Source organism: Xenopus laevis, chromosome 4S (assembly GCF_017654675.1).
Source record: "Xenopus laevis strain J_2021 chromosome 4S, Xenopus_laevis_v10.1, whole genome shotgun sequence".
NCBI classification, from domain to species: domain Eukaryota; kingdom Metazoa; phylum Chordata; class Amphibia; order Anura; family Pipidae; genus Xenopus; species Xenopus laevis.
The window spans coordinates 24,304,917-24,449,095 of record NC_054378.1 but is presented as its reverse complement, the minus strand read 5'-3'; the positions used below and the strand labels follow the sequence as shown (position 1 = coordinate 24,449,095).

General features: G+C 39.1%; 1 protein-coding gene across 1 annotated transcript; it reads right to left on the bottom strand.

Moving 5' to 3' along the window:
- Positions 1-57,743: 57,743 nt before the first annotated feature.
- nfatc3.S (nuclear factor of activated T cells 3 S homeolog) lies at positions 57,744-118,389 on the bottom strand (the record flags this gene model as incomplete). Its single annotated transcript, NM_001088748.1, is given in 11 exon segments — positions 57,744-59,535; positions 60,693-61,046; positions 61,424-61,663; positions 63,545-63,671; positions 70,594-70,649; positions 82,666-82,806; positions 91,490-91,662; positions 94,381-94,580; positions 103,184-103,346; positions 109,772-110,852; positions 118,153-118,389. Coding segments are annotated over 11 exon segments (2,655 nt in total). The 5' UTR covers positions 118,238-118,389.
- Positions 118,390-144,179: the final 25,790 nt, after the last annotated feature.

Sequence of the window (144,179 nt, the reverse complement as noted above, 5' to 3'; positions counted from 1 at the left end):
AATGATCCAAAAGTTTGTTTTGTATTCAAATCAAATGCAAATGAAACTAAATTAATTTTCCACCGAAAAAAAAATCGAATGTCAGGAAGGCTATTAACATATTCAATGGGTCAATAGACCTCTGCCATTGACTTGTAAATTCATTTGGCAGGTTTTAGGAGGAGAATATTCAAATTAGAACTGTTTCCATGGTTCACATTCAAATTTACATGTGTGAATTGTGGCACCAAAATAAATTCTAATTTACTATTTGACCCTTAATAAATATGCCCCTGAATGGGTGGATAAGCCTTGTAAACCACGTACATCGGAAATTCATGGTACACAAGGCTGCAACAGTAGGGTTAAAAATTTTAATTGCAGAAAGTGCAATCCATTGTAGAGAAACCAAACATAAACAGAAATTTCTCAGACAAATATAGAAATACTGTATGTAAAATTTATGGCTTGCAAGTAAACTTACCACTTTACACTATGCACTCCCTTATAAGTTATGTGAAACGTAATCTGCTCCTGTGAACTACCATTCTGTCCTGTATTACCACCCCAGAGGAGCCTGGGTAAATATACAGTTTATTTAAATCATAGTGCTGCACTTTTGACATATCTTTAATTAGCACTATGCTCTATACCATTGTAAGCAAATTTAAAAAGAAACATCTGACTGTACTTTTGTAGTAAGTACCCAGTTGAATGCCTTTGTAACTAAAGTATTCAATTAAAAATAAAAGATACAAATTATACAGTTATCAGCTAAAGAAAATTAAGGAATAAGATAAGGCTATTCTAATTGTTTTATACCCATGATCACCTTTATCAGTTATGAGAGAAGGAGATTTGAAGTACAACATTCTGTTCAGCTCCTTGCATCTTTAAACACTTGACAAATTAATTCCGAAAGGCACATCAGGGTCCCAGTCGACTTTGTCAGGTTGATTTAAAACCATTTTGTTCATAAAACACTCTTATTATTCTGCCTTACTATAACAAGCCTTCTCAGTATCATTAAATTTTGAAATACTTGAACTGTTTTAAATATTTATTAATCTTTTAAAAATGGTATAAATGGAAAATTCATCAAGATAAGGCAACATTTTTCACTCTAATTATGCCAGATATGTGTAAATCAGAATAATGCTATATATCTGACGCATGGGATTAAAGAAATATATATTCTTTTCTATACTGCAGTTCATTGGGTATGCATGTATGTATAATTTATTCTCATTGTAACTATTAGGTAGAATTTTTCTGAGGTAGTAATAGACATTGTTTCCTTGTAATATGCTTAGAATCAATATATATCTGTCCCAGATGACTAAATATAAAATATTAATTCACCATCTATGACCATCTATTGTGAAATTCCAATGAGATAGTTCTCAATACTTCCCTGCATCACACAGAGAGAAAGTAGGCTTTTTTAATTTTATTTCAAAAACTTTGTGTAATAGACAGCATGTTAATGAAAAGGAATGGGGGTTCCATAGTGACATAATAAGTTAGGTTGTAAAAGACACATGTCATCAAGTTCAACCTTTTGACTTTTTTTTACCCTGCCTAACTGCCAGTTGATCCAGAGGAAGGCAAAAAAACCCATCTGAAGTCTCTCAAATTTGCCTCAGAGGGTGGAAAAAATGTCTTCCTGACTGCAAAATGGCAATCGGACTAGCCCCTGGATCAACTTGTACTATGAGCTATTTTCCATAACCCTGTATTCCCTCACTTGCTAAAAAGCCATCCAACCCCTTCTTAAAGCTATCTAATGTATCATACTGTACAACTGATTCAGGGAGAGAATTCCACATCTTCACAGCTCTCACTGTAAAAAAAATATTTTAGGTGGAACCTCTTTTCTTCTAAACGGAATGTGTGACCTCGTGAATGACTAGAGAGATTATATTATCATATCACCCCGTAAACCCTCTTCTCCAGCGTGAATATTCCAATTTGGCCAGTTAACATTTTCCATGCCTTTTACCAGCTCAGTTGCCCTTCTCTGTTCCTTCTCTAATACAATAATGTCCTGTTTGAGTGATGGAGACCAAAACTGTACGGCATATTCTAGATGGGGCCTTACCAGTGCACTATAAAGCGGAAGAATGACCACTTCCTGCCGTAAATCATTGCCCCTTTTAATACAGCTCAAGACCTTATTTGCTCTTGATACTGCTGACTGGCATTGCTTGCTATAGCCAAATTTATCATCTACATGGACTCCAAGGTCCTTTTCCATAATGGATTTACCTAGTGCAGTCCCATTAAGGGCATAAGGTGCATGACATTAACTTTATCAACATTGAATCTCATTTGCCACTTAGCTGTCCAGATTGGCAGTTTGTCAAGATCCTGTTGCAACGATGCCACATCCTGGAGGGAATTTATTGGGCTGGATAGTTTTGTGTCATCTGTAAACACTGATACATTACTTACAATACCCTCCCCTAAGTCATTAATAAACAAGTTAAACAAAAGTGGGCCCAATACCGAGCCCTGAGGGACCCCGCTAAGAACCTTATTCCAAGTAGAGAATGTACTATTAACAAACACCCTCTGTTCCTGATCCTGTAGCCAGTTTCCTATCCATGTGCAAACAACTTCATTAAGCCCAACAGACCTTAGTTTAGAAAGCAGTGGTTTGTGGGGCACTGTATCAAATGCTTTGCACTATCCAGCTCCTACTTACCTCATCATAAAAAGCAATCAAATTTGTCTGACATAACCTATCCTTCATAAAGCCATGCTGATTGTGGCTCATAATGCCATTCACTAGGACAAAATATTGAATGTGATCGCTTAACAAGCCTTCAAATAATTTCCCCACCACAGATGTCAAATTTACTGGCCTATAATTGCCAGGCTGAGATCGTAATCCCTTTTTAAATATTGGAATGACATCAGCTTTTCTCCAATCCATAGGTACCATACCAGATGAAAGTGAATCTGAGAAAATCAGAAATAGGGGCTTGTCTAAATCTGAACTAAGCTCTCTTAGAACCTGGGGGTGTATGCCATAAGGCCCTGGAGCCTTGTTTACATAAATTTTTATTAAAGCTTTATGGATCATATCCTGAGTCAGCCACTGATCAGATTGAGCTGAGCCATCAGTGCACCTATGAAGTGAGCCTGGGAGCCACACTCCTCTATTGTATACACTGAAGAAAAGAACTGACACATTTGTCTTTTCTGTATCTGTTACAACTATACTGGTACCATTATTTAATGGAGCAACACTCTCACCCTGCATCTTTTTACTATTAATATATTTAAAAAACTTTTTGGGGTTAGTCTTAGCCTCCGCCGCAAGGCACTCTTCATTTTTATATCTTTGCCCTCCGGATTGCTGATTTACAACATATATTATATTGTTTATGTTCATTAAATGTCTTTCTCTTCTTTCCTAATAACTTGTTTACTTCTATATTAAGCCACATAGGGTGATTCTTAGAGCTCCTACATTTACTCCTTAAGGGAATAAATTGAGAATAGTACTGATTTAATTTCATTTTAAATGACAACCATTTCTGTTCTCTGTTTTTAGCTGAACACTTAATCCCAAATCAATGCTCTGAAGGGCAGCCCTCAAGGCACTAAAATTAGCTTTTCTGAAATTCAGGTTTTTTGTTGCCCCAGTGTATATTTGTTTTTTGCACCAGACATTAAAGGGCCCATTCATTAAGTTCGAGTAAAGGAATAGAAGAAAAAAAACTTCAAATTTCGAAGTGTTTTTTTGGCTACTTCGACCATCGAATGGGCTACTTCGACCTTCGACTACGACTTCGACTTCGAATCGAACGATTCGAACTAAAAATCGTTCGACTATTCGACCATTCAATAGTCGAAGTACTGTCTCTTTAAGAAAAACTTCGAACCCCTAGTTCGCCACCTAAAAGCTACCGAATTCAATGTTAGCCTATAGGGAAGGTCCCCATAGGCTTGCCTAACTTTTTTTGGTCGAAGGATAATCCTTCGATCGTTGGATTAAAATCCTTTGATCGTTCGATCTAAGTATTTGCGCAAAATCCTTCGACTTCGATATTCGAAGTCGAATGATTTTCATTCCCCAGTCGAATATCGAGGGTTAATTAACCCTCAATATTCGACCCTTGATGAATTTGCCCCTAAATGATATAACATTATGGTCAGTATTACCCAGGGGTTCAATGACTTGCACATTTGCTATAAGTTCTGGATCATTTGAGATAACTAGATCCAAAATAGCATTTTTTCTGGTTGGCTCCTCAACAACCTGTGCCATAGAATTGTCATGCAACATGTTTTATAAACTTGTTTCGATTAACTGATCTGGTGGTACTGTTGCTCCAGTCAATATCTTGGTAATTAAAATCCCCCATTTTCATTACTTTATCCAAACTAGCAGCCTTTTCTATTTGCATCAGGAGCTTAGCCTCTTCCTCCTCACTTACATTAGGGGGTCTATAGCATACTCCTACAATTAGTTTTCTGGACTCTTTACAATTGGTGAAGAACTCTACCCATAAAACTTCTGCCCCCTCATTATCTAACATAACCTCCTTCTTTTAAATCCTGCCTAACAAACAGATGTACCTCGCCTCCTTTTCTATTGCCTCTGATAACAGTATTATAACTACACCTCACCCTCATTAGGCAAATGGCTGGGGAGGGGGGGGTTCTATACAGTAGACCCTGTGGTCCAGCAGAGTCTGCTACCTATATACTGTAGTTATAACACCGGGGGGTTAGAGAGCATCTGAAGCAGTGGTTTTTCAGACTTTCTGGATCAATTATACTTTATTGGACCAATTCCCACTTTATATTTGAATTATAGACTAAGATATGTAGCATGTATAACATTGTGTATTGTCTCATTTTTTAAGTCCTTAATCTTCTACTGGATACATGTTATGGTCCCATTCTGCAAGTTCCTTACCTTTTCACAAATAATTAAACTTAACTTTAGCATTTTTTTTAACTGATGGCAATCTAGGCTGAATGCAATTTTTGTGCAATTTGTGTTCTACAACAAGATGTACATTTTTTTTAGAAAGCATTTATTTTGGTAAAATAAACATTAATAATGGCTAAATGTTTTCATGTCCCTACTTGTTTTCATGTCCCTACTTGTTTTCATGTCCCTACTTAACACATCAGGTTATCCTCACAGCCTGACCACCATGGTTATATACAGTGAACTGAACAGGTACAGGCAAAAGGGCAGGTGTTTTTTTTTAACCCTTGTACTGCATCCCTACCTGCATTTGCAGGGTCTGCATAATTACTCTTTATAGAGCAAAAAATACCAAGATGGCATGGAGGCAGTGCTGGTTGGGATGTGATGATATTTGCTGGATTCCTGGGATGGTCACACCCCTGGGACCCTTCTCAATTTATTACTTAAGCAAAAATGCAGCATAGGCTTTAAAAGTCAGTTCAGGGTTTTTACAGGTACACCATTTTACAGGTCATGACTGTATGACCTGCAGCAGGTTAAGCCTAAATATTCACATGTTGTAAATGTTATCCTGTGTGCAAAATGTTTTTTACAAGTTCTACCATTGGCCTTAATTCAAGAAAACACAACAGGAACCTTTTAAGATCAATTGACATATTGTATGATTTTAAACACATCACTTCTGGGTTCTGACCTGTGTCTTTAAAGGGGTTGTTCACCTTTAAACTAACTTTTAGTATTATATGGAGAGTGATATTCTGAGACAATTTGCGAGGGGTTTTCATTTTTTATCATTTATGTTTTTTGTGCTTTTTATTCAACAGCTCGCCATTTTGCAATCTCTGCAATCTGGTTGCTAGGGCCAAAATTACCCTAGCAACCCTGCACTGATTTGAACGAGAGACTGGAATTTGTAAGTAAGGGCATTAATATAAAAACACATTTGTAGCCTTACAGAGCATTCATTTTTATATGGGGTCAGTGACCCCCCTTTTGTAAGTTGGAAAGAGAAGGAAGCAAATAATTTCAATACTATTAAATATAAATAATGAAGACCAATTGAAAAGTTGCTGAGAACTGACCAATCAATAACATGCTAAAAGTTAATTTAAAGGTGAACCACCCCTGTAACAAATTTTATACATTCATCTGTACTGTACTTGTACTTCCTTAAGAATTAAACTGCTATAGAAAGGCAACTTTGTTCCATTGCAACAAGAGAAATCTTGTAGTTTTGCATTTTAATTAAAAACACCTGTGTGCTCTGAAAATGTAAATTAAAAAATACAGAGAAGAATTGTCCTTTGTGTTTATGTGGTCACATTTGGGCTGCTGTTTTCTACTGGTGACAAGCCCAAAATCAATCTCCTTGTAAACAGCAATTCTACCTTTTAACAGAATGCCTGAGACCTGTGGTTTACCGGATAATGGATCTTTCCATAATTTTGACCTTCATACCTTAGGTCTACTAAAAAATCATGTAAACATTTAATAATCCCAATATGCTTGTTTTGCTTCCAATAAGAATTAATTATTTTAAGAATTGAGTATTCTAAGAACTATTTATATCTATATAGATTTGTGAATTGAAGACAAATCTGCTGCTATGTGGCCATAGAAGAACACAAATTTTGTTCTATATGTCACCTAATTTTTATTTTTTTAATGGAACAGTAACATCAAAAAATTTAATTGTTTTACAGTAATAAAAATATCATGCAGTTTTGCCCTGCACTGGTAAAACCGATGTGTTTGCTTCAGAAACACTACTGTTGTTTATATAAATAAGCTGCTGTGTAACAATGGGGGCAGCCATTCAAAAGAGAAAAGGCTCAGGTTACAAAGTTGATAGCAGATAAGCTCTATAGAACATAATAGTGTTATCTGTTATCCACTATTTAACCTGTGTCATATAGTCTTTTTTTAATTTCCGCCATTGCTACACAACAGCTTGTTTATATGAACTATAGTAGTGTTTCTGAAGCAAACAGATCAGTTTTACCAGTGTAGGGCAATAGTACATGATAATTTATATTTGTCTTTAAGGAAAAAACACAGCAAGTCCAGTTGATTTGACTTATTTCTACAGACATACCATGACCTGGATGAATGAGAATCTTCACAAATATACATGATATTTTCATTACTTTACTGTTACTGTTCCTTTAAGCTCACCCATTTTTAAGCAGAATTTTACACTATTCAGTAGAAAATACAATTGATTTATTCCAGCAGTAACAAGAATAATTGCAAATAATATTACAAGTTACAATGGCAACTCAGTTCCTGAACTAGTTCATTATATAGTGATTCTTAACACAAATAATACGCATTCATATTTTATATTTATTTATATATATATATATATATATATATATATATATATATATATATATATATATATATATATATACTTTTATATATATATATATATATATATATATATATATATATATATATATATATATATATATACTTATATATATGTGTATATGTGTATGAGAGAGAGAGGGGGGGGGAGAGAGCGAGAGAGAACATGAGCTGCAGGCAGCTATTATTGGGAATTGTATTGGTTTCATAGAGCTCTTTTCAAATTTGAATATGAAAAGCACATTTCAGTCAGACAGTGTCACCTTAATGGCATTTGGCAGTCATTTGATTTATTAGGTTTTAAAGTAATAAAATAATAAAAAAAGAAAACCTTTTAAATATTTCATCAAACTATGCTAATCACAGTAATATTGTCAGCTGAAGGTTTGTACCTGTATGCATAACGACACAGAAATCTGGATGCCCTAGTAAAATTTCCATGAACCTAGTGAATAATGAAAGAAGCTTATTGAAATATTCAGATTTAGGGGGGGTTTAGATAACGCATGTTAGGGTACAAGATGAAAGGAAATGTCTCTCTTACAGGAGAGGAGAAACCTGCACACATCAAATATTCAGTCAGCTTGACAGCTGTGAAAATTGTCATTTTAAATGGGTACTCACTCCTTTCCATGTTATAAATATATTTTCAAATAAATATTCTTAAAGCTTATTTCCATTGTTATCATTATACAGAGGGAAAAAAGTGTGAATGAGATTTTTAGGTGTATAATCACAGCTTATTCGCCCTTTTCTCTCTAGTTTTGCTGTATGCAAAGCATCTTATAAAGGAATATTAATAAAAATGTGTTTCTATTGACAGAGAAACTGAAACTGTTGTAAAATTATCTTCATATTTATAAAGTAGCATTGTTCCCCTTGTTTGGCATCTGTTCAACTGGAGAGACATTTGCCATAGAGCCCCGAAGTCTGAGGGGGCCCCGCAGTCTCCAGAAACAGGTTTATGGTGTGAGCATTATTCAATGCATTTAACAGATTTTTCAAGCATTGTGCTCTACCACGTCATAGAATAGTCTTTCACCATAAAAACTTTACCAATAGGTTTTCCATTTACATATAACCGGAAAGGTGAAACAGCCAGGAAAAGCAAAACATTATTGAAAGTACATGAAAGATATTCAGTTACTTGAGGACATATCTACTAAATGAAAGAGGACGATAAAGATAAGTAAAAATTAAAACTGGTGGAAGAAATGCCATATTGGTGGAGAGGGACAGCATTGGTAACTGAATTTGAATGGAGGATGCAATTGTATAGAACCTGGGAAAGGGAAAAGACGATATGTATATGAATGGTAGATGAGATGGTTTATGAGTTGAAGTGGAAATGAACCTGGAGATTGTGGAGTTCAAGTGATGGTTTTGTGCTAGAGGGAAATAAAGAGCTGAATGTCCTTAAAAGCAGTCAAGAGTTGACAATAATATGTACATGCATCTCTGTCTAAGCATGTATATGTGTTGGATTGGATTAACTCCCACTGTGACTTTTCTCTGTACTTCAACTGAAGCAAAAGTCAGCCTGGCGTTTCTTCCACCAGTTTCAATTTTTTTCTTATCTTTATCGTCCTCTTTCATTTAGTAGATATGTCCTCAAGTAACTGAATATCTTTCATGTACTTTCAATAATGTGTTGCTTTTCCTGGCTTTTTCACCTTTCCGGTTATATGTAAATGGAAAACCTATTGGTAACGTTTTTATGGTGTAAGACTATTCTATGACGTGGTAGAGCACAATGCTTGAAAAATCTGTTAAATGCATTGAATAATGCTCACACCATAAACCTGTTTCTGGAGACTGCGGGCCCCCTCAGACTTCAGGGCTCTATGGCAAATGTCTCTCCAGTTGAACAGATCCAAACATTGTGTTTATGTGCAAGGAGAACAATGCTACTTTATAAATATGAAGATAATTTTACAACAGTTTCAGTTTCTCTGTCAATAGAAACACATTTTTATTAATATTCCTTTATAAAAAGCTTTGTATACAGCAAACACTAGAGAGAAAAGGGTTAATAAGCTGTGATTATACACCTAAAAATTTCATTCACACTTGTAGTTTTACAATTGCCCACTACATCCAAATTGCTATCTATCCAAAGAAGTATGCCTAACCCCTAATGCCATATCAACTTTTCTCCTAGTCAACTGCTGCTCCATCAGAATCTTTTCACCATATTAACATTTGCTGCTCACTAGCAGCTTCATTAGGCAAGACAAATATCCCTTCTGCAGCAGGAAGACTCCCCATCCATTTGTGTATAAAACTGTCAGACTTTGTGGGGCAAATTCACTAAGCCGCGAAGCGCCGAACGCTAGCGTTAATTCGCTAACATTTGGCATTTTCGCTACTGCGCAAATTCACTAACGAACGCTGGCGTAGTTTCGCTAGTGTTACTTCGCAACCTTACGCCAGGCGAATCTTCGCTAGCGACGAAACTACGCAAATTCACTAACTTGCGCAGTGTACTGAACGCTACCTTTTACGCTAGACTTCCTTCGCCACCTCAGACCTGGCGAAGCGCAATAGAGTAGATAGGGATTGTTTCAAAAAAAGTCAAAAATTTTTCTAAGTCCCAAAAAACGCTGGCGTGTTTTCTACATGATAGCTGATAGGCTGAAAAAGATCGAAAATTTTTTGGGGCTCCCCTTCCTCCCCCTACATTTCCTGACTCATGGCAACTTACCTAGACAGTGGGCACATGTGTAGGGCAAAATAAAAATTTTATTTGCTGATTTGAAGGTTTTCTAGGCATTTGTAGTGCAGATACGTGTTCCTCCATTGAAATTTGAATTTCGCGCCATATGCAAATTAGCCTTCGCTAGCGTAACTTCGCTTTATATAGCGAATCAACGCTAGCGCAACTTCGCAACCTTACGCTACCCCTGTGCGCAACTTCGGATTTTAGTGAATTTGCGGAGCCCTGGCGAAACTACGCCTGGCGAAGTGCGGCGAAGTTGCGCCTGGCGCAACTTCGCATCTTAGTGAATTTGCCCCTGTGTGTGTTGTATGCGTAGGGGTGTGCCCTGCAAGGCTTCAGCAAGCAGAGTATTCTGTAGGGTGTGCAAGTTGATAAAACATAGTCATTTAGCTTGAAAAAGCACATGTCCATCAAGTTCAACCTTTTAGTTGAACAGAAACTTGCCTAACTGCTAGTTGATCCAGAGAAACATGGCTCAGAGAGGGAAAACAGTTCCCTACTGACTCCAAGAGGGAAATCAAATCAGTTCCTAGATCAACTTCTAAATGAAGAAAAAAGTTACTTTAAGCATGCTTGTATTTTAATTCTTTCTAAAAAAAAAAAAAATAAGGCATCTATCCAATAGAGAATTCAATAACTTACAGCACTTACTGCAAAAAAACATTTCACACCTTGGTTAGTTACCTCCTTTCTTTAATCTTAGTAGATGCCCTCTTGTGTGCTGGAAGTATTTACTGGTAAATTACTAAATACTTCCCCTAAGTGCCATTGCTTCATTGTAAACAATCCCAACTTCCCAGTAATTTATGTTTTACTGTTTCAAACCACGTGGCAAAATCCAGGTAGATCACTTCAGTAACCCCACTGTTCAAGTTCCTACTTACCTCATTATGAAAAAGTAAGCAAATATGTTTTATACAATTGATTAGTTAACCCGTGCTGATTACTACTTATAATGTTTCTCCAGAATGTGATCCCTTAACAAGCTTTCAAATAACTTGCCCTACTACAGATGTCAAATTTACAGGCCTATAATTGCCAGGGAGAGGTCATAATTCCTTGTCAAATATCTGAATGACATTAGATTTTCTTCAGCCAATTGGAAGTGTACCAGATAAAAGGGTGCATGAGATACTCAGATAAAGCTGCTAGGTTAAAATCAAACCGATATGTGTGTTCCATTAGGACCTGGGACCTTGGTCATATTAAGGCTAATGATACATAGGTAATTTTCTCTGCTGGCGTGTAACAAGAGCAGAGAAGAGCTGATCTGCTGCTACTCCCAGGCAGGAGGCACATTGACTGGCTTGTATCATAGGCTTACTGTGCTTAATCATTTCAAGAAACAGTAACACCAAAAAAATTAAAGTCTTTTTAAGTAATGAAAATATAATTTACTGTTGTGCTGCACTGCTAACACTTGGAGGCACATTTATCAAGGGTCAAATTTCTAATTCATGTGAGTTTTTTTTAAAACTCCCATAAACTCGAAATTTGTCCAAATGAAATTCATTAATAAAATCAAATTTTCTCAGCTCAGATGAATTGAATCGATCCGAATTAGAAAAACTCAAATGAAATTAAAAAAACTTGATTCAATGTCAGGAAGGCTGTAAACATCACCAAATTAATCCCTGGACCTCTCGCATTGACTTATACAGTAATTCGCCAGGTTTTAGGTGGCAAATAGTCAAATTCGAGTTCTTAAAGGGGCAGAGTATAATAAATTTGAATTAAAACTCGATTTGAGTTTGTATAATTCACAATTCCAATTTGAGTGTTTTGACCAAAAAAAATTGAAAAAATCGAATTTTCACTTTGGCTCTTAATAAATCTGCCCCTTGGTGTTTGTTTGAGAAACTTTACACTAGTTTATATAAACCAGCTGCTTTGTAGCAATGAGGCAGCTATTCAAGACTGAAAAGGCACAGGATATACAGCAGATAACAGATAAGCTCTGAAGTATACGATGGGATTCTTCCAGACTTATCTGTTATCTATTGTGTATCCTGTACTTGAATGGCTGCCACCATGGCTACACAGCAGCTTGTTTATATAAACTATAATTGTGTTGGTAAAGCAAACACGCCAGAGTACCGATGCAGAGCAACATTACATTATATTGCCTTTCCTTTAAAACACAGTTCAGTCTTTGGTGTTACTGTTCCTTTAAGTGGCATACCCTGTCTAAGCAACTGACTATCTTGAGTTACGTCATATGTGCCACTACAGATTGGGTCCTGAACTGAAATGATTAACACAGAACTAGGGATGCACCGAATCCACTATTTTGGATTCGGCCGAACCCCCGAATTCTTTTGGAAACTAAAACTAGTTTTTTTATCTTTTATTTTTCTTATCCATCCACTGGGCATGATTTATTTGGTTTATTTGTCTTACTTTTTCAATGTACTTGTTATATTGATGACAGAGATATAGTTTCATGCTCTTTAACCAATTGTATAAACTGTCATAGTGTATTCTTTCTATTTAATTAAAAATTCAATAAAATGTCTTCAAACAAGAATTAAAACTAAAAAGCCTTCATGGGTTTTGAATGACAGTAGATGGTCATAAAAGCAAAAAAAGTTTGAATTTTCACAAATACTGTATATGTGGGAATTTTGGAAAATTAAGTCTTTTTTTCTACTCTACCAGTGATCCATGTGGATAAAGAAAATAACCAGGCAAACTTAGACCTTCTACCATCTGTGCTTGATGACCCTAATTCCAGCAATGGAAGGTAAGGAACCCCAAGGGATTCTCATACCTTGAAGAATATTATGGATCATAAAGAAAACATGGATAAAGTAAATGTATCTGCTACAAAGATCAAAACTCATCTAAAGCGTAAAAAAGATGTTTGATGGGCCAAGCAGATCATTTCTGTTTTACTACTTGTTTGATCTATCTCATAGCATAAAATGTTTTATTAGTAACTAACAAAATCAACTTAGTACCACACACTCAAGAAAAAGTATAGTTTGTTATTTCTGAAAGAAAGAGCATGCATCTACAGTATGATCTAATGGTGCTTTTTAAGAACTTAGTTATTTTTGCTTTTACGCCTGAGAGAAATTGTTGTTGCCAAAAACATCAGAATGATCCATGTTATATATTCTTTTCCAAGAGCCAATTTAAAATGAGGTTGACTGCTATATAACCCACAAATTCAAAGCATATTGTTCACTGCCTTGCAATTACGCATTTTAAAGTAACAATAAAATATTGCCACAAGAGAGGAATAGTAAAATATTGCTTTAAAAACATATGCATTTTCCTCAGTCTTAAAAGCTGATCTTAAATTTCATAAGCTACCATGGGTGTGCGTTTTCCTCATTTTACAGCGGAAACTTTATTTTACTGTGCTTAGTTGCAATACAGATTTGGGTCATTGAAGGGTTTGTAGAACACAGATTCCTTGTATATTATTTTCTATGTAGTATTTTTCACACAAGTAAATGATAAAGGTAAGAGGGGCACGACAATAAAAGTTGTGTAAATATGTGTAAAAGGAAGGTGTCTTCACTTATTATGTTCTGTTTTAAAAGGGGCTAATGACAGAGTTCGGGGAGTGTAATTGGCAGTGCTTGTCTACAACAGTTATTGTGTTGGATTAGTAGGCTACCCATTTGATTCAGTCATTTCAAATGTTGTCTGAATTATAGAATCATACCCTGTATTGGTCATTTCTGCTACCAATGTGTTTACTAAAACTTACAAAGACAGTGCAGGACTTCTGATCTTTTATTTATAACTGAAATGTTCCATGCCCATTATTAATTTAATCATCCTGACAAAGGGACTCCTTAATTGACCCTTTGCCAGCCATCCCACTGGACTCCATTGTTACATGCCTTCACCAGAAGCCAGAAACAGGGTAAAATGGCCACAACATTTATTCACATTTTATCCAATGTGACTATTGCCCAAGGCAATATTCTAAATCCAGATTTCCATAAGAGGTCGCTACTATGCTATACATTCCTCACTGAAGACTAGAAATCAGCACTATGTCATTAAAATTCACCACTTCACCACCACAGGCTGTTTCTACCTACAGAGAGGATGGCCCAAACTCTTCTACTAGCAGGAGCTGCATTTCCCACCATGAGAGAAGTTCAGCGGCCCTGCTGCTGGTCCTGAATCTGCAGTGTTTCAATTATAGGAAATCCAAGCAGGTTGTCACTTAGCAAAAGCAGTAGTAGCATCTGTATCAATCAACCCACCATACAGTTACAGGAGAGAACCTCCTTTCTCCCTCTTCTTAAAATTACCTGTGCAAGGTCCTACAGCTGCTGTGGTAAATAAAACGTAAAATACATTATCATGTATCCATTGTTTTGATCCAGAGGAAGACAAAACAAAATGCAGCCTGAATCCAGTGCCATTTATAGAGTGAAAAAAAATCATTCCTGACCTCAATGATGATTGGAAATATTCCCTAGATCAAGAAATTGGGATTAACATGAATGAGTACAAAACTGTAAAAGGCACAGAAACCACAATATAACATTGCATTCAGGAAAACATCCACATTCAGTATAAATAAATAATAAAAGAACATAAAGAAGATAAAGGGTGGGTGGGATATTTCCACCTACTCAGAAGATAAGAAAGTGAAGAAGTTGAAGAAGTTGTTTGACACTCCCCTTTTTACTTACACAATTAAATTACAATGTTTTTTTAGAAAGGTTATCTAACTGTAAATAATGTAAATGGATTTGGATTTTGTCTACCCCCTAGTTCCAGCCCTGTACAATATCAATCTGGTATGATTAATGAGTTTCAAAACTCCCTTAGGCTCCTGCCCCACAGTAGCCTAAATTTTAAGTTGCAGAAATAGTAGATATTATACATCATGTATGGAAGCCATCACATCAGCTTACATAGTGAAAATGATACAAGCCATGCACCATTAAAGCGCTTAGTTAAGAAAAACTAAGAAAATATACATATGTACTGCAAAGATAACCAGTTATTTATCCTACCCCTCTGAGTTACGGCTACTGCTGCATAATGCTGTTTCTCTCCTTGCCTATCAACACAGGTTGAATCTGCTCCCATCCACTAATTTCTGTATATGCACTGACAAGCACATCGTTGTCCTGTGGGCAGTCTCATAAATTTTGGCATGGTAACTCAGTATGCATCTTCATCTGCAAACAGGCCAATACAGTGCCAGTAAGTACATATAAAGGAAGGAGTACAGGGTCGGACTGGGGGGCCCGGGGCCCACCGGGACTGCTGGTCCAGGGCCCCCCGCCCCCTTACTGCGACGCGCCGAACGCGACTGTGCATATGCGCTGTTTGAACGCCGCCATGCGCGAGCAGCGCTTCTCATGCGCATCACCGTAAAAAAAAAAATTTCAACATTTTTATATTGGTAGAGAGGGTTGGCCCGCGGGGGCCCACGAAGTTCGGGCCCACTGGGTTTTATTCCAGTGTCCCGCCGTGCCAGTCTGACACTGAAGGAGTAGATGGGAGTGGATTGGCTAATTTTCAGCATACATTTATATGCGGGTGGAGAAATGGCCTTATGTGTCAGGAACCTTAATTCCTATTTTTTCCGGTGACAGGTCCCCTTTAAACTTTAATGTTCCTCACTGGTGTTTGGCTCTGGCCTGTTATAATTTGCTACATTACTTTATTTAAGTTATTGTTCACCTTCAACCACTTTTTTCAGTTTAGTTGTGTTCAGGTCACCAGAAATGAAGACTTTTTGCAATTACTTTCTATTTTCTATTTGTGATCCTTTTTCTAATACTTACTGTAAGTGTAAAGTTTCATTTTTCACTTTCTACAGCAGCTCTGGGAGGGGGGGTGCAGACTCTGTAACTTTTCTAAACTAATATATTTAGTTGATACGTTTGTTATCTTTGTCCCTGCTGAGCAGAATCCCTGAGTTTCATTGCAGGAGAAGGAAAGGTACCAAAGCAGTTAATTGTCAGTAGCCACAATAGTGCAAGCTATAACACTATTTATTCTGCAGAATGCTTTACCATACCCGAGTAAACAGCTCTAGAATCTCTCTGTTTGTTTAGGAGTTTCCCTGCTCAGTCATAGCTCTGGACTCAGATTACAGCAGGGAGGGGAGGAGGGAGGGGGAGAGGAGCAAACTGAGCATGCTCAAGCCCTAGCCCTGGAAGTTTAAGATGAAAACAGGAAGTCTGATACAGAAGCCCATGTGTACAAAATAGAAGGAAAGAAATGCAGTGTTTCTTTTGACCAAGGACTCAGGGAAGCATTACTTTTAGGGTTTACTGGTGTATTTATATAGAACTTTCAGATAAAGCTTACTTAGTTTTAGCCTTTCCTTCTTCTTTAAAGGCAGCTGTTAGAATTGATAAGATTGTTGCTAATATTCCACAGATGCTGCTGAGAAATGTATCAATTCATGTAGACACTAAATGTATCCAATTGTAACAGTTCAGAATCTGCTCTTGGATCACTGAACTGCCAAACTGAAACACCAGAGACACGAATAAACTTCAGGAAAGTAATTGAAAAAAGTCATATTCTGGTCAACAATCTGAAAATAAGTAAACTGAAAACAGTGTTTAAAAGGTGAACAACCCCTTGAATTGTATCAACAGCATTGGTGGACTGTTAGCAACTTTTGTATCAAAACAGCTGCCTTTAAAGGGATTGCTCACCTTCAAAGGCTCTGACACATAAATAAACTAATTGTATCAAATAAATGTAGCAAATTGAACAGTTCAGAATGCTCTTGGATCACTGAGCTGACAGACTGAAACTCTAGAGACAGGAACATTAAACTTTAAAGGGGACCTGTCACCCAAAGAAATATTCAAAATCCTATTTTGTCATATCAGTCAAGCAAAATGAACTTTAATTAAACTATATAAATCATTTGAATCGTGCTTCCTTCAGTTTGGGATTTCAAAATTATAGCAAGAAGGCAGGAGCCATTTTGTGGACACTGTTATTAAGACAAGCCTTGTATCAGCTCAGAATCTTGTTTGTGCACCAGAATGGGGGACCCGATGTCCATCCCTATGCACTGACTACACAATTAAATGGTGAAGAGAATGGGGGAATGTGTGGAGAGCAGTGACATCTAGGAAGTGCTGAATGGAAAGTGAAAGCAATTGTCTGCCCCGCCTCCATGTCCATGGCATAGAGGAGTGGCAGACAATATTTGATTAGATACAAGACACACCAGCACAACATGGATAATTCTAGCAGGATTTAACCTTGCTCGTTTATTTGCGGATGCAACGTTTCTTTTTTTTAGACAATATTTGATTGACAGCTGAGATTTTTAAATGAGTTTACAACAGCTATGAATGCTTTAATAAAAAATAGAAATTGGATTTCATGTTTAATTTGAAAAGGACTTTTATTATACAGATTTTTGTGTCTGGGTGACAGGTCCACTTTAAACTTACATTTTGGGAAAACCGTAAAAAATAAAAGATGCAAAGCACCTGAAAAAAGTATTTGTTTATGGTGAACAATCTGAAAACAACTGAACTGAGTGTTTGGAAGGTGAACAACCACTTTAATGAAACACAGGAATTATGCTCAACAGTATCAACTAATGCAGGGTTCCCAACCTTTCTTTACCCGTGAGCCACATTAAAATATAAAAAGTGTTTGGGAACAACATAAGCATGAAAAAAACCTTGTAGTATCAACAAAGGGCTTTGACTGGCTATTAGGTAGTCCCTTACTGGGCTTGCAGCTTACAGGAGGCTCTGTTTATAGAACCAAAACTTGCCTCCAAGCCAGTAATTCAAAAATAAGCACCTGCTTTGAGGCCATTGGAAGCAACATCCAAGGGGTTGGTGAGCAACATGTTGCTCGTAGCCACTGGTTGGGGATCACTGAACTAATGTATCAAATGAGAACAGTTTAATGAGTTGCTGGCCACATTTCCAGACCTGCTTTAGGGATAGAGGAGAAAGGAAAAATAAAATTTGAAACTTCAATATTGGAAGAACAGTCAAATAAAAAATAGAAGGCAACTGAATGAAGTCTTCATTTCTAATATACTAACATCTTAAAACAACAGGAGTGTTTGGTAGGTGAACAACCCCTTTAAGTAGGATACTTTGTAACTTGTATTCTCCATTTTGGCTTATAGCTTACCCTCTGGTGGGGAAGTAATTAGCAAGATAACAGTGACAGTGGAAGCTCTAGAAGCTCTACAATCAGTATTGTGGGATTAAGATTTTTTTGTACATCCATGGTTTTATTCAAGTTATTGAAGTTAACACCCACGGGGATCCAAAGTGCTGTTCTTACACTACACTTACACAGCCTGAGTATAGCTTACTGTGTGGGGTAGTTTGTGTCAGGCTAGAACACAGATTTAGAACACGAGTTACAGCAGTTTCACAGTTCTCATAACAGGTACAGCTATTAGGTGTAATGAAGCATTGAAAAATTGCAGGCTTGACTGCTAGACATCTTATTATCCTCTGCTTTTTGCCTGTGGGTAGCACATTACTATAAATGACAGCATGCATTACACATTATATAGACTTTACACAAGACTGATACAGTTATCATTTTCAAAGAGTAAACCTACTGCACCAATGCACTATTTCTGATTGTGCCAACATAATGTCACACTGTGCTTGTAATAAAGGTTGTAAAATATAGAAAAGACCAGTACTGAATTGTCTTCTCATAATATACACTTCCTTTTGTAAGATTTCTTGCAGAAGTCATAAATATAAATATATATTCCATGACTTCACTGAAAACAGTGCGTACATTTTGGTTCAGTCAATTGAAAATCTCTCCAACGGGCAATCAAACAATGAAATTGGCAGTTCTCTAGAAAATGTGTGCCCTTAATAATAGTAAAGGCATGTTAAGCCTAATTTAATGCAGTTGCAACAAATAGGAAGTTGTGGGGCATATTTATCAGGGGTCAAATTCCAAGTTTATGGGAGTTTCTAAAAAATCCCATAAACTAAAAATTCAAAAAAATGACAAATTTACTAAAAACATAATTTTTTTAAATTCGGTTGAATAGAATCGACCTGCAAATTTGATTCGAGTTTTTTCACCAAAAAAATTCACCAAACGACTCCAAATTGATTGTAAAAGGTCCCCCATAGGCTAAAACACCAAGGGGTATATTTATCAAAAAATGAAGTTAGAGATCACCACAGTCCTCTAGATTAAAATTCCGCCACTCTCCATCATTTCTATGGAATCTTTAAAAGAGTACAGTATTTATCAATGGGTAAGAGTGAAAGTTCATCCTTTGATAAATACGCCTTTCAAAATCCAATAGAAGTGAATGGAGAGTGGCAGAATTTCATTCTAGCAGACTGTGGTGATCTTTAACTTCACTCTTTGACAAATATACCCCCAATTTGGCATGTTTTAGATGGCGAATAGTCGAATTTTAATTCTTAAAGGGACAGTACATGATAAACCGAATTTTCTTTAAACTTGAATAAAATTTGGACTATTCCCTAGTCGAATTACACTAAAATAAACTCTAAATTTCGATTTAAAAAATTTGCAATTCGACCCTTGATAAATCTGCCCCTAAAAGTAAAACAGAAGTCTTATTGATTTCTAACGGTAACCGGACTGGGGAAATCGAACACCTATATTGTCTTCTCATAATATACACTTCCTTTTGTAAGATTTCTTGCAGAAGTCATAAATATAAATATATATTCCATGACTTCACTGAAAACAGTGCGTACATTTTGGTTCAGTCAATTGAAAATCTCTCCAACGGGCAATCAAACAATGAAATTGGCAGTTCTCTAGAAAATGTGTGCCCTTAATAATAGTAAAGGCATGTTAAGCCTAATTTAATGCAGTTGCAACAAATAGGAAGTTGTGGGGCATATTTATCAGGGGTCAAATTCCAAGTTTATGGGAGTTTCTAAAAAATCCCATAAACTAAAAATTCAAAAAAATGACAAATTTACTAAAAACATAATTTTTTTAAATTCGGTTGAATAGAATCGACCTGCAAATTTGATTCGAGTTTTTTCACCAAAAAAATTCACCAAACGACTCCAAATTGATTGTAAAAGGTCCCCCATAGGCTAAAACACCAAGGGGTATATTTATCAAAAAATGAAGTTAGAGATCACCACAGTCCTCTAGATTAAAATTCCGCCACTCTCCATCATTTCTATGGAATCTTTAAAAGAGTACAGTATTTATCAATGGGTAAGAGTGAAAGTTCATCCTTTGATAAATACGCCTTTCAAAATCCAATAGAAGTGAATGGAGAGTGGCAGAATTTCATTCTAGCAGACTGTGGTGATCTTTAACTTCACTCTTTGACAAATATACCCCCAATTTGGCATGTTTTAGATGGCGAATAGTCGAATTTTAATTCTTAAAGGGACAGTACATGATAAACCGAATTTTCTTTAAACTTGAATAAAATTTGGACTATTCCCTAGTCGAATTACACTAAAATAAACTCTAAATTTCGATTTAAAAAATTTGCAATTCGACCCTTGATAAATCTGCCCCTAAAAGTAAAACAGAAGTCTTATTGATTTCTAACGGTAACCGGACTGGGGAAATCGAACACCTATATATGTTAATTATGTTGTACATAGACTAATATTTTAAAGTGGTCCACCTTTAAGTTAACTTTCAGTATTTTCATAGTATGTCCTTTTTCTAAAAAGTGATTTTTTTTTTTTAATATATATAGTTATTTTAATTATATACTTTTCTCTTCTGCCTCTTTCCAGCTCTGTGTGGCTATTTACTTCATTGGTATTATTTGTATTACTTATCTTTTTATGCAAGCCCTCTCTTTTTCATATTCCCATCTCTTGGTCAAACCACTAACTGCATGGTTGCTAGGGTAAATAAGACACTAGCAACCAACTGGTATTTTTTTCCCGAAACTGGAGAGCTGCCGAACAAAAAGCTAAATAACAAAAACCTTGTCAAATATAAAAATGAAGACCAATTGCAACTTTTCTCAGAATATGATAGCTGCGTCATGATAAAGGTGAACTACTCCTTTAAGCAGAAAGAATATTTAACTTGGTACAATTGTAATTTTATATAGTTTGCTTTGCCCTATTTAACGTTGGCCTCGTTTGTAATTGACGCTATATAATACTGTATGTGCTTCACATTTGCCCTTTCAACATCCATGTGTGAAATCCATTGAACAATTTCTAACTACCCCTACCTGTTGTTAGGAAATATAAGCACATTAATAGTTTTATTGCGTTTATAATGCTTTATAATGTTATAGACAGCTAATCGACTTATAATTAAAAAAAAAAATTAGTACACCTTAAAATGTACTTATAGTATGATGTTAAAAATGGTATTCTGACACAATTTGCAATTGATCATCTCTGGGCCTTTTGTTCTAGCCACCTTCCACACAAGATTACTAAACAAGGCATGGGGCAAATTCACTAAGCGCCGAAGCGCCGAACGCTAGCGTTAATTCGCTAGCGTTTGGCATTTTCGCTAGTGTTACTTCGCACCCTTACGCCTGGCGAATTTTCGCTAGCGACGTAACTACGCAAATTCACTAATGCGCGCAGTGTACTGAACGCTACCTTTTACGCTAGAATTCCTTCGCCACCTCAGACCTGGCAAAGCGCAATAGAGTAGGGATTGTTTAAAAAAAAGTCAACATTTTTTCTAAGTCCCAAAAAACGCTGGCGTGTTTTCTACATTATGGGTGATAGGCTGAAAAAGATCTAAATTTTTTTTGGGGCTCCCCTCCTTCCCCCCTACATTTCCTGACTCATGGCAACTTACCTAGACAGTGGGCACATGTGTAGGGCAAAATAAAATTTTTATTTGATGAATTGAAGGTTTTCTAGGAATTTGTAGTGCTGATACGTATTCCACCATTGAAATTTGAATTTGGCGCCCTATGCAAATTAGCCTTCGCTAGCATAACTTCGCTTTACATAGCGAATCAACGCTAGCGCAACTTCGCAACCTTACGCTACCCCTGTGCGCAACTTCGGATTTTAGTGAATTGGCGAAGTGTGGCGAAGTGCGGCGAAGTGCGGTGAAGTTGCGCCTGGCGAAACTACGATTGTTAGTGAATTTGCCCCAAAGTCTTCTGTGAGATTCCCCCAAGCAGTCCTGTGCAAGCTCATTTCTTAGGTATCCTGAACCAATCAAACTTCACAACCTTAACAGACTAATGCCACCTATACATAGTAAGTTAGGTTGAAAAAAGACAAACGTCCATCAAGTTCAGCCTTTTAACTGGCTGACTACCAATTTTTTCTAACTTGTAAGGGGGGGGGGAAGCTGGCCGCCAGTGTTGCACGTTTATATGTGAGCTGCTTTGATTTTTTTGCCAGGGCTGCTTTTTATTCCTGGTCCAGCCATGCTGGGAGTTTTTCCAGAGCCTCTTTAGGAAGAACATTTTTAAAAGACACCAATTGCATACACTCTCAGAATATCATTATCTGCATCATATTAAAGCTTAAATTATAGGTTAATTGCAGCTTTAAATAAATGACTACTTGTAAGTGAATATTAAGCAAGAATTATCCAGGAATTGTTCATTTTAATAATTATTGTTGTGATGTTCCTTTTTTAGTCAGATTAAATTTACATACATACTTGTGTAAAGCATTCCAGTATGTTAAAAGATTAGTATAATTTGCCATGATATATTGAATATTTGCTTGAATGGTTGCAAACCATTACATTTAGAGAGCTGGTATTGTGCTTCAATGAACAGTTTAAGTGATGGCAAATTAGTTCTTTGGTCCTGTTTGTGAAGATTCAAAATCGTTTAATGGAATAATGAAGACATCGTTTATACCATTCATTTCAGCTTAGTGGTGACAAGTCCCTTTATGGATGAACATCAAATAAAAATGTAATTCACACCAGAGAAAGGGACATACTGTATTTCATGACTATGTATGCAGTATATATGTACAAAAAAAAAATTAAATTCCAGTAGTGCTCTAGTGTTGAGAAAAAATCTTACAGTAACCCATAGCATCCAATCAGGCATTTACTATCATTATTATATAATATTTGCATCATCAGTCAAAGATAATCCTCTGATAAACAATACTGGTACAGTTTAGTACTTTAGTACTTGAACTTTCCTTGTGGTATACCATTTCTACCTTAAAGTGGAAGTAAAGTCTAAACTAGAATAAGGCTATAAATTCTGTTATGTTGTATACTAAACGTAATCATGAACTTCACCAGAAGCCTAATAAAACAAATTATTGTAACTTTGTTAAACATCTTTGCAAGACCAAGACTGTGCAAATGCTCAGTGTGGTCTGGGCTGTTTAGGGATCGTCATAAATTATCAAAACAGCGCAAGTCAAATAATATCTACCAGAAGCCAATACAGTAAGACTGATTAATAATCAGAATAATCAGAATAATCAGAATAGGTAGACTGCACTGGGTCCAATGTTGTCATGTAATCTAATGTGGATTTTATAGTTTTTGTATGGTTTAATACAAACTTTCTTCAACTCTGCAGAACCAGTGGCTGCAGCAAAATAAACCTCCAAATAGAATTCCAGTTAAATCGGGCTCCGTGATCTTTGTCCCTGCAGCTGGAGTTGGAAACAGTAAAATGAATGTAAAGGCAACAATTAAAATCCAATACACATCTTTACACAGTCACCGACTGCTCTACAGGGAAACAAACAAAGCTGCTTGAGTTCTGCATGGCTGGGAAGTAAGGCTCCCCTGATGTTCATAAGTATGATTGTTTCCATGCAGAGCAGTTCGGGACCGTCTGACAATTTCTATCCACAGCAGTAAATGAAGGGAGAATTTCACTGCATACAGTCAGGTTTCTTATAAAAACAGTACACATTTTTTTAATAAAGTATATTGGAGATAGATTTCTTTTTCATTAAAGAAAGTAAAATGTGATTTTATTTTTTTGCCTTTATACAGTATGCCCTTTAAAGGGTATGTCAAAAGAAAGTCCCCTTCCTTTAAAAACAATTGCCCCATTGAATGTTAAGCCACCCATAGGGGCATTTAAAAACATAACAGTTGTTTCCTCAATTGAAATGCAGGCTGCAGTGTGGAAAAAATTTCGCTAATAGGTTAGATTAGCATTACTCTTGTTATTGCCCAGCTTTTTGCACATCAAACTACATATGTCTGACAAGGTCTATGTCTGATAAGCCCCTGCCATCTACAACATAATACAGGGACCTTTGTCTTTCTTCCTCAAGGATTTGCCCCTTTGTCCCATTAAAATTATATGTGGCTTGGCATGTTTTTAAATTCCAGGTTCAAAATCTTACATTGAATCCTGGATCCTGGATATCCTGGATGTAATTAATTGGCCTGCATAGTTTTGTTATTGGCAAACAGATAAATTGCTTACAATGCCCTTCCTTTAAATAATTCATGAAAAAATTGAACAAAGCTGGACCCAATACAGAACCCGGCAGCATCCCAGTATAACCCATACACAAAGTAGAGAATTTGACTACGACCCTCTGTACACAATCATATTACAAAAATATAAATAATCAGCAGAGCCTTATTTGTCTGGGGGGGGGTTATTTTTGACTCTATGATGGCAATCTGATCAGTCCTTGGATCAACTTTATAATAAGAGCTATTTTCAATAAGCCTGTATTTTCTCACTTGTTTAAAAGCCACCCAACCCCTTGTAAAATTTGTCTAAAGAATCAGCCAGTACAACTTCACCATTCTGAAAATACCATTCCTGAATATCTTGTTATGTTTCGGATATTTTGTTATTTTGTCCCCTTATACAGAGTTATATTTCCCCTAAAGCGCTTATTCTACAATATAAACAACCCCAGTCTTTCGTCATAACTGAGACTTTTTGTACCCTTTACCAGCTTAGTTTCCCCGTTCTTTGCACTCTCGCTAATGCATGCCCATCTTTTTGATTTTTTTGATGGGGGGAGGGGAAAACAGCACCTGCCATTCTTAATTTGGCTTTCTGCTCATTGTTTTTTTTTAATAACAAAAAAATAAAAAGCTCAGCACCTAGGTGCCAAACTTTGGCTTTGCAATTACATCAACTTTACCCTAGTCCATAGGCACCATACCTGATGAAAGTAATATAGATGAAATAAAACATACGTATCAATGTAAAAAATTTCAGGATTTATTATGCACTGAACCTACTAAAAATCTGAATCCAAAAATACTCCAGGTAAAACTTGTCAAAATCATGTAGAAGTAGAACAAGTTTTTTTATCTTCAGGATTCAATAGTTTCTGCTGTTTGTGCTGGTTTTTGTTCCATAATCCAAATAAAAGTTTTTTCAGGGCATCGAAAAGTCGGATGGGAGAGGTCCAGGCCCGAATTTGTGGAAAGGCCACAATGGCCCGGCCCTAGGGTGACAGAATGTTAGGGGGGAGGCATGCTGCCCAACCACACTAGCAATGGTTTGGAAGCACTGGGAATTCACAGGAGATCAATAGCTTTTATAATTTTCTGTGAACCAATCCCCAGTACTTCAGACCAATGCTGAAATGCTCTTGTGCACAAAAGAAGAGGAGGCAATGGGGGTGAATGGCAGCAGGCCTAGGGGAGCTTGCTATGTAAATCCAACCCTGGAGAGGTCTCTATCCTATTTTCCCTAAAAAATCGTACAATTTGTGAAAAAACATCAAAAAAATTGTACAATTTTGGTTTTTGCTCAATTTTATAGAGTTTGTCCCTGGTCCAATTAATTGTGCTTTTTACATGAACCTCATAAAAATGGTGGTGCTTCCCAAACTACTTTACTTATTTCATAACACCCCTGTCTTACTCCCAAGCAGATTATTTACCAGACTTGACTTCAGGGTACATTCCTTCGTATGGAACAACAAACAGCCTTGTAGAAGCCTTAAAACTCTAACAGCCCCCAAGAAGAAAGGTGGTCTAGCGCTGCCCAACGTTTTCTTATACTATCTAGCTGCCCAGCTAGTATATCTTGCCTGTTGGTTCCCCCCATCAGCTGAAAATGCTGCTTTCGCCATCACAATAGAGGCTGCAGGGTCAATTGAAGCATTAATGAATACTCCCATCCAGGGATCCACCCAAAGGGGATGCCCTCCTAACACACTGGGAATGCTAATCCCAATATGGGAAAAAGCTCTTAAGTACGATAAAAACCTACACAACGTGACCTCCCCTATACGCCTTTGTGGTGCAATCCCCACTTGGGTCACTTCCTTACTGTACCCGATCCGTCAAAGTTAAAAATTAAATATGTTGGTCAACTATGCAACGACCAGGGGTTAAAATCCTTTGCAGCCCTTTGCGGTATAAGCTTCCTTATGTGGTTCGGGTACCTACAGCTCAGACATGCAGCCAACAGTCAATTCCCTGTTCCTCCTAAGGTAGCTATGTCTCAGCTAGAGGAGCAGTTAAGCGACTTGTGTCTTGTATTTACTCCCCCCTCAATGTACAAAGTGGTAACCCCTTTGCACAATGTTACACCAAATGAGCCTCGGACATTCCACACTTAGACTCTGATGACAGGGATGATCTTACCCACTCTTACCTATATCTGCGGTTAGCAGCAATGATATCCTGATACAGTACCGTACAATCCATAGAATTTACCTTACACCAGTCAGATTGTACTCTATGGGCCTAAAAACAGACAATTTATGTTTCATATGCGGGGCAAGCCCAGGTGCATTCTTACATGTGTTTTGGACTTGCCCACTGGTTGACATGTTCTGGGGGAAAGTGGTTTCATTTACAGTAGAAGCATTAGATATGCCAAATGTATGGTCCCCAGAAGCATGCCTACTGGGTCTGGTGGAGAACATTTTCCCCAATCCAACACTGCCTTTATTACTATGCCATAATCACAATACCATAATCTTAGCCTGGAAACTACCTATACCACCCACTTTAAAAGCACTGTAAATCTTTAATAAACCAAGCACTTCCTTTTTATAAGTTAACATACAGTATATTAGCAGAGGTTGGTCGGAAGAATTTGGAAAAGTTTGGTGCGAGTGGTCTGATATGATTAATACTATCGCACCCCAGGCTACTAATTAACAAATTCTATCCACATATGTAAAAAATGGAGGCTGGCACATGCCCCCACAGTCCAACTACCCCCCCCCCAGGTACCCCAGTTTGTGGGGGGGGAATTGGTTTGATCTTCCACAACTGACGTCAGTGACCCCAAATTGACTTTCTCCCCTGTGGAGAATGACACCACCTGTGTGTATAACAAACTGTGCGATTTCAATACGTTGAAGATGAATCCAATAAATAAAAACTTATAAAATATGCTTTTCAATAATAAATTAGGTCACATAATAGATTCTAGTTTGGCTAAACTTTTTTATTTTAAAAAAATCTGAAAAGGTTGGATTTTGATAAATAACCCCCTGAATCTTTTTTATGTCTTCACCAAAAAATGTTTCTAAAAGAAAAATAATGTCTTTTCAATTTCTATTCAAAACTATTTAATATTTAGAAGTAGAACTAGCATTTGCTTTTTTCATGTAACTTAAATTAGACTATGTCTATTTCACACATGCCTATGCACATGTTTACATGTACTTAATAAGAAGTTACAGAAGTTTCATACCCTGAAATATAAATAATAGTTTTATTGCATTTTATTCATTCTTAGTGTAACATTTCAAGGGTTATAGTACCACTGACAGTAATATAAAGCTAAATGATTTTACCTTAAGCAAAACTTGCATGGTCTCCTAATTCATGCAAATATCTTTTCTCTTGCAATTTAAGTGGCAGGATCTCCCTTAGCACTCCATGGATTTAGTTACATTTTCTTTGAAGTTGAAGACAGACAATAGACTATTCATCCATACATAAATCACATACATATTAACTGTGAGGAAGGCAATAAATAATACAAAGTTTTAAAAAAACAAGAGGCATTAAAGCATATCCCAGTTTATTCTCTAGGGAGATGAAGAAAATATTCTGATACCAACTAGGTAGGAAGATAACAACAAAAATGTACAAATAACAGAACTCCCTGGACCATTCTCCATTTAATTATCTTCATTTAAATGTATTATTTTGATATACATTTTACCTGGTTCATTATTACATGTATCTGATGAATCTGCCATTGCTTTGTAGAAATCACAATTGCATTTGGTGAAATATTCTATATTCTATAGGTTAAAGGGGTTGTTCACCTTCCAAACACTTTTTTAAATTCAGTTGTTTTTGGATTGTTCCTCAGAAATACATACTTTTTCCAATTACTTTGCTTTATTTGTTTTTTACAGTTTTTCCAAAATCTAAGTTTAAAGTTGAATGTCCCTGTCTCTGGTGTTTGAGTCTGACAGCTCAGTAATTCAGGTGCAGACTCTGAACTGTTACAATTTTGCAACATTTAGTTGATACATTTCTCAGCATCTCCTGAGTATTAGCAACTAACAGCTGCCTGTAATGAAACCCAGAGATTCTGCTCAGCAGGGACAAAAAGAAAAAATATATCAACTAAATGTATCCATTTAGAACACTTTACAGGGTCGGCGACCCCCCCTCCCAGGGCTGCTTCAGAAGTTAAAAAAAAGACACTTGACACTTCAATATTAGAAAAACGGTCACACATAGAAAATAGAAAGTCATTGAAAAAAGTTATTATGGTGATCTATCTGAAAACAACTAGTTGTTTGAAGGTGAACCACCAGGGATTTACATAGTGGGCGCCCCTAGGCCCACTGCCATTCGTCGTCCATGTCCCCTCCCCTTTATTCGTGCAAATTTTCATCATCTGAACCAGAGCAATGGGGATTGGCGCATGGGAAGTTTAAAAAATTATTGTATCTCCAGCACATCCCCATTGTTTTTGAACCAATGTGGGTGTGGTTGGGCAGCATGCCGCCCCCTAAAATGCTGCCGCCCTAGGCCCAGGCCTAGGTGGCCTTTCCACAAATCCGGGCCTGTGAACCACCCCTTTAAGCTTTATACTAGATATTCTCACTTTTTTCCCATTAAGGCTTTAAATACTTATTATACTTGTAGCCAGCCCTCCCCTATAGGAAACACTGGTCCCAATACTGAAATACCAGGTCACTGTGAATATTTTCATTGGCTCAGCAGAAAATGACATAAATAGCGCAACCAAATGTAATGTTGTGTGGGTGTCACAAATGGCACCCTAAATCCAGAACCAGTGCTAGGCTCCCTGGTCTCCGCTCTTGCTTCTGCCTAAAACAGCCGCCTTTCACTTCAGGAGGAGCCCTCCGCTAATTGGATGCCGCCAGGTCTTAATAAGAGAGGAGCCAAGCAAAAGGTTCTGGGCGAGCAGACCAGTTTAACCAGGGATACTGGATGGAAGACAACAAAGCTCGGGAGACAGGCCAGACATACAAGCGTGATCAGGCAGGCTGGGCCAGCACAAGTAGATTACAAGAATGGTCAGATAGGCCGGGTCATTGCAGGCAGAGTTCAAGGAATGGTCAGCAGGCGAGGGTCAAACCAGGATAAACAATCAGAATACACTAGGCAAGGAACCAGCTAAGTATAACCTAACAACGGGCAATGAGTTTCCATTCAAAGCCCCTTTAAATACTTTGAATATTCTCAGGTTTACAAGAAGCCTCACAAGTGAGTCTTGCTAAGGTTTCAAATATACAGTACATCATTAAAGTTTACACTGTACTTACAGTTTCACTGATCATGGTGTTCTTATGTGGGCGATTGCAGTTATATATCATTATTTATAATTACTTATAAATGACATAATTGTAATGACATAAATTACAAGAATGGTTGTATAAGGGTTATCAACATTTTTGAGTGTTCAGGTTGTTTTATTGTACTTTTTGTGTGTATGTCATTTTAACTAGAATACACACTTGAAGTTCAGTTTAAGGGCAGCTCATTTTAGAAGTATCCATAACATCTGACTTTGGTCTAATGTGTTAGTCTTTTTAACAGATGTAGAAAGGTTCAGAGGAGTTGCAAATCTAATTTTCTTTTGTGAATTCCTCCATTTCTTTAAGTTCTATTTAAGACTGGATGAATAGCGATGGGTGAATTTATTCGCCCGGTGCAAATTCGCAGGGGATTTCCACGTTTCGCCGCCAGGGAATAAATTTGCAAAACTGGCAAGACAAATTTTACCATTGGCAACTATTTAATGCATGCCCATTGACTTTAATGCAATTGGACAAAACAGGCACAAGTCAAATTGATGACAGCATCGAAATTGTTGCCAGTGTCGATTTTGTGGTCCACAAATTGACGCCGGCGTCAAAATGCCCTTCTTACAAATTTTTCACCGTTTTGCTAATTTCCAGCAAAATTTGCTACTTTTTCGGTGGAGCAAAATGGGACAAATTCGCCCATCACTATAGATGAATTGATTAGTTGTTTTTATCTAATCTAAACAGCAGTCTATGCTAAGGACCACTATTTATAAGTAATTGAATTTAGAACAGCCACTGCACAATTGAAAGCACTGGCAAAAACATACAGAGGTATAGTCCATGTAGCAGACAAAAGACAAAACTTTAGATGCATTTATGATTCTTATTTTTCTCCTAGATGTATAAAAACAGCAGAAACATTTTAAAACAAAACCTTCTGCACAGTTGTACATGGACCAAAACTGCCCCCTGCTGTCAGACTGAGCAGATTTTTTTAAGATACAGCCAGCTATACACTAAACTAAAAAAAATAATAATAATGTATATATATATATATATATATATATATATATATATATATATATATATATATATAGATATAGATATATAGATATATATATACAGTATATTATTTATTTATTTTTGTGGGGGAATCACTCTTTAGGAAGTAGCAGCAGCTTCTTTTACACAGTTATGAGACAGTACACCGGGTTTCCAGCTGATTTTGCATGTGAATTTATTTTACACAGCAGCTTAAACACAAATGAATGTTCGTAACCTCTGAGTTTGCAGTAAAGCAAAATAAGTACAGCCTTGCTGGTGAGGAAAATGCCCTTTCCAAAGGACCCACAACCCCACTCGGGCAAGTTAAATGCAATAAGCAAATGAAAGTTTCTTTTGGAGTTTCCCTGTGCTTTCTCTCTGAAGCAGCTGCAGCTCACTCCCAAGCTTTAGGGCAGCAGCTTGTAGCCAGTCCTTGCTACCAGGAAACTTGCTTCCTTGTGAAAAAATCTTAAAGGAAACTATGCCCCCCAAACAATGTAAAAATATTTAGCATAAAACAGCTCATTTGTAAAACCCTGCTTCAAGTAAACAAACCTTTTTCATAATAATATACTTTTCTAGTAGTATGTGCCATTGGGTAATTGGGTAAATAGAAAATTGCCATTTTAAAAAATAAGGGCCGTCCGATTGGATCATACAATTTACTTTGCACACAAACAAACCAAACAAACTATACTTCTTAGGTCACATGAGCCAATTAACAGACAGTTCTGTCTTTTGCTTCAGCACTTCCTTACCTGAAGTTTCCTTGTGAGGCAACTTGGACGACTTTGGAAAACTATGCGCTCCGAGTGCCTTCCCGCCGTTGATTTTCATTATAGCCGGTGGAAGGCAGTTCCGGGAGATTAGTCGCCCCGAAGAAGAGGAGATTTGTCGCCAGGCAATCTGCCAGTGTGTCTCTGCCCTTAAGGTATGAAGATCCAAATTATGGAAAGATCCATTATCCGGAAAGCCCCAGGTCCAGAGCATTCTGGATAACAGGTGCCATACCTGTATATGTGTGTGTGTGAACAACAATAAATATTGGTTGATTAATTTTTATGTATTAACTACCAATCAATAAGCTATATTTATTATGAAGATGTTTCTCAATAAGAAACAGTAACCAGAGTTATAACGATTTACAAAGGAGGTATTGTAAGAAGTTTACACTGAATAGAGCTACCAATAGAAGCCCAAGTAAAATAGTTAAATATGGTAAAAAAGCTTTCCGCTTATCTGAATAGCAGGGCTGCTACTCACAAGTGCCCTTACACTCAACCAATTCAGGATGTGTTCTTGTGCAGTGGCTTTGTGTGCACCTGAACGTAGGTGTTAATGAAACCCATTATTTTTATTTTAAAGATTAATTTTTATTGAATTTTAACAACATTAAAAAAATTAGAAGGAAAAAAAAGCTAGTGAGAAAGGAAAGAAAAGAAAGGGAAAAGGGGAGGGGAAGTATGGCTGAAAATTGACTATCATTGGTTGGTTGAGGTGGCTGGCGACTCGAGCCAAGGATTCCATATATTCTCAAATTTCTTTGGGCATCCTCGTGCTAGGTACATGAGCTTGTACAGTTCCAATTGCGAATTGATTAGTCCAATCCATCTACTCAGTGTCGGTGGTGATGGGCCCATCCAGTGTAGGGCAACCACTTTTTTTGGGTAGAAGAAGAGCATCATCAGATATCTAGTGTTTACTCTAGGTATCACGGAGTCGAGGAGGCCCAGAAGACAGGTAGCAGGGCTAAGTATTTGTGGAAGCTCCAGTTCAGTAGCCATAAAGTTCACAATTGCCCTCCAATATCTGAGTGAAACCCATTATTGTTAATGTAGGTTGTACTGATGGGCCACATTGAACACCCAATCGCAAGTGCAACACACCTGTCAGTACACCCTACATAAAAAATAATGGGCTTTGTTAAGTTCTGATGTGGTGGAATGCAACAAAAAAGACACATATTATTTTATGTTGAACTTTTTTTGCTATAAGATTGGTTGATGCCCTTCCCAGGTGTAATGTTCCTGCCATATGAAGACTGTAAGTTGCTGAGACTACTTTGAGGTCAGATATACAAACTTCTATATTTTTTTATTTCTGTTTGGCTAAATATAAATAAACAAAAGGCACAGACCAGACCTGATGTCTCTGTCTGGTATCTATTAAAAAAGGGTGATAATACTATTATTATAACTGTAAAAGAGATTCACCTACAATATATTTATTTGTGCTTAGTACCAATGCAGTGTTTGGTAGTTCTCTGATACTTTGGAATAGTGTTATCTGATTGGCCAGATGGGAGGCATGATTTAGGGCCTATGGTTATTCAAAGCTCAACACCTTTCAAAACTTCTAGGTGCATGTTTTTTCTTTGGCACAATGCTTTGCTCTATAGTTTGATGATACTATGGAATGACATAAACTGATTGTCAGATAGCCAGGTGTGTGATTTTGGGGTTACCAGATGAAGCTTGATTGTACTGACAGTACTGACAGAAACAGTACAGATTCCATAGTACAGTGTTAGGTATGCACTCACACTATGGCAGTGGGAGTAGCTGTTTTTCTCTTGTTGGTTCCAAAAATGCTTTGGTCTTTGATTATAGTTTACATTTCATAAGCACTATTTATTAACCCTTGAATTTTTCTGGTCGAGTTTTTAAGGGGAAAATTTTGATTTTTTTAGAGGAAAAATTGAAGGAAAAAAACCCTTAAATTTTGAATCAGAAAATACTCCAGCTAAAACTAGTCAAAGTCAAGTAAAAGTCAATGACAGATTGTCCCTTTTACAATTGAAACATCTTTTTGCCTCCATGACTGTCGAGAGTTTCTGGCTGTTTGACACTGGGTTTTACCAATAAACGTGAGGTTTTTGTAAAATAATCCGATATATTTGAGTTTTTCAGGCGACAATTAGAAAAAAGTTGCACGGTTTTGTCTCTTTTCACACACACAAACACTTTACTTAGATTTGTAAGAACAAGACTATGCATGTGATTGTGCGTATATATTGCGCATCTATGCAAATATTGATTGATTATAAGTTTAGTGTTAAGATCTTAAAAAGGAGCTACTAGACTTCACGTTATGTATGCTACAAAATGACACTTGTGTAATTGCCACTAAATATTCTGACATTTATATTATTTAGATTGCTTAGCATAAAGCAGCAAGAAATTTACAGTTTACTTTCAAAGGGTTAAGAACATAAATATATTATTATACCAGGAATACAATAGCTGAAAACAATGAACGTTTGTTTTCCCCAGGACAGATGGATATGCTATTATCATAACTGTATTACTGTTAGAGTCAATAATTAATATCACTAAACACATTTTTAGATATGAAGTCTTTTTGGATCCCCATCTCCTAAGTCAATTTCCTGCAATTCCATCTCAGACTTTCACTCAGCAATAATAACATAGAGCTAAGTTAACACAATTGCTGCAGGCTTTAAACCTGAATTTTTTTTATTCCTTATACAGGATGACAGATCTGAGTTATTTAGAAATCAACTTAGTTATGACACATTAGTAGCATTATTGCCTTCTTTAATATTTGTGACAGTAGACAGGAGATGTATCATGGTCTGGCAGTTATTGTTCCCAAGCATCAGTTAAAGGGGCATGTTATTTGATTTGAATAACAGCTCGGAGCGCCGGTTTAGGAGTGGAAGTATATTAGTGAGGAACAGTCTCATTTAATAACACAGAAACCAATAAAAGAAAAGAATTTTGCCTGTTATAAAATTGAATTTATGAATATTGTGCTGCTGCATTAAGGATCTTGCAGAGGCCTGTCAGTTTATCAGGTGCTTGTCCTATTTCCATGCAAAAAAGCTTTTGGCTATGAATAGGCTGGAATGTCATTATGTGCACTGACCTTTTTAAAACCCTTACAGCTATCAGACTGCTAATAAACAGTAATAAAAATAAATATACTAAGCTATTATAAACTTTAACAATAGGTTTGCAGGTTTCACCAAACTATTTCTTTTCTTTTCAGAAGAAATATCCTAAAAGACTATTGTTGCAGATATTGCTGGGTGTCAGCTAATCAATCGATGGCCACAGGGCTCTTGAGAGTTCTAAGCACCAGTCTTGATTCTTATAACTACTGGAGTCAGAAAGCAGAGAAAAGTATTAAAAGGGGTGCAACAAAGTGTAACAAATTAAATTTTATTCAGAGAAAATAATATTTGATCCCTGTGATCCTCTTGCATCAGCTGCTCCATAATGTATTAACAATGAAAGCAATAAAAGGTTCTTTCTCTTGACAGCACAATGGGCAGATCTGATTAGTATAGGTACCTTGCTTAAAACACTAAAACATACTGGTCGCATAACACAGCTTCACTGTTTTCAAAAGTGCTTGAATATCAAAAAGGTTTTACATAAGGCAAGTGTCGGACTGGTGTGCCTGGGGCCCACCAGGAAACCTGATCTCAAGGGCACACCAACAACCCCCTCCGGTACAATATAGCGCCCATAAAAAAAAAAATTATTTTGTAATTACTTAGCATTTTGTTCAACTCTCCTCTTTGGAATTTCAGCACTGATCTGGCTGCTAGGGTCTATATTACCTTAGCAACCAGGTATTGGTGTGAGTCAGAAGAAGGCAAATCATTTGAAAACTATACAAAATAAAAAATGAAGACCAATTGAAATGTTGCTAAGAATTTGCCCATTCTATAACATAATAAAATGTAAGGTGTACTACCCCTTGCAACTTTTTGTCTGCTCATCCCCCACCCTAGTAAAACAAATAACATTTATAGAATTTTTTTAAAACTTTTTTTATTTATTTTTAGATGAGGCAAATGAGAGAGCCTTCAGATTATTTTTTTCACCAGCTTTTTTTATGCAGCTAGATTTAATTTAGATGAAAAGTTTGAACTTGATGGATGTGTGTCTTTTTTTCATCCTAAATTACTATGTTACAGTAGCCTGAAATATAAATGAAATCATTATCAAGATGCAGTTTCAATTATGCATGCTCCATGTCAGCGATTGTACAGAAATGGTGCAAGATGTCCCTACCAACCCCACTGGTCAGCTCTGCATAGTTTACGCAGGAACTCACAGAGAAATATTTTGAGAATTGGTGGTGTGTGGAACTGCAAATGTGGGTAAGAAGGCCATTGGAGTGGGCCTAGGTTGGGAGGATGGGTTGTGTTCCCCTTTAAGGATACCAAAGCCTTTTTGTATCTCCTTGTGATAATATTCCTATCTAAAGTAAACAATTCCAGCTTGAACAGTCTATCATCCAGGAATCCACTATTCCTTTTTTTGCCCTTCTCTGAGCTCTCCCCTTTATATGGGTAGGGACACACTGGACGATTTGTCGCCAACGTTTTTAAAAAGCAAATTGCGGCGACATATCGCTCATTTTGTCTCTGAACAAAAACAAATGAAAGATGCCAGCTCCTGTGCCCACAGCGCGTTTGTGAATCGCCTGTAGCTCCAAAACGCACTGAGACCCTTTTCCGAGCGATTTATCAGAAATAGCATGTACTTAGAAAAGCACTGAAATCTCCTAGACACGCACACACATCCAGATAAGTAGCAGCAATTGTATTCAAATTACAATGCGAACGCAGTGACGCAAGAACGCAAGCACGTAAAGACGCCAGGTTACAGCGGGAAGCACAAACCGTTTCCGGTTTGGGTGGAGCACGTACCGCACAGAGTAATGGGATACAAATCGCTCTGTGCAAATAGTCGCTGTGAATCGTCTGTTCAAAAAAGATGATCGTCTTGTCGCCGCGATTTACTTTTTTAAAACGTTGGCGACAAATCGTCCAGTGTGTCCTTTCCCTAATAATAATTTTCTTTTACCTTGAGGGCGAAAACCTTACTTAATACTCTTTTCACTCTAAATCAGTGTACATTAGTAACATTACTGTGGATCAGATCAGCCCTCGTGGGGGAGGTAGTGTGGCTCTTAATCTACATTAAAATGTTGTTATTTTTTTTGCAAAGATTTTAGTGCAAGGGTTTGCACTTGGGAGCTAGAGTGTTCCTTTCTTCTTATAAATTTTACTTATTTGTTTATTTCTTCACTCCAGCCCATAAATATAAGTGGAGTAGTGTTTTGCTACCAGTATTTCACTGGAGGATAGGACTGGGGATGAATGTAAGGAAGCAGGGAAGAATGTAAACCACATTGCCCTGGCTTCTATCTGTTGTATAGGGGACATATATTATTGTTTTGTGGTCTGGTTGCCTGCTGGTTTTTTTATTTTATCCATTAATCTGTGTAATTTATTCTCTTCAGGTATTTGTCAGTAGATATTTAGTCCCTGCCGGTTCTCTTAAAAGTATCACAAATCTTCATGACCTTCAAACCCAGTGTAATAAGGCACCAGGACACACTTCCTTGACATCCCAGGTGTACTTTGTAATCAGTTACACAGAACAGCAGTATTGAATTGGCCATACAATTTTCCCTATATGTAGAAGTGAATTGCAAGCATTTAGCTCTGTACTATTGCAGAGCAGGGTGTAAAAGAGCAGTAGAAGGAAAATTCTGAAAAAGAAAAAATATAAGATGTGGCATTTTTTTTGACCATGCCAATTTTATGGGCACACCCCCTGTCACCATTCTGCTATGTATAGCATATCAGGGCAAATTTGTGTAACATATACAAACTGTATAGTGGGAAATGTACCACACCATCCCAATTGGGTCACATGGTAACATGCAGGGTTACATGAGGAACTGGTGTATTAATAGATAGATGAGGTATCACTTTCAGCAGTGAAGGTAATGGGATGACGTACCTGTAAGCATACTGGGGCAAGTGGGCCTTTATAACAACCAGTTCTGCCCCATTCCAGAGGTAAAAATGGGTGTAGAACTCAACAAACCAACATTTTTATCAATACCTTATTTAGTAGTGCACACACTAGTTCAAAAGGTAAGTCTTTATAGTCAAGTGTAATCAGTGCCTGCTTCCGGAATTATGACAGTAAATAAAGACTATTCCCATTATAGTGACAAATAAATAACTATTGGGAAGATAAAACAAGGTGCTAAAAATAAGTAATTTGAACTTTGTAAACAAAAGATGGCATACACTGTATAAATGGTTGCAGAATAAAATCCAATAGTTGTGAAATAGGGTATAAAAAGAGAATCGTTTGCTGATTTTAGAGGATGGTTTGGTGGGAAATGTACTGTACATCCTTGTGGATCTTAGGAAGTGACATTAGTGATAGTCTGAAGGAGTTGGATGCTTGGTTTTCTGTTAATTCTGTGGTGGATTTGATTCACCTCTAGGCAGGTCTGGACTGGGAGTCAAAATAAGCCCTGCCATTTCAAGTACATAGACAAACAGCCCTCAACCAGCCCACTAAATAGAGACTATCTATGGCATCGTACAGCAGCCCCTCTGGCATTTTACAGAACCCACAGATTGCCAGTCCAGGTCTGCCTCTAGGACTCTATCTCTCTTTCTCTGCCTGGGAGGCAGATGCAGCTGCAGAGTTTTTCCTCTGTTACTAACTAGTCCAGGGCCAGGTCATGGTTGGAAAAAATTTCAAGGAGCTAATATCCAAGGTTTCAGGAGGACAAAGTCAGCTGTTAACACAGAAGAGAAATGGTTGTTATCCATGAAAGCAGTCTACAAAATGGAGAAGTGCTCCTAGATCTAGAATATCTTCATTGGAGCAGATACCTTTTCATCCTAAAGGAGACTGCTGAAGGTTAGGAGTAACGCTACCTTAAATTAAACCTCTCTAAAACTGAAATGGTTCTCTTTCTCCAACTAACACCAGTAACATCCCGGAAGTATCCATCATAGCTAACAATTCCACTATCACCCCCTCTCCCCAGGCCTAGGGGCTGCTGTACGATGCCATAGATATTCACTATTTAGTGGGCTGGTTGAGGGCTGTTTGTCTATGTACTTACACCCTAGATTCTGCCCTGTCATTCACTCCTCATATCCAGTCACTTGTTAAATCATGTCACTTCCACCTTAGGAACATATCCAAAATACGATCATTTATCACCTAAGATGCTGCCAAAATTCTTATTCACTCTCTCATCATATCACGTCTAGACTACTGTAACACTCTTTTAATTGGCCTTCCCCTCCAGAGACTGTCACCTCTCCAGTCCATAATGAACATTGCTGCGAGGCTCATACATCTCAGTAACAGCTCCTCCTCTGCCACGCCATTCTGTCAATCCCTGCACTGGCTTCCGCTACCTTTCAGAATCAAATTAAAATTAATGACCCTGACATTCAAAGCACTTCATAACTCTGCCCCACCCTACATCTCTGAACTCATCTCTATATACTCACCCAACCGCTTACTACGCTCCTCTACTGACCTGCTACTCAAGTCTTCTCTCATTACCTCCTCACATGCTCGCATTCAAGACTTTGCAAGGGCTGCACCCCTCCTCTGGAACTCTCCCCCACGGTATGTCCGACTTTCTCCCAACCTTTCTGCTTCTTTCGAGAAGCCTACCCTCACTCTGCTTCACTACCAAATGCAAAACCACATACAGTACTACATGTCTCACCCACTTAATTTGATCTTGCCCACTCGCACACCTTGTGTATTACTCCCTTCCCTTTAGAGTGTGTGTTCTTTTGCATAGGGCCTTCCTCACCTTTTGTACCAGTATTGATTGTGATGTATGTAACACCATGTGTTCTATGTATAGAATTCATGTGATTTAGTTGTATAATCACATTTACTTTACAGTGCTAGGCAATATGTTGGCGCTATATAAATACATGTTAATAATAATAATAATTCAATCACTTGTCCAAGGGCAAAGTAACTGGCAATACTTGCAGACATTTCTAAAGGTGGTTATCTCTAGGGATCTCCAGTTGGCACACAATTCCTGCTGTTTATATGGAGAGATCCATAGAAGACAAGTGGATATTAACATTATCAACTAGGCTTGGTATAGGATGGAAATCAATAACCTTTCCTCTCCTTTTGTCTTTCTCCAAGTCAAGATGGGACCAATTTAAAGAAAGAATTTCTTTTATGCTAGTCTTTACAGCAGTTTATGTCCCAGGAAGTGTAAACAAACTGCAAATTTCTTAAGTAGACACTTGGCACCAAAAGAATCTTAAGGACCACCAAAGGTCCAGCTTTGGTGTCAGTCAAACATAGATCTCATGGCCTTGTACAGCAACACCAAAGGGACATGTACTTCTGCAATGCACTGATGCATTTGCTTTGCACCTGACTCCCCAAAATGAATGCAGCTGCACATATATTTAGCCACAAATTGGACACAATGGTGTGCATGTCCTTTATTTACGGTGTTTGGTTTTTGAGTGACATCCGAATCTGATCTTTATGTACATAAATTCTGTGCCTATTGATGCTGGGCACAAAGGAAACCCTGAAGCTACCACCTGGTCAGGAGGCAGCAGTAACTCCAGGCTTCCCCTATATGAATAGTAGGGCTTTCACATAAAGTCATCTGAACTTCATTGAGCGCAAGAATGCCTCAACTAACTCTAGGTATGCCAAAAATCTGTGATGTGCTTCCGTTCTGAGCTCTAGAGGATGTCCTTCAAAAGTTGTAACTATTAAAAATGTTGCGTCAACCTTTTTTTCAATCATTTGAGGGGCATGGCACTAGAGGATTTCTTTTGTCTTTATTTTGCTTCCTTGGACATTTGTAGTAAGTGTCCACTTTAAGCATTTGCAAAAACATCTATAATAAAGATGTCTATACAACCCATCTGTACCCGCCCTATTCAAAATTACCTAAGTGTAAGAGCACTAACGAAGTTTTGCTAGGCAGAAATGATCGCTAGAAAAAGGCCCCTGTGAAATGCTTGCGCTGGCAAATTAACGCTGGCAATACTTTGCAAGCGTTAAGCTACAGAGACACAACTTCACATTTTAGTGAATTAGCATAGTGGTAACGAATTTGCATCTGACGAAGTGGCACAAAGTGTGGTGAAGCCTTTGCAGGTGAAAATGTGCCCTTTTTGTGAATTTGCCCATTGAACCCTTGATCAAACATTTGATGGTCTCACTTTTCATGTTGCTTTGTCTATAAATCTTTGATCTCTAGATGTGGCAGAAAACATTAAAGCCTACTGTGAAGTATATAATTAATTTATAAAGAGTGATTGATGTTTCATATTTCCTTCATAGCAGAAACAGCCTCTACCGCTACACCCTCACAGTGGATCAAGTGAGTGATGAGGAAGGCATATTCTTCTTAAAATGTTTTAGCTCCATTAAGGATTAAAGAGCACTCAACCAGGAATAAGCACCTTAGAGATCATCTGCCGTGCAGCCTCATGGCTAACATCATGCACCTTCATTTGTTACTATTTGTTGGTTGTTTAGATCCTCAAACACTCACATTTTGGTTGAAGCATTCTAAAACCAGCTTCAGAAGCATATTGTAATTAATATATTTGCATTATTTTGATAATTTTTGGATTATTCTACCCAGCTAAGGACAATGAACTTACTGTACTACATCTGAGACATTATTATCATGGAGAGAATCAGGAAAAGGGGAAAATGTATCATCATAGTTACTTTGTCAAAGTTGTTCCCGGTCTTTTTGGTCTATGGTGTGGTTTAAAGGGGACCTGTCACCCTAAGAAATTATTCCAAATCCTATTTTATCATGTTAGTTAAGCAAAATAAACTTTACTTACACTATATAAATTATTTAAATCTTGTTGCCTTCAGTCAATTCATTATTATAGCAAGTAGGCAGATGACATTTTGTGGACACTGTCAAGCCTTGCATCATCTCAAAATCTTGTTTGTGCTCCACAATGGAGGGGGGGGGCCTGATGCCCATTCCCATGCACTGGCTACACAATTAAATGGTGAAGATGGAGGGGAATGTGGGGGGGGGGTGCAGAAACATATAGTGAGTTCTGAATGCAATGTAAAAGTAATTGACTGTCCTGCCTCTGAGCCTAAGGCATTGGAGGAGAATGCAATATATGATTGGCAGCTCAGATTTATAAACGAGTTTACAACAGGTATGTATGCTTTAATAAAAAAAGGAACTTGGATTTCATGTTTAATTTGAAAAGGACTGTTATTATACAGTTTTTTTATGTCTGGATGACAGTTTCACTTTAAGAACTTGTTACTTGATGCCTTAGGGAGGTACTCAGGCTAAAGCTGGCCATAGATGCAAAGATCCGATCGTATGAATCATCGTACGATCGGACTTCCCCATCTCCCGACCTGCCACTAACCATTCAGATCAAAGTCTTACCAGTCAGATCAAATAAAGTAGTTAAAGAACAGATCAGCCAATGTTCTGCCACTGACAGCAATCGTACGATAGTTATGTCCGACAAAGCTAGTGACAGTCTCCCACTGAAAATCATACGATCCGATCGGCAATACATGCAGATATATTATTGTCAGCCGACAGAAAATTTTCTAACCTGTCCGATCGACCAAATGACCAATCTCTGCAGGATGAAAAATGTCGGGACTCTTCACACACGGTCTGAAAATCTTACGAATCCTCGATTCTTACAATCGGATCTTTGCGTCTATGGCCAGCTTAAATAATTAATAAGTTGGTGGGTGGAAAATCACAAAGTTATTGTTGTCACATAAAAAAAGAAAAAAGAAAGCATCAATAAACATTAAAATGAATGCTGGAAAAAACTTTCACTTGCAACACAAGAGGGCAGCAAAGTCATATAAATCAATGCTTTGTATGTAATTCAGGATGTTCAAAGAGGGCCCTTCCCAAAACAGCTTACTATCTAAAAGTTCCAATAACAGTATAACATATTTTATGTGCACAAATATGTTAGTATCAGTGACAGTCAGTTGTAGTTATGCCCAGGAAAGTAGCAGGATGTGCCTATAAAGTTAAAGTTACCTATTGCACTATTTTTGTTGTGTTAATTAAAGGTTCACAGTGCAATCAAACTTAATGAAGCATATTACATTGTGACAAGCAAATTTTTATTCACAAATCTGTTCTCTTTGTGATTTTTATTACATTTCCACCTTGGTGTCCAGACACTGGTTCTTTAATACGCAGGCTTGCTTCACATGCTTTCAGCTTATTAAACAGCTTCATCTTAGTTAGAATATATAAAAAGGATAGGATAAAGTTTAAACACATACAAGGGCATTTTAAATATATAATACCAAGTAGAAAATCATATATGTAGTTTCATGAGTGGATACCACTTGCATATTTTAAATTTTAGTTCAGCATTCAGAACTCTCTTAGCAGTATAACAGTATAATATTGAAGAATATGCTGACAATGAAATACGCTTTATGCTTTTAATGGGTCACTGTATCTTAATTATTTTTTTAAATGTAGATAGTACATGTATTGATTTAAAGTTTGGCAACTGCCTTTCCTATCACTTCTTATAACCCTCCTGCATTGTTACATAGCTACATAGTTAATTTGGGTTGAAGACTGATCTCACAGTGAAGAACCATTTGCACTTTTGTACACATAGGTACCAATGACAAAGCAAGAGGAGATGGTGAACAGGGTCGGACTAGGTACCGGGAAAAAAGCCAGTGGGCCTCTGGCTCTTGTGGGCCCCACCGGCCCAGACCCTCTCCCTGCCATGACCTCCTTTTTTCGGGCACAAATACAAAGGGCGCGCACGCGCAGTGCTGCGGGGGGCCGGCTTGGCGGGAGAACCCGGCAGGGGACCCAGAAGGGAGCCCTGCTACGGCAGCCTCGGTAGGCCCCGGGCACCCTAGTCTAGATTTAAAAAAAACTAGGTGTAAAGTTGAAGGTAAGGACTTCCAAGGCAATTTTCTCAGAAATATTACCTGTGCCATGAGCAATGTTAAGAAGACAGCGGGACCTTAGGGAGATTAATGCGTGGCTGAGAGGTTGGTGTAGGGAGGAAGATTTCAGTTTTTTGGAGAACTGGGCTGATTTCTTTGCAAAGGATGGGCTGCACCTCAATGATGATGGTGCAGCTGTTTTAGGGGGAGAAGATTCTAGATTGTTGGAGGAGATTTTAAACTACTGTGGGGGGAGAGGATTCAGTAAAGGATTCTGTGAAAGACAGGTTAGATGAGGAAGTGGGCAAATGAAGGGAAAATAGGGGGGGGAGATTTGGTTGGGGGTAATGTTAAGGATAGGGAGGACCACATGTCATATGTTCAATATGGTACCAGTATTAAATGTATGTTTTCAAATTCAAGTAGTCTGACTGGTAAAATGGGAGAGCTGGGGGTACTGGTGCTGGAGGAAAAATAGTGTCATTGGTGTGGCCGAAACATGACTGAATGAGTCGCATGACTGGGCAGTTAATATCAGTGGCTATACTTTGTTTCGGAAGGATAGAGGCAATAGAAAAGGAGTTGGAGTATGTCTGTTTGTTAGGCAGGATTTAAAAGCTTATATAAAGGAGGAGATTATGTTAGAAAATGAGGTGCAGAAGTCTTATGGGTAGAGTTCTTCACAAATTGTAAAGAGTCCAGCAAATTAATTTTAGGAGTATGCTATAGACCCCCTAATATAAGTGAGGAGGAGGAGGCTAAGCTCCTGATGCAAATGGAAAAGGCTGCTAGTTTGGTTAAAGTAATGATAATGAGGATTTTAATTACCCAGTTATTGACTGGAGCAACAGTACTGCCAGATCAGTTAATGGGAACAAGTTTATAAACTTGTTGCATGACAATTTTATGGCACAGGTTGTTGAGGAGCCAACCAGAAAAAATGCTATTCTGGATCTTGTGATTTTTAATGACCCAGAACATATAACAAATGTGCAAGTAATTGAACCCCTGGATAATAGTGACCATAATGTTACATCATTTAATGTCTGGTGCAAAAAACAAATATACACTGGGGCAAAAAAAACCATATATTTCAGAAAAGATAATTTTAGTGCCTTGTGGGCTGACCATCAGAGTATAGATTGGGGCATTATGTTTTCAGCTAAAAACACAGAACAGAAATGGTTGTCATTTAAAATTATATTAAATTGTTATTGTTCTCAATTTATTCCCTTAAGGAGTAAATGTAGAAGCACTAAAATCACACTATGTGGCTTACTAGAGATGCAAGAAACAATTTATCAGGTAAAACACGTGGTGGGGGGCTGTGTATTTACATTATATTAGTATTTATTTATTTTATTATTTATTTATTTTATTAGGCACATTTTTATTTTGGGGTTGACTTTAAGCTTAAGGGGGCTCATTTATAAACACTGGGCAAATGTGCACCTGGGCAGTAGCCCATAGCAACCAATCGGTGACTGGCTTTTTACAAGCAGCTGCAGGTTAAACTTTGAAAGCAAACATTTAATTGGTTATTGTCCAGGTGCAGATTTGCCCAGTGTTTATGAATGAGCCTCAAGAACTGCACAGTTTTAGCAGGTTTTAGCGTTTCGGTAATTTCATAGTTTGAGATTTTTTTTAGTAAAAGCCCACACAATCTCAATAGAATAATGTGTTTCCAACAATCCTAATAGAATATCAAGTGCTGGTGTGACATGAGTGGTACAGAGCCAGTCTATCACAGAGTATACTCTATCACTAAGCATCCATGAGATTTGGCAGTTTGGCACAATCCACACACAGAAAACAAAGGGGTCCTGTTTCAACATGGCAGAGCCTATGAAGCACTTTTTACATGGAGGAGATTTTCTAATCTGTTTCAGATATAGACAAAAACAGCTGACTAAAGGGTTAAACTAAGGAGGGAAAAGATATATATTACTTATGTCTCATGACAGGTCCTCTTTAAAATACATTCAAATTTCGCGCCAAAACGTGCCCAATGCGAGCTGGCGCAATCACGCCACGCGCGCCCTAAGGAACAAAGATGGCGCCGGCGCTGGAGGCTGGAACATGCGGTGGGCGTCCCCGCCGCACAGGTATTTTTATTACAACTGGCAACACCAAATTGGTTGGATTAGTTAAGCCTTGAACTTCATAGGCAGGTGTGTCCAATCATGACAAAAAGTATTTAAGGTGGCCAATTGCAAGTTGTGTTTCTGTTTGACTCTCCTCTGATGAGTGACAGCTTGGGATCCTCAAAGCAACTCTCAAAAGATCTGAAAACAAAGATTGTTCAGTATCATGGTTTAGGGGAAGGCTACAAAAAGCTATCTCAGAGGTTTAAACTGTCAGTTTCAACTGTAAGGAATGTAATCAGGAAATGGAAGGCCTCAGGCACAATTGCTGTAAAACCCAGGTCTGGCTGGCCAAGAAAAATACAGCATATGCAGAGGACTGTAGGAAAAACCCAAAGATCACTTCCAAAGACTTGCAAGAACATCTTGCTGCAGATGGTGTATCTGTACATCGTTCTACAATTCAGAACAAAGAACATCTGTATGGCAAGGTGAAAGAAGCCCATTCTGCACTCACGCTATAAACAGAGTCACTTGTATACAAAAGCTCATTTAGAAAAGCCACAGTCTTTGCTTGGACTGATGAGACAAAAATCTAGTTATTTGGTCATAACAAAAAGTGCTTTGCATGGCAGGAGAAGAACACTGCATTCCAAGAAAAACACCTGCTACTTTCTGTCAAATTTGGTGGAGGTTCCATCATGCTGTGTGTGTGTGAATGCCATCTATGGGATGATTTGAAGCAGGCTGTCCATGCTTGGCAGCCATCAGGGTCAAGTCCTACACTATTTGTGAGCATTATAAGTTTGTAGTGCATTTAAAATCAAGTCCCCCAGTAACCAGTGTCACTGAGTAGTAAGACCATTGTGCACTAATGTGTGCGTATATATATATATATATATATAATGTACAAAATTGGGGGGTTGTGGAAGCACTTCTAAGGCTAAATCAAAGTATATTTAAGTATAATGGAAGTGCTACTTACAATGCACTTCCCTGGGCCCCTGTCTCATAAGTAATTCAATATAAATGCAAGTGCATGCGTTTACAAAAACAGGGGTTTTTTAGTTACAAAATTATGATCATAAAGTTGAAAAGCCACCATACCACGTCAAGGTAAACCCCATATGGCGGTCCCTAACTTGTTTATTCTCAGGTCATAATATAAAAAGACAATTCTCTGCATAATAGCATTACCTGTATTCAGTGTTTGTGGAACATTGGTTTCACTCTGGAGCCTAGATCCTCCCCCGCCAGTTAAGGCTTTTAATAGAGAGAGATTGCCCAAACCAACACCCATATTTAAAAGCATAGGACCACCATTAGTATATAGGGGTGGGTATGGGGTGCTATTAAAAACCACATGAAGCTAAGCCACAGCTTCAGGCTAATACAATGTACAAAATTGGGGGGTTGTGGAAGCACTCCTAAGGCTAAATCAAAGTATATTTAAGTATAATGGAAGTGCTACTTACAATGCACTTCCCTGGGCCCCTGTCTCATAAGTAATTCAATATAAATGCAAGTGCATGTGTTTACAAAAACAGGGGTTTTTTAGTTACAAAGTCATGATCATAAAGTTGAAAAGCCACCATACCACGTCAAGGTAAACCCCATATGGTGGTCCCTAACTTGTTTATTCTCAGGTCATAATATAAAAAGACAATTCTCTGCATAATAGCATTACCTGTATTCAGTGTTTGTGGAACATTGGTTTCATTCTGGAGCCTAGATCCTCCCCCGCCAGTTAAGGCTTTTAAGAGAGAATTACTTATGAGACAGGGGCCCAGGGAAGTGCATTGTAAGTAGCACTTCCATTATACTTAAATATACTTTGATTTAGCCTTAGGAGTGCTTCCACAACCCCCCAATTTTGTACTATGTATATGTATATATGTATGTAGTCAACTACAAGAGGTCCTCTGCACTCAACCCATTATCAATATATTTAAGACAGCGACATTTTGTGCATACTGCTACTAAAAAATGCCTTACCCTTTACTTTATTTCAAATTTCCTTTATTGCCATAACACTCGTGCATCCAACGTTTTGGCACAATGCGGGCCGAAACAGCAATGAAGGAAATTTGAAAACTTGGTGTGCTGGTCCATTTTGAAGGATATACATTACTTTGACCATAGCACCCACAGAGAAAAGCAAAGGAAAGAGTGCAGGTACTATCTGGACATTTTTTTTATATATATACTGGATTAGGATCTATTATCTTTAAACCCATTACTCAGAAAGCTCTGAATTACAGGAAGCCCATCTTCCCATAGACACAATTTTTACAAAATAATACTAATTTTAAAACATTATTTCCCTTTTCTCTGCAATAATACATCAGTACCTTGTACATGATTCCATTTAAAATATAATGAATCCTTATTGTAAGCAAAACAATCTTATTGGGTTTATTTAATGTTTAAATGATTTTTTTTGTAGACTTGAGGTATCGAGATCCAAATCATCTGTCTACTGTCATCTATCTATCTATAGCTATCTATCTATCTATCTATCTCTATCTATCTATCTATCTATCCATAGTAAATAGTAGGAAGAGTATAATCTTCTTTGAAATTGTAACAGCATACATAAAAATAATTTACTTATTAAAAAATCAGCCGAACTGTACTGTATATTTCTTAAATGTTTACCAAATACTTTTTAATTTTTTTCCTACAGTTGTTCGTATTTTCCCTGCAGTGTACATGTTGCAACTCGCTAACATTTTACTTGCCCTAACTGGCTGATTCAGTCATACCTGACAGAATGATTTAGGTGTATGTAGATGGAAAAATGTTAAGCCAAGGAAGCACACTAATAAAACACATATCTCGAAAACTTGAAGAAAAAAATATTGACCCCTATTTGTGAAAAATAATTAAGAATCCCTTACAGTTTGGATGTTGCTACCAGTTATCTCCAGCCAATGGCAAGACTCATTTACTCTCACTCTTAGATTTATCTCCTGCTTTTAATATTGTTGACTATTCTGTTCAGATGCCAACTCCCTAGATATCCACAATATACATGAAACCTGACTTTTTATTAAATTTTTTACCTTCTGGTCCACTTCCTGTGTGGATGTCTCAAGGTTCTGTACTGTAAATGTATTGTTCTCCTGGTATGTAGAGTCTATATTTGGGAAACCTCAAACATTTCATTTGTATGCAGATTATAGACAGATATATTTAGACACCATTTTACTAACCAAATCAGTCCCACATCAGATCCCTAACTGTCCCCTTATATCATTTGTGAATGTAGACAACAAGCATATTGGGGGGACAATCACCTGGGGTAAACCACATCAGCTGCAGTTCTGTGAATTACAGCCCCATCTCCTGTCATCTTCCCACGTCTACAACCTTGCAGCACATCTGTTATTCTCCATTGGTCTTCTGGCAACCTGCCCCTGGTTATACAACCTAATACAGTAGAACACACAAACTTTTATAATTTTTTATTTGCAGTTTTTGGGGCTTTCTAAGTAAAGCACATAATATTCCAGACACACACATACTGACAAACAACATTAGCTTGTGTACACACATTAATTACTGTTTAATTGTGAATAATTTTAACAGTGGCATAACTACAACCCCACGGCACAAGTCAAAATTTGCTGCTACACAATCTCCTGCAAGCACACCTGTAATTGTTGCTACTTGTGCCAAAGTGTCTCAGGCCTGTCCCATTCCAACCCCCTACCCACCAACTGCACTGGGCAGTGATCTGGATAGTCAGGAACTAAGCCAAGAGTCAGAAATCACTATGATAGTAATAATAGCACTGTGAAACCACTTGATTTCAATACTGAAATATGCCCCAATAAAATATTTATTCTCTGGATGACTCCATATCATAATGTAACTACAGTATGTTTAATTAAGAATTACATAATTGAGCTTTTTAAGTTATTTACAGTTTTACAAAAATGGGGTTCATTTATTTTGGGGCTGTTTTAAAACCTAAAAACAGTCAAGTTTAGCAAAGATTATCTGTTTGGCAGTCTGGAATAGAAACATACACATGCAAAGCCTCATTTAACTGGGGCTCATTTATCCTTTGACATGAAGCTGTAGAGAGAGAGAGAGGTTACTTAAAATAATATTAAATTAACTCATAGTAGCATAGAAAGTTAGGTTAAAAAAAGACACATCGATCAAATTCAACCTATTAAGTCTATATATAAACTGCATAACTGCTAGTTGATCCAGAGGAAGCCTCTCCAAATTGCCTCAGTGGGAAAAAAAATACTTCCTGACTCCAAGATGGAGTCAGAATCAGACCCAGGGCCGCTCCTGCCACGAGGCAAGGTAACATTGCCTCAGGCAGCAGCAAGCGCCAGTTACAAGGGGTGGCAAAAAGCTGCCTCTTGTAACTTTAAGAGCTGAATTTCCAGGTTTTAACCAGGAAATTCAGCTCCGCTAGGGCAGAGAATGTGTATAGAAAACAGATCCGCACACACACTGGTTAATGCAGTCGGGGAGTATCCCCTTTTATTCAGCCAACAAACATTCAACGTTTCGGGAGGAAACACCCACCCTTCATCCGCTAGGGCAGAGAGCACTATTGCGCTCAATGTACTAGCGATGCTGCCCCCTTTTGCGAGGGTGGGGCCGCATCTGGGCTGGGACCAGTCCCTGGATCAACTTGTACTATGAGCTATCTTTCTTAATTACCTCACTTGCTAAAAAGCTATCCAACTCCTTCTTAAAGCTATATAATGTATCAGTCTGTACCACTGATTCAGGAAGAGAATTCCACATCTTCACAGCTCTCACTATAAAAATAACCCTTAGACGGAACCTACTTCTAATCGGAATGGGTGCCACATGTCATCAGGAAGCATGAATAAATCAGCCCTCAAGCACCTCTTCTCCAACCTGAACAACCCCAGCTTGGCCAGATTTTTCACATAACTGAAATTTTCCATACTCATAATTTGCCCTTCTCTGGACCCTCAATTCAGTAATGTCCCATTTGAGCGCTGGAAACCAAAACTGCATAGCACAATCTAGATGGTGCCTTAACTAAATTATTTTAAAAAAAATGGTACATCATTGATAATTGATTATATTAAAACCATTTCTTTGTAAACTGATATTCATATTCTAATTTCGTGATAGTTCCCCTTTAATTAAGGGAACAGATTACAAGTTATTCATTAGGTTCCCTCTCAACTGCAAATGCATTTATTAGGCTGAATTGAATGGAAAATGCATACAACTATTATTTTATCAATGCTGTAATTTTTCTTCTTGTACAGATGAAGCTAGTAACAAGGAACTGGAAAAGCCACCTGAAGAGCAAGGAGCAAGACATCTCATCAACATATCACTTCTTATAACTTCATGGGGGTGTGAAACTGAGACCTACTGTATATTATTTTAGCAGCCTGTGTCCCCATAATCATCTTTACCTTGTGCCTGTTCATCTTTGTTACATTATGCTGTGAGTTTTCACTGGGCCTAACTCTGCTGCACCTTCATTGTATTAATCTACTTGATAACCAGTACTCTGGCCTACTACTTTTTTTTTTCTTACTTTTGATAAGATGTTACAATGATGACAAGCTTGTTTAATAATGGCAGACATAAGCAATGTGATCTATTAAGCTAAAATGTATTACATTATAAAGTAGTGTTGGAACACGTGGGGGGAGACACACAATGGCAGGGTCAAGCAGCATGCATCTTTAGGGAGGGTTTTGTAAGAAACACAGTATATGCAAATGAGACAGAACTATGCAGGCACATTAATATGATCCAGGATGTGACATAATGCAGCAAGACCTGGACAAACTGTCAATCTGGCTGCTACATGAGATTCACTGTTGATAAATAGAAGGCTGTATTTAAAAATTTGCAAGCCAGTTATAAACTATGGGGCAGATTTATTAAGGGTCGGATTGAAAATTCGAATTTTCACATTTTTTTTTTATGGTCAAAACTCTCAAATTTGAATTATCCAAACTCGATTCAGATTTCGAGATTTATCACACTCTGGCCCTTAACAAAATTCACATTCGATTATTCCACCTAAAACATGCTGAGTTCATATAAATGGGAGATGTCCAGTGACCATTTTTAAGCTGTTAGTAGCCTTCCTGACAGAGAAAAACTCGTTTCGATTTTAGTCGAATTCGATTTGATTTTAGTCAAATTCTATTCGAGTTTTCGGGTCGGGAATATTGGTCCGAGTTATAGATATTCAATATTTTTTTATAAATAACCCACCCCCAGTTGAATTTCGAGTATATTAGAATTTAATAGAGTTTAAAAAACTCACATGAATTCAAACGTTAACAAAAATGCCTCGTAATGATACTTAGGCAAAAAAATTTTATGGAGAAGGACTTGGGGTATTCGTGGAAATTAAACTTTTAACAAACAATGGCAGTCATCAGCAAGAAGGGCCAGAATAGTTTTAACCTGTATTAAAAGGGGTATAAATTAGCAGGAGAAGAGAGTCATTTTTCCCTTTTACAAAGACCAGGTAAGGCCCCATATTGACTATAAAGTGCCTAAATGGCATACTATGGAGAGAGCAATTAAGCTTGCTGTAATGCCATCTCATATGGTACATATGGCTTGAAGGCAAACCAATGTAATTTCAGTATTTAGAAGGGACTGCAAACTCCACCTGGAAATTACAGGCCCGTAAGTTTGATATTTGTGTGAAGGCTTATTAAGGGATCACATTTAAGATTGTTATGAAGAATTCCATTTTGAGCAGTAACCAGCATGGCTTTATGAAGCATAGGTCATGTCAAACAAATCTGATTCAGCCTCAAAACTATAGTAAGTAAGTAAGAAGTTGGACAGTGGGATTGCAGTAGTGATAATTAATATTGTAGTAGTGTCTTTGGATTCTGACAAAGCATTTGATAAAGTGCTGCAAAAACAATTGTTTTTTAAACTAAGACTGATGGTCTTAGTAATTTTTTAAGTAAATGAATAGGAAGTTGGCTAAAGGATTGTGTACTCAAAAGATCAGTTTGTTCATTTTCCTTTGTCAGGAAATGAAAAGTTGATCTACTCCTTTTTCTATATCTGCATGGAACATCACCATACAAGTCCAAATACCAAGCACCACAGCATTGTTTTCACTATAAAAGGGCTAGTGAAACTGAAAAAGTATTTTAGTATTATCACAAAACTATACAGCCCAACCATTTGCAACTAGAATGTGGCTGTCACGGTCGGCACCCAACACCAGAACAAACACCAGGCACCCTGGTCTCGGCTCGTGCTTCACCAGTAGTGTGACCGCCTTTGGGCCTCGGGAGGAGCCCTCGGCTTACTTGGATGCCACCTGGACTTAAGAGGTGCAAGATGAGGGTTCTGGATAAGCAGAGGGGCACGACTGCAAAGCAAAGTCTTTGGACAGAAGATCGTAGTACAAGGCGTTAAGCAAAAGAGTAGTCAAATCAGGCCGGGTCGAGGCAGGCAGAGAATAAAAGTAATCAGACAGGCAAGGGTCAAACCAGGAAGTCAATCAGAAGGGATTCAGCAGAAGGGGTATTTGGTATACAGGCGAGGGTCAGGATCCAGAGGTCAGAATAGTCAAAAGCCAGGCAAGGGTCACAACAGGAATCAAACAGGTTCAGGATAGAAGATAGCAAAAGCTCAAAAGCACCAGGTATAAACCTATCACGGGCAAGGTCCCACAGCCCTAATGGGCTTTAAATAGCGTTTGAATTACGCGTAGTGACGTCAGCGCGCCTGCGCCTTTAAATTACACAAGAGCGCGCCTTAAGATGCCGGCGCCTGCAGCCTAAAGGAAGCTGCTCGTTGCGGCGGGCGTCCCTGCCGTCCCCCCACTAGACCACCAGGTACGTTCCTTACAGTGGCATCTTTGCAGCAGGACCAGCAATCTGGGCAGCTAAGTGGCAGATGAGATAAAGTGTTGCTAATGTAATGTTAAATACCTAGGATGTAAAAATATGAAAGTCACTTATACTCTTAATAAGAGTTTTTAGACAAATCCACGATGAAGGAGAACCTGTTTGTAGATAATACACTTGGCTGTAGAAAGCAAGGTTGTTGGCTGTATTAAAAGGGTATATAATCTCAGCAAGAGAGGGTAATTTTTCCCCTTTACAAAGCACTGCTAAAGTCCCATCTAGAATATGCCATGCAATATTAGCAGTTAGATCTTCAGTGCTTAAACAGGATAGTGTTGAATTAGAGAGAGTCCAGCTTAGCTGGCAATGGGTATGGAAAGCATTAAATTAAGTTATGAATAAAGACTGGCCAGTTTGAGATTAGGTCCCAACAGGGACCGAAACGTTGGAAATAGATACTATGTAATAATAAAAATAATTTTTTTTCACTAAAGGGAGTGCTAGTTTGGAAACTATTTGTGTATGCAAAAATTACCGTGCACCCCTCCCTATTCTATATTGCCTTGGAGTGCGGATACTCATTGGAGAATTATATATATATATATATATATATATATATATATATATATATATATATATATATATATATGGAATCATGTTAAAAAAAATCGCTAATGATTTTAACAGTAAGTCCTCCTAGCAGATGTGAGGGCATCCATTCAGAATATAAGAAAGGAGGTTACATAGGTACATAGTTAGATTTGGTTGAAAAAAGACCAAAGTCCATCAAATTCAACCCCTCCAAATGAAACCCAGCATCCATACATACACAAATTGACCCCTCCATGCACTCACACAAACTATTTACACTCATACACAAACTATAGATTTTAGTATCATAATAGCCTTAGATATTATGCTTGTCCAAGAAAGCATTCAAGCCATTCTTAAAGGCATCAACAGAATTGGCCATCACAGCATCACCCGGCAGTGCATTCCTCAACCTCACTGTGAAGAACCACTTACGCAGCTTCAAATGAAAGTTATTTTCTTCTAGTCTGAAGGGATGGCCTCTGGTGCAGTGATCCTCTTTATGGGTAAAAAGGTCCCCTGCTATTTGTCTATAATGTCCTCTAACATACCATATATACTCGAGTATAAGCCGACCCGAGTATAAGCCGAGGTACCTAATGTTACCTACGAAAACTGGGAAAAATTATTGACTCTAGTATAAGCCTAGACTCAACTACAGCCCTGTCTCCCAGCAGCGCACATTCCTCCAAAGCGACCCCCCCAGCGATCAACCGGACTTCTTTGCAAAGTTGATGGTGACAGAGAATTGCCAAACAGATTACTGTGTGCATTGTCCCACTGTCCCACTACCATGTGCAGAGGGTGCTGTGTGATATTGCCATCACTGTTAATCCTTCATATAACCAACAGAGTGCGCTGTGTGATATTGCAGTCACTGTTAATCTTTCACATAACCAACAGAGGGCGCTGTGTGATATTGCAGTCACTGTTATTCTTTCATATAACCAACAGATGGTGCTGTGTGATATTGCAGTCACTGTTATTCTTTCATATAACCAACAGAGGGCGCACTGTTATTCTTTCATATAACCAACAGATGGAGCTGTGTAATATTGCAGTCCCTGTTATTCTTTCATATAACCAACAGAGGGCGCTGAGTGATATTGCAGTCTCTCTCCAAGTGAACTGTTGGTATAGGAATGATTAAAAGTGACTGCAATCTCAGCTACTGCCCACTGACCCAAGTATAAGCCGAGGTAGACTTTTTCAGCACATTTTGGATGCTGAAAAACTCGGCTTATACTCGAGTATATACGGTACTTGTAAAGTGTAATCATTTCTCAAGCAACTTTTTTCCAGGGAAAACAACCCCAATCTTGTCTACCCTCATAATTTAAGTCTCCCACCCCCCTAACCAGTCTTTGCACTCTCTCTTTCTCATTTACATTCCTCTTAAGGACTGGAGCCCAAAACTGCACTGCATACTTCAGATGAGGCCTTACCAGGGACCTATAAAGGGGCAAAATTATAATTTCATCCCTTGAGTTTATGCCATTTCTTTATTTGCTTTAGTGGCCACAGAACACTGCCCAGAATTAGACAACGTGTTATCCGCAAAAAAAAAAACCCTAGATCTTTCTCAAAGGACCAGTAACATCCTTTTTTTTATTAAAAAATGTGTTCGTGTAGAATGGAAAAAAACCACGACATATTAAACTTTGAAATCTCTAAGTCTTTATTAAGAAATAACTCACCAGAAAAAAATAGAAACAGTACTTTCAATGCCCACCTCCAGGTCATTAATATAAAAGTTGAAAAGCAACGGACCAAGTACAGAGTGCGGCGGTACACCTCTAACAACACTAGTCCAATTAGAAAATGTTTCATTTACCACCATTCTTTGTGAATAATCTTTTAGCCAGTTCTCTATCCAGGTACAAATACTATGGTCTAGGCAAACATTGTTCTAATGCTCTGCTTTTTATCTTTTCATCTGTGTGGATGCATCAACCCTCTTAGGGTTACAGCTTTCCCAATCGATATTCATCAAAAACAGAGAATGAGGAGAGCACTCAGAAGAGCAGATATTTTTATTAAGCAGCATTTTAAAAACCTCCTATTTTTGTTCTGTGTTTAACCCTGTGAAAAGCATTCCCCACTTAAAGAACTAAACCCCCCGTTAATAAAAAAATCCCCATCCCCTTCCGTCCATTGGCCCCCTCACTGCTTTCTCCCTCCTTAGTAAAGAAGAGTATCTGAAGATACAGAAGATGGCGCCGGAGAGCTACTCTACATAATTATGCCAAGGTACATGACAGGGATACTTTTTCCACTGAGTTACTAAGGAGGGAGAAACCCCGCCGTATGGGGTTTACCTTGACGTGGTATGGTGGCTTATCAATTTTATGATCATAACTTTGTAACAAAAAAAGTTTTTCTTTTTTTAGACAGGGGATTATTGTATTTAAATGTTTTTATATGGCCTTAGGAGTGCACCCACAACCCTCCTTTTTTGTCCCTTTTCCTTTTGCCCACACTAGATTTTCTGTCACCCAGCTAACTGCCTCATCATTCTGTTGTTCCCCCCCCAAACTATCTGACCATGCTAGGTCCTCCAAGATGACAATCCTCTCAAGATTGTCAATTGACCGCAGTTCTCTAACACGAGCCTTTAAAGTAGCAATTTGTTCACAACCACCGCAGAGATAAGCAGTTTAGAACTCTCATTCCAAATCTGCATACATATGGCAAACAGTGCACTGGGTCAGACCTTCAATCTTGCTAGCACTCATTATCCCAGTTACAGATCAAAACAGGAATTATAATAAAAAAACAGGGTTTAGAACAAACTTTTGACCTAGGTTGAACCTCCTTTAGTTTGAAAGTGATTTGTGGAATTATCTCCCTGAAGAGAGACTAGCCAATGCATTAGACCATTTCAAGAAGTGTTTGAATGGCTGAGAAAATACAGGGATACTTCAAATAGCTCTTTGTACAATATTTAACAAGGGACTGGTCCAGTTGCCCTCTTGGATTCAAAAAGGTTGAGGTAAAAGTTTGGACTTGATGATTGTTCCTTTTTTCAACCCACGTTACTATGTTACTTCACAAGTTAGTTAGCTTTGTGGGTGTAGAAGTGTAGGAACATACAGTATTAGAGTAAGAACATATTTACATCTACAGTTGGACAGTAACTCTTTGTCCAGTGTAACTCCAACTTTAACCAATCATTCTTCAAACCTCCTTCCATACCTTTTACAGGCTTAATTACCCTTCCTCGGACTCTAGTTTAATAATATCCTGTTTGAGCACTGAAGACAAAGCTGCACAGAATAGTCTAGATGGGGCCTTACCAGAGCTATGTGAAGGAGAAAAATTACCCTCTCCTCTTGAGAATTTATATTTTAATACAGCTCAAAACCTTTTATGCTCTTGCAGTTGCTGCCTGGCATTACTTGCTAAAGCCATTCGTTTTCCGAAGTAGCCCGGAGCTGCCTCACGAGGAAACTTCGGGCGACCTCGGAAAACGAATCGTGCAGAGTGCCATTACACCAGTGATTTACATTTTAGCCGACGGGAAGGCAGTTCGGGGAAATTAGTTGCCCCGAAGAAGAGGAGATTTTTAGCCGAGTGACTAATCTCCCTGAATCTGCCTGTGTGCCCTGACCCTAAGTGTGTTTCTCTGTATTTCTTGAAGAAGTTTCTATTAACCTCATGTTAGGATGGTGATGATCCAATTTGGGATTTCTTTTTTTTTTTTTTAATGAATTACTCTTCACTAATTGTAGCGAAGGCAATTAAGTAAGGTTAAAGCATGGAATTGATTATTGTGGTAGCAAAAGTACATTTAAATCTTCACAGGTCTTAATTTTTTTCTTTTATTCCAAACATTTTTCCCAAAACATATTACAATTTTTTGTGTGTAATGTTTTTCATTTAACATCAAATGCATACAACATAATCTGTTTCTAAATATTTTGCCAGCCGTGAAATATGAATTGTGATTCCCAAAAATTACGAATATTAGTTAAACCCTGTATTTTGGACAGAGAACATTTAACACTGTTTGTAAACTGATCCAACACAAAAGCCTGTTAGAAATCATTACAAATGGGGCAAGATGCAAAGTGTAAAAAACAAGCCTTAAACTCTACCTGCCCATTTGTAATAAAAGTTAAAGGGGGTCATTTATCAACACTGAGCAATTTTGCCTATGGGTAAAAAAGAAAAAACACGCTATTAAATTGCTGCATTCCTTGTTCTACTTGGAGCTGGCTTTAAAAATCTCTTCACTAATTGATTGTTATGAATAACTGCCCATGGGCAAATTTGCCTAGTGTTTAAATTGAGCCCCATTATGTTTGCCAGTATCAGTAACTCATTGAAATCACTAAGTGCTTCTACCCGCTGTGTGGTTCCTGTGTGTTTCTGTACCTGGGCATTTATTACTTTTCTGCTTAATGGGGTTATGTAATAAAAGGCACTAAATGTCTAGTAACCCACAGCAATCAGGTAGTATTTACTGGCCAGATGTTTGAAGGGGTGGTTCACCTTTAATGTACCTTTTAGCATCACCAATTTTAAGCAACTTTTCAATCGGTTTTCATTATTTATTTTTTATAGTTTTATAGTTATTTGCCTTTTTCTTCTGACTCTTTGCAGCTTTCAAATGGGCGTCGCTGACCCCTTCTAAAAAGCAAATGCTCTGTAAGGCTACACATTAATTGTTTTTGCTACTTTTTATTACTCGTCTTTTTATTCAGGCCTCTCCTATGAATATTCCAGTCTCTTACTTAAATCAGTGCATGTTGCTAGGTTAATTGGGACCCTAGCTACAAGATTGCTTAAAATGCAAATTGAAGAGCTGCTGAATAAAAAGCCAGATAATTAAAAAAACCTTAAATAATAAAAAATTAAAACCAATGGCCAATTGTCTCAGAATATCACTCTCTACATCATACTAAAAGTTATCTGAAAGGTGAACAACCCCTTTAATGGTTGCTATAAGTTACTAAATGTGGTCAAACTTACTTTATATAACCCAGTGCGTTTTTGCAATGTACCTGACTGCCATTAACAGTTGCAACTGTTTGTGCTTGTAGGATGAAGAGCAAATAGTTGCACATGTTTCTGTATCCAGCACTTTCTTGTGCCTGGCAATTATGCATAGAAGAAAGGGGTATGAGCAGGACCTAGGTATCCCCTATCATGCCCCTTGCTTGCTGGTCTTTTGGGAGTAAAAAAGGGTAGAGCCTGGGAACACAAGGAGCTCCATGCTAAATGTGTCATACAAAACTGCCACAAGGGCACAGAGTGAAGAAACTCTGCACCAACAGGTACAAACGAAAAGTGTACTGCATGCTGATGGGCACCATTGGAACACATTAGTGTATGAAGCACTTGTACCTGATGTTCATAAATGAGCCCTCATGACTTTCACTATACAAATTCTCAGAATTTTGTGGGACATAGGAGCCAGAAGCATACAAATCTGTGGTTCATAAGTAAATGTTCAGCAATTGAAAGAAGAAATTATTTTTAGAAGTTCTCTCCATCCAGCCAGCGTGATCAGATTCAGATATGCTGTGTTCGAAAGGCTTTAGGTAGATCCCTGGCATCTCAGTGAGACATGTCACGTCTTATAATCTCAGCCACTATAAAAGAGGAAGAACAACATTAATTTATTCAACTAGTACTCTCTACTACTGTTATCATCTGAATTAACAACCTCTCAGTGAGGGTAATTTAACTGAAAGTGGTCCTCCACCTAATATGTTTTTGCATAATGAAAAAATTAAAAATTTTGGCAAATTCTAAATTGTGAAATAAACATTCATGAAATATTCTCTAAGGGCTTAAATTATATATATATATATATATATATATATATATATATATATATATATATATATATATATATATATATATATATATATATATACACATGTGTATAGTGTAGTTGTAGCTGAAAAAATATTTGTTTATCCCTTGATGTTCTCGGAGACTGGCTCTAAAAACAACATAAAATGAATCAGATCCCCTTTAACCAGATGGCTTGCAATATTGTTTCAGAATGAGATCTAGGAGTACAGAGAATGTAAACAGCCATACAGACATTCCTTTCAATAAGAATTACATTTTGGAGTAACTTTTAAACCACTGAAAAATGTTGAATTGATGTATATTAAATAAAAATAGGCAGTTTTAACTGCTAATTGTACAGATATGCAAAAAACGATTGATACAATATCATTACGGTTAAAGGAACAGTAATACCAAATAATTTAAGTAATTACAATAAAATATTCCCTGCACTGGTACAAGTTGTTTGTTTGCTATAGAAACTCTACTATAGTTTATATAAACAAGTTGTTGTGTAGCGATGGGGGCAGCCATTCAAGCACAGGTTACAAGGCAGATACCAGATGCACTATTGTATTCCAATTGTATTCTATTCCAGAGCTTATCTGTTATCTGCTAAGTGCCTTTCCTCCCTTTTTAGCTTGAATGGCTGCACCCACGGTTACACATTAGCCTATTTCAATGCTTGCTTGGCCCTGCAAATAATTGGACAATGGATATATTTCATGGTGAACCACAAAAATCATCTAACCTGACAGATGCCCACTAACCTCACAATAATTTAACAGATGTTATATTACACCAAAATCGTTCCTTAGGGTGAGAAAACTTTTGCTGCTAATGCGTCAATGAGTACACTGAAACATCCAATGATGAACATTCATAAATTGCCATGTTTTAATTAGATTGTGTTGCATATGTACTGTTTACAACATGCTGCCTCTCTTACCATCATCTAAAGTGATGTCCTGCAGGTCTTTAGTCTGAAAGTTTATATCACTGTCCTCAAGCTCAGATTTAATGCCCAGAGACATGTCAGTGGGATGGGATGAAGTGGAGTTCTGTCTGTGGTGAGTAATGGTAGGAGACAGTGAATTATCCCTTAGCCTGCAATCATGTGTGTGAGAAGATGGTTGTCCACAGTGAGGCATGGCAGTAAGAGATGATGACGGTAAGATGGTTATATCTGAGCTGAAACCCTGGTAAGGCATGGACTGCTTCTGAGGAGATGAATAGATGGTGTCTGGATAGTTTTCCATGGTTTCAGGATCAGCAGTGCATGGGGAAGAGCTGGTGCATGGTTCTGAAGCATGGTAAGAGAAATATTGAAAAGGAATAAGTGGAATATCTGTGCACAGACTTAATTGTGAAAGCATGATATTTTGTTTGAGATTATGACACTGGTCATCGAAATGCTTGTGAAAAACCAACAACTGCAATGACAAGTATATTAGCAAATGTATTACATGGAGAAACTGAGCTAGAGCTGGATGAGCAGTGCCCTAAGCTGGTCAGGTGTGGAACCACTTGCATCTTGCCAACATATAAATATCAGGAGCCCCTTATGAAATTTGATTTCACCAGCTCAATTCATAGGACGAGAAGCCAAAAACGCAGCATCGTTTGGCTTCTGTAATGTCGGAGGGTGAAAGTTATTTCCTTACTAAAAAAAAAACCTACCTTGAATGTTTGATATATGTGGAGCCTCATGCTTTAGAGAAGATGTAAATGTTAATTGATTAGGGCATCCTACACCAGGTGGAGACAAAGATTTAAGAGTTTTACAAATAGATCTTTGGTCTTGGAAAAGTAGATTGGTATGAATTATATGAAGATCAGAAATGCCTCTCCCCTTAGCAACAGAAACTGCTGTAGCTTCTTGCAGATTTCCGTCTTCTAAATTTTCCTGCTTCAATAAAACTGTTGAGACAGAAAGAGATTTTGTATGGACCCACATCAAAAATGATTAGTCATAGATTAATATTCATATTTTTATTTCTTTTTACCCAAATTAAAATTACACAAAAACTTTGCCATCTAAAAGTTGGCAAGGTCATGTAGAAGTCATGTAGAAGTCTTCGACAAAACTTTACCCATATGCAACTATGGTATATATATCAAAGAGTGAAGTTAGAGATCATCACAGTACTCAAGTAAAATTTTGCCACTCTCCATTCATTTCTATTGGATTTTTAAATGAGTATTTAGCAACGGGTGAAAGTGAAAATTCATCCTTTGATAAATACGCATTTCAAAATCCCATAGAAATGAATGAAGAGTGGTGGAATTTCACTCTAGAGGACTGTGGTGATCTGTAACTTCACTCTTTGATAAATATACCCCCATATCTTTACGTTTGGCTGTTCCTTCTATGTCCCATCCAGATATTAATAGTGCAACTACAACATTCTTAAGGAAGGACCAAGCCCAAGCAGCAATTTACTGCAAAGTTCCTTTATTCACACTACATGTTTCAGGCGTAGGACCCTTTTTCAAGTGTTAATAAAAACACTTTGCAGTAAATTGCTGCTTGGGCTTTGTCCTTCCTTAAGAATGTTGTGTCATGTAGAAGTCAATAGGAGCTGTCCTTGACAAATTGTAAATATAAATTTAATGGAAGGTTTTAGATTCAAGCTTTCTAAAAATGTAAGTTTAGTTGAGGTTGAAAAAAAATCTTACCGTATATACTCGAGTATAAGCCGAGTTTTTCAGCCCCCAATATATGCTGGAAATCTCTACCTCGACTTATACTCGGTTCAAGCGCAAAAACAGTCGCCGGCGTCCAAGAATAGTCTCCAAGAATATTCGCCGGCATCCAAAAACGAGATGCCGGCACCTCCAATGGGAGCAGAAACCCTCAATTTTTTGACTGAAACTTACCAGAAGCTGCTGCATTTCTCACCCTCGGCTTATACTCCAGTCAATAAGCTTTCCCAGTTTTTGGAGGTAAAATTAGGTACTTCGGCTTATACTCGGGATGGCTTATACTCAAGTATATACGGTAATTACACAAAAATTTGAATTGTGATAAATAAGGCCCTAAGGGGGTTATGTAATAAAAATCATTACGTTTGCCCAGGAGCAATAACCCATAGCAACCAGTCAGCTAGTAGCATAAACCAGTCACCTGTATATAAGCAAATATCTCATTGGTTGTTATGGGTTACTGCTCCTGGGCAAACTTAATGCCTTTTATTACAAAACCTCCTTTTAGGGCCTTTTATTACATATGTGAGTTTGCTTACAGCTTATGCCAGTTTTCAAGTGGATCTCTGTCCCCTTTCTCATGTTTTAAGCAATACTAAAATATTTAACTTAAAACTTGATATTAGCTTAATTACAGAGTCAACCTCACATAATTAAGGAGCTATTTTATGAAGGCGTCTAGTTAAATAGACCCAATCTTAATATATTAAATGTAATGGCTGGTCGACATAAGAAAGTTGAAAAAATATTAGAACATGCGAAAGTAAACAAAGGCCAGTCGAGGGAGATGCTGTAACTACCAGGGAGGGTAGTTGCAGCATCTCATTGGGCTTATACACCTCACCAACGTTTATTTGCTCTCATAAATTAATGTAAATTGAACCAAATGAATTAGGTAATTCTGTAAGAAAAAAAGCAAGGATAAAGTATGTAGATTTTTGAAGAGAGTAGGGTGTACACTGTAACCTCTTCCTTTTTGTAACTTTTAACACCAAAAAAAAACACAAAACATACAGGTGTAACATTTTAAACTAATCGTTTGATGGCAAGAGATCTTATCATTTGATGGCATGAAAAATGTTCCATGTAACTGACCTGGAGTGTAGTTGAATCTTTGAGACTGGCTTCTTTTTCTTTTCCCGTTACACACATAAAACTGTACTTGGACTTCTGCTGCTACTGACTTGTTGTGATATGCTGGTATTTCCACAACTATGTTATTCTGGAAGACAGCATTATATATTATCGTTTAGATCAGTGCTGAAGACATAAACCTTATATAATGTGTATGTTAACGTTGTTGATGCCAACCCACTTTCCTACTAACAACATAAATTCAGATTTACTATTGAAGGAGAACTAAAGCTTAACTAAAGAAGCAGGCTAGAAATGTTGTACATTATGTGGCGTATTTATCAAAGTCCGACATTTTCTGCTACAAACTCTGATTAAATTCGCTCAGGTTTTTTTACGCTTATTTATTATTACATTTTCCCAAAAATTAGCTTTGCGGGAAAAAAAAAATCTGATTTTTAAGATTTTTTCGGATTTTTCACCCAAAAACTTCGGGGTATTGCACGAAACCCAGCGCACCTCAAAAGATATGCAATCTCGACAGGTCTGAGATGCCAGATTTTCTGATTCTGACTTTTCCATCCTCTGGGTTTAATAAATTTTTATCTTATAAAAAAAAAAATTATGAATTTTTCAGGATTTTTGTATTTAGAGTTTAGTAAATAACCCCCTATATGTTGGGGTTCTGTACCAGCCCAAGTCGACCACAGCCATTTAGCAGTATAGATCTGTACCTCTGCAGATGCCCCAGTAGCTTCCCATCTTCTTTTCTGCTTATTCACTGCACATGCTCTGTGCTGTGGTTATTTACTGAGCTTAGGGACATAGAATATAAATGTCACAATATAAGGCTTATCAGTAATTAATACAGATAATTACTATATGGCAGCACAAAAAGCAGAGCAACTAGCATCAGAATTTAATAATCAGCCTAGTAGCTTTTATTGAAGTTTGAAGTCCTGGATCATTACTGCTATTGAGAAGCTGAAACTTTAGGCTGGTGCAACAAATTCAGTATATAAAATATGGCATTTGTAGCCATATTAATTTTTAGGGTTTAGTTCTCCTTTAAGAGACACTGCCATCACATAGTAAACCACACTATTTTAATTACCCCCAGTGAGCAACGTAGTGAATTAGTTCAGAAAAACTGCAGGTCTACATTGGACAAGATCTTTTAGTTTTATTATTGTCAATTCATTTCTGTGTACCAGCATTGCCTGTCCATTTCAAGTTTTTGATATCAGCGACTGCACCACCAGAACAGGAAAGCGAGAGAGATGTGTAAGGATCTAAAATAAGAGGCCCCTTATCACATGTAGCTAGAGTTCCTTCTGGAAAATACCCTTCTGCCCTATCTTGTTTACTATTTTTCCAATTTTTGACCCAGTGACTGGGCAACAATGCTCAATCTGCAATGCAATATCTAGTTAATCCTGTATGCCTCACTTGGCTCTTTATTAATCCCCAAGGAACGGGATTAACTACTTTGTGCCATTGTATTTTGTTATGAATAATGGGACAGCAGCTGCTTGATCTAAATGACTTTCCCCAACTTGCCATATCTACAGTTTATGCTTTCTTTAATTTCATTTTCTTCTTTACCGTTAGGTTGGTTTTTCTTAGTGTTTTACATCCACTTCTGGTTTCTATTGTAATTAATGGGATTCCTGTTTTGGGTGCCATTTTCTGCACAGGGAGAGTGATTCTTAAGGGTTTGCACTGCTTGCTCTCTTGCTTGTTTTTTTCCCGAGGAAGAGCATTATGACATGATTGAAACGGTTTGAATTCAGTTATTCTAACTGAGCCAATTGAGTGCGGTATTTTTTTGTTACTTTGTTTTTTTATTTAATAAAACTGCACCTTTACAAATTGCAACCTTAGGTCATCCACAATTAAATCTAAACAGAGGGTTTAATTTCAACCTATAGGTGGGTAGTACAGTTTAATTTTTGGGGACAGCTGCTATATATAATGGAATGGTAAAGTTATAGGTAGTAATGAGGCACCTGAACAGACCAATTATCACTAATTGCGAGGGAAAATATGAATACATAAACTCTCTTTTCTCCACATATTGGGCAAGATTCAATTCAGTTCGGAAAAAAATAAAGTTATTATGTGAAAACATATGGACGAGATTCAATAAGAGACACAAGTCAATTCAGAAAAACTTTTCTCACTGTTTATCACATGAAAACTCTATTGAAGTCTATTGGAAAAAACTGGAACTGAATATGAACAAAAGCTTTGTCAACTCAAATTGAATTTCTCTCACCAAATTGAGTCTGGCCCATTGTATTTCACAGATTCAGTACTATGAAATTTAGCCAAGGAACGAGTTTATTTTTTTAGTATCATATATATATATATATATATATATATATATATATATATATATATATATATATATATATATATATATATATATATATATATATATATATAGTGTACCTACACACAAGAATCATTTATTGAACCCATTGACCTTATAAGTTTTACCCCCACAAAAAAAAAACAATTAGCAAAGATTAAAAGCATTGTATCTGTATCTGATACAAAGATAAATGCTAAGGTGGGCAAGTGAGAGGTTATCACAGTTTATGGAAAGATGTACAGTTAGGTCCATAAATATTTGGACAGAGACAACTTTTTTCTAATTTTGGTTCTGTACATTACCACAATAAATTTTAAATATAACAACTCAGATGCAGTTGACTTGCAGACTTCTAGCATAAATTCAGTTGGTTGAACAACAAAAAGATTGTATAAAAATGTGAGGAACTAAAGTCTTTTTTTAACACAATCACTTCATTTCAGAAGCTCAAAAGTAATTGGACAAATTAAAAAACTGAAAATAAAATGTTCACTTCTTTGCTTTAATAAACTCCTGGGTTGCTTTGGCTGTATGTTTTGGGTCATTGTCCACCTGTATTATGAAATGCCTCCAAATAAAAATTGACTGCATTTAGCTGGATTTGAGCAGACAGTGGGGCTCATTTATAAACACTGGGCAAATTTGCACCTGGGCAGTAACCCATAGCAACCAATCAGTGATTAGATTTTTCCAGCCAGCTACAAGGAGAACAATGAAAGCAAACATCTGATTGGTTGCTGTGGGAAACTGCCCAGGTGCAAATTTGCCCAGTGTTTATAAATGAACCTCAGTGTCTCTGAACTCATTTGGCTGTTTTTGTTCCTGTATCACATCATTGTTAAACACTAGTGTCCCAGTGCCACTGGCAGCTATGCATGCCGAAGCCATCACACTGCCTCCGCCATGTTTTATAGATGATGTGGTATGCTTTGGATCATGAGCTGTTCCACGCCTTCTCCATACTTTTTTCTTGCCATCATTCTGGTAGAGGTTGCTCTTGGTTTCATCTGTCCAAAGAATGTTTTTCCAGAACAGTGCTGGCTTTTTTAAGATTTTTTTTAGCAAAGAACAATCTAGTCTTTCTATTCTTAATGCTTATGAGTGGCTTGCACCTTGCAGTGTACCCTCTGTATTTACTTTCATGCAGTCTTCTCTTTATGGTAGACTTGGATATCGATATACCTACCTCCTGGAGAGTGTTGTTCGGCTGTTGTGGAGGGGTTTCTTTTCACCATGGAAATGATTTGAAGATCATCCACCACCAGGGCTGGATTTACATAGTGGGTGCCCCTAGGCCCACTGCCATTCATCACCCCTGTCTCCTCCCCTTTATTCGTGCAAATTTTTATCATCTGGACTGGAGCAATGGGGATTGGTGCACAGAAAATTAAAAAAAAAATTGTATCTCAAACGCATCCCCAGTGTTTTAGAATCAATGTGGGCGTGGTTGGGTAGCATGCCGCCCCCCTAAAATCCTGCCGCCCTAGGCACGGGCCTAGGTGGCCTTTCCACAAATCCAGGCCTGTCCACCACTGTTGTCTTTCGTGGAAGTCCACCAGTGCTTTCTTTCTTTCTCATGATGTACCAAACTGTAGATTTTGCCACTCCTAATATTGTAGCAATTTCGAAGATGTTTTTTTTCTGTTTTTGCAGCTTAAGGATGGCTTGTTTCACCTGCATGGAGAGGTCCTTTGACCGCATGTTCACAGCAAAATCTTACACATAAAAGCACCCCCCCTCTCATATCAACTCCAGGGCTTTTATCTGCTTTATTGATAATGACATAACGAAGGAATTGCCCACACCTGCCCATGAAATAGCTATACTTTTGAACCCCTGGTCCAATTACTATTGAGCCTCTGAAATGAAGTGATTGTGTTAAAAAAAGCCTTTAGTTCCTCACATTTCTATGCAATCTTTAGTTCAACCCACTGAATTAAAGCTGACAGTCTGCAGTTCAACTGCATCTTGTTTCATTTAAAATTCAGTGTGGTAATGTAAAGAACCAAAATTAGAAAAAAATTGTCTGTCTAAATATTAATGGACCTAACTGTAAATACAGACAAATTCTTGCTAATAATCATGTTGGTAGAATTCTACATAGAAACTCATAATTGAGTAACCCCCTTTTGAAAGCTAGAAAGAGTCAAGAGAAAAAGGAAAATAATTCATAAACTATAAAAAAAACTACCAAAAATAAACAATGACGACCAATTGAAAAGTTGCTTAGAATTGGCCATTCTATAACATGTGAACAGGTGAACTACCCCTTTAGTGCCATTGACCCTTTACCTGCCAAGAACATAGGTACTATGTTCTTGCAGGGAAAAGCCCCAACTGCTCACGTAGTACCTATGTTCTTGACTGCAAAGGGCTCCTCTCTGCATTTGCGGCAGAAGGCTTCAGTGCGCTCCCAATGAGCAGGGGTGAGCAGAGGCCATGTGGGTCCTGCCACGCGATCGTCGCAGGACCCGCCTTCAATTATGCAGACATGTGTCTCCACATCTGCTGCCTTTTCTCTCTGCTTCTTCCAGCCATCTTGCAACTTCCTGCTGCGTGGACTCTGCTCTTAGGATGGCTGCCAAGGACCCTCCTAGACTTCATAACGGTAAGTAGCCTTTTATTGACACTTATACGCACACACACACACACGCATGCATGTACACATACACAATATACCAAGTTACCGTAGCTTTATTCTTTTTCTTTTCAGACTTTTTTTTGCAATTTTGCAAATATTTATGTGTGTGTATATACACTCACATACTCCTATACACACAAATTTTAGACCTATACACACATGCATATAAAAACATCACTTTTTTTAGATTTTCATATCATTTTGCTTCTTGTTTTCCCCCTAAAAACTATAGATTTCACAGCGTGACTATTGGATTAAGCATTCTGACCATTAACAACGCTGTCGGATCAGTTATTTTGTTATTTCATTGCTTTTCCTGATTTTGTTTTTGTAATTTTATTGCAGTTTTATGCTTGTGTTATTGTTTGTTATGTTTTATTTAGCCTAGCTTTGCAGTATGATAATTTGGAATAGAAAGACATAATTACCTATTTTGGATTTGTCAGAATGTGTCTAAAAATATATGGTTTTGGTGGGTCTTTGTACTGTCAGGGAGCTTTTGTTCACAGAAGGCGAAAAGACAGCAGAGAAAATTCATATGCGCTATTTTTATTTGGGGTCGCACATGCCACCTGCTTTGGTATATCTATGCATATTGGGCATTAGGGATGCACAAAATCCAGGATTCAGTTCGGGACTTGGCCAGGATTCAGCCTTTTTCAGCAGGATTCGGATTTCGGCCGAATCCTTCTGCCCAGCCGAACCGAATCCTAATTTGCATATGCAAATTAGGGTAGGGAAATCGCGTAACTTTTTGTCACAAAACAAGGAAGTAAAAAATGTTTTCCTCTTCCCACCTCTAATTTTCATATGCAAATTAGGATTCGGATTGGTATTCGGCCGAATCTTTCGTGAAGGATTTGGCCGAATCCAAAATAGTGGATTCAGTGCATCCCTATTGGGCATCAAACTGTTCAGTAGACCCTTGGCGTCTACATTTAGGGTGTTGTATGTAAGAAATTGGGCGAGATAAATGCGTTTCATGCTTACCTAGCACTTAGTCATAGCCGATCTCAGAGATTGCCTATGACTAAGTGCTAGGTAAGCATGAAACGCGTTAGGCTCCTTGTGGAGATTTGATATTTTAAAATTATTTAATAAAACTATTTTTTATTATAATAGCATGCCTGTGAGATTTTTTTGGAAATATTGAGGCTAAACCTCTATTTGTTCACTAGAGGACCCGAGATGCAACTAGTTGTTCACTTAGGTCTATTTCCAAGTAATTTAGTGATACAGAATCTACAATATATGTGGTACTATGTGAAACAAGATTTTTTTTCATTTTGTTAGACACTTAGAAGCCTATATTTTTTACAGAAGTGGAATTACACCAAAATTCTAGAATATTTTGAAGGTTGCCCTGAAAATAAACAATAAATTGGGTAAACTAAAAGACCCCAAGGAAAGGCCCTTAAAGTGAAAGAGTACAAAATGTTCAAAAATGGTCTGGCAATAAAAGTGCCAAATCCGCTGGCAGCGAAAGTGTAAAGAGTGGCTTGGATGACTTCTTGGACAAGCATAATATCATAGGATATTGTGATACTAAAGTCTAACGTTAGAAAGATTTTAGTATATACATAGTGGGAGTGGTTGGTGTGAGTGTGTATGTGCCCTGGGGATCATTGGAGGGGTTGAACTTGATGGACTTTGGTCTTTTTTTAACCCAACTTAACCATGTAACTTACGTTTACCTGCACACCTGCACTGTACATTCTGGTCAGGCAGTAAATAGGGTTCTATAACTGTTGTAGACATACATTGCCACCCCCTGGTATTTACAGCTTACACCTTGAGTTTGATGCTTGAGGAACAGATATAATAAGTAATTTGTTGAAAGATAACATTACGCTATAGTAAGAGTAAAAAAATTCATCAAGCATTCATGAGTCCAGTGACTACTGCTGGACTATTCCTTATCCCAGGTGTATATGTATGCAAGTATGCCTTTTGCACTGTATCAATGAGCCAGATAATGGTTTACAAATAGCTGGAACTATTGTTAGCAAAGAGCTGGAACTATTGTTTGAAAAAAAAATTCAAAATTCTTACCATCTGACATTTTTTCAATACAATCTTTCCTTCTGCTTCCCAATGTGTGCACCCGTCTAGAAAAGAGAAAGGTCAAAATCATAACTAAAGTGACTAAAGTCAGTAGTGTTGAAGACATCTTGCCTGTGCAATAAAGCAGAAACACTACCTGAATAAAGGTGGATATACTAGATTTTTCTGCATTAATGCGAGAACATGAGATTGCTTTGTTCTTTTTTAGGTTTAATGCAACTAAATATAGCTGTAGCAATTGGATTTTCTATACTTTAACTGATGTAGCTGCATGGATACATAGGGAAACTTTTCAAGGTTTGTAATAGCAAGTCTAGTTTAGAGTTACCGTTACTAGATGAAGATTTTTTATTCTGGCTTGTGCCTTATGGAGGGACAAACTCATGACGTACAAATAATTCCTTATGGAGTCTATGCAACAAGTGCACACGTAAAAGCTAAATCAATTAAATGAAGGGAATGTGTCATATGCTCCAGATAGGAGATGGCTTAGCATCTAGATTGGAGACTGAATACAGGGTCATGGCTACTGCTTGATCTTGATCATGGCCACAAAGATTATGGTGGGAGGGGTGCAAAAGCACAATTTAGTGCTCAATCAGCAAGTACCTCTACTTCCAGTCCACCTCTCAACACAAAATGCAAACAACAGCATCAGAGGGTGCAGATCAGCCCTTAACAGTTATGGCCTGTATCCTCTGCCACTCCCTAACTTGCATGTCTGAATAATCAAAAATGAGGGAGGGGCACCTATGTGCTTTTGTAGAATGCTGGCATCTTTTTATTTTTTGGGGGGGGGGGGCAGCTGTGAGTATCTGTGCTCCAAAATGGAGTGCAGAGATGTGCAGAAATTCTGAAACCGTTCACATCAGGTGACAGTGTGTGGCAGCAAAAAAAAAGTAATTCCTAGTAACTTTAAGGGATGAAATTCATTTTTTTTTTTTTTTAAAGGTAATGCTTTATTCGTTTAAACACATAAAACATTTACAAACATTAAACAGTTCTATTACAATCTTGTGTCAATGTCGTTATTGTAGCATGATTGGTACATAGTTGTTCTCTCTTTTGGGTCACACCACTGCATTAATTGTGTCAGAGTCATCAGAGGGCCTTTCATTCCCTTTCATTCCTTGATTGCAAGCCCGGGCCCGACTCCCACCATGGGCTCCATATTTTATCAAATTTACGGGTTGTACCTCTAGTTTCATGCGTAAGCTTAATCATGGGAATAGCCTCGTCAACTAATTTTATCCAGGAGTCCCTGGTGGGAGGGTTGGGCCCCATCCAATGCATAATAACACATTTTTTAGCATAGTATAACAAAACCCGAAACCTAGTTCTTGCATGGACAGTAGGCACTAATTGGTCCACAATCCCCAATAGGCACACCTGAGGTGAGTTCACCTGTGGAAAATCTAGGGTAGTTGCTAGGGCAGCCATTACCTGAGACCAATAGGCTTTTATTATTGGGCAGGCCCAGATCATGTGTAAGAAGTTTGCCGCCATTTCCCCACATCTAGGGCAATTGTCGTTATTTCTGTTGCCCATAGCCTTAAGTTTTAATGGGGTTGTATATAACTGATGGAAAGTTTTGTATTGAATCAGTTTATCTCTCACAGATATTAAGCCGATATATATTGACTCTGTCGCTTCCTCCCAGTCCTCCTGGGTGAGCTCTGGTACAAGTAATTGCCATTTATTGTGTGCCTTGTGGAATGGAGGGGGGATACTTGCTAATAAGTGGCGATAGAGTTTAGATATTAGTTTGGTGGGTTGCCCTACTGCCAGGGACTCTTCCATTGCCAATGTAGTTAACTCCGGGGAAAGAGTTCCAAACTGTGCCCTGAATAGTTGACGGATTTGAAAGTATCGAAACAAGGGAGTGTGAAGTGGAGCACATTTATCCTGGAGCTCTTGAAACGACAGGAATGTGTTATTTACTAGCAGGTCGCCCAGAAATTTGATACCCCGTTGTGGCCAATATAGAAAGTCGTCTAGATTCCGAAAATGTGGAAGATTGGCATTGCCCCACAATGGGAGGGAGGAAATCAGACGCAAGGGTTGTTTCTTAAGCTGTTTCAGCCCTTGACACCAAGCTTTATGGGGTGTAGTGATAGAGGAGGGTAAGTTGCCCATGTCCGTGAGCTTGCGATATGGTAGATTCTTAAGGCTTTCTAGTGACCCTGCTATGGAGGCTTGCAAAGCCATGTTGGGGTTGTATGGGTCAGGATGAAACCACCAGTGTAGGTAATAGATTTGGGAGGCTAGGTAATACAAGCGGAAGTTGGGCAGGGCCATTCCTCCCTCTTCTTTATCAGCTGTCAACTTTTCCCAGGCCAGCCGTGGTACCTTTTGGTTCCATATAAAGGGGAGAATGAGATGATTAATTTTTTTAAACACCGAGTTGGGAATATGGATTGGAGCGTTGTGTAGATGGTATAGGATTTTGGGGAGGTATATCATCTTGATAAGATTTATTCTCCCCCACATTGTAAGTGGGAGATTTGCCCAGCCTCGAAGGTCAGCCTCTAGTTTTGTAAGTATTGGAGTGAGGTTGATCTGCACGAAGGTGGACAGGTCCCCTTGTATATTCAGACCCAGGTACTTAAATTCCTGCACCCACGTTAGCTCTACATTGGGGGGGAGAAGGGGAGTAGGCTGTTTGTCGATTGGAAAAAGTATGGATTTATTCCAGTTAACTTTAAGGCCTGAAAATACACCAAACTGTCCTACCAACGTGAGCAGAGCCAAGAGGGAACCTTGGGTGTCGGCAAGATAAATTAACATGTCGTCCGCATACAAGGAGATTTTTTCCGTAATTGGGCCGAGGGCTAAGCCAGAAATTTGTCGAGATTCCCGGATGGCAATAGCCAAGGGTTCAATGGCTAAGGCAAATAGAAACGGTGACAGGGGACAGCCCTGCCTAGTACCTCGTTGTAATCGAAATGGAGCAGATATAAGGCCATTAACCCTTACCCTCGCCGTTGGCCGTTGGTACAGTAGTTGAATCCATTTAATAAATTGGTCTCCCAGATTAAATCTGCGTAGCGTTTCCCAGAGATAGGGCCATTCAATGGAATCGAATGCTTTGGCCGAATCAAGGGAGGCCACTGCTCTTGTACCCGGCTTATCATGTAAAATCTCAAGATTGGTATATAATCTCCTCAGGTTGATGTTAGTGGACCTGCCTGGCATAAACCCTGATTGGTCTGGGTGGATTAGGTCTATGATGTATCGTTGAAGTCTTTTTGCAAGTATTTTTGCAAGGATTTTAGCATCCGTATTTATGAGAGAAATAGGTCGGTATGAGCTGCACTGTGACGGGTCTTTGCCAGGTTTGGGGATCACTACAATGAGGGCTTCACTGAAGGAGGGGGGTAACGAACCTTTCACAAAGGAGGACTGCAGGGTATTAAGTAGCTGCGGGGCTAGTTGCTCCTGTAAAGACTTATACCAAGTCGAGGGGAGGCCGTCGGTGCCTGGGGTTTTGTTTGGTGGGAGAGAGGCAATGGCTTCTTTAACCTCTTCTATCTTAATAGGTTCATTTAAAGCCGTCCTGTCATCAGTGCAGAGGGACGGGATGGAAACACTGTCTAAAAAGGGTATGTGAAGGTCGTTGGAGTGGGTTAGTGTTGTATCATATAGGTCTCGATAGTACGAAGCAAACTCCTCTACTAGTAGTTTTGGGTCGGTGACCATTACATTACCCGCTCCCTTTAGGACCGGTATCGCTGTATAGGGACACATAGTCTTGGCGAAATATGCTAACATTTTACCATTTTTATCACCCATTTCAAAGTATCTTTGTGATTGGTATAGAAGAGCTTTCCTTGTTAACAATGTGTGCTGTCTCTCTAGGGCATTGCGTCTGTCTATCAGAAGTGCGTACGACTCCGGAGAGGGGTTAGAGATGTGATCCGTCTCCGCCTGCAAGACCTCCGCTTCTGCTAGATCAACACTATGTTTCGCTTGCTGTCGGGCTTGCCGTATTGCTCTAGCTAGGACCCCCCGCATTACCGCCTTGGAGGCATCCCACAGGACCTCCTGGGAGGCCGTTTCTGCATTGGTTTCCCAATAATTGACATAACCCTCTAAATTGGCTGTTTGCACTGTCTCATTGTTTAACCAGAGAGGACTCAGTCTCCATATTCTAGAATTTGTTGGGGTTGACCATCTGAGGGATAAAAGAAGCGGGGAGTGGTCAGAAAGTATTCTGGGGAGAAATTGCACCTTGTCGACAAGGGGCAGTATATCATTAGTAACTAGTGCCAAGTCGATCCTAGAAAAAGACTGGTGAGTAGTCGAGTGGCAGGAATACTCCCTTAAGTCAGGGTGTTTCCATCTCCAAGCATCTAGTAATTGGAATGCACTTGCCCATTGAGCTAGTTTGGTAGGGCCTACTTCATGAGACTTGAGACGGTCTAGCTGAGGGTCCATTGTGGAATTGAAGTCCCCTAGTATGCACATAGGGCCGGGGGGTAGGTTTGCTAATTTGTTAGTAATGTGATCTAACAATGCTCCCGAATATGGTGGGGGCATGTAGAGGTTAATCATTGTAAGAGGCTTATTGTCGATTGTACAGTTTAGAATAATATAACGACCATAGTGGTCCGTAATGATCTGTGACAGTGAAAATGCAATGGATTTCTTAACCAGGATGGAAACACCTCTTGCGTGGGTAGAAAATGTGGAGTGGTATGACCATCCTACCCAGGGTTTTTTCAAGGAGAGGACTTTTTGCCCAGTTAGGTGCGTTTCTTGTAGCAATAGGATAGAAGGGGAATGTTTTTTAATATAGTTATGCATGATGCTGCGTTTGAACTTAGAATTAAGCCCCCTGATATTCCAGGAGATAATGTTATATATAGACATAGTGAGTATAGTACAAATGATTGAGTAAAATGGGTTGTGGAACCTGTATCTTGAGAGAACGCATTGACACAACACTCGCTGAAAAGATAGCAATAGACATATACAAGAGACACCCCAACATTTCCCATTTTCCCTCCCTACCCACCCCCCCAACTTGGGTGGGTCTAAAACCCATAACTGAAGACACTTAAACGGTCAGTGACTGGGGGCGTGGCCCTTTATCAACCAACCAGTAGACTTTAGAAATATAAACTGATACAGTTCCCTTCCGTTCCAGATGTGCCAGGGACTAGTGGTCTGTTTGTATATGTAGCCGGTCCTGGTTTATAGGCACAACACCCTCGGCTTGGGGGACCACCTGGCTATTTCAACGTATTGACATATATCCTTACCATAGTCTCAGGAAACATTGACCTCAACAGGAGGTCAGCAACAGGGAGTGACAAGTAGACCATGGCTCGTGGACCAAACCGTGGTAAGAAGAAGTATAATGTTCAACAGCCCGTGCAGTGAGATAGATGACAGACTGGCATGAAAGTAACTTAGTGAACGGCCATGGTATTAGGCCCGTCTGGGACTATCGTTTGCCGCTGGTCTTTGTGGGCCCCTTGCGTCTAGCCAAGTTGTTACATCCGCAGGCACTGTAAAAAAATGAGACTGGCCACCTTCAATAATCCGCAGCTTGGCAGGGAAAAGCATGCTGTATTGTAGCTGTGCGTCACGCAGTCGTCTTTTGACCCCCTGGAAGCTTGCTCTTTGTTTCTGTATGGCAGCAGAGAAGTCCGGGTAGAATGAGATCTTAGCACCATTATGTTGAATGTCTCCCTTTTGCCGTGCTGCTCTAAGGATAGCATCACGATCCCTGTAGTTGAGAAGTTTGAACAGGAAGGCCCTTGGAGGAGCCCCCGGAGGGGGTGCCCTATTTGGAACTCTGTGGGCCCTTTCTATTACAAAAGTGGAGGAGAAAGTATCAGCTCCAAATAAGTCTCGTAGCCAGGTTTCGGTAAATTGCTCAGGCTGCTGACCTTCTGTCTTCTCCAGGAGCCCGACAACTCGGACATTGTTTCTCCTGTGTCTGTTTTCAAGGTCGTCTATTTTGTCCCAGGCTGACCGAAGTTGTTGTTGAACATCTTGCATGGAGTTTTGCATCGGATGCACATGGTCCTCAAGCGCGGAGACTCTGTTTTCTACTTCGGTTGTTCTCTCTCTCACAGTTTGTAAATCCTGTCTTAGCAAAGATACATCAATCTTAAGGGCCTCAAATTGGGCAGTGGCGGATGTGCGATTCTCCAATATTGCGCCCATGAGCTCAGATAGTGATGGTTCAGGGGAACCCATGACTGGTTGTGAGAGGGGTGGTGGAGCCTCTTGGCTATTATCAGTGTCATTGGCCTGTTGTGAGCTATGAGCGTAGCGCTCCAAACGAGCGGCGGCATCGGTCTTTGGTTTTGGGCCGTATTTACCCATTGGCAAAGAAATTCACCCACAGTCACGGTTATGGCGGAGGTTACAGCGGTATGATGCTGTGGATTGTATCAGTGGCCGCAGGTTTTGCAGGGCTGTATGACTGTATAGGCACACTGGAACGGTCTATCGGGAGTTATGGGGATTCATTGCACCATTATTGGGTATCCTACCCAGAGCACCTTTGCCCCTGATGGATGAGAACAGCCAGGGTGCCGTTCAAGCAGGTACTGGGGCCTCCCAGCCTGTTTGAGGAGAATGCTATCACAAGCAGGTAGCACAGTATGTACTTGTGGGTGGGCGAAGTTAGTTGAGGTGGAATGCGAGAAATGAATCCCACCCTTAGCCTGAATTAGGGAGTTGGCTCCTCCGTAATATATTCCCCACTGCCAGGCCCAGGACAGTGCAGGCCTCTGTCCCAGTGCTGTCAATATAGGGGCGCTCCCGGGGTTTAACACACAAGCACCTCCCGACTGCGAGTACCTTCTGTTCCCCTGTGGACTCGTATGCGGACCTGCTATAGCACCTCGGCTCTTCCGGTGCAGGGCCCTGTACTGGTCCCGCTGATGAACCACCAACGCGGGTCCGCGGCCTGCCACGTGGCTGTAGGCCGCAATGCGCGCACCACTGCGGGCGCTCCGAATTTGCCCGCTGTCGTTCCGGGCTGGAGATGGCGGCCTCCGGAGGTGAGCCGGGAGGGAGGTCGGCTTATGGGGAGGACTGCAGGCGGGGAAAGAGGTATATTCTGTAAATACCCCGGGAGCGCCGAAAAAACACGTCCGGCGTGTTGAGCTGCTGGCCACGCCCTGGATGAAATTCATTTTTTAAATCAGCAATTCAGTTATTGGAGGGCAGCTGAGCTCTCTGCCCTAGGAATGCAAATTAACTCTCTTTTTGCACTAGCCAGCTCCCATACCTCACAGGGGGGCATGGGTTGTCAGCATTATGAAGTCTTTCTCAGAGTGTCCTGAGGTGCATAGTTGCCCCTGTGTATTTACATTACAAGAAACTTGCGGTTCATAAAGGCCCATATCTACACCGTAAAGCCATGGCAACCCTGCAAAAAGCTCTTGCTTACGATCCATGACCTGTTCATCACATATGTCTTTTAACTGAAATCTTAATTTGTTCTACAAACACTACCTCTCCTGTTGGCCTATGGAAATGGAGTATGAGGTGAACTAGCTTCCCTTCTCTCTTCCATTGAACTTTTAAGTTTTGCTTCTTCCCTGTAATGTCACACCTTTAAAGTTCATTCTATTCAACTTCTTTCTTCTGTAACATTTTGACTGCCTTATAGCCCAACCTCCTGTACCAAATTCACACTTTACGGACTATGTTGTTGTTTGACTTGGATATATCCATCCATTTGATTCCCCCATTCAACATTCTTTGTGACTTTAATCATCTAGAACACCCTTAATTTTACTGCTCTCAATGAATCACTGGCCATCTGTCTCCTCTGTCCTGATTCCCCTGCTCATTACAGTGGTAATTTCCCTGATTGTATTCTCTTTTCTGAAGTTTCCAACATCACTAATTCGTCTCTCCTGCTTTCTGTAAACTATATCCTTATTAGAAGGTGCTTAGTGATGTCATTTGTCCCAAATTACTAAATCTTTTGCATTAAAACAAAGAACATACGTTGTGTGGTAAAATAAGTTCAAATCAATTTTACATACCCTGGTTTTAGTTTTACCACATATTAAATGTTTTTTTTAATATAAATATTAATGCATTTCCTTGATTTTAGATTTTCAAGGATTTTACACCATTTTTAATGGTCCCATGAAACAGGTAAAATGGGAGTTCTATTGTATAAGTATAGTAGAAGTCACTGTGACATGTTCAAGGTTAAAAAACAAAAACTAAAAAAAAAACTAAAAAGGTTGAACGTGTGTCTTTTTTCAACTTTACTTACTATACTATACTATGATACTATGTTCAAGGTTATGGTCACTAACCGTAAGCTTCCCCATTATACATGAACAAAAAAAAAATGTCAAAGAGGTGTTTCAAAGGAATGGCAATATAATGTAAAACTGGTGTGTTTGCTTCAGAAAGACTATGGGGCAAATTCACTAAGGCGCGAAGCGCCGAACGCTAGCGTTAATTCGCTAGCGTTTGGCATTTTCGCTACTGCGCAAATTCACTAACGAACGCTGGCGTAGTTTCGCTAGTGTTACTTCGCAACCTTACGCCAGGCGAATCTTCGCTAGCGACGAAACTACGCAAATTCTCTAACTTGCGCAGTGTAGTGAACGCTACCTTTTATGCTAGACTTCCTTCGCCACCTCAGACCTGGCGAAGCACAATAGAGTAGATAGGGATTGTTTCAAAAAAAGTCAAAAATTTTTCTAAGTCCCAAAAAACGCTGGCGTGTTTTCTACATGATGGCTGATAGGCTGAAAAAGATTGAAAATTTTTTGGGGCTCCCCTTCCTCCCCCCTACATTTCCTGACTCATGGCAACTTACCTAGACAGTGGGCACATGTGTAGGGCAAAATAAAATTTTTATTTGCAGATTTGAAGGTTTTCTAGGCATTTGTAGTGCAGATACGTGTTCCTCCATTGAAATTTGAATTTCGCGCCGTATGCAAATTAGCCTTCGCTAGCGCAACTTCGCTTTATATAGCGAAACAACGCTAGCGCAACTCCGCAACCTTACGCTACCCCTGTGCGCAACTTCGGATTTAAGTGAATTTGCGAAGCGCTGGCGAAACTACGCCTGGCAAGTGCGGCGAAGTTGCGCCTGGCGCAACTTCGCATCTTAGTGAATTTGCCCCTATATGTTTATATAAACAAGCTGCTGTGTAGCCATGTGGCAGCCATTCAAACTGGAAAAAGGAGAAATGGCACAGGATACACAGCAGATAAACTCTGTAGTATACAATGGGATTCTTCAGAATTTATGTGTATCCAATGCTTGAATGGCTGCCATCCAAGGCTACACAGCAGCTTGTTTATATAAACCAGGGCTGATCCAAATGGAAGCCCCTTTGTGTGGCCTTCCCACATGAAAGTCTTCCTGCTGTGTCTGCTTATCATGTGTAAGCTTTTAAAGGTATCACTACAGAGATGAACTGACCCCTGCATTGTTTACACCTCAAATTCACACTGTAAACTCCTGCGTTTTTCACACCTATAATCCCGCCTGCATTTTCATACCTGTAACACCTCTATTATTCACACCCTAAAGCCCTGTACTGTTCACATCTCAGTTCCAGACTGAAACTGCCCACATTGCTCACCTGTTCACACCTTAAAAGGGAAGGAAACCGGGTCGGGTCAGTGATGAGTGATATCCCTGCAGTGAGCACTAACCGTTTGGTTTTTTGGTGTGTTACCACCATTAAAGTGGACATGGTCTTGTGGCAACATGGGTGTGATTTAAAGTGGGTGTGGTTTAAAAACAAGGAGTGATCAACACTGGCATCCGTTATCAGCCCTCCACCATGTAGGGCAGAAAAATTCCAGTTCTTGGTACCACAGAAGTTGGACAGCAGCGATATAAACTATAGTACAGTTTCTGAAGCAAACATACCAGTTGTAACAGTGCAGTCTATGTGGTCACATTATGAAAGCCCACTGGAATTCGAAAATGTTATAATTCCCTAGTGGTACTGAGTGATGTCGCGCACAGGTTTGAATAGCATAGAGCCAAGCAGGCCCTTTTGTGAGTTTAACACACCCAGTTTAATGGTCCTCATATAAGATAAGCAAGCCACAGGGGCGCAGGAAAGAGAAATCTGGCCCTGCATAGAGGAAGCTTGTATAACAGGCACTCAAAATAAAGGCATTCTTCTACCATGCAGATAAAATCAAGTAGAAAAAATGTATTATGTCCAAATATTCAGCTTTACGCATTTCGGGGCCTGTGTATATTTGAACATACAGTAATACATATTTTCTACTTCTGCCTGTTGAAAGCATGCCTTTATTTTGAGTGCCTACTCCACAAGTTTTTAAAAAGTATCAAGGTCCCGTTTTAGCAACCATAGGCAGAGGCAGCTACTGTATGCAGGGTGAAAATCCACTTGCTCTCACACCTAAGCTTAATCATCTTTGTTAAGTATCTATCACCCCTGACACTGAGTGAGGGTAGCTGGTTTAATTTTGAGAGTGTATGTCTAGCCTAAAGAAAATGCTTCTCAATGGGCTGTTCCACTGTAACTACACTACTATCTGTGAATGTGTGAAAGGATAATAATCACAGATGTGCAACACAATACAAAACAATTAAACCATTACCTTTAACTGTATTATAGGCCCCTGGTTACTTTTTTGTATTGGCTCCCAATAACAAAAAAATTATGGTACTCAACTCAGTTTTTTTGTACAATTTTTTTTTTGTTTTATCCAAAACAATACCCATAACTTTCAAGAAACCTATATTACAATTTCAGAGATGTCATCTTTCCTAGATTTCCCAAGTTACCCAAATCTGAAGCCCTTCCCTACTGTCACAGTAGGCCATTTCCCTGTTTTACAATTTGCAAATTGAGCAACTTTTGTTGTAAAAAATGGACAGTTAAGGCATGTACAAGTGCAGTGAGCAATATCAGATGTTATGATAGGCCAGACCCCAACAATGATTAGGATATGTCCCTTTTTCTGGGGGCCCACTTAGATTTCTGATTCCACAGATTGACATTTCTGCAGTTCACTATAAGTCTGCATCAGCAAGGGCTATCTTTGATTCTGCTTTCACTCCTCATTCGACCACTAACTAAATTGTGTCATTTTCCTACAGAATGCCACTACAGAATGCTTTTTACTTTCATATACAAAATTAAGAAACAAAACATGCATTCTTACATTGGCTGAAATGTAAATGCAATACAGACTCGGCTTTGCCATAATTATTTTTTAGAAAAGTAAAATAAAAACACAGCTTTCAATAAACAAATAATATTCAGATGAATAGTACAATCAGCAAAAAAAAAAAACTTCCCCATATCAAACTCATAAATATCAGCATACATAAATTGCTTAAAGCAGTGGGTGCAGGCAATCGTAGTGGCAGCCAGCTTTGCCAGTGAGCAGCACTAGCAGCAAGTTGACAGTGATAAAACTATACAGCAGCCCCTGCAATAACCCTGGATTTTCTCACTTGCTAAAAAGCCATTCATACCCTTCTCAAAGCTAGCTAATATATCAGCCAGTAAAACTGAGAGAATTCTATAACTTTCCTCACACCATTCCACAGTGTTTTTTTTGCAAATTCAACAACTGGGAAGAACTCCTCAAACACTGAGGGGGAACTTGAGTTTGAAAATCTTAGCTAAAGTTAAAAAATAAAATTCCCTTCTACTCTACAGATAAAACTTTAATGGCATATTGGGCCATCTTAACACAAAGGAGAAACTTTCAACAGAATGTTTTCAAAATAAAATAACAAAAAAACTATAAAGGACATTATCCCATCCACTCCAATTCATTCCTATGGGACTTTTAGAAACATATTTATCAAATGGTGAACTCTAACGTTCATCCATTAATAAATACACTTCCAAAAATTCCAAAGGAATGAATAGAAAGTTGAGTGGAATTTTGTGGTAAACTCTAATCTCACATTTTGATAATTCTGTCCCTAAGTAACTGTAATTATTGAAAGATATTATCACAACATTTTCCACAAAATTATATATAATTTTACTTAACCCAGAACAATGTTATAATGTAAAACTGCCTATAAAATGTAATTGTTGGACATTGCCATACCTTGCCCTTTCTCAAGGAAGATCACCTTTGAATCTGGCATGAAATTGGATCCTGTGATCACCAACTCTAATCCTCCATTCACTGAGCAGCTGTTTACACTATATTTTTCCACTTGTGGCAACTCCTGGGCAGAACGTTGTGCTAGTTTTAAGACAAAAATGAAAATATGTATTTTTGTTAAAACCGAGTATATGTATATCTTACATTTTTTTATACAGTTAATCAGCAATTCATTTATTCATTTTTAAAGTGCAGAGATCCAAAAGGAGGGCTGCTTACACAACAGATGATGTCAATTCTGATCTACCATGACAGCAACCTTTGGTTGCACATCATACCTCCAACAAAAAATCCTATCCACAACCTGAATTTTTGTGGGAAACCTGAACCTGCTCCAGTGTTTTTTGATGGCGAAGGGAGGGTGTGCATATTTAAAATGTGTGTTGATCTTAATTATTGACATAATCGTATGGTATGCAATAAAATGTAAAATATGTAATGCATGCAACTTGAAGGACCTAGTGGCAAACAAGAAGCAAGGTGTTGTGCAATTCTCTGGACCTGGATTAGGGTCAAGGCTACTTGATGGAGAATAAAAACAATTAACCAAACAATTGTAGACTTCTGTGTAATTTTATATAGGTCTCTTGACCACTGTGCTATCTCCGTGGGTCTTAACCTAAGTCAAAAAAACCTTCCTAGTTTAATAGTATCAGAAATTCTAAATATTATGCACAACATAACCCCATCCATAAAGCAGCAACATATTAATCAATAAATAATGGCTAAAATGAATTAAAACCATACACAGAGGTGATCACTGCAACAATAATATCAAATGCATAAAAGCCACACAGTCAAGTGTGCAAATAAAGAGTGTGATGAAGGTATGAATGAAATGTACATATACTGTACATATAGAGAGTGTGTTTATTTACCAGAGGTCTGTTTTATGGGGAATTTGAAAAAGGAAGAAGCACTGCCCGCACAAAACATTTGTGTAACAATTTATGTTTTGGGGAGGAGCTGGAGTTTACAGATGACTAGCAAAAATCACATGCTCTACCTTAGAATATAACGTAAAAATACAAAAGAAAACAAAAAAACAAAGAGTAAGCAAAGCAATGGAACATAGGCATGCATTCATATCAACAGGCTGAGAGAGTCCGCACTAATGGCTTAGAGGAACAATGAAAACATAAAACTAGATAAATAGATAGGCTGTGCAAAATAAAAAATATAGTTATTAGCCAAAAATTTACTCTTTAAAGGCTATAGTGACCAGATGTCTTTCATAATAGCCAAAACACTCCTTACTGCTTTGCAGCTATTTATAAAGGTTGGATTTTAGTAGTTTGAGGTTTTTGAAACCACGACTAAACTCACATCCTCTGAAACCATGAATGTCATGGAATTATTTAAATGATCCAAATATAAATAGTATGGACGGAAAAAAAGCACTGAATGATGCGCTAAAAATACGAATACCACTAAAACCTCTAAAAATTTTAGTTTTTCTGATAATTGTGCTTGGAAAAGGAGCTATTGATTTAATTAAATTTATTTAAGTTAAGGGTCACATGTATACACACCATAAGTTTGTAAATAAATAACTAAGATACAAAGAGGTTGAAATGAAATGGGTATTTTTTAACTTAGAGTTTCAACCACCCACTTCAAAGCAAAATAGTTCAGTATGATACATGTGGAAAGTATCAAACAATTTAAAACATAACCTTTACTGACAATGTGCTAAAATGAGGAACGCTCATAAGCCACACATTCACTGTAATGACCAACTGTCTGCAGTGCTGGACACATGTCCATAAAAAAAAGAAAAGAAGTTAAAAAGAAGCATATGGTGGAACGGTGGTGCCAAATTCAAGATTAGTTACACCTCTCCATAAATAAATTCTGGAAGTTCCTCAGTATCGTGCCACCCATTCCCACCCATTCCATGAGTGCCTTACGTTAGCAAAAAACCTGCCTATCTACATTGGTCATTGCGTTTCACCGACTATCTCGGCTTCTTCAGGGGCATAGTCGGTGAAATGGGTTGGGCGGCATAGGTGGGTTATCTAGCTCCCACCCTGTCCCTATGTAGATAGGCAGATTTTTTGCTAATGTGTGGCACTCATGGAAGGGTGGGGATGGGTAGCACGATACTGAGGCACTTCCAGAATTTACTTATGGAGAGGTGTAACTAATCTTGAATTTGGCACCACCGTTCCACCATATGCTTCTTTTTAACTTCTTTTCTTTTTTTATGGACATGTGTCCAGCACTGCAGACAGTTGGTCATTGCAGTGAATGTGTGGCTTATGAGCGTTCCTCATTTTAGCACATTGTCAGTAAAGGTTATGTTTTAAATTGTTTGATACTTTCCACATGTATCACACTGAACTATTTTGCTTTGAAGTGGGTGATTGAAACTCAAAGTTAAAAAATAAATAGTTAACTAATAAGAGGGCTGCAAAGTAGGAAGTAGTGTTCTGGCTATTTCGCTAGACATCTGGTCACTCCAGCCTTGATAGATGACATTTTTGGCTAACTAACTATTTTGAAACCTTTTATTCTGCCAATTTTTACAGTGGACGATTCCTTTAAAAGCCACAGTATATTGCTGATTTGGCTAAACTGTCACTATAAATGGTACAAGAGATACACATGTATTGATTTTGCTCTATTTAAAACAAATCTTCCCTTTTCAGCGACCAGACATCAACAGTGTGCCCAAATTTAATTTGAATGAAATGGCTCTGTACCCAGACCATGGCAACATGTTTATATTGCTCAATTATAATTTACAATTATAATTTAGCCAATAATGTATTCTACCCTGCTTTGAAGGTGTAAGCTTGTATTACAGTGACATATTACTGAAACCCCGGTGTCATACTGTATGTTGGTAAGGTTACTGTGACTGTTTTTTTTTATCTCTGGGGAATATCATGAAATTCGGCAGTCCTTGTGTAATATAAATAGCTGCTGTACCATGAAATAATGTCATTACTGGAGAGTTAAGAAATTACACATTACTTTAAAAGTGGTTGTGGCTAAAATATGTGGGTGTGGTTACAAATTATCATGGGGTGTACACCGTTCAACTTTGTTTTTTGTTTTTTTTACAAGAATTAAGCACTGGAAAGGATTCAAATCTCAAACATTGAGGGTATGCTTGAGTTTTAAAATATTAGCTCAAGTTAAAAAAATAGACTTCCCTTCCCCTCTATAGATGAAACTTTAAGGGCATATAGCATACCTCCCCCGTTTTGAGCGGGACAGACCCTCTTTTGACAGCTCAACCCCCTGTCAAGGATTTGTACTGATAAGTCCCGGGTTTCTCTTTGTATCTGTTTCTGGCTGTTCAGTGCAGCAGGTCAAAGTTTCTAACTTAATTGCTTCTAGGCAGACACCCCAGAATAGATAGTTGACATTCTTTTGTGACAGTTTGATAAGATAAGAATTTAAGACTTGTAGCTTAAAGGGCAATTCACCTTCATTTGCAAAACTGTAATAACATATAAAAACCACAGAAATGTGTTCAAACTTTCATAACCTGCCAAATTATGTAAAATGAACATGGTAATTAGGGTGTGGGGCCACAAAAATGTCAGTGCGCTACACACCAAATCTTTTTATCCCTCTTTCTGTTTCCTAAATGTTGGGAGGTATGCATATAGGCTAAATTCACCAGTGACAACAGTCACTGTCAGTTTCTGGGGAACTACTTAGCTCCCTCTGTACTGTGACAGTTATTGCCAGCAATGCAGTAATACTGCAATTATATTCAATGTATACACAATACATTGCATCTATCATATCGCTTAAAGATGACTGTGCTCTAAGCAGTTTTAGATGAAATGGGAAAAACAAAGTGAATGTTGTATTAGTGTGTTTCATTGAGTTTTGGGTGTTATTTACTGAAGTTTGATTTTTTTCTGGTCGGACTTTTAAAGGGGAAAACACCATTTGTCAGGAGGAAAAAAAAAACCTCGACTTTTTCATTATTTATTAAAGCCCTATGGTGTTAAAAGTCTGAATAAACAGGAACCATCTCAAACCTGCCAAAGTCATGTAGAGGTCAATGGCAGATGTCCAGTTTACAATTGGAAGATATTCTGACCGGCGCTGGGTTTTGTACAATAATTCAAACATTTCATGTTTTTCAGCGATGATCCAAAAAATGTGTACAATTCAGATTCTTTTACGATTTTATCGAGTCTTTGCCTACACCAGATTTTTTTGGTTAAAATTTATTGATAAATACGATTAAAAAGCCAGCAGGAATTTGGTTGGAGTAGTTTTAACAATACAGTGAGAAATTTTTGGATAACTGCCAGTTGATACAGAGGAAGGGGGGACCCTTTCTGAAGGTTCTCTACTTTACATCAGAGGTGGAAAAATTCCTTGCTGACTCCAAGACAGCAATCGGGACAGTCCCTATATCAACTTTGTACTAAATGCTATTTTCAATAACCCTGTATTTTCTCACTTGATAAAAAGCCATTCATACCCTTCTCTGAGCTATCTAATATATTTATGTGTACACGACAGAATCTGCAACAAGGAGCGGATACACCTGCCAAAAATTACAATAACCCCAATGTTTTGGCACAACAGCCTTTGTCAAGGGGATTCAAGGAGAATCCCCTTGACAAAGGCTGTTGTGCCAAAACGTTGGGGGTTATTCTCATTTTTGACACGGCTTTCTTTCTGCCGTGTACACACCATTGGGTGGTATATATATCATTGTTATATATGCTGGACTGTTTTTATAAACATTGTTGTAATTGCCACAAAGATTTTTTGTGATACCACCTGAATCCTATACCAAAGTTTTTTTTTTTCCTACAATACATTAAACTTGTATCTTTTTATTTTCAACATACTGTATAATCAGTTCCTAATTTTCTAATATTTTTTCTTCCTGATTTCATTTAACAACACTTGTTTTAGTGTTTTTATTCATTAAACACAGCTTCTGTCCCCTCTGACTTGTGGTTTTTAAATAGCGATACAAATGAGAATTCCTTGACAAAGGCTATAGTGCCGAAACATTGGGTATTCTCACCTCTGGCAAGTGTATCCGTCTCTTGTGGTGGTCTCTTTTTTGCCTTGAAACATATAACTAGGTGGTATGTATACATCTGCTTATACTGTTGTATATAGATTGCACTGATCAGCTATCAATGTTTTTGATGTACCGTATATATACCCGAGTATAAGCCGAGTTTTTCAGCATCCAAAATGTGCTGAAAAAGTCTACCTCGGCTTATACTCGGGTCAGCGGTACCCGACCCGCGTAGCTGAGATTGCAGTCACTTTTAATCATTCCTATACCAACAGTTCACTTGGGGAGAGACTGCAATATCCCACAATGCCCTCAGTTGGTTATATGAAAGATTAACAGTGACTGCAATATCACACAGCGCCATCTGTTGGTTGTATGAAAGAATAACAGGGACTGCAATATCACACAGCGCCATCTGTTGGTTGTATGAAAGAATAACAGTGCGCCCTCTGTTGGTTATATGAAGGATTAACAGTGACTGCAATATCACACAGCGCCATCTGTTGGTTGTATGAAAGAATAACAGTGACTGCAATATCACACAGCGCCATCTGCTGGTTGTATGAAAGAATAACAGGGACTGCAATATCACACAGCGCCATCTGTTGGTTGTATGAAAGAATAACAGTGCGCCCTCTGTTGGTTATATGAGAGATTAACAGTGACTGCAATATCACACAGCGCCCTCTGTTGGTTATATTAAAGAATAACAGGGACTGCAATATCACACAGCACCCTCTGTTGGTTATATGAAAGAATAACAGTGCGCCCTCTGTTGGTTATATGAAAGAATAACAGTGACTGCAGTATCACACAGCACCCTCTGTTGGTTTTATGATAGAATAACAGTGACTGCAATATCACACAGCGCCATCTGTTGGTTATATGGAAGAATAACAGTGACTGCAATATCACACAGTGCCCTCTGTTGGTTATATGAAAGATTAACAGTGACTGCAATATCACACAGCGCCCTCTGTTGGTTATATGAAAGAATAACAGTGACTGCAATATCACACAGCGCCCTCTGTTGGTTATACGAAAGATTAACAGTGATGGCAATATCAAACAGCACCCTCTGCACATGGTAGTGGGACAGTGGGACAATGCACACAGTAATCCGTTTGGCAATTCTCTGTCACCATCAGCTTTGCAAAGAAGTCCGGTTGATCGCTGGGGGGGTCGCTTTGGCAGAATGTGCGCTGCTGGGAGACAGGGCTGTAGTTGTGTCTAGGCTTATACTAGAGTCAATAAGTTTTCCCAGTTTTCGTAGGTAAAATTAGGTACCTCGGCTTATACTCGGGTCGGCTTATACTCGAGTATATACGGTATGTTTTATTATTGAAAATATAAAGAAATTTTTTTTATACCACCTTTTGTTTGCATCATTTTGCGAGTGTGCATGCCCAATATATATTGTAGTTTTTAAATGCTTTGCTCTTCTTTCTTATTACTTCTAAATTAAGCCACATAGGGTGGATGCTTTTACATTAACTTCTTCAGGAAATAAATATATTCAAATTTACATTTGTTACATACAACAAAACAATTAATTCTGGTATGGTACCAATGGACTGGAGAAGTGATGTAATTCCAATATGTAAAAATGTATTATGATCTCAACCGGCCTGTAAATCTAGCACCTATTTTGAGAAAGTTATAGAAGTTATATTAAGTTAGAAGATCACATTCAAGATTTTGTTCTGGAGAATCAGTAGTAATTGACTTTACAAAGGAAAGATTATATCAGACAAATTTTATAGCTTTTCATGATGAGGTAAATAGAAACTTGGACAGTAGTGTTGCAGTCGATGTGGTTTACTTGAGATTTTCCAAAGCTTTTAATACTGTGGTATTTGTAATGCTGTTTTATGTGGATAGAAAACTCTGTGCTTGGAGAACAGTTCTTAGTGTGTTGCAGCATTAGTCTGCATTTGGCCCACTTTTATTTGATATGTTCAACACAAAACATTCAGGTAATTTAAATAATTCAAGGTGTGGCAAATGCGTTTTGGATTACAAAATATATGCACGTACAGTATATACCTTAAATGAGATTAAATTAGACATTTCCTTGATGGAAAAGTGCCTGGGGGTAATAGTGGATTATCAACCTGCATGTAGCAGGCATTTCCAGTTAGCAGCAAAAACAGCCAGCAAAGTATTATCCAGTATTTAAAAAGATATGCTTTTATTGAATAGGTATTATTCCCTCTTTACTAAGCACTGGAAAGGCCGCAACTAATATATGCAGCAGTTTGGTTTAGTATAAAAATTATTTGTATGAAATAGAGAAAGTTCAAAGAAGAGCAAATGGAAAATCTCAGTTATGAGGAAAGGCTGGCTAAAGCTGGCCATACAGGCCATCAACAAGCTGATTTACAATAAAGAGACATACAGAGAGATAACTTTATACTAACGGTTCATACCATTTTAATTGAAACTTTGGGTTTTTTTTAATATTGTCTCTTGAAGCGATCTCTTTGTGTTTTTGCTGGGAAATCTGACCTACACTATACAAGGTAGACAAGGTAAACTTTGAGACCACAGTCCCAGTAGCCCTGATTTCTCCTCCTTTGTGGGGTCCCTAGATAGCAAAAATAAAGACAGTTTTAACGGGACTTCTCCACTGTCATTATTTCCTGTTCATACAGGAAATTTGGCAAATATTCACTTTTAATTCATTTACTGCACATTTTTTAACCCTTCATAATCCTGAGTTTTAGTATAGTCGTGGGAATCAATTAACATTGATTTAAAAACCTGCAATGAATTCTTCACTTGATTATTGATTAATTCAGCATTCAGCCAAGTTAATACTGAGTCACTTAAGATCAGAAGAGAGAAAGTCTCGATATTTAATTAATTTATGCACTAGCACTTTGATAGCAATTTATGTTTTTTATTTACCAAGCACTTTTTATGGAAGCAATCTCTCGACTTGAAAAATATATTACCGTTTGTTATTAACACCTGGTATAATCCTTCAGTGCCTTTGCTTTCAAGAAGTGATATTTAGATCCTTAGAGTTAAGTAATTATTTTTTTTTTTAAATACCGTGGGATTAATAAACGGTATATCCCTTAGATATACCATACTTATATAAAGGGACCATAAAAAATTCTATAATGCCTTCCCTGTGGGTCCTACCAGTGAATAAAGGCCATCCATATTAGAAGAAGAGAAGAAGGAGATTTGAGGGAAAATGTTTTGTTTTTTTGTTTTTTACAGTTAGCATTTAAAGTTGTGGAACTCTCTCCTCAAGGCTGTTGTATTGGCACAAATATTAAATAGTTTCAAGAAAGGTTTGGTTGTTATTTTGGAAAGTAAGAAAATACAATGCAATTTAAAAAGTATTCTTGTACAAAGTTGATCCAGTGACTGGTCCAATTGCCCTGTTGGGAGTCAAGAAGGATTTTTCCCCTTTTAGGCAAGTTGGAGACGCTTCAGATGAGGGGGTGCCTTTCTCTAAATCAGCAGGTTTCATTTAGGCAAAATGGTTGATGGATACACTGGGGGTGCCTAACAAACTGGTACTCCCCTATAGCCTTTCCTGGTCATTGAAAGACACTTCTAATCCTGATTGTAACTTCAATAGTGGAGTATTTTTTTTCTGTATGGTATGGCCTGGACGTTGACGATAAGCCTGTAATGTCATAGTAAATCTAAAAAAACCCTACTGAACAGAGTACTTGAAAGAATTAATAGTTTGACTAGTCACTGTTGAGAGTTTCCAGTATTCATACTTACAACATTCAATGGGAATAGAAGCTGTTTGCAGTGACAGAACCTTCCCACTGGTTTGGGGTATGTGTGCTCTGAACACCAGGCGAACACGTGTATTCTTTCTACCAATGTCAGTCTCACCCTTCCTCAGTTCAATGTCTGAATTCCGCAGTTTCAATATACCAGCACAATCAATGCTGTAATACAAGGGAAAGAAAACTCTGATATTATTAACAAGAGAGTTAGCAAACATTACTTTATTGATACGGTATGGGACCGGTTATACAGAATGCTTGGGACCTGGGGTTTTCTGGATAACGGATCCCTGTCATTTGGATCTTCATACATATAAGTCTACTAGAAAATCATGTAAACATGAAGTAAACCCAATAGACTGGTTTTGCTTCCAATAAGGATTAATTATATTGTAGCTTGGATCAAGTACAAGGTGCTGCTTTATTATTACAGAGAAAAATCATTTTAAAAGATTTGGATTATTTGATTATAATAGAGTCTATGGGAGGTAGCCTTTCCATAATTCGGAACTTTTTGGATAATGTGAATAACGGATCCCATACTTCTATGAAGATCTGGTTTTACTGCATTTTCAACATTTTGTGCAATTTAATTTTTATGGTGATGACGCCCAGAACAATCAGCAATTAGAGTTAAACAATTAGAAAACTAAATCAACTATCTTGATTGGTTCTTATGAGCAACATCACCGGTAATATTTCACTCCATTTTTTACACAGCATGATAAATAGAGACCCTGGTGTCATTTGCAAACATAAGTGTTACTAAGAAGAAGATATATGAATAACAATGCTTTGTTTTATTTGTAATTTAGTTAGTTGTCTTTCTGCACAAGTTTTTATATGAAGAAACTCAGTTTGTCCACATTATTGTCTGGGTACTCACGGATATCCCAGAAAGCAGTAACATACTGACCTGGCCATAACTTGCTACTATTTATTAGGGTTAACTTTGTTAGTATAATGCAGAAATATCTTCCTTCCAAACACTTGTTGATTTCAGATGGTTTACCAGAAATAAAAAACCCTTTTCAATTGCTTTCCCTTTTTAATTTTTTTTTTTTACCATTTTCCCGAAAATTTCTGGTGTTTCAGTCTGGCATCTCAGTAAATCAGGTGCAGAGTCTGAACTGTTATAATTTGATATATTAATTGCATTCATTGATATTCATTGATTTTTTTCTTTGGAATATTAGCAATTATTGTATCAATTATAACAGCTACAAGTACCCAGTATGCCTTGCCCAGCTCACTTTTTGATCTATTGCTGATGTTGCCTACTTTGTGAGTTTCTTTGAAGATATACAAGTCTTTTGTGGTGTTTGGCACCACTACTTGTACTATGTACTGTAGCATAGCTGTTGCAACACAGGGCCACTGCAGGCAGCCTATCTCCTTTTAGGACTTCCTATAGCATTGTTTTGACGTTTGTATGGATCATTGGCGCAACTTTGCAGTACTGAGTTCCATCAAGAAAAACAGGGTATTCTGAGCCACAACTAAACCCCACCCAAGAAATCAAGGGCTACCTATGAATTACGGTCGAGGCCACCCTGTATAAAGGAAAAACACCTAGGCCTCTCTCTGGCCACACACTTTTATAAGTGCTTTATAGCTTAATTATAATTATCTTCAAAGTACAGTCTTGTTACAACAATGGAAAAGCAAATAGGGCTCTATGTGACATTGCAATGCAATATTTCAGATTTACCTGGATAAGAGGTTTGCAGATAACATATTCAAACATATACCAAAGCACTGCTTTTTTAGTCAACGACGGTGCCAAACTAGAAATTTTGTATGTTTTGTTTCAGCCTGTCTATTACTATTCCAGATAGAAACACCATGGTCCCCTTGGCTAATTCAGCAGCTTCTCACTCTTTAAAGGAGACATATAGGATAAATGAAAAAAACCCTAATTTTGTAGGCAATTATAAGTAATATATGGTGTTGCTTTAACATGGTGCTAAAAATTCATATTATCTTTAAAAATAGCCCCTTTATTGGAGCTCCCTATAGATGTTCACTGGTCCCTGTCTTCAAATGAGGGGTGGGTGTGTCCTAATGGTCCCTGCCAGAAGCACAGTAGGAGGGGGACAGCCAATCACAGCCCAGCAGTATATATATATATATATATTTATATACACAGTTGTAGAATGGTATGCAAGTTAATAGTACCTCCTGTGCTCCTGCCCAGCAGCCCAGGCACTACTAAATCAGTATACTCTCAAGGAAGGAGGAAGCAGAGGCACAGAACTTCGCTGCAATTTCCTTTATTAGGAGTGTATCAAATGCCCTTTGTCAAGTGTACCCAAGTGTACCTGTGCCTGAAACATGTAGTTTTGATACACTCCTAATAAAGGAAATTGCAGCGAAGTTCTGAGCCTCTGCTTCCTCCATCCTTGAGAATATGCAGTCACGCAAGCACAGACAGGCTTCAGTTCCCTACCAGGTCCTGCTAGCTGCTGATTGGCTCCTGCCCTATAGGAACCAAGCGACTCCCCTGCACGACCTGGGAATTCAGGGAGCAGGAAGTGGAAGAGAAGGGAGGGATTATTAGGGTTTTTGCAGAAATATTCAATAAATCAGTCTGAAACACTACAATTCTTCTATATCTAAATGAGTATAATGCACTGGTACATTCTTATTTTTTTACACAAAATGTCTCCTTTAAAATTTTTAATATTCATAACTTTCTCTAGACAAGAAGGCCTCCTAAGTGCAAGAAGGCTGCAGTGTCAGAAACTGCATTACATTGAACTGTAAAACATCTGGGTACAAATGTGGGTCTCTCACAAAAAAATGCTCAATTACATTATAATTAATACACATCACTAACAAATTCATTTATGATCTACAACAAAAACATTGCAAACATACCTGGCAGTCATATTGTTTTCTGGAAGCAGTGGGATTTCCAAAACTTTGGTGTTGGTTATTACAATCTCTTGACTGGCAGTGACTACAGTTTTGCCGGTGATTCGATGTATCTGGTAAAAGGCATGAGGCTTTACATATCGTTCATCGGCTGTTCCAATAAAAATCTGTACGTTTACTGGCTTCTCTGTATAACCAATTAGCTATAAAAAAAAAATTAAAAAAAAGAAAGTTGAAAAACATATAGAAAATATACACAACAGCTGAGTATTTTGAATCTCATCCTTGTACAGTGGGTTCTTAAAGTCAGTATCAATAGCTGAACAATTCCAATCAAATGTCAATTAATATTATATTCAAATAAGCACACAATATCAGTCCATGGACAGCTTGTTTATGCATTACTTTTATAAAGTGTACTTGAGTTAGGGTTACAAGGTACCTTGAATCGCTCAAGCAGTGAACCTCCTTGAGCCTTAGGCCAGGAATTCAATAAACAGCACCAACCTAATTTTACATATTTCTATAAAATACAATGAAATATAAATAAATATAAAAATAAAATAGGAATGTGTATTTATTGTTGGGTCTGAGCCACTACATATATTAATGAGATTAATGCTTACACTTGTATAGCTGATTAGGGCTAGAACTATTAATTTATTCACAATTCCCCCCTCACCAAAAAAAAAGTTTGAGTGCATTGTCCTATGTGATTTCAAATTTTCTCCTCAATTTTTATATTTATGAGCAATTTCAAATGGCATAATCCTGAGAGGCACTAAAGACTTATTGCCCAAGGCAAAGAAAAGGGGGAAAGTAAGGGTGTTCAGTTCAGTCTGGTATTTTAGGTTTCTTTAATACAGTACCTTAATATTTGATCCTAATATAGCAGTATGGTTGGGACCTTCTAGGGCAATAATTACCCATTAATAAATTGTATTTATACATTTTTGCTTTTAGACCATGGTATTTGCAGAAATTTTTATATAACTAGTTATTTTTCTTCAGCACAGGATTTCAATAAGGTCAGTGCTCTAAATATCAATGAACACATCACTGGCAATATCAGATCTTATCAATTTATTAAAAATATTCTCCCTTGCACCTTCCATTTACTGTACAGTTATCTCCTTCCTACAGAATGACTACATTGTTAAGTATGTTGATTACTGTGTTTTTTACTTTACTCAAAGCTCCCTAGTCTATCCCCCAATCTGTTTATCTGTGTGAACCATTAAAATTGCAAAATAAAAAATGTTTCTAGTATAGTTAGTTATCCAAAAATGTAATTTATAAAGGCTGGAGTGACTGGAAGCAAGCAGTTATGACCCATGTGCCCCCCCCCCCCATGGTAACCATTCAGTGGAAACCAAGTGAGCGGCAAATCAGGAAGTAATGTTCTGGCTATTATGTTAGACATCCGGTCACTTCGGCCTTTACAGATTAGATTTTTGGCCAACAAACTATATTATAATTTTTTTTTTATTTTGCACAGCCTATTTACCCAGTTTTTATTTTTATTTTATTTTTTTCATTTCCTTTAAGTAATCATTAAAACCCTTCAGCAAGACAAGACTAGCATTTCATTTACCTACCTTATTCTGGTACCTAAACAATAGTAATGCTTTCTGTGTAGTGACATTTTTGGGACTGCTGCAGCCCCCTTCCATGCTTAAACTTTAGTGTTGGATTGGGTCAAAGGGGGACACAACGCTATTGTGCTGGGTACACTAGCAGAGACAAATTTTTAGTTTAAAAACCTGAAATTTGGCTCTCACAGTTACAGAAGGTGTTTTTTTTTGCTGCCCCTGGTAATTAGCCACTCGCCGACACCTGAGACAAGGTTCTCACCTTGTCACCTTTGTTTCTGTTCCAGTTCAATACTAGGTATATCCAAATAGACACTAGCATCCTTCAAATATACAGCCATGGTCTACAGCTGGGCACGCCATTGTTGTAGTTGTATACAGTCCTCTTGTATAGGTCATGTGATTTTATATATTATATATTAAAAGACACAACACAAAAAAATTGTTGACATCAAAGGCTACAAAATGCTTTACCAACAGCATGGAATGTACAAGTGTCATGATACAGGCCTGTAATAGTTAATAAAATAGGCCAAGGTATTGTGAGAAATATTTCTGCCAACATCTAAATCAAGACACATAACAGGCCTCTTTTCACTATGGTCAGAGGGGTCAGAGCTGTAATGCCCTCCTCCATACCCTGGCTGATAAGAGCCATTCCATGGGGAGGGGGAAGCCCAAGGAGTGAGAACTTAAAGTTCCCAGCAAGTCCCTCAAAGGTGAAGTAAAGGTTACAGAACCCATACCCATTGTACCAACAGTATAAAAAACTGATGATGGGTTCAAGGCAATTTCAGATTTCAAACGAGTCCAAACATGACTAGATTTGGTACTCTGTGTATTAGATGTGAATATCTGGGCAGGTGCAGGTCACACAGTATTGATGTTCAGTATCTATTGAATCCCTGAGAGAATTAATGACCAATGAATATAATATCATCTCTCTCCTATGTTCCAATGGAGAGTTATGGTCATTATATTCTTGGTCCAGTTCCTACTCACAAGAGGTCATAAAAACTCAATCTGTGTCCTGCTAGGCCACGCCCCCTTACATTCCTGAGGGAGGGGGAGTGTGCAGTTACCTGATGCCCTGAAATCACTAATAAATAGTCAGCTCTTCTGACTAAACTTTGGATTTACTTTGGAGGACCAATTGCGATTGGAAGTTATCCCGTTTGTTTCCCCTTGCCTCCAGGACCAGGAATTCTATATCTTTGGAGTTAAGTATAGGTTTTCCATGTTTTCCCTTTTATTTTACAACTGTTTGTAATTGTATTATTGAATGTATGTCTCTTTTTGTAACATCTTTTTGTATATTGCACTGTTATACCTTTTATAATATTAAAGAGAATTTAATAAGATTGTCTTTGATGCTCTAAACGAACCTACCCTGAAAGAGTGTAACTGTGAGCCTTAACCCTCTGCATGCTGAAGTACTGGTTGAATCAGTAGGAACTAACTGACTATAGTGAGAGAGTGTTTAATGAATTGGTGTATTGTGAATTATTACCTGTTAGAGAGAACGGGGAAATAGTCACATTAGGTTTCTATCGCATGTGATTGATAGATAGTGGCAGCGAATGAGTTTTGTGGGTGTTGGTTGGTGTTTGGGGTGCTTTTGCATTAGTCTAACCTGTGTGCACGGTGGGTGAGAGACTGAGTGAGAGAGAGTGAGAGAGAGTGAGTGACCCCTGATAACCACACCTAAAGCCACGTGCGGTTGGAAGTACCGTGTCTGTGACAACAAGTATTAACAATGTTATATGCTTGCAGAAGATAATTACATTCCTCAAGCCTGCCCCACAGAAGTTCAGAGTAAGGCAGTTGAATAATCTCTTAGATTTCCCTTAAAATTTAGAATGAATTAAAGGGTGCACTGTATTCTATGTTAGGTTTATGGAGTTTAGCCCCAAGTGGGCTCTCTTATTCTTACTCTTTTTCTTTTCTCATTCTTAAAATTTCATTAATATGTTTGTTTTAGTTTTTTTTAGTCTATGTTTTTGTTTTGATGAAAAAACAAACACACACAGCCACAATATATACAGTCATATGAAAAATTTTGGAAACCCCTCTCAGCCTGCATAATAATTTACTCCACTTTCAACAACAAAAAAACAGTGGTATGTCTTTCATTTCCCAGGAACATCTGAGTACTGGGGTGTTTTCTGAACAAAGATTTTTAGTAAAGCAGTATTCAGTTGTATTAGTATTCAGTTGTATGAGATTATATCAAACGAGAAAAACTGGCTGTGAATAAATTTGGGTACCCTTGTAATTTTGCTAATTTGAATGCATGCAACTGCTCAATACTGATTACTGACAAAACCAAATTGGGTAGGATTAGATCATGAAGCCTTGAACTTCATGTAGGTGTGAAAAGTTATTTAAGGTGGCCAATTGCAAGTTGTGCATCTGTTTGACTCTCCTCTAAAGAGTGACAGCATGGGATCCTCCAAGCAACTCTCAAAAGATCTGAAAACAAAGATTGTTCAGTATCATGGTTAAGGGGAAGGCTACAAAAAGCTATCTCAGAGGTTTAAACTGTCAGTTTCAACTGTAAGGAATGTATTCGGGAACAGTTGCTTTAAAACCTATGTCTGCCAGGCCAAGAAAAAAACAGGAGCATCATATGCAGAGGATTGTGAGAATGGTTACAGACAACCCAACGATCACCTCCAAAGACCTGTAAGAACAGGTTCTACAATTCAGCACAATTTGCACAGAGAACATTTGTATGGCAGGGTGATGAGAAAGAAGCCCTTTTTGCACGCCACAAACAGAGTCGCTTGTTGTATGCAAAAGCTCATTTAGACAAGCCACAGTCATTTTGGAACAAAGTGCTTGGACTGATGAGACAAAAATTTAGTTATTTGGTCATAATAAAAAGTGCTTTGCATGGGGGAAGAAGAACACCACATTCCAAGAAAAACACCTGGTACTTACTGTCAAATTTGGTGGAGGTTCTATCATGCTGTGGGGCTATGTGGCTAGTTCAGGGACTGGGGCCCTTGTTAAAGTAGAGGGTCATATGAATTGAATCCAGTATCAACAAATTCTTTAGAATAATGTTCAAGCATCAGCCACAAAGCTGAAGTTACGCAGGGGTTGAATATTCCAACAAGACAATGATCCTAAACACACTTCAAAATCTAAAAATGCATTTATGCAGAGGGAGAAGTACAATATTCTGGAATAGTCGTCACAGTCCCACGACTTGAATATCATCAAAAATCTATGGGATGATTTGAAGAAGGCTGTCCATGCTCGGCAGCCATCAAATTTAACGGAACTGGAGAGATTTTGTATGGACGAATAGTCAAAAATACCGCCATCCAGACACTCAACAAAGGCTATAGGAGATATCTAAAGGCTGTTACATTTGCAAAAGAAGGCTCAACTAAGTATTGATGTAATGTCTCTGTTGGGGTGCCCAAATTTATGCACCTGTCTAATTTTGTTATGATGCATATTGCATATTTTCTGTTAATCCAATAAACTTTGTCACTGCTGAAATACTACTGTTTCCATAAGGCATGTTATATATTAAAAGGAAGTTGAATACTACTTTGAAAGCTCAAATGACCGTACAAACACACACACTTATTTATCAAGGTCCGAACTTATCTCAATATTGGCTGCTACAAACTCCCGCTTAGGTTCTTAATGCTTATTTATTGTTACATTTTCCCGAAAATTTGCTTTGCGGTAAAAACAGGTTTTTTCTGAGGTTTCACCGGATTTTCACCCAAAACCTCCGAAAACTTCGGAGTTTGTCACGAGACCCAGCGCAAATCAATAAAATCATTGGGACTTCCCCCATTGACTTATATGCAACCTCGACAGGTCTGAGATGCCGGTATTTCAGATTCTGAGTTTTCCAGCCTCAGGGTTTAATAAATTGATTAAAGTGATTTTTTAAAAGCCTAAATTTTATAAAAAAAAATAAAAAAATCACAAATTTCTCGTGATTTTTGCATTCGGGGCTTAGTAAATAACCCCCATAGAATCTTGTTAGAATAGAAGGAAAATGCACAGTATAAAATATGTCTTTTTCACTAAGCTTATGAACTGCAATGTTGATAACATTTAACTTTAAGATCCCAAACATAAGTCCACAGTAACCGTAGTGGCTTAAAGTTGAATTTATGTGAAAATAAAATGTTAAAGGGATACTGTCATGGGAAAAAAATTTTTTTCAAAATGAATCAGTTAATAGTGCTGAACCAGCAGAATTCCGCACTGTAATCCATTTCTCAAAAGAGCTAAACAGATTTTTTTATATTCAATTTTGAAATCTGACATGGGGCTAGACATATTGTCAATTTCCCAGCTGCCCCAAGTCATGTGACTTGTGCTCTGATAAACTTCAATTACTCTTTACTGCAAGTTGGAGTGATATCAACCTCCTCACCCCCCCCCAGCAGCCAAACAAATTAACAAAATAACAGCTCCCTGGTAGATCTAAGAACAACACTCAATAGTAAAAACCCATGTCCCACTGAGACACATTCAGTTACATTGAGAAGGAAAAACAGCAGCCTGCCAGAAAGCATTTCTATCCTAAAGTGCAGGCACAAGTCACGTGGCGTTTGCACGTGGATAGGAAACTGGCTACAGGATCGGGTACAGAGGGTGGTTGTTAATGGGACATTCTCTACTTGGAGTAAGGTTCTTAGTGGGGTCCCCCAGGGCTCAGTATTGGGTCCACTTTTATTTAACTTGTTCATTAATGACTTAGGGGAGGTTGTTGTAAGTTATGTATCAGTGTTTGCAGATGACACAATATTATCCAGCCCAATTAATTCCATTCAGGATGTGGCATCCTTGCAACATGATCTTGACAAACTGGCAATCTGGGCAGCTAAGTGGCAAATGAGATTCAATGTTGATAAATGTAAAGTCATGCACCTGGGATGTAAAAATATCCAAGCCACTTATACCCTTAATGGGATTGCACTAGGCAAATCCATTATGGAAAAGGACCTTGGAGTCGTTGTAGATGATAAACTTGGCTGTAGCAAGCACTGCCAGTTGGCAGCATCAAGGGCAAATAAGGTCTTGAGCTGTATTAAAAGGGGCATAGAGTCAAGGGAGGAGGGGGTCATTCTTCCACTGTATAGAGCACTTGTAAGGCCCCATCTAGAATATGCCGTACAGTTTTGGTCTCCATCACTCAAACAGGACATTATGTATTAGAGAGGGTACAGAGAAGGGCAACTACCGTATATACTCGTGTATAAGCCCAAAATGTGCTGAAAAAATTGACCTCGGCTTATACGCGGGTAAGTATACGCGAGGGGCTCCTGCCTAATGTGACACTTCCCTCCCCGGGGCTCGACGTGTCCGCGCTGCCTGCAGGGGGCTCCCTCTGTCCGTAGCACCCGCCCAGCACCGGGAGGGGACAGGATCCGGAAAGAGCAGGCGCAAAGGGCGGAAGAACTGGCTGCGAGCCGGGGGTCTGTGTTGGGCTAATAAGGAATTAACGAACCCCGGGCACAAGCGGCTCCTCTAACTGGAGCTGACCGCCAGTCCCTCCAACCTGTGGGGAATCCGCTCCCCGGGAGTCTTCCCTCTACCCAACCTTCCTCCCTCGGACACATGGACTCTCCCTTTATCCACAGTCCGCTCCTTCCCCCGCCCGATCAGCCCATTCCTCCCCCGGGGGAGCCGCTCGTGCTGCGGATGATCGAGTGTGGCATTGGGCGGAAGGAGCGATGAATCATCAGCCGATCCAGCCAGGGAATTCGCCTCGTTATTTGCTCACACCGAGTCCCTTGTGTCTAATCCGGGGACGAGTCTTTCCTTCCCCAGTGACCCAGCCTCCTCCTCCCGTCTACTCCCCTGGAAGTCCACAGCTCGAGCAGAAGCCGGACACCCCCTCGCGTTTCCCCGCAATTTCATTATTGTGTGGTGAGTGTATATAGTGTATGATGGTGTGGGTAGAGAGTTTGTGTGTGTATATAGTATATGTGTGGGGAGTTTGTGTGTATAGTATGTGTGTGTGATTATTTTGTGGGAAGAGTGTGTGTGTAAAGTATATGTGTGTCTATGTGTGTATAATTGCTAGTGGAAAGTATATTTTGTCTCAGCTGAAAAATATCTGTAATATAAATCCACTGGGGGGGGACAAATTTTCAGTGATTTAGTTTGCGCTGTAGTGATTGTAGCATAAAGGGTCTTAGTTGTGTCTAGGCTTATACGCGAGTCAATAAGTTTTCCCAGTTTTTGTAGGTAAAATTAGGTACCTCGGCTTATACACGGGTCGGCTTATACACGAGTATATACGGTAAGCTGGTAAAAGGTATTGAAAATCTTAGCTGTGAGGAAAGACTGGCCAAATTGGGGATGTTCACGCTGGAGAAGAGGCGCTTAAGGGGTGATATGATGACTATGTATAAATATATAAGGGGATCATATAATAATCTCTCTAATGCTTTATTTACCAGTAGGTCTTTCCATCTGACACGAGGTCACCCATTCCAATTAGAAGAAAAGAGGTTCCGCCTAAATATTCGGAAGGGGTTTTTTATAGTGAGAGCTGTGAAGATGTGGAATGCTCTCCCTGAATCAGTTGTACAGGCCGATACATTAGATAGCTTTAAGAAGGGGTTGGATAGCTTTTTAGCAAGTAAAGGAATACAGGGTTATGGGAAATAGCTCATAGTCCAAGTTGATCCAGGGACTAGTCCGATTGCCATTTTGGAGTCAGGAAGGAATTTTTCCCCCTCTAAGGCAAATTGGAGAGGCTTCAGATGGGGTTTTTGCCTTCCTCTGGATCAACTGGCAGATAGGTAGTTAATAAAAAAAAAAAAAAAAGGTTGAACATGTGTCTTTTTTCAACCTTACTTACTATGTTACTATGTTACATGACATGGGGCAGCTGGGAAATTGACAAAATGTCTAGCCCCATGTCAGATTTCAAAATTAAATATAAAAAAAACTGTTTGAGAAACGGATTTCAGTGTAGAAAAAACATGTTTTCCGATGACAGGATCCCTTTAATATAAGCTTCGTGTCTTGGTTTGGGAACCAATGAACTTGAGTAAATATACATGAAAGATTAGACCCAAATATAAATATGAACATAAATATATCTGTCATATATATGACTATGGGGACAAAACACTTTTGCATATGGTATATTTTATTTCTATACTTTTCTACCATAAAACACGGTAAATAGTACTTTAACAAAGAAACTACACAGAAATTACCTTTACTATTGGATGACTACCAGTGACCGCCTTTACAGCTCCCCGGCTGCCCTCTGTCTCGTAGTGAGCTCGGTGATGTGTCTTTGGTTGTACCTCTACTTTCAGTTCATACTGCCCATAACGGCTAGGCAGTGCCCAATCTAATGGTGGTAAAGATGACGTTCTGAAAGGAGGAAGACAAGAGAGAGAAATTTGCAGAGAACTTAAAAACAAATGTTTTCAGCATGTTACAAAGAGGAAAATTATTATTTCATTCCAAGTTAAATGTACAAAATGTGTTGATACACAAGGCCAATATTATAAGCACTAAAACTAGAAATAATTATTGCAAAAATGAGCAGATATTTAAACGTAGGGAAAAAAATATTTAACTTTTGTGAATACAATTTCAGATGACTTAGCGATATGTTAGTCAAATGGAGAGGCATTTTTGAGAGATCTGCCACCGCCTTATCTTAAAGTGCCAGAAATTTTAATAAAGGCCTGTGATTCTTAAAGCTTGCCCTTTAACAGCCTTTTTGTAGTTATTAAAGAAAAAGTATTTCAGCACAAGCCAGATTCAAGTATATACTTGAGTATAAACCGAGTTTTTCAGCATCCAAAATGTGCTGAAAAAGTCTACCTCGGCTTATACTCGGGTCAGCGGGCAGTAGTTGAGATTGCAGTCACTTTTAATCATTCCTATACCAACAGTTCACTCGGGGAGAGACTGCAATATCCCACAATGCCCTCTGTTGGTTATATGAAAGAATAACAGTGACTGCAATATCACACAGCGCCATCTGTTGGTTATATGAAGGAATAACAGTGACTGCAAAATCACACAGTGCCCTCTGTTGGTTATATGAAAGAATAACAGTGACTGCAATATCACACAGCGCCCTCTGTTGGTTATATGAAAGAATAACAGTGCGCCCTCTGTTGGTTATATGAAAGAATAACAGTGACTGCAATATCACACAGCACCCTCTGTTGGTTATAAGAAAGAATAACAGTGACTGCAATATCACACAGCACCCTCTGCACATGGTAGTGGGACAATGCACACAGTAATCTGTTTGGCAATTCTCTGTCACCATCAACTTTGCAAAGAAGTCCGGTTGATCGCTGGGGGGGGTCGCTTTGGCAGAATGTGCGCTGCTGGGAGACAGGGCTGTAGTTGCGTCTAGGCTTATACTAGAATCAATAAGTTTTCGTAGGTAAAATTAGGTACCTCGGCTTATACTCGAGTATATAAGGTACTTTTTGCTTATTATTTTAATTATAAAATGTGCATGGCTTTTATTTCTGGCACTAAACAAGAATATGAAGCCAGTTCAACGTCATGTTCCACCTGACCCACAGAGCAATGGAGGATCTGATAAAACAAATTAAGTGTCCACTGAAAAAGTTCTCTGATTTAAAACAAATTTCCCTATTTCGGGTATGGAAACATAGGGGCAAATTTACTAACCTACAAAAATTCACCAGCGATGGCTTTGCTCACATCACAACACTTCGCCAGGACAACACTAATTCACCAAAATACGAAGTTGCGTCCAGGGCACCGAACGCTGGCGAAGTTGCGCTAGCGTTACTGCAGCAAGCAAAGCGAAGTTGCGCTAGCGTTGGCTAATTTGCATACGGCAAAGTTGAATGGACGTATATGTTGCAGCAAATACATTACACTACACAAGCCCAGGGAACCTTCATAAAATAGAGTTGCTATATTACGTGTTTGTAACACGAAACGTGTAAGGCGGAGGACACAAATAAATTTTTTTCTACAATTTGTTGGAAGATTGCCTTTATTTGAGTGCCTGCCACAGATTTATCCACGGTTGTCCGCTCCCCATGCTGAGGGCGCAGGGTGGTGCACCTGGGCCACTTCCCAAATGTGGTGAGTAAATACTCTACTCCATGAGAACCCCTTCTCTGCTTCGTTACAGAGTTGTTATATTGCCCTACACATGAGCTGAGTGTATAGATTATATGCCGTATGTTAGGAAATGTAGGGGGGAAGCCGGGTACCCCAGAAAAAATTTACGATCTTTTGCAGCCTATCACCCTGAAAATTGAAAAGTCCCCAGCGTTTTTTGGGACTATTTTTTGAGGAAGTCTTATCTACTCTATTGCACTTCGCCTGGTCTGAGGTGGCGAAGGCAAGTCTGGCGCAAGAGGTAACGTTCAGTAAAATCCGCATATTAGTGAATTTGCAAAGTAACAATCTTTCAACAGAGCAAAACTTTGCCTGGTGTAAGAGCGTGAAGTAGTGCAAGAGTCTATCTCCTTCGCTAGCGAAGTTATGCCAGCGACCGTTAGTAAATCGGCGAAGTACCGAAATGACGTCATGCTGGCGAATTTCTGCCAGCGTTAGTCACTTCGCCCTTAAAGGACCAGTAATGTCAAAAATTTTTACAAAAAAATTAGTTAGAATACAACGAAAAAAAACCACCAACACAAATTAAAATTTAAAATAGCAAAGCCTTTATTAAGAAATAAGTTACAGAAACTCCACTTCCTGTCCTCTTCAGAAACGGCGAAAGGGCGACCATCCATCCTGCAGCGCTCGATTTCTCCTCCTGGCTATTCACTGACAGCGTGTCCTCTGCCCGATCGCCTTCTCCAGGTTTTCTTCACCCTCCTTCATCCAGCAGCAGTAGGAAGGCGATGTCTCCAAACCCGCTCCTCCGCTCCAGGAATGCAGCCCTGACTGCCGACCCCCTTGCCCAGTCTGTGGGCAAGGGGGTCGGCAAGGACAGGAAGTGGAGTTTCTGGAAGTTATTTCTTAATAAAGGCTTTGCTATTTTAAATTTTAATTTGTGTCGGCGTTTTTTTTTCGTTGTATTACAACGAATGTTTTTGTAAAAATTTTTGACGTTACTGGTCCTTTAAGTAAATTTGCCCCATAGGCTGTTGTCAACAGCTGATCAACAGCTGTTGTCAGCCTGAGTAATTTTACAGGCTGAGAGAAGCAGATCTGCTCAGTGCCCCTGCTCCATTGATTTGAATCTGATCAGCCTGTGTGTGGTCACATACAAGCTGAGGTCAGCCCAATTAGGCAGGCTGACAACAGCCTGTGTGTCCACAGCCTTATAAAGGGAGAGGGGGAGAAGGCTCAGTGGGAAAAAAACAAATTTCAAATGACCGCTTTAGAACGGTAAATAATATCAGAATGTCCTTTTTTTTTTTTTTTTCTTCTTTAGCAAAGGTGTTTTTAAGCGTATGCAGGCCTTTTAGGCTGTGTGCACACAGGCTGAAGGGCTCCCCTGCTCTCAGCTAGCATATTTTTGCAGGCTGACAGAAGTGAATCCGCTCAGTGTCCCTGCCCAATTTATTTGAATCTGATCCGATTGCGAGAGCACACACAAGCAGTGGAGTGGAAGCAGAGGTCAGCAAAAATATGTAGGCAGAGAGCAGCAGAGCCCTTCAGTCACTGTGCCCACAGCCATAAAGGAGAAGGAAAGTCATCTTGCACTTAGGGGTGCCAAATGTTAGGCACCCCAAGTGATTATATTTACTTACCTGAAACCCCAGGCCGGTGCTCCTACCAGCAGAAAACTGCACCGGCCTGGGGTTATTCCAGCAAGCACTACAGAGCAATCCTCTTCCGGCTTCTTCTTTCTTCAAATTTCCCAGGGCAGATGCATTTGAATGAAACAGCCGACTTTTTTGTTTAAGTTCGGCTTTTCGTTCTACTGCGCATGCAAAGCTGCGTAAAGGAAGAGGGAGACGGAAGAGGAGGAGCACTCTGTGGTGCTCACTGGAATAACCCCAGGCCGGTGCAGTTTTTTGCTGATAGGACCCCCGACCCGGGGTTTCAGTTAAGTATATAAAATCACTTGGGGGTGCCTAACATTTGGCACCCCCAAGGGCACAAAGACTTTCCATCTCCAAAGTCTAAAAAAAGACTAGCGCCTTACTGATATAAAGATGTTTTTGGCAGAATATCCCAACAAATGGCATATTTCTCCCATGTAAGAGTGCAGTGCTCCTATAGCTTATATGACCATGGGGATCACAACAGGTATCACAAACATATTTTTAAGCCAAATTATAACACATAGTTACACAGCTAAATCATTATACTACTTCATAAATTATTTTATAACTAGACATTAAGCCCGTTAAATTAACGGGCGCTAGAATATATGTAGTCAAACATTTATAAAAACAGAATTGTTCTAGTCTAAAATAAATTCACCAGAGACGGTCCGTGGGGCACATGCGCAGTAGTGCAATCCCATGGACACAGGGACTGGGCGCAAAGACACTTCAACTTTATTATATCTAAAAAAAATTCGCCAGAGACTGTCCGTGGGGCACATGCGCAGTAGCGCAATCCCACGGACACAGGGACTGGACGCAGAGACACTTCAACTTTATTATATAGGATGTATAGGTATATGATTTATTATTCCGATAAAGGCTTTTCTTATAGGGGGCTCCTTTTGCCTAAAACATAATGCCCCAATCAGTGCTCTGAAGGAAGCCCTTAAAAGCACTAAAATTAGCTTTTCTTAAATTAAGTGTATATTTGTTTTTTGCACTAGACATTAAATGAGATCACATTATGGTCACTATTACCCAGGGGTGCAATTATTTGCATATTTGCTATATGTTCTGGGTCATTACAGATCATTAGATCCAGTAAAGCATTTTTCTGGTTGGCTTCTCAACAGCTTGTGCCATAAAATTGTCATGTAACAAGTTTATAAACTTGTTCACATTAACTGTCCTTGCAGTACTGTTGCTCAAGTCAATATCCGGGTAATGAAGATCATCTACTATCATTACTTTCCCCTAACTAGCAGCCTTTTCTATTTGCATCAGGAGCTTAGCCTCCTCCTCCTCCTATATAGGGGTTCTATAGCATACTCCTACAATTAATTTGCTGGACTCTTTAAAATCTGTGAAGAGCTCCACCCATAAGAGTTCAGCACCCTGATTTTTTTTTTTTTTTTTTTTTTTTAACATCACCTCCTCCTTTATATTAGCTTTTAAATCGTGCCTAACAAACAGACATACCCTCCTCCATTCCCATTGCCTCTGTCCGTCCGAAACAAAGTATAGACGTTGATATTAAATGGCCAGTCATGCAACTTATGCAGCCATGTTTCACCAATACCAATCACATCATAATTTCCCTCCAGCTCTCCCATTTTACCAGTCAGACTCCTTACATTTGTAAACATACATTTAATACTGGTACCATATTGGTTTGCTTAGTCCAGCCATTTTTTTTAGGCAGAATTCAAGTAGCATTATATGGACTGATACTGACATTATTTAACAATGGCAAAAGCACTGTTGTTATGAAGTTACACAGTTAAGTTGGGTTGAAGAAAAAAAGGTCCACCACGTTTAACCTCTCCAAATGAATCCCAGTCCACATAAAGTATATACACATACTCATACACAACTTATTTACACACATATAAACCAATATCTATACTAATTGTACATGTTTGTATCACAAAGCCTTGGATATTATGCATGTTCAAGAAATCATCAAGCCTCTCTTTAAGGTATTAATAGAATCTGCTTCACAACATTACCCGGCTGGGTATTTTCCAACCTCACTGCCGTCACTACTTCAAATGAAAGTTCTATACCTCTAGTCTAAAGGGGTGGCATCTGGGGAGTTAATCCTTTTTATGGGAATAATTATCTCTTGCTATTCCATCTGATGCACTTGTGTACATGTCCCTTTGCAAGCATCATTTTTTTTCAGAGAAAACAACCCAAACTTGAAAGTATACCCCTATATTTAAAATCTTCCGTACCGTTAACCAGTTTAGGTGTATGTCTCTGTCCATTCAAGGTGAGGCCTTACCAGGGACCTACAAAATTCTTTTTTCATCCCTTTAGTTAATGTCTTTTTATGCAAGACAGTATTTGCTTTAGTACCCACAGTGACAATTCTCAAGGATACCCCAACACACTACTATTCAGTATATAACTTGCATTTACCGTATATACTCGAGTATAAGCCGAGTTTTTCAGCCCCCAAAATATGCTGAAAAACTCTACCTCGGCTTATACTCGGGTCAAGCGCAAAAACGGTCGCCGGCGTCTAAGAATAGTCGCCGGCGCCTAAGAATAGTCGCCGGCGCCTAAGAATAGTCTCCAAGAATATTCGCCGGCATCCAAGAATGGTCGCCGGCACCTCCAATGGGAGCAGAAACCCTCAATTTTTTGATTGAAACTTACCAGAAGCTGCTGCATTTCTCACCCTCGGCTTATACTCGAGTCAATAAGCTTTCCCAGTTTTTGGAGGTAAAATTAGGTACCTCGGCTTATACTCGGGACGGCTTATACTCGAGTATATACGGTATATTATTTTTTACCAAAGTGCATAAACTTACATTTAAGTGAGCTCACATTTCAAATTTCATAGGTGTGGATTAGCTAGCAATGATATCTCCCTATTTCTGACTTCAACCTCCTCAAGGATACACAAAAGCATGCACATTTCTCTATGGTTATTCACATAACCCACCTTGCAATTATGGTGAATAAAATGAAATAAAAAAAATTAAAACATACACAATAGTAAATACCTAGTTGTACTTTTTACTGTTTTCCAGATAAGTAAATACAACTTACCTAAACACAGGTGTGTGCCCTGATTTATGTTTGTTCCACGTAAAGTGGGAGGGAACAGACAGAAACTGATCAGTGGAAGAATCTTGTACGAGTAGGTGCTGTGAGCAGGAGGTTTCATCTGCAGGCATGTCTACTATTGGAGACAAACAAGCCAGATCCTCTGTGTTAAGCTCAGTCTTTCCTGCTAATCTGGCACTATGGTCTTCAGAGGTCTTTCTTGTTTTGAGAGGAATTGCAGTCTCCTGCCAGCACGGATACAAAGACAGACTAGGTGCAGGATGGGGTGATGCACTAAGCCAAGTATCTTCTGTGATACTGCCTCTGGGAGAAGGGCCTGGAGATGTTGCTGGAGAATAGTGGGGGGAGACCAAACCTGAATAAAATATATCAGCACTTGAGTGCCGTCTTTTCCCACAAGGAGAAGTAGGTCTGGAGGGAGGTTTTGAAGCGGATCGTGGGCTCAGCCAGTTCTCATCAGTTATGCTATTTCTGGGGGAGTGGCATGGGGACTGTCTTGGTGATGGACTGACACTACAGTACTCTCTAGGAGATCCACTTGGAGAGGTCAGTGGAGATCCCAGAGTAAACCGTGCAGCAGCCTCATTTAGCTCAGAGTCCAAATCATCATATATATGTGAGAGAGACTCACAAGATGAAGCATCAGAAATCCAGCTCCTGGAAGATATGCTGCTCCCAGGACTTGGACTTAAGGATGGGTCTCTAAAGGTAGGCTCAAGATGAAGGCAGAGATGGTCCCGTAAAGGTCTGTCCATATAATCTCTTTCTGATCCATTGTTTTCAGCATTTTCCAATGTTTCAATATCTTGGTGGCAGCTGGGGGAGATAGAAGTGATCTGAATGCTAGGACATTCAAAGGATTTTGTACCAACGGAGGAACTATATGTATAATCTGGGATCTCTTTGGAACCATCATTATTTCTGTAGTCTTGTAAGCAGGAAGAATGGGTTGAACTGTGCATCTGATGTTCATTGTAAGGAATGCAGACAGGCTGGCTTACTGAAGAATTAGCCTGATCTCTGCTGAAGATGAAAAATGAGGCACAGTCATCGGGTGCTATATCTGCAAGAAGGAAGGAAAAGATAAACAGTATATACAAAAAATGGCTTCTATACACAGGAAAACAAGCATAGTCAATTATTACTTTTAGTGCTTGATAACTGATGAAATATAGGATTTCAGTTATTTACAGTTGAAAACAATACATAATACATAATAAGGAATAGCAAGCCCTTGCAAAAAATCTTTTAAGGGTAAGTGCAGCATGGTCTTATGACTTTAGGTTGAAAAGGCAGTTTTCCATCAAATGCAAACCCTTTGGGGCACATTTAATAATGGTCGAATATTGAGGGTTAATTAACCCTCGATATTCGACCCTCGAAGTTAAATCTTCCGACTTCGAATATTGAAGTCGAAGGATTTAGCGCAATTCGTTTGTTCGATCGATGGATTCAAATCCTTCGAATCTTTCGATTCGAATGATTTTAATCCATCGATCGAACGATTTTCCTTCGATCCCAAATTGGCTAGAAAGCCTATTGGGATCATCCCCATATGCTAACATTAATGCTCGGTAGGTTTTAGGTGGCGAAGTAGGTGGTCGAAGTTTTTTTTAAAGTAGCCAATTCGATGGTCGAAGTAGCCAAAAAAAATACTTTGAAATTCAAAGTATTTTTTATTCTAATCCTTCACTCAAGCTAAGTAAATGTGCCCCTTAGTGTACTGCCTATAATATACTTGGGACCTGGAGTTTTCTGGATAAGGAGTATTTCTGTAATTTTGATCACCATATTTTAACTTTTAAAAATTAAAATGATTTGCTTAAAATGGACTACATGAAATGGCCTTCCCATAACTTCTGGATAACAGGTTTCCAGATAAGAGATCTCATATAAACACCTGGTGGGTAATAAGACCAGAGACTGAGATGCTGGCAATGGTAGGATAAATGAAAAGTCAGTGAGGATTTGACCAATAATCCACATTTGTTGCTATGTGATTCGCCTACTTCTGAGGGTTAAATCGTATGCCGTTCTGGATATTTTTAGGATAGACTGCTTATGAGTGCTCTGCTGGGTTAGTGGTGTATTAAAGGCACTGGTGAGATGGCTTAGTTTGGACAAAAGGTACACTGCATTGGACTCCGTTTGAAAAAAGGGTGCTTAGAAAGCAGATTCCTGGATGACAAGAGCCAGAATTAATACTCTGCCACAAGAATTCCACCATGTACAATGCTATACATGCAGTAGCATGTAGAGACTGAGCTGACAGTATCTCCCTCTTGCTTAAGCATTTCTTCAAATCAGCAAAAAGATATTTTTTAGGGTAAGGCCACACGAGGAGATTCAGGGAGATTTTGTCGCCTGGCTACTAATCGCCTCGTCTTTTGAGCAACTATCTCCCTGAACTGCCTCAGCGTTTTTCCCCATAGGCTACAATGAAAAGTCGCCTGCGCTAATGCACACACGGCGATGCGTTTTCAATAGTTGCCCAAAGTTGCCTCAGTGAGACAATTTCAGGCAACTATTGAAAACTCATCGCCGTGTGTGCATTAGCGCAGGCGACTTTTCATTGTAGCCTATGTGGAAAAACGTTGAGGCAGTTCAGGGAGATAGTTGCTCAAAAGACGAAGCGATTAGTAGCCAGGCGACAAAATCTCCCTGAATCTCCTCGTGTGGCCTTACCCTAAGGGCTATTCCACACGGGGAGATAGCGATGCGAGCGATGACGAGGCGATGCGCTTTTCAACAGTCGCCTGAAAAAGCCTGGCGAGGCATTTTCAGGCGACTGTTGAAAAGCGCATCGCCTCGTGTGGTTAGCACAGGCGTTTTTACATAGGCGCCCATACAAAACTGTCGCCTGCACCGGTCGCGGCGACTGTCGCGGCGCTTTGTCGCCGCGACCGCAAACGCGTCGCTATCTCCCCGTGTGGACTAGCCCTAAAAGTAAGAGAAATAAATACAACAAAGCCTATTTTTACACAAGTGCCCTTAATCTCAAAAATTAACATACAAAAGAGAGGGTTTGATCAATGCACATTTCCTGGTCTGCTGTTTCACTTAGTCATTTAGTATCTATGCAAGTGCATATATTTACAAAGAGAGGGTTTTTAGTTACAAAGTTATGATCAGAAAATTGTCAAGCCACCATACCAGGTCAAGGTAAACTCCATGTGGTCTCCTAAAATGAATAGCCAAACTTCCACATGGCTGAAGCACCCCCACACCCATACATTTAATGGTTGTCTTAGGCCTTTCAAAAAAGGGTGGAGGTCCGGCCAATCTCTGTCTTTTAAAAGCCACAAGCGGGGAGAACTAAGCCGGTGGAAACAGTATTTTGGTCTTGGCAGTCGCTCTCCTTGAAAAGCTAATTGTGAGGGAAGATTAAGCTCTTAGAGACCAGTTGCTTGGTCAGAAGACACTTATCCTAACAATTGCTACAATGCAGGGAGGTGTCAGCCTATGAAAAGTAACCAGAGGTAAACAGTTGGGGACCACCATATGTTATGGTGGCATGTCAATTTTATGATCATAACTTAGTAACTAAAAATTCTTGTTTTTGTAAATACAAGTATGGGACCTGTTATCCAGAATGCTCGTGACCTGGGATTTTCCGGTTAACAGATCTTTCTGTAGTTTGGGTCTTTATGCCTTACGTCTACTAGAAATTCATTTAAACATTAAATAAACCCAATAGGCTGGTTTTGCTTCCAATAAGGATTAATTATATCTTAGTTGGGATCATGTACAAGCTACTGTTTTAGTATTACAGAGAAAAAAGGAGTCATTTTTAAAAATTTGGATTATTTGGATAAACTGGAGTCCATCGGAGATAGCCATTCCATAATTCGGAGCTTTCTGGATATCGGGTTTCCGGATAAGGGATCTATACCTGTATATGCACTTGCATTGATACTGACTAGTGAAACAGGACACCGGGCAATGTGCATTGATCAAACTCCTCTCTTTTGTATCTTATAGCTAACTTAGCCTTGGTGTGCTCTCACAACCCCCTTTTTATGTAATATCTTGATATTACATAAATTAGACTGTATACGAGACTGTGCACAGGTGAAAATTGCTTAGTTTAAAGACACATAACTAGGTCAGAAAAGCACACTTGGGGCAGATTTATCAAAATGTGATTTCAAATTTTAATAAATAAAAACTGCCCCATGTTCTATTCATTCCTATGGGATTTATAGAAGGCTATTTATCAATAAAGCTTCTTTAAGCAAGCCCTAAATGCACTTTACCTGCTTTTTTGACATGTCTGTGTGGTTTTAAAATAATTTCTTCAGATCAGCTGCAGCGAGGCCCAGATTTGTGGGCCAGCCACAAAGGCACAGGCCCAGGGCGGCAAAGGACAGGAGGAAGCACGCTGCACATTGAACCTGCACAAGCCACATCTGAACCTGCCTGCCCGTGCTTATAAACCCTCCAGCCAGTGTCGACAATAGGGGGAGTATGTTACTATGTTTTTTCCAATGATTTTACTAAATTGTATTCTAGGAATTTCAATCATGATTTTATTTTAGCATGTACATGGGCATTATCTTAATCAACTGTCCTTATATTTAAATGCTTTATTAATTGTGATCTATGAACTGTTTCTAACAATTGGCATCAATTGGCATCATGTAATGACAGGGCCGGAACGGGGGGTAGGTAGAGTACGCACGTGCCTAGGGTGCAGAGGTGGAGGGGCGCCAGGCACGTACTTACTCCTACCCCTAGTCCGGTCCCTTCTCTGCCGACCGCCCACTTGTTTTCATCTGATCTAAGGTGTTTTGCCATTGGTCTTGATTTTTTATTTTTTTGGGGGAGTAGTGTTGGAATTACTTTCCATTTACTTCTACAGTAGTTCTCTAGTTTGGAATTTCAGCAACTATGTGGTTACTATGGTCCAATTTACCATAGCAGGTATTAATTTTTTATGAAAGACTGTACAATGAATAGATGAGGGTCTAATTACAAAGTAGATTGGAAAGTATGATAAACTGCTTGGATAAAATAGGTTAAATTATTCTGCTTTATAATTAAAGGTGAAGCTAAGAAACAATTATATCCTGGTACATTTATTATAACATGGCAGGTAAGACTGGCCTGCTCCATGCTTGCTCTGAGCTATACATAATAAAACATAAGACAAATGTCAACACAGTAGTAATGCCCTTACCCAAGATATCCACACAAACAGAGGTTATGACAGAAAGTAGCAATTATAAAAATGTAGCTTAATATTAACAATACTAATAACATTTCACCTGGGCGGTTAGCCATGGCAGCCAATCAGTTAGCTTTCATAAGACAGATTGGAGTAAAATTAAATATTTGACTGGTTACTGCAAACGTGCATATTGCAGGAAATTAATTCTTCATTACCATGCATCAAATTCACAAATGTGAAGCGATGTATGTGGCTACAAGGGTGCGCGAATTGCCGGAGGGACCCCAGGGGGTGCAGGCCCTGGTACAATAGCACCACCTGCTCCCCCTGGTAGTTCCGCCACTGACAACCAATAAAAATACTTGTGTAGTTTAGCCCTAAATGTAATGGCATGAGAGGCATTTTGTCACCTGAAAATACTTATGTATTAAAGATAATTGGAATCACTGTGTTCTTGACAGTAGATAAGCATTATATTGTAAAAATGTTAAAGGGAGCATTTTTAAACTATTTTTAATGAGCCGTTTTTTAGTTGCTCGCAGTGCAATCATATCCCTCACATACCTGCTCATGCTTCAGCAGCGTGCAAAAGCCTTAACGGCCCGTATAGTCTGCTTGGCCTGCCTGCTTCTACTTCTAGTTCCACTTGCCTACCAATGAAAAGAAGTAGAAGCAGGTGGGCCAAGCAGACTATACGGCCACGGGCGTGAAGATTTTGCACGCTGCTGAAACATGAGCAGGAATGTGGGGGATATGATTGTGCTGCAATCAACTAACAAATCATGGCTCATAAAAAATAATTATTTGCAATTATAAAAATGATTATATTCACTCCCCAAAGCCAAAGGGGATTTTAAGTTTTGATCATACATGCCATTTAAGGTGTACATAGCCTGCATGACCTATGTATTGAACAAATCAGCGCTTGGTCAGATATTGTAAGGTCATGAACAAATTCTACTTTTCTGTTAATTCAGCCCAACCACCCAAATGATCAGAATTGATAATAAGAGAAGAGGAAATGCAGCTTCTCACACTTCCCTTTTGGTGATATGCAATACACCAACCAAAAATAGGCATCAGCATGAAATTCCGTTTCTACAAATCAACAGCAATTTAAGAGGACAGGCAAATCTATCCCAAGGTAAAGATTTGGGCCCAGTGCACTCAGCCACGATTTTTTTGCTGGGTGAGAAAACACGATTGTATTTCACATAATCAGACAATGAACCCCATCTCAAGCATTTAACAATTAAAGGACAGTAACATCAAAAAAAAATTTAAAGTAATAAATATATAATGTAGTGCACTAGTAAAACTGCTGTGTTTGCTTCAGAAACACTCCTATTGTTTATATAAATAAGCTGCTGTGTAGCCATGGGGGTAGCTATTCAAAGGAGAAAAGGCTCAAGTTACACAGCATATAAGCTCTGTAGAACATAATGCTATCGGTTATCCATTATTTATCCTGTGCCATATAGCTGTTTTTCCGCCATTGCTACACAGCAGCTTGTTTATATGAACTATAGTAGTGTTTCTGAAGCAAACAGATCAGTTTTATCAGTGCAGGGCAACACTACATGATATTTTCATTGCTTTAAAACACTTTCAGTTTTTGGTGTTACTGTTCCTTTAAATTCTCCCCATGTCATGCAATGACAGCCTACAGTGGGGGTGCAGCAGTAACATAGGCCTTTGATCCCCCACCTTATTCTGCAAGGTTACAGCAGCAGCCATCCTTCTGTACTGTACTACATGCCACACACTGATTTGACAGAAAGAAGCGTGACATATTCTGAGAGTGAATTTCAAAACTTAAACATTTTGTATTGCCAGTGTTTTGACCTCTGCAGTCTTCTCAGGGTGATCTGCCGCTACTGGAGTAGCAATTAGCCCATGGGCCTAGCTGCATATTTTGGGACTGGGATCCCTCCTCTTTTTTTGTGTCGGTCTCGCGGTCATAACAAATTTTTAACAGTGATACTAGTATAAACAACTGTGTGTATGCAAAAACAACATTCCTGGGAGGAAACCTATGAAATATCTACAAATAAATATATATACATATATACAGTTCAGGCTGTGGTGCACTCCAATCCAGTAGAGTTTTACTGCCTGGGTGCGGTCATTTATCGTGTAGATAGTCGTATTCCAAGGAATGAAGCACTCCAGGACTTCATACTGAGATCAAGCAAAGTGAAGTTTATTTGTCAACGTTTTCAGTTCCTGAAGATGGCCCGAGTTATAGAGCCGAAACGTCGCTAAATAAAACTTACATCCGATTTTTTCACCGATCAAAGACCTTGGAGTGAGGTTTGTTGGTAAAGTATGTATTGATAATTTTGACTAGCACCCAGGCTATTGCTTTGTTGGAGTTGCGAGTGCACCAGATAGGACTCAATTGGTTATATATATATATATATATATATATATATATATATATATATATATATATATATATATATATATATATATATATATATATATATATATATATATATATATATATATGTCCAGTGGGTCAATGGAAATTGTATAATTCTTATATAGATTCTTATAAAAACTCTTTCATTTATTCATCACTCGTGCATCAATACGTTGGATGCAAGAGTGATGAATAACTAAAAGAGTTTTTTCAACACAAGAATATGGAGTGCAGGTCCATCTATGAGTGAAAGAGAGAGAGTGTGTGTGTGTGTTTGTGTGTGTCCCATATCCTAGTTACTGTTGCAACTAAAAATGTATATTAATGCCCCCTTGTTATTCTGCTGGAATCTTAATTTCTAAATCTGTGCAAGGCAATATATACCAGTAATTATGAGAGGTATCTCCCATTAAAATGAACAGCAGGATTTCTAGAAGAGGCAGGTCAGATTATAACCCCAGATGAAGTGCTGTGGAGGTCACCATATGTTACACAACTGCTTAGAGGGACCACAAATGGAACATATAAATATATTTGGTAGCCATAACTTAAAAGTCAAGCTCGGTATACCGCATTATCAAAACAGCGCCCTCTATCGGTGTATTCTTCGAGTTATAAGCCATTCCATGACAGGCTAGCAGCTAGCTGGTAGTTCCGCGCCCCTCCTCCTTCATGTTGTGACACGTGAACAACTGGGTCCCGCCTCTAACACACAATTTTGAAGTAAATACTTTTTAAGCGTCAAAACCCTGGCCATACGACACTTACCAGCTGAATCGTGATTCTCCAAAGACTCTTCACCGAAGATGGCCCTGAAGTCCAAATCTTCCCAACCGCAATGCGCGGCACTCATGGAGCCACAACGTGTTCGCGATTTTGCGCTTTTCACTTTCCCTTCCTGTCTCCGATTTTTCACGATCTAAGCACTAAACAACTTTTATGGTTCGAGCAGAAAGACCTCTCAATTCAGTCGCCTAACACCAAATGCATTTCATTGGTTGCACCTTCTACCAACGTCACTTGGCCACACCCACTTGATACGCTCCCTTTTTGAGAGCGTCTTTGACATGTGATGTGGTAGTTTGACGTCACGACCGGTTGGGTTTATGGGACGCACACAAACTAGAGCGTGTTCCATTATGTTTTTTGGGTTTACTGTGGTTGTGGTCTTTTGCGATAAGTGTGGCGTGTAAATGTAATCCATGTCTGAGCTGCTTGTTGTCTGTTTGCCATCCAGGCTCTACGGTACAAGCACCTAAAAGAACACAAACTAATACATCCTAGTAGTTAAAAAAATGCGTTTTGTTTCATAAAGCCGGAAATGGTTAGCTAACTTTTCGGCAGCCAAGATAAAGCTTCCAAATTCCGACTAATAATAAGGGCAGCTATTATAACTCTTTAAATGAACCCTAAAATAAATAATATATTTCTGTCAGCAATGTGAGTATTGACTTTAACAATAACAGCCGCCTTGAGCCTTAACTAAAGCAAGCAAATCATATAATAATTTTAACATTTAGAATAAGTGGGCTAAAGGAGCCAAAAAGCTCTCCACTGGTCTGGAAATGAAATAGCAGTTAAAACGTTATTAAAACATATGTTATTAATATGCTGTTCTCTTATAGGGGTACATTTATCAAAGTGTAAAGTTCCACCACTAGAGTGAATTTCTGCAGCTCTCAATTCATTTCTATGGGATTTTGAAATGGGTGAAAGTGAAAGTTCATCCTTTGATAAATACGCCTTTAAAAATCCCATAGACATGAATGGAGAGTGGCGGAGTTTCACTCTTAACTTCACTCTTTGATAAATATAACCCATAGATCCAAATACAGGTTATATTGATGGGTCATTTACTGACAGATGTGCAATTTAGGACACAAATTTCCATTTTTTCAGTCACAAAGCATTTTCCTATAATAATTATGAGCACTTGGATATTTCATTGATGACTTAAAACAAAGGCAACTGTACATATATGTGGTAGTACAACATGTATGTGGTAGGGCTGTCCAACTGGTGGCCCCCCACATGAAAGTCTGCCTGCTTAGCATGTGAAAGCTTTAAAAGGTATCACTACAGAGATTAACTGGCCCCTGCATTGTTTAAACTTCAAAGTCAGACTGTAATCTCCAGTATTGTTCTCACATGTAATCCCCCCTGCATTGTTCACACCTGTGACACCTTTATTGTTTAAATCCTAAAGGCCTTTTACTGTTCACATCTAATACCCAGACTGAAACTGCCCACATTGTTCACAAGTTATTCAAAATGCTAATGGGGCACCAGCACTGTGTCACAGTATGTAGTACATTTTAGAGTAGTCCTGATGGTTTTCCCTGTCTCATGCTCTGTTCTGCCTTCCTTATGCTCCCTGTGTGTGCCATACTCTGCCTTCCCTATGCTCCCTTTGTGTGCCATACTCTGCCTGCCTTATGCTCCCTGTGTGTGCCATACTTTGCCTGCCCTATGCTCTCTGTGTGCGCCATATTTTGCCTGCTCTATGCTCTGTATGTGTGCTATACTTTGCCTGCTCTATGCTCCCTGTGTGTGTCATACTTTGCCTGCCCTATGCTCCCTGTGTGTGCCTGTAATAGCTACCGCTTACCCTGGTGGTCCAGTGGTGTGCCCTATGACATGTGGGGGCTCCTGCCATGCCTTCAGCGGGGACGCCCGTCGCATGTGTCCTGTCCCTATGGTGCGCTCCGGCATGTTTCCGGGTTTATGCGCCGGCGTGATGGCATCATCGCGCGAGATTCAAACTATAAAAGGGGAATTCAGTGTTTTGCAAGTTGCCCGTTGTTAGGTTCTATTAGTAAAGTTCGTGGGTGTATTTTCTTTGTAAATCCTATTTGATCTTCTGTGTTTGACCTTGTTTTTGATTTTGCCTGTTCCTGTTACTTTCCAACTTGCAATTTAAAGGACAAGAAAAGGGTAAAAAAAACTGGGGAAGAGCCAATATATCTGGCACCCCATGGTATTAAATTACTTATTTTTTTTTTATTTTTTTTATTACTTTTACCCCAAACCAGTAAAAGTATACAGATCAGATACATTTGCATTGGTCAGGCAGTGTTATCATCATACTTATATTTACTAGGGATATAGTGTGGCTTTTCTTCAGACTTTCACATGCGTAAAATTGACAAATTTTATAACAATAGGCACCCTTGGGAAATACTAAAGAGATGGTTGTGGAGTTTTTATGCTGATTCACTGCACATGATCTGTGCTGCTGTCAGTTACTGAGCTTAGGGACCCACTCAAAATATACAGTACACGTAGAATATAAATCTCACACTACAAGTCTGATTAGTAAATAATACAGATAATTACTACATGGCAGCACAGAAACCAATGCAACTAGCCTTAGCATTTAATAATCAACCCGGTAGCATCAGCTTATATTACAGACAAACCTCTTTTGTCTGTAATTCTACTTTATCATTTGCAACAACCCCTAAGCTTAGCTTCTCAAAAGCTGCTCAGAGCACACTGAGCACATGAGTGTCACAGACACTTTCCAAGATGGTGACCCCCCCCAGCTGACTGACGATTGCCTGCTTGGAACAGGTTTTCGCACCACTACACATAGACCCACACAAGCCATACACCCTATACTCCATTCTGTGATTGGGCTGTATTGTTTTTTGATTGTTCTTTCTTGGGGGGGGGGGTTTGGCATGGCCAAAAGGCTTCGCAAGGCCGCAGAGGCCTCTAGCTCAATGGAATTTAGTGATTCCAATTCAGACATGTGCTGAGCGACCTAGAATCTAACTCTACCAATGCGTCAGAAGGTAGTGGTAGCAGTAGCACACTGAGTGCTCCAGAAGTTCCCTTGGAGGTAGACTAGGTGGAGGAGGAGGCAGAAGCAGTAGCAAAGGAGTCTGCTGCAGCTGGCGGAGAGCCTGAGTGGGGGCCTCATGGTAACTCGCCCCCTAAATCCCCCCTTTACTGGAGTCCAGGCTAAGTTCAGCCTTCTCGATTTCCTCAATTTATTTGTAACAGAGGCCATCTTAGAGGAAATGGTTCTCTACACCAAATTATATGCTGATCAGTATATTGCCCAAAAAGACCTTGGGTGAACATTCTAGAGCTCGGCAATGGTGTCCCATAAATATCTATGAAATTAAAATGTTCTGGGCGCTCACCTTAGAATTGGGGCTAGTAAAAGCCAACACCTTAGAAGCCTATTGGAACACGACAACAGTACTTACCATCCCTCTCTTCTGTGCCTTCATGCCACAAAACAGTTAACAAATTTTACAGCAGTCTCTTCACTTCAACAATAATTCCACGGCTGCCCCCCCTCCAACGAGCCTGATCACGACAGGCTGCATAAAGTGAGACCCCCTCATCCAGCGCTTCGCAGAGGTTTACACCCCCTCCCAAAACATCTGCACAGACGAGTACCTAATGGTTTTCAAAGGGCGTCTAAAATGTTGCCACTACATCTCGAGTAAGCGTTCCTGCTACGGGATCAAGTTTTACAAACTCTATGAAAGCAGCACCCGGTATACCTGAAATGTTTTCATTTATGAAAACAAAGACAGTTTAGACCCCTCAGGTTTTCCACTTGGTTTGACTGTAAGTGGCAAGATTGTCTGGGAGCTCATCACCCCAATGCTGGGCCAAGTTTGCCACTAACAGTATATGTAGATAACTTTTATACCATTATAGCCTTGTTTAGAGCCCTCCACCCTTCTGGCACCCGGCCTATGGTACAGCCAGACGTAACTGAAAAGGCCTGCCCAGGGAACTAGTGAATGCAAAACGAAAGCATGAGGAAACATATGCTTTAAGAAGCAATGAGCTCCTGGCAATAAAATATCATGACACCAAAAATGTGCAGATGCTTACTACCATCCACGACGACAGCATCATTGTGCAGCACAGAAGCGGCTGTAGGGGCCCTAAATCAAAGCCGCTGTGTAGCCAAGAGTACAGCAAACATATGGGTGGCATGGATAAAATGAATCAAATACAACACTATTATAATTAGGGATGCACCAAATCCACTATTTGGGATTCTGCCGAATCCTTCGGGAAAGATTTGGCCGAATATGAAAAAGGTGGGAAAAATGTTTTTACTTTCTTATTTTGTGACGAAAAGTTACGTGATTTCCCTCCCCGCCCCTAATTTGCATGTGCAATTTAGCATTCAGATTTGGTTTGGCCAGACACAAGGATTTAGCCGAATCCGAATCTTGCTGAATCTTTGCTGAGTCTTTGCAGCGAGTGCAGGGGCCTCCCATTTATTCTACATCTCTTGAGTCTCTTCATAGTTGCAGACTAGATTCAATCTCAACAGGGTCTTCTTTCCTTGTGTATTCTGCCACGTCCGGTCACTTGGCTATGGTTTTCCTAGATAGTAGGTGGGGACAATGTGAATCTCGTTCATCCATTCATGCATGTCACTAATTACATGACAAGGCTTTTGGCTACCTTAGGAGATTCATAGTTACTGCTGCTGTTTACCCGTGCTTCATTGAATTTGGGGGGCTTTTTGAAAGTAATGTCCAACTGTAATTGTCATCCTAACTCTGTGTCCCAAAACGGAGCCCTTCAAGGCGCCAGCATCCCCAAACTCTGCAGAATTATAAATCTAACCTCTGGTAGTAATCCAGCTCTGGTGCATAATTTCTAGCTGTCATTTTATTTCAAATTATGTACCCTAAAATGCAGCACCCTAATGTCCTAGGAGCCCCTGCAGGAATGTTTTCCTTTATAAAAGTGTGGTGCTGCTAGCTCAAATAGTTCTTGAGATTTCCTATTTAGAGTTTTTTGAGTATGCCCAGTTTTGAGAAGAGATGCTAGTGTTAACCCCATGTCTAAACGCTTTCTCTCAGTTTTTTTGGAATGGGTAGTATAATGAGAAGATTCGAGAGCTTAGAATTCTACAACCTTGGTGCATAATTTCTAGCTGTAGTTTTCTTTAAAAGTATTTACCCAAAAACGGAGCACCCCAATTTCCCAGGAGCCCCTGAGTCTGCAGGTATGTAGAGGATGATATAGACTGTTTCCCCTGATAATTTGGTGCTGCTAATTTATGGGGTTAAGGGGTTCAAGGTCATATTTTGATACTGACAGGCAGGTAATCCTTTTTCAATACTAATATCTCTTTAAAGGGGACCTGGCATTTGTATAATAAAAGTCCTTTTAAAATTAATCATGAATCCCAAATTATTTTTCTTGTTAAAACAACCATAACTGCTATAAGTTTATAGCAATTGGCTGCCCCGCCTCTATACGTAATAGAGGATGGGCAGGCAATATATAATTGACAGCTGAGAGTTTTAAATGAGTTCATTCAAAACTCTCAGCTGCCAATCATATATTGCCGGCCCCTCATCTATGCCTTAGGTATAGAGGTGGGACAGGCAATTACTTTCCATTCTGCAATTCCTAGATGTCACTGCACTCCTTACATTCGTTTTGTAGCCAGTGCACGAGCATGGGAATCAGGTGCCCCATTTTGGTGCATAAACAAGATTTTAGCTTGCCTTAATAAAAGTGTCCACACAATGGCTGCTGCCTGCTTAATGTGATTGAAGATTTAAATCATGTATATAGTGTAAGTGAAGTTTATATTGCTTGACTAACATCATAAAACAGGATATGGAATTATTTTTTAGGATGACAGGTCCCCTTTAACCTACAATGAGAGGAATGGTATTGAGTGTTTTTCCTGAAAGCTTGGTGCTGCTAGCTCAAAAGGTTTCTTGTTCAGAGGTTTTCAATATGGCCTTCAATCATAAAAATTCATGCAAAGCTAATTTGGTGACCTCTTGTGTAAACTCTCAGTCTCTTTTAATGAGGATGAAAAAGAGGAATTGGAGAGCTTTAAGGGTGAATGAAAAATCCCTTTTTTTGTATTTTGATGAAAATACTCACTCCCATGCTCAGCGAAGTAGAGAGGAGAGAATCCAGTCAGAGGTGGTACTTGCACAGATGGATGAGTGTGCACTTCGTTAGAAGAGAAAGTAACATCAATGAACATTATAGCAATACAGAATATGGTACCTACAGTATCAATAAACACTCACAATCCAATTAAAGATGGTACTGGCAGTGTGCACATGCTAGAAGGGCAAGAAGCATAGTCTCTGTTTTCCTTGCTGTACTCTTCTCTACCTTCTCATCTGCTGTGGCTTCACCTGCAAACTATAAAACAAACAGCTCAGCTGCACATCTTATACCAGATTACAATATAGGGCATAGTTCTATTAAACGGGCAGTTGGTATGAATATGATACATTAGTAGTGTGCACGTGCTAAAAGGGCAAGAAGCATAGAAGAACATACTCACATCAATGGTAAATTGCCCTTCTTTCAGAGGGATGAGGGCCTCCAAATGGGTGAACCAAGTGCCTATTATGAACCGTAGTGAAATGACAGGGACATGGGCATCTGGCCAAACCAACAGGGACACACAGTTACAGCAAGTGATTCAGAGTTGGAGAGCGACAATGAGTGTGCACCTGCTAGTGTGGCAATAGCGAAAGATGAACATACCCACATCCATGCTATCTTGCCCTCTAATCGGTCCACATGTTTATGGACCATTCACACAATGCCTAAATATGTACATACTTGTACACCAATGGCTCTGTAATCCAGTAAATACCAGTCACCCTGTTGGTATATGTGTAAGAATAAAAATGCACAGTGCACATGGTAAATTACTATTTGGTCAGCTGACGAATGAATGTGTTCCTGTTAGATGAACCAGCAACACTCATGCACCCTAAAACTACACATGAGTGTTATCTGGTTCATAAAACTGGGGCACACATTTCTGTTAGGGAACCTGTGCAGTGGTGATTGTGGTTCAGCATTACAGTACAGGTATAGGACCTGTTATCCAGAATGCTAGGGACCTGGGGTTTTCCGGATAACGGATCTTCCCATAATTCGGGTCTTCATGCCTTAAATCTACTAGAAATTAATTTAAACATTAAATAAACCCAATAGGCTGGTTGTGCTTCCAATAAGGATTAATTGTATCTTAGTTGGGATCAAGTACAAGGTACTGTTTTATTAAATTTGGATTATTTGGATAAAATGGAGTCTATGGGAGACAGCCATTCCGTAATTCGGAGCTTTCTGGATATCGGGTTTCCAGATAAGGGATCCTATACCTGTACAGTAATATGGTACCTACAGTAAAAATATACACTCACTTTACAATTAAAGGTGGTACTGGCACAATTAATGGTATTTCAATCGATTGTGTTATATTTATATATAGCACAATCGATTGAAATACCATTAATTGTATGTTGGTGCTAAATTGATTGAGAACTAAGCATATGATTATAATAGCATTAAGCACTTATATAATTAGATCTCAATTCATTTTAGTAAGGTAGTGTGGGGTTTTACTGCTTTTTCTTGTTTTTAGTATCCCTATTCTGGTTTATATACCTCTACACAGCCTGAAATTGGGTAATATAAGTGAGTGAACATTAATTACAAGTGAACTATATTTTTGTTTGTGATCGAAGATACAAATTCCAACAACAGACGTATGCAGATTACAGCAATGGTAAGCAGTTTTTTACTGGGAATATATTCCTCAAAGCCAGAATGATGTCTTCTAATTAATAGCTACTTAAATACTTGGTAAACACAATAAGTTTAAAGCATATTTGGCGACCGCCAAAATTTTGAAGAAGTTTTCATCTCTAACAGCAGTACTGAAGATCAGGAACTGTTAAAAACATATCTAAGAACAGATGCCAAGTTGCACAACAGTAACCTCCTAGAGTATATGCGAGCTGCCATCAAGCTTCAAAGGACATGGGCCGAGTCTTCAAACTCAAGGTTAGTTTAGCACATGGATTGAGCATCATCAGAGGGGGTAGCCTTTGTAGTTGTTGATGCTTTCTTAAGTTGTTATTCTTCCATAACCTAACAGATCTGATTTTGCTTTCCAGAGATGGAGAAGTGCTTGAAACAAATCAAGTCAAGTCATCAGAGGAGAAAGAGATTACCTACAAACATATAGAAAAAGATGTTTCCAGTGGACCTTGGAATGGCCCAACCCTGAAACAGTGCCAGGAGGTTTTGGAAGTCCATGGAAAATACTGTTATGATAGATGGAGGAGGCAGCAGACAAAGATCCTTTTGGATGCCGTTATTGGTAGGAATCATTCAAGCATTTTTTTTGTGTAATTTTCTAAATGTTTTTTTTCTTCTGGTCAATTATACAGCGGTACAAACATATTTGTTTTTTGTTTTATTTCAGCACATTACAAGCATGAGAAACCTAGCCCCAGCCAAGTCCTCAACTACATGCAGTGTCGGACTGGGACACCAGGAGCCCCCCAAAACCTTTGACCAGGGGCCCACCAATTAATCTTAGACCAGGGGCCCACTCTTAGTACTATTTTTTTTCCTCTCCTCACTCAACTTCTATTCTGCTAGTCTCTTTTCTTTACATACTATACTCTATTTTTCCATCTGTTTAGCATCTTTGTTCTCATTGAAATAGACAATGGCTATGAAATAGGCCAAATGTTTAGCAGCATGAGGGCCCACTGACACCTGGGCCGACCGGGATTTTTCGAAGAATTCAAAGTTTGATTGACTCAAAGCAGTGGCCAGGACTAGCTATTGTAGATGACTGGGAAAAAGGGCAAAAAGTGGTTACCCTCCAGGATTTAAAAAAGGTGACTTGTACATGGAGTTGTCGGTAAATTTGCAGTGCCAGTAGGTATTTTACCGGCCAGGTGGCAACCCTAATAGTCCAACAAGCATTTGGCAGCAGTCCTACTCACTGCTTCAAAAGTCCCTGACACAGAGGCCCAAGCAGCCCCCTACCAGCGCATGGAAATTTTTCTAAGCATGGAGTAGGCTTAAGCGAGTCCTCTCACTGTCTGAATAGGAGAAGACTGAGCCTGTGGGCCAACACATAAACATTAGCTTTTAGCAACAAGCCTCATGGCTTCAATAAACCCTGGTATTTCCACAAGCCTTTGGCAGCAGTCCCTCTCACTGTTTCAATAGGCCCTTGCATTTCCAGTACACAGAGGCCTAGAGGCCTAGACATGCCCCTACAAGACCATGGCAAAATTTCTGAGCAAGGAGCATTCTTAAGCGGGCCCTCTCACTGTTTGAATAGGAGAAGCCTGAGCCTGTGTGCCAGCACATTTAGCCCTTAGCTCCAACTCTCACTGCTTTGCTAGGCCCTGGCATTTCCACGAGTCTTTGGCAACATCCCCTCTCACTGCTTCTATAGGCCCTGGCATTTCCAGCCATGCCTTGGGTCAGTATCCTCTCACTACATGAACGAACCTGAATACAAGCTCGTATTGGCTGACCCTCACAAGGATGGGCCAGTCACTTTTGCTAATATGAGAAATGGCAAGGTTAGCATATAGACAGCACATCTGGAAGGCAGCAGTTTGAAATGAGCTATTCTGGTCACCAGATGTGTCTGACCTGTTAGTGCCATTAATATTCAAGCTATCATGGGGTAGAAAGTATGATGGAAGTTGTAGTGCAATGTAACCTGGGACATACGATTAGGGAAAGAGGCCTGTATCCTTCAATTTTCATTGTGGTAGGCATATATTGCTGGCCCTCTTCTCCATGCTGATGAGGTGCTTAGAGTCTGTAATATCTTTCAGTGGCTAATGGGGTAGGCACATATCTGTATTGTGACCTGCAAGCTAGGTCACCTCCCCCCATTCAGCAAGAGATTTGGTGCCAGGAATTGGCTGTTATGGATGTTATTTATGTAATACCAATAATATGCCTACAGGAACAGGGACTAGGCCCTATATTCAGGGGCTGAAATGCCAGGGCCTATTTTGACTCCCAGTCCAGACCTTGTGGTAGGCACATGGTTTTGTTAATCAACTCCACCAAGCCAGGCTTACCAGAGTGATGCCTCCATGGTGGGATACAGACTGATGCCTGCATAGGTAGGATACAGATTGATGCCTGCATAGGTAGGATACAGAGTGATGCCAGCATAGGTAAGATACTGAGCCAGTTACACCAGAGTGAGCTTGTATTTGCCAGAGTAGGAAGATGAAAGCTGCTTTCCCTGCCCAGGAACCTGGAACTTGGGGCTGGAAACCCACTACCTCATGTCCCCTGGGGGACTTACATGAAAGTGCATCAGCTGCATTAGTCAAGTCTGAGTGATATTTTTTTTTTGCCAGAGTGCAATCTCACCAAACCCTTTGTATCTGTGTGAATTACTATAAAACTACATCCAGACCAAAAAGTGCCAAAAGTACTGCACCTGGGGAAAAAGTGAGTGTGCTGCTGAGGGTTGACGCAAGCTTGTTTTTTTCTCCACTTATCTCTGCTTTATGGCAGGGCTACCAGCGAGGGCGCCTGCAACTACAAAAGTCTGCCCTGCTGCTCAGATGCTCTGTGCTACACAGGGCAGCCGTGGCCACAGGCAGGGGGAGAGACCTGGTGGTGGCCGGCTGGATCCACTGCATCCTCTGTACCCCCACCCTCTCTGGCTTCCTTCCAGCAGGCAGAGTATTTAAACAACCCTAGGGCAGGCACAGGCACACAGACGGCATCACCACCGATGGCACCCTTATTACCCTCCCCAGCTAGGTACCTGGGTCAGCCTGCAGCACTGGGGGTCCAGGACAGGAGAAGACCCCCCATCTGCCCAGCCAAGCCCACCAGCTTGTGTTTCTTTATGGGTTGTTTGAGTGGCCTTCCCAGCCTCTGTGGGAGTAGGCCCACACCAAACGGACATTCTCAGCTGCAGGTGGCCCAACTGGGAGGCACCCCACTCTCCTGGAGTGATCCTTCCACAAGTTCCCCTATGGAAGCCTTGATATGACTTTTACTTCCTCTAGACAGCCAAGTTTGATCATCTTCTCGGCGCTCCACCAGGGCCGATCATGGACCTCACTAAACCATCCAATCAGTAGTATTGATGGGAAGTGTGTACAAAGGATAGGGACTTATTCAACACAAATTTATGACCCACACTTACTAGAAAGTCCTTGTTCGTGGGAAACAATTGCAATAATTTGTTGAGTCAAATTAAGCCACAGGCTCCACTCTTGGCGGTGCCCGTCCATCAGCTTTGCAACCATACTCCCCCGGAACCCAAAGACTTTTTGGTTTCCTGGAAGCTACTCAGCGAGTCATCAGGGATAACCCCAGCAAATCTCTAGTTGGCATCATTTGCAGTCAGAACTATGATGGTACCTAATCGTCTTCGAAACTCTGACTTTCTTTCTTAATTATTGAAAACATTCTTGGCAAATGCTTTTGCTTTCATCCATCCTGCGCCACTCCAAGAATTACACCTCTAGCGGCACAATACAGATGCCCCTGGCTGCCCCTCTTAATCATTGAAAACAAGGGAAAGTTGTGCTCACCACTAATTTTTAAAAACATTAAGCAGGGTTGCAATGAGGTTGTGACCACCAGGCCCGGACTGACCATTTGTCTGTTCGGGCAAATGCCCGTGGGGCCGCTCTCTATTTTTTTTTAGTGGGCCGCTCGCTCCTGAGCTCTAATCTTAATTAGTAACTTACTTTCACATCCGGCGGGCTCTAGGACCGCACCTCTATTCTCTCTCCTGCTGTGGCTGCACCCGCCCACTCCTCTCAGTTCCCGTGCTGCTGCTGCTGCTGTGTGTGTCCCTGCACGGTCAGCATGGACTGGAGTTTGCAGTGGAGTAACTAATGTGAGGGCTCCAGTCCTGAAGGGCCCCGCTGCCCACTTTGCCTCCCTGCTGCCACCGGTATCATTCTTTGTTCTTTTGTTTTATGTTAGGATAAAGTGTATTTTTTTTTTGTTTTATTCAGTTCACAGTTGGTTGATTTAAGAGGAGAGATAGGAAAGGTAAAATTAGTTTTGGAATGGAGAGAGAATGAGAAGTCAGGGGAAGGGTTCCCTTGGGTAGAAAAAGAAGGAGTAGTAAGTGGCCCAGGAGCCAGATGCATCAATCACCAATACACTAAGCTTCTACACATATACAATTCAGGGTGGGGTTGTATATAAAGTAAAGTTTTCCTCATGGGATAAATCTGAAAAAAATATGAAGCGTATCATTTTATGAATGCTGGCTCAGTTATGAAGCATACAACTTCACAGCACTGCTAAAGATTTGAACACAAAGCAAGATAATGATCTGAAAGTATACCTTTAATTTAATGACATTATATAATAGTGTCAATGTGCAACTAATGAAGTATCCCCATCCGGCTCTGTTATGATCTGCATGGGGACAGGCTGAGCCTCACATCAGCCCAGAGGGAACTGGAGAAGCCATTGCCAGAGGGAGACTCATGTATGACAATTGTAGTACGCAGACTTTACATACTGACCCTGCATTTCTAGTGTTACACACAGTGTTGGACTGGGACACCAGGGGCCCACCCAAAAACCTTTACACCAGGGGCCACTCTCAGTATTATTTCTCCTCACTCAACCTCTATTCTCCTATTCTCTTTTCTTTAAATACTATAACCTATTATTCCATCTATTTAGCCTCTTTATAATCATAGAAATAGGGAATGACCAGGAAATAGGCCAAATGTTTAGAAGCAGGAGGGGCCACTGATACCTGGGTCCACCTGAAGTTTTCCTGGTATGTATATATATATATATATATATATATATATATATGTGTATATATATATATATATATATATATATATATATATATATATATACCCAAACAGTCCACGCACTCTCAGTCTTTAAATTCCAGTTAGGGTGCTGCACTTTGTTGTGTGTACTGTTTTTTACTATATACAAATGGATTATTAAGAAGTGGAGTGCGCACATCTTTCTGGATGAAAATATATATATATATATATATATTTTTTTTTTTTTTTTTTTTTTTTTTAAAGGGAAAACTTTTTTCCCAAAACACACAGTTACAGTTAATAGTGCTATGCCAGCAGACTTCTGCACTTAAACCCATTTATCAAAAGAGCAAACAGATTTTTTTTATGTTTAATTTTGAAATGTTACATAGGGCTAGACATATTGTCATTTTCCCAGCTGCCCCCAGTCATGTGACTCGTGCTCTGATAAACGTGGGTCTGCACCTGTAAGTGGACATAGGTGGACTTTGCCCAGTTATTTTTGTGTTTTGTGAGGCGGGGTCATTTGAGACATTGCATTTAATTCCATTAATTGAAAATTACACTATAGTGTTAATGATGCTTTACTGTAGTATAGGGATATTAGAAGTCCAAGGGGTTCTGTGACCATATAAAGGCACAAGGCTGCAGAATCTTTAACATATTTTACATGAATTACACTTAAGTCAGAAAGGCAGCTCTTTATGTAAATATTGTTTTGCAGTTTTACCCCAATATATGAGTTGATGTCTACAAGACCATTGTGTGTTTACATGTGGGCTGCTTTGATTTTTTTGCCCGGGCTGCTTTTTACCCCCAGTCCGGCCCTGGTGACCACACAATTCACATGGACAAATACAAGAGGCCCCTTTGCACTTAACCCATTATCAATATATAAGGACATTGAAACATTTTGTGCCTTAAGATACTAAAAATGCCTTAAACTTTAAACAAAACAGGAATTGTTTGTCCATATATTGCAATATATTCAAGCTGTCCAACTATGTCAAAGTCATCCCCGGTGTGGCCAGTTCCTACACTCAACTTGCATCTGAGCTGAGCTGGCCACTGCTCCTGTATAAATTATAACAAACAAGGGAAAGTTGTGCTCACCACTAATTTTTAAAAACATTAAGCAGGGGTATAATGAGGTTGTGATCACAAAATTCTTAGTGAATCAGATGCAAATTGGGTGTAGGAACTGGCCACACCAGGGATGACTTTTACGTAGTTGGCCAGCTTGAATATTTTGCAATATATGGACAAATAATCCCGGTTTTGTTTAAAGGGTAAGGCATTTTAGTAGTTTAAGGCAGAAAATGTTTCAATGTCCTTAATAAATTGATAATAGGTTGAGTGCAGAGGACCTTTTGTATTTGCCTCTTAATCATTGCCCCAGTTCCAAAAACCAAAGAAATAGAACCGTAGTTCTATTCCATTATTCCTATCTGAAGTATCCAGATGACACAGCCTGCTGTAAAACACTCTAATTTTTTTCAAAGTAAACGCTTTGGGCCCCTAGTCAAGAGAATTGGGGAGGCACCGAGAGGCAGGGGCTGAGGCAGGCAGTAGCTCACCTCACGGAGGACTGCCAGCTCGAACCCAAGATCCAACTATGAGCTTTTAAACTGCAGCAACTATACTATTAGAGCTATTGGAGTTGAAGCTAGTCATGGCTGCTGGCACCAGCCTTGACATCCAATAGATCCTCGTTAAAGGATTTAAAGTGTACTCATTCCTGATACAGGAACTGCAAGGAAATCCTGTTCCGTTATGTTTGTCACTACCTCCCCAGGTCGGGAGTGGGTAATTTGCACGCCTGCTGCCTCCCTTGGATGTGGTAGCCATTTCTCAGGCTCCCTCTCTGGAATCAAACCCACATTCCCCATTACCCGTGGTCACGATTGTAGGCGCAGAAAGTACCAACGAAAGTTGACAGGGCAGACATCCGAATGTAACGTCACCGTCATGGGGACGTGCAATCGGCCCGAGGTTATCTAGAGTCACCAAAGCAGCCGGCGGCAGTACACCGGATTGGTTTTGTTCTGATAAATGCACTCATCCCTACGGGTCAGCACTTGGCAAGTATTAGCTTTAGAATTACCACAGTTATCCAAGTAACAGATGGAGCGATCAAAGGAACCATAACTGATTTAATGAGCCATTCACAGTTTCACTATAACGGCTGTGCGTACTTACACGTGCATGGCTTAATGTTTGAGACAAGCATATATTACTGGCAGGATCAACCAGGTAGGCTTCAGCTGACATTGGCAGCCCCCCAACCCCAGTAGGGCTGTGGGCACACAGTCAGGAGAGGGCCCCACACCAGTTACCAAGGAGAGCATCACAGGAATGGGTCCACAGCCAATTTCAAGAGGAGACTAGTATATGCTGGTGTGGCAGAGCCAGCAGTGCTAGGTCAAAGATTTTGTGCAGGAGCGAGCCTGAACCTGCCCGACCAGCACATCACGGGTCCTCAGCATATGAACTCTTCCAATAATCACAATGGTCCAAAGAAACTAGAGGTGACAGTTTAAACTCACAGAGCTTGTGAATGCTGTGAGATCACTGTGATAGAATTGCCAAGGTATTATGCAACCCAAAGAGACAGGTCTTACTTGTGAGACTTGCTTGAATGGATGTGTGAAGTCTCGTGAAACTTCAGAGATAAAGATGCAAATTGGTAATTATATCACAGTAAATTGTCACCTCTCTGAATAGTTAAATTGCACCATTGGGATTGGATTATTGGAAGAGTTGATATGCCGAGGACTTCCCATTAGTGATGTGAAGGCCGAGTTTGGGCTGGCTCCTGCATAAAATCTTTGACCTAGCACTGACTAGGTTGAACAAAAAGATTGCATAAAAATGTGAGGAACTAAAGCGTTTTTTAAAACAATCACTTCATTTCAGGGGCTCAAAAGTAATTGGACCAGGGGTTCAAAAGTAATTGGACAATTGACTCAAAGGCTATTTCATGGGCAGGTGTGGGCAGTTCCTTTGTTATGTCTATCAATAAAGCAGATAAAAGCCCTGGAGTTGATTTGAGGGGGGGTGCTTGTATGTGGAAGATTTTGCTGTGAACAGACAACATGCGGTCAAAGGAGCTCTCCATGCAGGTGAAACAAGCCATCCTTAAACTGCAAAAACAGAAAAAAACAATCCGAGAAATTGCTACAATATTAGGAATGGCAAAATCTACAATTTGGTACATCCAGAGAAAGAGAGAAAGCACTGGTGAACTCAGCAATACAAAAAGACCTGGACGTCCACGGAAGTGGTGGATGAAGCACCATTTCCATGGTGAAGAGAAACCGCTTTACAACAGCCAAAAAGGTGAACACCATTCTCCAGGAGGAATCGATATCCAAGTCTACCATAAAGAAAAGACAGCATGAAAGTAAATACAGAGGGTGCACTGCAAGGTGCAAACCACTCATACGCATTAAGAATAGAAATTCTAGATTGGACTTTGCTAAAAAAAACATCTAAAAAAGCCAGCACAGTTCAGGAAAAAAGTTCTTTGGACAGATGAAACCAAGATCATTCTCTACCAGAATGATGGCAAGAAAAAAGTATGGAGAAGGCATGGAACAGCTCATGATCCAAAGCATACCACATCATCGATAAAACATGGCGGAGGCAGTGTGGTGGCTTGGGCGTGCATGGCTGCCAGTAGCAGTGGGACACTAGTATTTATCCATGACGTGACACAGGACAGAAGCAGCCAAATGAATTCTGAGGTGTTCAGAGGTGTTCTGTCTGCTCAAATACAGCTAAATGCAGTCAAAATTGCACATACAGCCAAAGCAACCCAGGAGTTTATTAAAGCAAAGAAGTGGAATATTCTTGAATGGCCAAGTTAGTCACCTGATCTAAACCCAATTGAGCATGCATTTCACTTGTTGAAGTCTAAATTTCGGACAGCAAGTCCCTCAAACAAACAGCAACTGAAAGCCGCTGCAGTAAAGGCCTGGCAGAGCATTAAAAAGGAGGAAACCCACAATCTGGTGATGTCCATGAGTTCAAGACTTCAGGCTGAACATTTTATTTTTAGTTTTTTAATTTGTCCAATTACTTTTGATCCCCTAAAATGAAGTGATTGTGTCTGTTTACTTGGAGTAATAGATGGGGTACTACCCACCAATGCAGCCAGAGTTCGGTTATGGACACTTGTATTCTATGCCAAAAAAACAGTGATCATTCACTAGATCAGAGGAACTATTCCCTCTTTAGGGTTAGACCACACTGGGCGTTTTGGGGAGATTTGGTCGCCTCATCTTTGCCGCGACCAATCTCCCCAAACGCCTTCGCTGACTCTGCGCCGGCTAAAATGAAGAAACGCCGTTGCTAATCACATGCGGCAATTCGTTTTCCGAAGTTGCATGAAGTTTCCTCGACTTCCGGCGACTTCGGAAAACATATAGCCGCATGTGATTAGCACCGGCGTTTTTTCATTTTACCCGGCACAGAGTCAGGGAAGGCATTTGGGGAGATTGGTCGCCGCAAAGACGAGGCGATTAGTCGCCAGGCGACCAAATCTCCCCAAAACGCCCAGTTTGGCCTTACCTTTAACCTTCTGGAAGCGGCTGGTGGATGAAGCTCACTCCCTCAAATTAACCTACGAGACGATGGGGGTGCATGACAAGTTTGATAAAATCTGGGGGTACTGGTGTGACCAGGACCCCGTTGATATGTAATTGGCTCCCTTAATCTTGATGGGGCCTGCTTTATAAAACCACCTATAAGCGCATACAAAATGTTAATTGCTATATCCAGCAACTCTCCTGTCTGTACTAGACAACACTTCTGTGCCTTATTACGAAACACTGTATTGTAATTGTTTGTTTTATGTTTGTTGTTGTTAAAATCTATAAAACTTTACCTTTAAAAAAAAAAATAATTTAAACATTAATTAAACCAAATAGGATTATTTTGCCTCCAATAAGGAGTTATAATCAAGCACAAGGTACTGTTTTATTATTACAGAGAGGACTTAACGCACATAATGGCAAGAGTGTATACAGTACATGTATAAAGGTATTTGTCTGTAGTCGAGGTTCAGACAATAGACTGATCATTCTTTTTCCCCCCACAGATACAGACCATTGAGTTGCTGCCACTCACTAAAGTGCATTACACCTGGAAAGAGAATCTATACTCTTACTTTGTCTATGGAAGAGAGAACAAGGTTTACACAACAAATTATTCGCAGAATAATGCTGCTGTGTCTTGCTCTAGAACCTCTACTGAACCTCTATAAAAAAAATGTTTTTTGTATCTGGTATTCCAGTTAAGATTATTATTAGGGGATATCTTTAAAAGAGAATTCAACTGTAAATTAAAAAAACCCTACCCTTCTCCCCTACATAAAACCCTCCTCCCCCCAGCCTAGCTGCTACCCCGGGCAAATGCCCCTAAATCTTTTACTTACCCCTCGGTGCAGATTATGTCCAGCGGAGTTCACGGCAGCCATCTTCCGGCTCTTCGGTAATCTTCGGAATGAGAGTGGTGTATCGGCGAATGCGCAGTTGGAGCAATCTTCCTCTCCGCGACAACTGCGCATGTGCCAAAAGTCACAAAAATTACAGATTAATGCTTAAAATCAGTGCAATCTGCCAAAGTGTGGGGTTTTTCCAGAATTCCTGTGTAACTATGCTCACCAAAATCCAATGCAAAGTGTTGCATTCGTGGGGAATAAGGGAATATGTCTAAGAGCTAATTGAAAACAGTGAGGTCTTAAGAGAGTGTGGAGAGTAGGCAGAGCCCCAGACAGTTAAGTGGGAAATTCCTTTTAAAGGAGAAGGAAACCTAGTCGGCGCAAAAACCCTCCCCCCCTCCCGTGTGCTGCCCACCCTCCTTCCCCCCCCTGGCCTACCTGTCCCGCTGGGCAAATGCCCCTAACTTGTTACTTACCCTTCTGCGCAGGTCCAGTCCATAGAGTTCACAGGCACCATCTTCTTCCACGCGATTTTCTTCCTGCTTTGACCTGCGTTTTGGCGCATGCGCAGTAGGAGCATTTCACTCTGCGCATGCGCTAAAAGTCACAAAGTTTTCCGATTTCACTTCGTGACTTTTGGCACATGCGCAGTAGATCGTACCGGCGAAATGCTCCTACTGCGCCGGGCAAAGCAGGAAGAAGATCGCTTGGAAGAAGATGGTGCCTGTGAACTCCGTGGACTGGACCTGCGCAGAAGGTTAAGTAACAAGTTAGGGGCATTTGCCCAGCGGGACAGGTATGCCAGAGGGGAGGAGGGAGGGTGGGCAACACACGGGAGGGGGGGAGGGTTTTCGTGCCGACTAGGTTTCCTTCTCCTTTAATGTTAAAATTGAGAACCTTATACAGTAGATGGACATAATCTAAGCAACTGGGTTTCATTTTACTGTATTTAGTTATTTTTTTCATCTTATTCAATATGCAATATAAAATTGTCAGTGAATCCAGCAAGCCAAAAAAAAAAAGAATGCAGTACAGATATGGGACCTGTTATCCAGAATGTTTGGGACCTTTTGTTTTCTGGATAAGGGTATTTCCATCTACTACAAGTATGGGATCCGTTATCCAGAAACCTGTTATCCAGAAAGCTCTGAATTATGGAAAGGCTGTCTCCCATAGACTCCATTTATTCTTAATAATCCAAGTTTTTAAAAATGATTTCCTTTTTCTCTGTAATAATAAAACAGTAACTTGTACTTGATCCCAACTAAGATATAATTACTCCTTATTGGAGGCAAAAACCAGCCTATTGGGTTTATTTAATGTTTACACGATTTTCTAGTAGACATAAGGCAAATTACAGATCAGTTATCCGGAAAACCCATGGTCCCGAGCATTCTAAATAACAGGTCCCATACCTGTACTTCAGTCTACTGTTTAAAATAATTTAAAGGGGAGGTAAAGTCTAAAATATAATAAGGCTAGAAATGCTGTATTTTTTATACTAAACATAAACATGAACTTACTGCACCACAAGCCTAATCAAACAAATGATTTATGCACAGGGGGTCACCATCTTGTAACTTTGTTAAACATCTTTGTTCATAAGTATGATTGTTTCCCTTCAGAGTAGTTAGGGACCGTCTGATAATTCCTATCCACAGCAGTAAATGAAGGGAGAATTTCACTGCATACAGTCAGGCTTCTTATAAAAACGGTACACTTTTTTAATTAAAGAATATTGAAGACAGGTTTCTTTTTCATTACAGAAAGTAAAAATGGGATTTTGTTTTTTTGTCTTTACATGTCCTTTGAACATGAATTAACCCAAATATAATTGTTATGCCTTCAAAAAGGATTAATTACTGTATATCTTAGTTGGGATCTTGTACAACTTACTGTTTTATTATTACAGAGAAAAAGGAAATCATTTTTAGAAATTAGAATTATTTGATTAAAATCAAATCTATACATAGTAACATAGTAAGTTAGGTTGAAAAAAGACATACGTCCATCGAGATCAACCTTAAGTCGATATATAACTTCAATCTCAATAATTTCTCCAAAACATGCTATTCAATAAAAAATATATATTTTATTCACATCAGTAGTTAAAAAACATGTATAGTATTCCCTCTAACGCCTAACGCGTTTCATGCTTACCCAGCACTTAGTCATAGGCAGATGACTAAGACTAAGTGCTGGGTAAGCATGAAACGCGTTAGGCGTTAGAGGGAATACTATACATGTTTTTTAACTACTGATGTGAATAAAATATATATTTTTTATTGAATAGCATGTTTTGGAGAAATTATTGAGATTGTGGTTTTACCTCTCTTTGGTCACTAGAGGTCTCCAACATGCTCACTAATAGTATTTACTGATTCTGCTCCCAATTTGATTTAAATAGTCGATATATAACTTGCCTAATTGCTAGTAGATCAAGAGGAAGGCAAAAAAAAAAACATTTGAAGCCTCTCCAATTTGCCTCAGAGGGGGAAAATTTCCTTCATGACTCCAAGATGGCAATCAGACTACTTGTACTATGAGCTACTGTATCTTCCATAACCCTGTATTCCCTCACTTGCTAAAAAGTCATCCATCCCCTTCTTAAAGCTATCTAATGTATTAGCCTGTATGACTGATTCAGGTAGAGAATTCCACATTTTCACAGCTCTTACCGTAAAAAAACTCATTCTGAATATTTAGACGGAACTTCCTTTCTCCTATAGGAGATGGCCTTCCTGTAATTCAGAGCTTACTGGATAATGGATCCCATACCTGTAGCTAATCACTGCTTCCTGTTTACCAAAATCACTTCCTATTCAGTTAAATAACAATCACAGTAAGTTGCACTGGGACCTGCTACTAGTGCTTGAAAACATGTGCTTACCAAGCTTCCTCATGATCTCCAATTCTGATTGAGTTACAAGGTGACTGCAAGAAGCTATAAGAGACCAGGCCTATTAGTTATGGGTTTGGTATGAAATTATTGACAGTGTGAGTCTAGTGGATGGGACAAACATTAGCAAAGATGACTCATAAGGTTTTATTATAGCTATACATTAAGCAACCCCTCCCATCTCCCTCTTATTCTTTTTATAAATTTACATACACTACCAGAACTCAAAGGGGTATAAAAATGCTAAGGACCCTCTTTAGAAAGAAATTGGGAATATTTTAAATTGTCATACCGTACATGTTCACATTTTTTATCTAAATAGCAATGTTCTATTTAAATGTTCTTATGTTGAAATAGAAATGTTATTCTCTGATTTGTTTTGGACTTCAGATGTGTCAATGAGCAGTGCTTCATTTGTACAATACCTATCAAACTTGGGCTTTCTTTTAAATTGGTATATATTTACTAGAGCCCTAAGGCTGCAACACTAAATAATATACACAACAGGAGCAGTACTACATGCATGTTTACTAAGTATGCAAGGAACATCACTGGTAAAGTGAGGGACTGGATTTAATGACACTAGATGATCAGTATGATGCCAATGGCATTGCTAAAGCATAGTTGAATGAGAAATATACATATAAAAAAGAAGCTGTAGTGGGAATTAGTGATAAGGTTAAAGCCATAGGGGTAAAAATCTGTGACAAGAGGAACATCTGCAAGATTGGTGCAAGAATTATGATATCAAAACAAAAAATGTGGTATCCAAAGATGGAATGGTGACATTATCAAACACGGATGCATAGGAAGCTTTGGGTCTTTAGTAAACATGCATGGGCATACAGCAGCCCTCAGATTATGAATCTAAATTTACAATAGACGATGGGCAGCTTGTGGCCCTACAAAGTATGCTGTTCTTCAACTCCCATGTCCCTCTGTCCCAATCAGACCTCTCTACTGTTACTCAGCCTTGTGACTACTTCAAGGTTTTTGTTGGATATCGCTGCTTTAATAACATGTGTGGATTAAACAATATTACAGGCGGGCAGACACTCACTTAAGGCACTCATCAGTAGAGGTTTATTTAACAAAACATCCTATACAAAGCTTTACACATGCTGGATTCACTTAATCATAGGCTACATGATACCTTCATAAAGATGCCGCTTTATCAGTGTATAAAGTTTAGCTTTTCTTAAACATTTGCTGTATACAGTTGTGTTCAGAATAATAGCATTGTCTTTAAAAAAAGTGAATAAAGCTCATAAAATAAAGGTTTTATTTCCATAGATGCAAATGCATTGGGACCACTGCACATTCTATTCCAAATCAAAACATGAAGAAAAATGTATCAAATTTGTGTAATTCCTTTACAGAAAATGAAGAAAAGGCAATATTAGGCTGTTAAAAAAACTATGTCTGTATTCTTCTTTACAAACTCAAACTTTTTTCTTTTGAATGACTGACATAATATTTTTTGTATAATCAGTGTTTCTGAGAACGGCTGCACATCTGTGTTGCATGGAGTCCACCAACTTCTGGCACCTGTTACATTCCACAATTCTTATGTATTTCTTGGTTTTCCCACACAAGTTTTCTTTAAGGACCGGGGATTGGGCTGATCACTCCATAATGTCAATCTTGTTGGTCTGGAACCAAGATTTTGCTTGTTTACTGGTGTGTTTGGGGTCATTGTCCATTTCAAGGGCATGTCATCTTCGGCATTAGACAACATGACCTCTTCAAGTATTTTGATGTATTGAAACTGATCCATGTTCCCTGGTATGTGATAAATAGTCCCAATAGCATAGTACGAGAAACATCCCCATATCATGATGCTTGTGCCACCATGCTTCACTGGCTTCACTCTGAACTGTGGCTTGAATTCAGTGTTTGGGGGTCGTCTGACAAACTGTCTTTGGCCCCTAGACACAAAAAGAACAATCTTCCTTTCATCAGTCCACAAATGTTGCACCATTTCTCTTTAGGCTAGTCAATGTGTTCTTTGGCAAATTGTAAGCTCTTCTGCATGTCTTTTTTTCAACAATGGGACTTTGCTGGAGCTTTTTGCCGATAGCTCGTCTTCACATCTTCTAATTGTAACAGTATCACAGGTAAATTTACACCTTCTTTGATCTTCCTGGAGCTGATCATTTGCCATTTTGGCTATTCTTCTATCCATTCGAATGGTAGTTTCTATTTTCTTCCACGTCTTTCAGGTTTTAGTTGCAATTTTTACAGCATTTGAGATTATTTTAGCTGAGCAGCCTATCATTTTCTGCTCTTTTTTATATGTTTATAAAAAAACATATTTTTAATCAAAGCATACTGTTCTGAACAATGTCTGGAACAAGCCATTTTACTCAGATTTTCAGAGAGAAATGCACTATAACCAGCATGCACAACATTTTCTCCTAAGGGCCGTAACTGACACCTGTTAACTCCACACTGCTATTATTTGGAACAAGCCTCAATTAATGATTTAATGACACAAAATAAGCAGCATGCATGTCATGACTGTTGGTTTTCTATTACTCTGATACACCTACTAGTAAATTATTTGCCATGAAGGAATATAATTTCTACCATTAATAATTTGTGTACAGAATACTGTATGTGCCACACTGTCCAAAGGAATATACAGTTTATGGACAATAAACTCAGTTTTTAGATCACTACAATCAGGTGGAGCAATACAGTGGAGTCTCAGGGTACAGGAATACATTGGGCCCACTTTATAGCAGAAATTGTTGGAAATTTATTGTGTTTAACATACAATGAGCCTCTAAAAATGTGTGAACCTCAGTGTCACTTCTACATCAATGGCAATTTCACCCATCTTTCTGCTGTGGGCTTTGTAAGGCAAATTAACAAGTTATGGAATCTGACATGGTGCGTCTCTGTAAACAGGTGAAATAATAAATACCATTTCCATTGGCAGGGATAATTTTTTGAGAGAAAGGGAAGATATTTCATTTCTAATGGCATACAGAATGTTATATCCACCATTTTCTAGTGGTGTTATATAATTATCAACAAGAACAGATGAAGAGCACCAGATCTTAACCAAAATAGCTATACCACCCATTGTCCTGAAAATAAAATACACCAGTTGTTTTGTTTTATACAGTACTGTAGAAATGTGTTGTATACTTGGGGAATAATGGGTGTGGCTGGGGCAGATTGAGGGCATGGACGTTAGTCAATAGGTCATTGGCATCAGACGATTTGGTAAACGTTATTATGAATGTTATTGCACACTGTTTCCAATATTTAATAAACACAGTTTGAGCAGAAAATCTCCACATGATTTTTCTAAATTTACCATCAATTAAAAGACCTTGAAAGCATTGTGCACAGTTACCATCTTGACCTGTGTCATTGGGTTTCAGGTCCGGACTTTGAATTAGTCCGGACCTGCAGGGACATCACCGATTTACTAACGGGCACAGGCGACTTTTTGCTCTGGCGAATGGTTGTTACTCCGCAAATTCGCTTAAAGTGCGGATTTTACTGAACGTTACCTCTTTCACAAGAGTTGCCTTCGCCACCTCAGACCAGGCGAAGTGCATTAAAGTAGCTAGATCTTCCTCAATCTTCTGTCACTTACATTATATTCTGTGTGCCGATAATGCATCAAAGTCCAAGAAACGCTGACGTCTTTTCCTTTTTTCAGCCTAATTGCCTGCAAAAGACCTAACTTGAAATTTTTTTGGGTAACCGGTTTTCCGCATAAATTTGCAAACATACAGTAAGGAACATTAATTTTACATTGGGCTCGTGTGTATTATTAAGGTTCCCTGGACATGTGTTTTAAAAAGTGTAATTTGTAAGTATATGCACCAACATTTAACATAAAGACGTCCATACAACTTTAAATTTTCCACCCTATGCAAAGTGACCTGAGCGCAAGATCCCTAGCGAAGTTTCGATAGGCAGAAATGAACACTAGCGTATCTTCACTATCAAATGCTCGCATTGCCGAAGTAACGCTAGCAAAAAAGTCGCCAGCGTTTGGTGCCCACGACAAAACTCTGCATTTTAGTAAATTAGAGTAGCCTGAACGCATTTGCATCTGGCAAAGTGTAGCGATGGGTTCCAAGCGGTTGCTGGCGACTATTCCCCCCTTTTAGGAAATCTGCCCCATAATATTCAAAGACTGGCACCTCCCTGCATGGTATCATTTCTTGGGATAAGTGTCGCCTGACCTAGTCATTGGTTTAAGTCAGAGAGATTAGTTTATCCATTAGCTTTTAGAAGAGACAGCATTGGTTTGATAGACTTAATACTCCCCTGGTTGTAGCTTTTAAGAGAACAAGACAGGGTTGCTATTATTGGCAATTCAGGTATGCTCTCTGAAATTATAAACACACCGTATGATTGGATGGCTGAAGTCTCTCAATGTGGCTCCTCTTCCAAAAAGTTGAATCAATGGCTCCTCATACAAGGTCTTTGCCTTTCCCATTCAACACCTCTTTTTCTACAACATGCTGCAATGCTTGCATGTGTGACCCATATTCTATTTTAGTGCCAGGGCAGTTGTATGTGAGTTCTACCAACAGTGGAACTTTCTTCCAAACAGATATGGCAAGACAGAAAAATAATGTATTGCTTCTACCCATGTTAGATGGAATATTTTTTTCCTTAATGTGGGACTAATAGGTGTTCTACTGGGTCATCTTATATGACATGACTGTATTTTTTTTAGCAGCCACTATGGTACCTGTTATCCATAATACTTTGGATCTCAGGTCTTCCAGATAAGGGGTCTTTTTTTAATTTAGATCTCTGTACTCTGTCTCCTAACAAATCATCTTACATTGTTTAAAATAAGCTCAATAGGCCGGTTTTGCCTCCCATAAGG